This window comes from Emys orbicularis, chromosome 8, assembly GCF_028017835.1.
Source record: "Emys orbicularis isolate rEmyOrb1 chromosome 8, rEmyOrb1.hap1, whole genome shotgun sequence".
Lineage (NCBI taxonomy): Eukaryota > Metazoa > Chordata > Testudines > Emydidae > Emys > Emys orbicularis.
In genome coordinates, this window is record NC_088690.1 from 107,998,992 (window position 1) to 108,142,009 (window position 143,018).

At 49.3% G+C, this 143,018-nt stretch overlaps 3 protein-coding genes and 1 non-coding gene across 4 annotated transcripts in view; all 4 read right to left on the bottom strand.

Annotated features, from left to right (window-relative positions):
• Window positions 1-2,145, bottom strand: part of LOC135882562 (melatonin receptor type 1A-like) — a 4,383-nt gene extending 2,238 nt beyond the window's left edge. The window contains exon 1 of the mRNA XM_065409500.1: window positions 1,962-2,145. Coding sequence (XP_065265572.1) covers window positions 1,962-2,145 — 184 coding nt within the window. The remainder of the gene's footprint in view (window positions 1-1,961) is intronic.
• A 10,890-nt stretch (window positions 2,146-13,035) lies between these two features.
• On the bottom strand, window positions 13,036-77,453 carry FAT2 (FAT atypical cadherin 2). The gene is made up of 23 exons (XM_065409559.1): window positions 74,189-77,453; window positions 73,126-73,440; window positions 59,676-59,734; window positions 57,697-58,008; window positions 56,803-57,013; window positions 53,521-53,660; window positions 51,425-51,700; window positions 50,783-50,993; window positions 44,913-48,965; window positions 41,644-41,840; window positions 40,439-40,592; window positions 39,289-39,522; window positions 38,040-38,429; window positions 35,988-36,202; window positions 34,885-35,022; window positions 34,118-34,261; window positions 32,219-32,416; window positions 28,690-29,497; window positions 26,461-26,606; window positions 20,525-20,966; window positions 18,165-18,318; window positions 14,754-15,346; window positions 13,036-13,553 (listed from the first exon to the last, which is right to left on the bottom strand). The coding sequence occupies exons 1-23, from the start codon at window positions 77,451-77,453 to the stop codon at window positions 13,036-13,038; spliced, it is 13,173 nt and encodes a 4,390-aa protein (XP_065265631.1).
• TRNAR-UCU (transfer RNA arginine (anticodon UCU)) lies at window positions 68,371-68,455 on the bottom strand. The gene is given in 2 exon segments: window positions 68,371-68,406; window positions 68,419-68,455. It is a non-coding gene; the product is annotated as a tRNA-Arg (tRNA).
• A 61,490-nt stretch (window positions 77,454-138,943) lies between the features above and the next one.
• SPARC (secreted protein acidic and cysteine rich) overlaps window positions 138,944-143,018 on the bottom strand; it is a 10,483-nt gene continuing 6,408 nt past the window's right edge. Inside the window, exons 6-9 of the mRNA XM_065409786.1 lie at window positions 142,185-142,318; window positions 141,626-141,774; window positions 140,488-140,636; window positions 138,944-138,972 (exon numbers count right to left, since the gene is read on the bottom strand). Coding sequence (XP_065265858.1) covers window positions 138,944-138,972; window positions 140,488-140,636; window positions 141,626-141,774; window positions 142,185-142,318 — 461 coding nt within the window. The remainder of the gene's footprint in view (window positions 138,973-140,487; window positions 140,637-141,625; window positions 141,775-142,184; window positions 142,319-143,018) is intronic.

Here is a 143,018-nt window from a genome sequence, read left to right on the forward strand (position 1 = left end):
TTTGACATTTCTCGGCTCTGTAGGATTGGATTGATCCTGGCGTTAGATTGCATCAGTCGCACCCGGGCTATCCCCAGTCACTGACTTCGAATTTGGTTAGGCAGAGACAGTCTAGGTAGCATAAATGAAGCAGCGGTTAGGTGCCCCCCCGGTAAGGGACATGCAGGTGCACACACGCCTATCGAAGTTATTTGTTTGCTCTCCCAGCCCCTCCTGCCTTTTCCCAGCAGTGAAGTCAGAATGCTGGGATGCAGGGGATCAAACCCCGGACACAGCCTGGAACCCAACCCTGGCCATCACGGACCTACTTCTGCCAGGCGTGAGAGCCCTCCACGCTTGTATACCTAGTCATGCCAGCGAAGTCCAGTCATATTGGAGCATACATAACATTGTTACCGCTCCCATTGCAAAGACTGTGATGTCCTGAGGATTCCATTGTCCCTGCACGGCAAGGGAGAGAACCCATTAAAAGATAAGGAGGTGACAACTAGAAAAGTAGTGTCTAGCAGTTACCGAACAGGACTAGGTGTCAGGACGCCTGGATTCCATTCCTGGCTTTGTCTTTTAGACCTGAGCTTTCAAAGGTATGCTGACTTTGAGTTACTGAATTCTGGGGAGAAAGACAGCCTGCTTTTAAGAGGCATGGGATTTGCCTGGCTCCCACTGAAGTCACTTGGGATTCTTGGACACTCGGCACCACTGCAAATCAGACCCAATTTGTCTCCAGTTAGACATCCTTGACAATATAAGCCTCCAGCTTTCTGCCTCAGTTTCCCCCCCTTACAATAATTTCCTAGTGGCGCTGAGAGTCAGATTTAGTGTAAAATGCTTCGGGATCCAATGCTGCAGAAGGACAAAGTATTGTTACATGAAGTGACTGAAGGGCTTTTCCAGAGATGGAGGCTAATTATTACTGACCAAGACCTTGGCTTGTAACCTGGGTTTATTATAGGCAAGTGAAGACAGAAAACTTTCTACCTATGTGGGGCTTGCAAGCAGAGCGTGAGGTCAGCAAAATTCTCCACTTCATTGCAGCAGAAACAACCTAACCCGGAGAGTTACTGGTAACTTTTTTAGTGCATAAAGATGGACAAAACCCCAACCCCCCTGATTTATTAAATGCCAACTGAACAGTAGCTGCTGCTAGAATCAGGCTGTGCAAATGGAAAATAGCTGTTTTCTCCTGTGTGAAGGCTGGAACAATTCTTACCATTCATTTTGTGTCCCATTCTACCCATGCACTTACAAGATCACCAGACAGGCTAGGAGGGGGGAGCTTTAGGTCCTCCAAACCCCTTAATTGACCTAAGAAGACTCTAAATCCCACAAGGAACTAGGCCAGAATCCCCCCGGAGAGGGTATTGATGAGCCCTGAAGCCAGCTGGTGGAATCTGAGTCAAGATTTTCAGAAGTGATGAGTGATTTGGGGTTTTTTCAGTTTTTGGGGTGCCCCGGCTGAGACTTCTTAAAAGGGGCTTTCGGAAAGCACTGAGTACCCACCCTCTGAAAAATCGGGCCCTTTTTTAGGATGTCCCAAGTTGAGCAGCCAAAATCACTAGTCACTTGGCCGCGGATCTGGTTGAGACTGTAAGCCAACGGGTGCAATGTATCTCAGGCAAGGAAGCGCGGGTCAGTATGGCCAACAGAATTTTCCCCTCTAAGCTTTGGTAGCCTGCTTTACTAGCCTTTCCAACTCCAGGCACTCCGCACCTACTAGAAATTTGCCTTGAATCCCAGCTGTGCTGGGTGGGAGAAGTTTACATACCGAGATGGATGGACAGACAGACACGCACGCACGCGGACGGACACACAGACACAAAGGTGGATTCTGCTAGCACGGGCATGTCACTGCACTAGCGGGGCAGGAGGCTGGCTTACTGCTCCTGGGCCCTGCGGAGGGAGGCAGAGCTGATCCTGGGAGCCTGGAGAGTGACACCCCCCCCCCCCAGCAAGGCCATTACCTGCTTTTCTCAGGTTCTTGTTCTTGAAGACTGAGACAATCACCAGGAGGTTGCCCAGGATGTCCACAGTGATGGTGATGATGAGGATGACAGCCAGCATGATCACCACCCAGGTGGGGTAGAGACCATCCTCCCTTCCCAAGCCAGCAGACAGGTTCTTCAGCTGAGAACCTTCCTCCTCCATCCTTGGTCATCTAACCTGCCTCTCAGGGTGCGCAGAGTCCTCAGCCAGTCAGGACTAGCATTTCCAGTGGCCCTGAGCCAAGAGGTCAGGGCTCAACCAAGGCAAGGGTCCGTGCCCCTCTCAAAGCACCAGGAGAGGCGCATGGGCCCCTCCCGGAGAAGTTCCTTGGAAGTGTGGCTCGCTCCCGCGTCCGGCGTGGCAGGGTCTCGTCTTTGTCCCTGTCCGCAGGCCCTGCGGGGAGGTGGGATTCCCCGGCCGATCACCGCTTCGGGCACCCGGGCGGAGCTAAGGATTGCGCACACGCGTCTCTGCGACCGGCGCTGTGGCTGCTCCGCGGGGCGCTCTCTCCAAAGCACCGTGCCTGGGGGGCGGACGGGGGCCGCTCCCCACACGCGTCGAGTGGCTCTAGTTGGGGAAGTCCCGCTCCCGCAGGCAGCGCTAGGAGCCCGGGGGAGCTCCCAGCTCAGCGCAGCCAGCCCCTTGCTGGGGGCGCTCCCTTCCCGGTGCCGCGCTCTGGGTGCCAAGCGCCGGGCTCCGGGCACCTCTCCAGCCCCACTGATGCTCTTCCCACCTCGTTCATCCCTTCGGCTCCATTCAGCCCCGTCCCTGGGCTCCCTCGGCAGCCGGCGCTCCGCGCTCTCCCGTGCGCTCCTCGGGAAAAGTTCCCCTTGGGGGGACAAACTTTGCAGCCTGCGGCAGAACCGGACACCCCCGCGGAGCCGTGCGCCACGCTTCCCCCGGGGCCCCGGCTGGCGGAGCCCTGCCGCTGCCCTGCGCCTTCCAGTCCCCCGTCTCCTGCAGCGACGCTTGGTCACGTTCTCCTCTTTGCCCTTGGCCCCTCCATCCCCTCTCCCAGCCCCCCTGACCTGCGGCTCTGGGCCAGGAGAGCCCCGTGTCTCCCAGTCCCCGTGAGGCACCTTCCGAGGCGCAGCCTCCGCACCGCAGCCGCCTCCTTCGCGCATTTATAGGCTAACCTGCCCCGGGTGCGCTGCTGGCTCCTGGTTAGGGGCTGGTAACTCCTCCCTGCCCAGGGCGGAGAGCAGCGGCGCACTGAACCCCGCGGCTGTTCACGCCAGCTTTATCCAAGCGCTGGATGCGCGCAGGTGGGGAACGGGTCCCTGTGGTGCGAGGGGAAGGCAAGGAGCCCTGCAGGCAGGTGGTCACAGTCACTCAGCCCCTTACAGCGAGGCTAGCTATGCCCCCTGTCCGACCCGGTACAATGAGCCCACTAGCAAAGGAGTCACCGTGAACAATGTCTGAAGTGGGCCCTCAATTCTGCCTCTGTTTTGGCCACTTGGTACCAGTCCCAGCATTGCGGGCTTGGTCGCTGTGGGAAGCCCTGCTCCAGGATTCCCAGTTTGATCTCCCACAAGTTTCTCTCGCTCTGCTCTTCCACCCAGAGGGAGGCCAAGGCAAACATCACAGAGCAAACTGCCAAAGCAGCACCCAGCGACACTGCGCCAATGTTCTCCATCCTACAGGCGCCAGGCTGGGATGCCTGGAGAGGACGGTGTGGTCATGGCATGCTGCTGCCCTGCGGGGGAAGGGGTGGCAGCTGTATGAGCCACTTGGTCTCGGGGCTCGTCTACAGGGGGATGCTCAGAAAAGTTAGGGGAAATCAACCCATGGTGTGAGGTCGATGCACATGGGTTAACCCGCTCCCCCCCCCAGCAGTGGCGTGCTGTCTGCGTATGCAACACATGGCCCAGGTCCGGCTGTGCCTGCAGGATGATCCCTCCAGCCCCCAGACGTGTGCCGGAGGACGCCATTTTCTAGGACAACATGGCCTCCTCCACACAGCATGACTGGCATGCAACGTATGTGCAAGGGCTTGCCTTGTGGAGGAGGCCATTTTGCATGCAAGTGTAGCATTGCATGCCGGGCGAAACGCCTCACGGCTCGCCATTGCCCCCCAGTGCAGATGCTTTCGGGAATGAAGTGGCCTTCCAACTGAGAGTTAAGTTACAGTGAACTGAAAACATCCCCCCGGGGTTTAAGGGGCCTTAATTCATGTGCGTTGCCTTCACATCAGTTGTAGTTGATTTGCCTCCACTTTCCTGAGTGTCCCCTCCCCATGTCGGTTTGGCCTCTGTGCTCTTCCAGCAGGAGTAGCACTCAGAAGGGGTGAGCAGAGGCGTTACCTTCCTTCCTTCACTAGGCACAAAGCGCTGAGTGTTAGTTTGAGGGCAGCGGGTTTTAGTTTGAGTGACAGACTTTGCCATCCAGGGCTCAGTTTTCATAGAATCATAGGACTGGAAGTAGGGTTACCATATTAAAGGTTTTTAAAAAGAGGACACTCCACGGGCCCTGACCCCGGCCCTGCCCCAACTCCGCCCCCTCCCCTGAGCGCCCCGCATTCCCCCTCCTCCTCCTCCCCCCCGCCAAGCGAAAAGGGCTGCCCGAGCGCTACCGGCTTCACGGTTTGCCGGGCAGCCCCCAGACCTCCAGACCCTGCGCCCCCGGCCGGGCACTTCCCCTCCCGGGCTCCGGCTGCGCTGGGGAAGTGCCCGGCCGGGGGCGCATAGGGCTCTAGGGACATCTGCCCCTGGAATAAGCCTGGTCAGTGGGACCCCATGGGCTGCATGCTTGGGAGCCAGCCCAGAGCCTCCAGGCAGATGACTGGCCCCAGAACATCCTGTGAGACTATGGGCCTTGGGGCTAGAACCTCTCTTCCTTCTGGTGGTGATGGGGGACATGGACAACCCTCTTCTCCTCTGAGACCCTTCTGGGAGAATTTCCCCCTTTGAGAGCCCCTCCCATGGGAAGGGGCAGGCTGGCCTCTAACATTGAACTTCTCTTGCCTTGCCTTTTAAAAAGGAAGGAATGAAAGTGGCCGGGTGCTTTGAGCCGCATTCAACTTGTCCTCCCTTTAGTTCTGACGGTCCTTGCTGCAGCTGGTTAGGAACTTGCAGCTTAAAAGTTACATGGTTCTTCACCTGGTGTCTGATGGGGGTGGGTGGGTTCTTCCTTTGGGGGCGGGGGGGAGGGAGAAGAGAGCGCTCCCTTTTCCAAACACCAGAGTTCATTTAAAAAAGGGGGCGGGGGAGATAGTTTAAGACCCTGCCTCTGTGTCTGTGGGCCTCATCCCGAAGAGCCACCAGAGTTTCTGATTGGGGTCCCACTTTCATTATCTTGGCACAAAGAAAGATTTCCGAGCACTGAGCTATAAAAGGCCCCCTCCCCCCAACAAATCAGCCCCATTTTTTACATTCAAGCGAGGAGGTCGGGGAGAGGAATCGCACTCATACAGAGTGTTTCTTGAAAGCGGCTGTTAAAAAAGAACAATTTATTTTCTCTGCACTAACCGAAAGCTGGTGGACAGTAATAAACGGCAGTTGCTCTCTTTAACAAAGGCTCCTTTGCAGAATAAACCTGTCCACCCCCACTCTAAGCCCATTTTCAGCACGCTGGGGGGGCTGGAGGGATGGAAAAGGAGAGGAGAGGTGTTACTTGGATTTTTTTTTCCTAGCAAGACCCATCTCCTTAAGGCCCCCTGTGTGACTCATTCAAACCTGACTCTGGTGCAATTCAATTTCACCTTTCCTTAATGAGAAGTGCTGGCTACATCAGAGAGGCTGTAGTTAAGGTTGCATCACTGCTTCTTTTCAAAGGGCGACCTTTCTAAATCTTCTGAAATTGACATGCATAGTCAGATGCCTTTGAGGTTTGGTGTGCCTCAGAAGGGTGCGGGGTAGGGGTTGTGTCCCAAATTTGGGGTCATTTGAGTTAGGGGTTGCAGAGATATAAGCCCTGAGAAAAAATAGCCATTTTTCAAAAAGTTTCTAGGCTGTGGTTTTTTTTGGTGGTGTTTGCACAGAACTAGAGATCAAACTCTTGATATGATGCCGGTCAGAATGGTCTCAAGCTGTTGAGTTTTACCAAAGGGGTGTGTGTGGATCCCCTAAATCTTTGGGGGACCCAAACTGAGAACAGGTTTCAGAAAATGTACCTTTCTACACAGACGTGTACATAGAAAAAAACGGCTAGAGAATTTTCATTCCCATTGTTCTCTATGCTTTGCAACTTGACTTGTAAGGGCTCTAAAATCCGAATAGCTGCTCAGATTGCTTTGAAATATGGTGTGCCTCATGGGGATGTGGGATAGGATCAGTGCTCCAAATTGGGGATCATTTGACTGAGGGGTTCCCAAGTTACAGCTCCTCCCCCAGCTGCTTTCCTTCTACTGTCTTGTTCTGTTAAACTGAGAGGCACTAACCAAAGGACTGGAAGGGACTTCGAGGGGTCATCTAGTCCAGTCCCCTGCACTCATGGCAGGTCTAAGTATTATCTAGACCATCCCTGACAGGTGTTTGTCTAACCTGCTCTTAAAAATCCCCAATGATGGAGATTCCACAGCCTCCCTAGGCAATTTATTTCAGTGCTTAACCACCCTGACAGGAAGTTTTTCCTAATGTCCAACCTAAACCTCCCTTGCTGCAATTTAAGCCCGTTGCTTCTTGTCCTATCCTCAGAGGTTAAGAAGAACATTTTTTCTCCCTCTTCCTTGTAACAACCTTTTATGTACTTGAAAACTGTTATCATGTCCCCTCTCAGTCTTCTCTTCTCCAACTAAACAAACCTGGTTTTTCAATCTTCCCTCATAGATCATGTTTTCTAGACCTTTAATCATTTTTGTTGCTCTTCTCTGGACTTTCTCCAATTTGTCCACATCTTCCCTGAAATACGGCACCCAGAACTGGACACAATACTCCAGCTGAGGCCTAATCAGCGCAGAGTAGAGCGGAAGAATTACTTCTCGTGTCTTGCTTACAATACTCCTGCTAATACATCCCAGAATGAGGTTTGCTTTATTTTGTAACATTGTTACACTGTTGATTCATTTAGCTTGTGATCCACTATGACCCCCAGATCCCTTTCCACAGTACTCCTCCATACGCAGTCATTTCCCATTTTGTATGTGTGCAACTGATTGTTCCTTCCTAAGTGGAGTATTTGGCTTTTGTCCATATTTAATTTCATTCTATTTACTTCAGACCATTACTCCAGTTTGTCCAGATCACTTTGAATTTTAATCCTATCCTCCAAAGCACTTGCAAGCCCGCCCAGCTTGGTATCGTCCACAAACTTTATAAGTGTACTCTCTATGCCATTATCTAAATCACTGATTTAAGATATTGAACACAACCGGACCCAGAACTGATCCCTGCGGGACCCCACTGGTTATGCCCTTCCAGCATATCTGTGACCCACTGATAACTACTCTCTGGGAACGATTTTCCAACCAATTATGCACACGCATCCCTTTGGTAAAACTCAACAGCTTGAGACCATTCTAAATATCGATAGTTTGATTAGATAGTAATGATTGGATGAGTCAGACCTCATTGAGATTGATAGCTGTGAATTCACCCTTCAATTGACATAACTAAGGATAAATTAATCACAGGCCCCCACCTGAGACAAAAGGAGTTTGGGAGTGAGTGGCTGGCGAGTGTTACGCTATGTGAGTCATGCATGGGGGGGGGAAGTAATCTAAGTATTTGGGTGGAAATTAGACACATGGCTGCTTCCTGGGAGAGGAGAGGTATCAGGGGGCAGAGGAGAGGGGCAGTAGGAGGCGGGGAGCTTGGGGCTGCAGTGAGGGGATAGGGTTATGAGAAGGGGGATAAATGGGAATGAGTAGTACAGGGGAGGGGAGAGGTGTTTTGGGGGCTCAGGTGAGGGAGTGGAGAGGTGGGACACAGGGAAAGAGTGAGTGGCAGAGTAACTGGGGGAGAGTAGGGGTGGGGGCACCTCTCAGCCCCACATTCTCCCCTCCCATGTGTGTGCCCAGATCTGGTGGGCTCTTGCCCCACTTGGGTATTTTGAGCTCACTTCCCTGTCCCCCTCCTAGGGGCTGGGATATGGGGCCCCTTACTCTTCTGGGGCTGTCTGAATCCCTCTTGCTGCCCCGATGTGTGTTCTAGGATCTGAGGTGCCTGGGTCCCCCTTCCTATCTCCCACTCATGTGAACTGGGTTCTGGGAGCACTTGTCCTTTCTGGGAGGGTCTGAGGCCCCCTCCCTAGCCCCCATGTGGGCCAGGTTCTGGGAAGGCCTGCCCCTTTGGGTGGGGAGCTGAGAACAGGCATGCTTCTTACATATCACAGGCTCTAAAGCCCTCAGGAGGGGGGATGGGCACACCGACTGAACTGAGTGGAGCAGCTCGTAGGTCTCAAAGCTGCTGTTTAGGCTGTATCCTCCCCATGGGGTGTTCTCATCGGACCAGCTCACGCCTCCCAGAGCCTCTTGTGTTGCCTAGGGAAGTGTAGAGGAAAGGCTCTAGGTGGGCTTTGTTTTATTTGCATGGCACTAGAGATCTAACTATTGCCATTTTATTGAGGAGGTTGTGAAAGCTAGGACTAGAACAGGGTTTAAAAGAGAACTAGATAAATTCATGGAAGTTAAGTTCATTAATGGCTATTAGCCACAATGGGTAAGGAATGGTGTCCCTAGCCTCTGTTTGTCAGAGGGTGGAGATGGATGGCAGGAGAGAGATCACTTGATCATTACCTGTTAGGTTCACTCCCTCTGGGGCACCTGGCATTGGCCACTGTCGGAAGACAGGATGCTGGGCTGGATGGACCTTTGGTCTGACCCAGTATGGCCGTTCTTATGTTCTTATACCATGATGTGGGCCCAAATGGTCTCAAACCGTCCATGTATACCCAAGGGAGGGCCTGGCACCCTCTAACTCTTCAGGGGACCCAAACTGAGACTGGCATGTGAGATCATGTTCCCATCTTTGCTTGCACAGATGTGCAGTCTGGAAGGGTTACGGTACATGTGCACCATTAAAGGGTTACACTTAATGCTTGCCTGGCTCGTTCGAGAGACCGTCCCAATGCCATTGCTGCGTGGTGAGCGCCTCACCACTGCTGGCTGTAGTCCGAACGTTTGTATGCTGTTGCAATAAAGATTTAGTAACTCATGTTGCTTGCGACAAGTTGTCCCTGTTAGAATGCCCTGTGTTTTTATTTGATGGGGAGGCTTACTGGGAACACAGAGCTGACGGAGAGAGAACCAACCGCACGGGACACACGTTTGTCACGTTGCTTAATGTGCCGCGGGCCGGTGCTCAGATGTTGCGGTGAATGCTGTCGGAACTCCAAGAGCCTGCCTGTCCACTCACTTACACTGTGAGGTTTTCCTGGACTCTAATGGGGTTACTTACGATAGGGTCTGTGGAGACAGCAGAATCAGGCCCGGGAGTTCTGATGTGGAGGGTGGTGAAGCACTGGAAGGGGTTCCCTAGGGAGGTGGTGGAATCTCCTTCCTTGGAGGTTTTGAAGGTCAGGCTTGACAAAGCCCTGGCTGGGATGATTTAGTTGTGGATTGGTCCTGCTTTGAACAGGGGGTTGGACTAGATGACCTCCTGAGGTCTCTTCTAACCCTGATATTTTATGATTCTATGTAGGAGAGTAGCAGGGGGAGGGGTTTGGATAGATGGTTCTGCTTTTTGCCCCCATCTCTGTGTGAAACCTTCCGATGCCCGGCTGTTGGTCAGGGCTTCACATCCCCACCATTGTATCCCCGGGCTGCTCATTCGCACCCACAGAGCACCCAGCGCAGCCATCTGTGTTGGAGAGCCTTGTTTCATGCAGCATGGAAGGGGTTAATACCCAGTCCTTACGCTGTCGGTCTCGGCAGCCCAACAGGCTGGCATGGCTGGGGGAGGGGGAGTTCCAGTGCCCGTCCAGGTGAACAGGGGAGGAGCTGGCTGAATAGTGCAAACACGTATCCACCAATATTGGTTCCAATAAAAAAGCCAATCTGCTCTGATCAGTATGGCCAGCTCTGGGCCTTCACTCCCCTGAATCTCTACACGTGGGGGGGTGTTTTACACATGGAAAGCACAAGTCATCCGGATACTCGTGACTGCTGCGCAGATGGAGACTTGTGGCAGAGGAAAGCTCTTGGATTGCCGTCTTGAAATCTTGCATATCCTCCCTCAGTTAACACTGGACCTGCTGGCAGACATGCCCCAAATAACCCCTGTGGCATAACACTGTCAACTGGAAATGGGGCCCGGGACAACGTTGATACGTGTCCTGTATTTCCTGTTCCACTTGAACAGGATCTAGTGGCTTATGGGCTGAGACCACAGTGCCGCTGCCTGCAATCCAGTGCTCAGTGGTTTATGGGGTAATCCTGACTTTGGGTGCTGGTTTTTTTTGCATTGTGCCCTGGTATTGCAAGCAAATCCTGGTGCATCATTGTGTCCTTGGGGGTGTCTCTGCTGCATTTCCAGAGCGGTCTTTCTCCTGATCCTGGCATGCTCTGCCAGGCTTGCTCCATCCACTGCCCTAATACCTGTGGGTCAGACGCTTCCTTTAGACCAGCCTACCTATTGCACCGCTCCTTGATCCTGCCATGTCCTTCTCTGTCCAGGGATGGCTGCTGCCCTGAGCTATGTATGCAGCTATAATTCTACCTCCCTGTGCCCTTGTGTGGGCATGATGCACTCCCAGGACATCATTAACCCTGGATGCACTCAGGTCTCCAGTGTTGTCAGGGGACAACAGAGTGCTGTTTGCATTGCTTCTTTGAGTGCAACTCTTGTCCAAACAAACTTTTCTGCCCCCATGGGGACAACTGGTTCCTATAAGGGCAGTACTGACCCTATGTGAGTCTGAGAATGGGTAGGGTCATCGTCACTTGCCTTCCTAACACAAAATCATTTATGTATCAATTCAGGACTTGATAGGGTCTAGTAATGCCAGCCAGCGAGCACCCTGGACAACCTTCCTCTCCCCTTGCCCAGTTATCTGGTTTCTGAGTGGGAGAGAATGAATGTTCCTTTGTGTGGGGGGCTGTACGTGTCCTGCTTTGCGGATCTCTTTGGCCTTGGTGCGTCTCAGGTTTGTGACCTACTGTCTAGTGGCGCGAGACTTTGGGTTTGCAACTTGGGGTTGCTCCTGGGGGTCATGTTGCTTGCATCATGCCCCCCATGCCCGACCTGCCAGGGCTTCAAGCTGACTGATAAATGAAATGAAAAGGGAGCCTCGTGTGAAACATCCCATTTCCTGGAAAAATCGCTCTCCTCTGACTGAAGCGGAGATGTTTACCAAGGGCGTGAGTTCTGACCACTCCCCGGGTAACACTGGGGGCTCTCGGGCCCATTGCTAGGAAAACATGTAGAGAAGCTGGAGTCTGTGACCCCAGCACAAACTGCTCACACTTTCCGCACCCTCATTGTCTTGGCTCTAGAGCAGGGGCCCAAATCCATGGATCCAAAGGCCTCCAGACTTTGAGGGTGTTTGAAATCTGAGACGGATCCAGAGCCAAAACGTGCAGGTGGCCTCTGTCTTTAGAACGGGTTCAATCAACAGCCAGAATCTGACTGCCCCTGAAATGTAGGGCATCCGGATCCAAATGTTGCACCCCACGCCTGTCTGTCCTCTGAGCTAGGCAGCTGCCTGTCGCTTACAAAGGAGCCCCAGTTAGGTTTCAAGTAAAATAATAATACAAAACCGCCTCTTTTTTAGTTGCTTTCAAAAACCGACCAAACAAAAAAAGATAAACTCTCTCAGAGAAACTATCCGTTCCCAAGCACAAGGAGATCCAGGCGAATCCCATCTTAAATAATCCTCTCTCGCCGGGAGGGGACCTGGGAGGAACGAGCGCACAGTCTCCTCCCCCGCTGATGTGCGGATAGTCACGGCTGCACATACACACATGGACACGCGCACACACACACTCGCACAGGACGCGCATTCACATGTCTGTGGGTCATTGCACATAGAGAGCTGCTGTAGCGTAGGCAGCAGTTCTTTCTGGGTCCCTGATCCCCAGGCCAGGACTTGGGCAGCCCCTGGGTGGAGATGCTCGGCAGCATAGGCTGTGTTGAGTCTGGGCATGAGAGAGCCAGCGAGAACTTCAGGTTCCCCTCTGTACCCAGCAGCCTTTATGAAGAATCCCCCTTTATATGACGACAACGGAGCCATGTCCCCAGCACGAGGGATGCTGTAGATGTGGATAGATGACCGGTAACACTTGCGGTACAGATGTAGCCTGGCAGATTTCCAGATGGGAAGGTGCTGAAATAATTGTCCAGTCAAACACCTACCTACTTTGAATTCAGGCCTGCCTGTATATCTTGTGCCTTCTCCTGCCGGCAACCTGTGGTACCTCATGATGTGGGTTAGGGAGGCGGGATTCTTTGCTCAGTTTCTCCTGTAGAAATGGACATTTTTCTGGGCTCTTTACAGTTGTAGGGAGACAAGCCCAGGAATGAACTAATGTAACGGCTAAATTCCCCCTTCTCTCTCCCCCCTCATGGCCATGAAGGGCGCCAGCCTGGAGGATGGACGGAATCGGGGGCAGGCTGTCGTCAAAACTCCACAGTTCTGCTTGGAGAATTATTAGCCCACCTGAAGCCCTTGGAGCCAGGCACAAGAGACCCCTCAGAGATGTAGCTCAGATCTCCCTGGACTACAGTGAGGAACCAGTCCAGTCCCACCTTCTGCTACCCTGGCAACGGACTGTCCCAAAGTTCCGTGGTCCTCTCTCCCGCTGCCAGGCTCCATGCCCAGGGCAGGGAGAGGTGGTGCCTCCATGTCTAAGGAAACTGTTGGCATGAAGACTGACTTGCCATCAGCGCCTGTTGGCATCTGAGGAATTCCCTTTGTGTTCCCTGGCACTGGCCTTTGTGTTTTCTGCCCGGCTGAGATCCATTCCGGAGCAGCAGCAGGAGCGATTTATAGAACGCCAGGGACAAGAGTCCATGCTATATTACAGCCCGACTGAGCACGGGGAAGCTGTTAATGGGGGACAGGGAGCGTTGTATGTCCCAGGAGAGAGGGGACTAAAACAAAAGGTTACTTCTCCCTCCATACACGTTCCAGTCACCGCTCACGCTGCTTCCTTCTCGTTTTGAGCACACGGCCCCATTAAAACATCACCTCCTCGCAACTCCCATAGTCACTTTCCACCATGTCAGAGCCCTCGTAGTTTGGGGGTGGCATTGGCTGGGCCCTGATGCCGGGCTGGTGCCCCACCTCGCAGTCTGCGTAGGACGGCTGGGCCACGCTGAGGCGCATGCTCACCCTTTTGTAGCCAGCGTCCGGAGGGTAGGGGGTCCCCTCGCTCTGCAGCAGCTGGGAAGGATAGTAGCTGATGGCGGTGTACTCGTTCTGGCACTGGGAGGCGGGCAGTTCCATAGGGTCAGGTGGCAGGAAGTCCTCCAGGTTCTGGTTGCTGTAGCGTGGAGGGATGGGGGCCCGCTTATTGCTTTGGTCTAGTGGGAAGGGAAAGCCACCGTAAAGACCAGCTGGTTCAGAGTCTATTTGGGGAGGAGGAGGATGGGAAGATGGCAGAAGAGGGCCTTGAATAACGTCGTAGTGGGGATGGTCCTGGACATCCAATGGGTGGTACCTGGGAGGCCAGTAGGTGGTTTCTGCTGGATATACTGGAAATAAATCAGAACCAGGTTAGTAGCTGTCCATAGCCATTCCTACTTGGAATCAGAGCAAGGTAGGGCTGGAAGGGGCCTCAAGAGGCCATCTAGTCTATCCCCCGTGCTGAGACAGAATTAAGTATACGTAAGTATACATCTAGTCATCCAATAGCTCTTTATCTCTTCTTCCTCTCTAGCCATCTTTCTCTCTCTCTCTCCATCCATCCAAATCTGGGTATATTAGAGAGAAAGGAAGAGAGAACAAGTAGAAAAGAGGGGTCTAGCGGGTCAGGTGTGAGGGGTGTAGCAGGTCAGGATTGAGGGGTGTTGGCAAGGCTGTGTGGGGGGATAGCTGGATGCAGTGGGTCAGGTGTGAGGGATGTAGCAGGTCAGGAGTGACAGGTGTTGGCAGGTGTGTGTGTGTGTGTGTGTGTGTGTGTGAATAGCTGGTCAGGTGTGAGGGGTGTAGCCAGTCAGGAGTGAGGGGTGTTGCTAGGGCTGTGTGTGTATGTGTGTGAATAGCTGGGTGTAGCTGGTCAGGTGTGAGGGATGTAGCAGGTCAGGATTGAGGGGTGATGGCAGGGCTGTGTGTGTGAATAGCCGGGTGTAGCTGGTCAGGGTGTGAGAGGTGTAGCAGGTCAGGAGTGATGGGTGTTGGCAGAGCTGTGGGGGTGAATAGCCGGGTGTAGCTGGTCAGGTGTGAGGGGTGTTGGCAGGGCTGCGTGTGTGAATAGCTGGGTGTAGCTGGTCAGGTGTGAGGGATGTAGCAGGTCAGGATTGAGGGGTGATGGCAGGGCTGTGTGTGTGAATAGCCGGGTGTAGCTGGTCAGGGTGTGAGAGGTGTAGCAGGTCAGGAGTGAGGGGTGTTGGCAGAGCTGTGGGGGTGAATAGCCGGGTGTAGCTGGTCAGGTGTGAGGGATGTAGCAGGTCAGGAGTGAGGGGTGTTGGCAGAGCTGTGGGGGTGAATAGCCGGGTGTAGCTGGTCAGGTGTGAGGGGTGTTGGCAGGGCTGTAGGGTTGCGGGGGGGAATAGCTGGGTGTAGCAGTAGAGACTAGACTGCATGGGGAGGGCTGTGGCACAGGCTTGGACAGCATCTGCCCACACTATGCTGGCTCTTGCCAGTGCCGTTGGCCCTTCACAAGCCTGAAGCCCCAATGCATTGGGGAGCCACCTCTAGCAGGAGGAAGGGGCATGTGGAGGGGGAGCACTGACCCATCTGCTCCCTGGCCCAGGAGCTCTTGATGAAGGACTCGTTGTCGGAGTTGGAGGAGGGCGCGGTAGACGGGAGGTTGGGGGCCACGCTGCACACGATGGTGCCCCGGGGTTTCTGGGCATTGCCCGAGCTGAAGGTGACAAACTCCGGCGTGGGGATGGGCTTGCGCTGCTCCGGCGTGCCCCTGTCCAGGTTGTTGTGCGGGCCGTTGCTGAGGATGTTGAGCTCGATGGGTGGCGGGGCGTGCGTGGCCACCCCCACGCTCTTGGAGAACTCGCTTTTGGAGAGCAGGTCTGGGTCCTCGCTGGCCACCGGCTTGTGAGCCTTGGCGGGGCGGCAGTAGCGCCTGCGGATGAAGGCGAAGGCCACCGCCAGGATGGCGACGCCCAGCACCCCAGCAACAATCTCGCCGATCTCCTCAGGACCCATCCCCCACTTGGCGGGCGCGATGTCGGGGGTAACGAGCCTCTGCGTGCAGAATGCCCCCTGGTACTCCCCCGTGCAGATGCAGCGGAGAGAGCCGCCGGCGTTCACACAGCGCCCCGCGTTCCGGCAGGGGTTGTCCTGACATTCCTCAGCCACCTTCTCACACCTGCAGCGGGGAAGGGGAAGGGAGACACCGGCCATCAGAGCTGGGGACACCTGCTAGAAGCTCTAACCAGCTGAAGCAGTGAGGCTGCTCCACACAACTGTTCTCAGAGCCCGAGCACCCGCTAGCCCGAAATTATGCCCAGCCTCGGTTGCTTGCCAGCCAAGAACCAGGAGATGGTGTATTGCCACCAGGGGATTTTCTGTCCACAGTGCTCCCAAGTTCTCCAGCTTAGATGGAGGTGGGGACAGGCTGGGGAACCTGTAAGGTTGATTTCTGAATGGGCCTTTCTCTGGAATGTGGTGTGTTGCTCCCTCTAGTGGTGAAGGTGAGGAGGGGCCCACAGGGACATGTCCCTGGCAATAAGTTAAATGATAGTTTTCAGGGAACCGGAGCAAAGTTGCCCTTTCTCCAATTCTGCCAACTAGCAGGAGGATTGTGGGGTGGGGCAGAGGAATGGCCAGCTCTTAAAGGCAAACTTGGACCCCAGCCACATTCGTTTATTTTATACCCATATTTGCGGTTTGTTTGGTCCGGAGCAGCTGCTTTATCCCCATTTTTAGTTCTTTCATGGTAGCACTGGCTACCATAAAGTTCCTTCTCCTTGGTTTTCTGTAGGGTGATGCCACCCAAGCAACCCTGAAAATGCCTCCGCCTCCCTCAGCCATTACCCAGTACATCTCACCACACCACAGAGACATAAAACAGATCATTGCAATACCAAAGGCCAAGGGACAAAACTCCTCTTTCCAAAGTTCAGAGGAAGATTCTTCTCCAGTACACCCGTCTCCTTTGCTGGGGAGAACTGGGTGCTTGGAACCTCCCCACTCTTGAAGTCTCTGATAAATCAGGCTAGGGAATCCAGGGACACTCTGAACTGCATTGATCTTTAAGAAACCTCCTCAGCTGTAGTTTACCCTAGGCTGTCTCCCCAAGGGAAGCTACAGATGTTTGCCGCCTGGAGCAAACGTCTGGGGAGTGTCCAGAGTAGCTTTGACAAATGCATGAATTTCTAGAAGCTCTAGTAAAGACCAGCTCTTAGGCACTTAGAGATTTTATGAAAAGTCCGAGGAATCAAGACCAAAATACTGATCTAAATCCCCACCCCCATTTAAAAACCCGACACTCTCCCATTCCTGAATAGAACAGGAATCCCATCAACTTGGAAATGATTCTAGAACTCTGAACTCCTTCAGGGCTCGGAAAGTTGGATTTGGGATCCTCCCATCCAGAAGCATCAGCCCTCCCACCCTGAACGGGTGCCTTTTTTATCACATTCCTTTTCTTTTTCAGCTTCCTCTCAATGCCTTCTCGTGCATAACGATTTATTTAAGGGAGACATTCCCACACCCTTTAAGGCTACCTCCTTGTGCTAAACAATCTGTTCCATCTTGCATTTAGCTGTGACGCTCGGAGTCTCTTTCCCAGACCTGCAGAAGTGCTCCGTGTAGCTCGAAAGCTTCTCTCTCTCTCACCATCAGAAGTTGGTCCAATAAAAGATATTGCCTCCCCCACCTTGTCTGACTAGAGGGTGCAGCCTGTTTCAGGTGATCTGGTGATCAGTTGCACATTTCCCCCAAAATAGGGTGGATAATTTCAACCTTCATATTCACCCAAGAGGCCCGTCTACATGCCGGGCAGCTTTAATTGAAAGGCAGTAGAGATGTGCTAGATTCACTTCACATTCAACTTGAGCTGGGCTATTTTCGGCCATGTTGTGGGGCAGGCAGAAGCGAGGAGCCCAGAGAGGGACATGTGGTTACGGCAGGCGTAACTGCTTCCTTACGGATGACCCAAGGTGACGTGGATAGTGAAAGCTACTTCTGGAGCCATGTTAACTCTTTCAGTGCTGAATGCGTATTCTGAACATGCGCTAATGTGGTTATGAAGAATATTCAGAATTATCAAAATTAATGACAACAATAATTTGGGAAGGTGCCTTAAACCTTGTGCTTCAGGGCTTAAGCCAGTCTCTAATTATTAGAGACCAGGACGAGACTCACTATAGGGGCAGATTATCCTATATCTGCCTGCTGTAGGGTTCTTACAACTTTCCTTGAAGCATCTGGTGCTGGCAACTATCAGAGACAGGATACTGGGCTGGATGGACCTTGGGTCTGATCCAATGTAGACATTCCTATGTTCCTTAGCACTGCAGATCTGGTGTCTGACAGATGTGGTCCCTGGAATATCCCCTCCAGCAGTGACTTGGTAACGGTAAGGATCTGACTCTTGGCTGATATTAACCAACTTGTAAAACTCGACAGGTATCAGCTACAGAGCCGTCATCAATCTCCCCCAGAACAATGCATCCTCTGTGTTCGTCCTCTCCATTCTGCGAAGGAGCCCTGACATGTCAGGGGTAATTTGTAACACAGCCGAGCGAAGTGTGTACTTGTTAAAAGAGCAGTTCTAGGAACAGCCCTGTCACAAGAAGACACTTTGAATCGGCACCAAACAAAACATTCACAGGCACCCAGCGAAATGCTGACTAAAGGAGATTATTTTCTCAGGCGCTAAGAACCGTGAGTACATGGCTCAGCTAGTGACAATGCAATCGCAGGGGGATTAATTCGTTGTCTGGTTCCTTCTGCCTTCTAGAGTCTGAGAATGCAATCCAAAAAGCGCATGTAATGTGGCAATCAATCTTGGAGTGGCTGTCTGGGGTATTAAGATTTGTGACCAGGTAAACTGCAGGAACATGCAGTTCCTGGGTATTCACCCCAGCCATGAGAAACGGTGCCCAAAGTTAAACCTGTCTTGTAAGCTGAGGGCTCCGCACAGGGGAACACGCAGTCAAAAAGCCATTCCTTGGTCTTACCTTTCCCCCAGGTACCAATCGGGGCAGCGGCAGGTATAGCCTGTTTCGGAGAGGAGGCAGGTGCCCCCATGCAAGCAGGGCTTGGATTCACACGGGCTGTCCCCCAGCTCACAGCGGTCGCCAGAAAACAGCACCGGGCAGATGCAAGTGTAACCTAGAGAGGGCGATAGAGAGCTGTGAGATGGCTGCACCAGCTAGGCGGCAGAGGTGGTTTCTGGCCCAGGGTGCACGAACAATCTGACACTTTGGGAATTAGCAGCGGGAGTGAACTTGGGGTTGAGGCTGCATAATAAGACACACCACAACTGCCCAGCGCGGAGACTCTCCTGAATGCGCCATCTGAAGAGCACAAAGGTGTTGTCCTGTAACCCCGGGTACAGCTCAGGTGAGGTCCTAAATGGAGCCGGTGGCCCCCTCCCTCCCGGGAGGGCAAAGCTGATCCACCGGCTGCAGATTTTTATGACTCTTTTAGACATGATGTCTAACGATGATAGCCTTTAGCCCGCCAAGCGCCCGGCAAAAGGCCATGTCTAGGCAGCTCCTGTCCGGACACGCTTTGTTCCACTTCCCCGTGGGAGTTGTCATGGCAACAGCAGGAGTGAAACCCCAATGGGCTGGGGGGCTGGGCTTCTATTTTTCTGGTATCTGCCAAATCAAATTCTGATCCTGGGAATTTCAACGGCTCACCTGAGCTCTTTCGCACCATGCACTAGCAAGCTGCGCTGGGGAAGTGCAGCCCCTCCACCTTGGAGCAGCCTAGAAAAGTGCCTGGTTATGACCCACAAAATAAATGTCTCCATCCTCTGTGCCTAGAGTAACTCAGGCAAGTTCCGGCTCACTTCCACGTCACTAGTAGAGCCGTGTGCACACACGTGTGCACACACTCGTGCACATGGCAGGCACAACCAGCCAGCCATGCAAACACAGAGACGTGTACGTTCAATCTTATCCATGTGCTCACACACACTATCCCTGAGCATGATCCTGTCACTGGCTGATTGGCCTTATTGTGACATTTGCATGAGATCCAAGCATATTTACACAAACACTTTCTCGCACAAACACACATGCCCTTGCACTCCAGCACACACACACACACACACACACATGCACAAGCACATTTGCACATATGTGCACACGTCCCCCTGTACACACACGACCCCTTTTGCAGGGTTGCACACTCACACACCCTGTGTCTGTGCACTTTACCTCGAACAAGTTCACCTGAGCTAAACAGCTGCCTAGCTGACAGGAATCTAAATCCTGTTGCCCGAGGGGGCAGGCGGGGAGGGAAGGAGGGAGGTGTGCTCTCAGCCCTTTGATTGCTGCTAACCCAATAGGGCGTGGGACTCTGCAGCAGACCTCAGGCAGAAAAACAAAAGCATCAATAAGCACAGACAGGGTTCAAAGGATTCCCCTGTGCATGTCTCCCATCACCATGTAGCTGTATCAGAACTGCCTCCAGATGCCCCCAAGACAGGGGAATGGAAGTCAGAGCAGGAAACCCCGAGCATGGGCAGTGGCTGTTTCAAGAAGCTCAGTGCTGCAATGTTACGCTGTCCCTCTCACACACTGTTCACCCACAGAAATCAGAGCAAGATGTTCTGGAGAGGAAGGGTGGTGCAGTGGTTAGCGTGCTAGCCTGGGATTGGGAGACCCGACTTTAATCCCCAACTCTGCTACAGGTTTCCTGTGAGGCCTTGGTCAAGTCACTTAGTCTCTCTGTGTCTCAGTGCCCCACCTGTGAAATGAGGATGATAGCACTGCCCTGCCTCACAGGGGAGTTGTCAGGTTGATGAGGTGCACAGATAGATACACCCGTGTTTGTGACATGGATGAAATCCTGCTACAAAAAAACTGCTGGGCAACCAGGTTCAGATGAACCCGAGAATTGCAGGCATGAGCTTGTGTTAATGACTTTCACAGGTTCCCTCCCCCGCCCCCGGGAGTCACTTATAGGATGGGAACAAATCCACATCTCGTCTTCCCACAGTGTTTCCACCTTCCGGGAGCTGAAACGTCATGGGATGACCAGACCTCACGGTATTCCAGCTCCTTGAGGCTTTGTAAAAGCCTGAATGAAAATACAACTGAATCCAAGGCCCTGTGCAGAAACAGCGGTGCACCCAGTCTGATCTGCCAAGGACTGCCTCGTAATGCTTCCAATGTGTTGTTTCACTGATTGAGGACATTGCCCCCTGACAGCCTGCTGGGAGACGCAGCGCTGTGAAAAGCCAGAACTTCCCCTCCTCTGGGGCAGCCCCCTTAAATTCGCCCATTCGGCTCAGCTGTTTTCCATGCTCGCCTCCAGACTATTGATTTCTTATTGCCCAGAAAGTCATGGCGGGACATACACGTACCTCCTCCGTGAGTCTCGGCGCACATCCCCTCATTGAGGCAGGGGTTGCTGCTGCAGGCGCCGGTGTGCGGGCAGCACTGCTTTATCCCCACCTCCTCCACAATCCCCTTCACCTGGCTGTCCCCAGGCAGGAGCATCACGTCTTCGCTGTCAATTCTGACCGCATCCAGGCAACCTCTAAACCCCCGAGTGACCCGCTGGGGCTGTCGGGACTGGACGATCCCCCCGAAGAGCAGATCTCTCCTGGAAGGGGAGATGCTGCAGGCCCCGGGCAGCAGGAGAGACGTATTTCCCAAGCTGTCGACGAGCAAGCGGAGGGATGTGCTTTTCACTTCCAGAAGGACTGAGTGCCACTCTCCGTCGCTCACAAAACCCAGGGAGGAGAGGTTCCCGTTGATATTGCCACGGCATCGGTGTCCGAGATGAGGCACCCCGTTAACGAGCTGCAAAACACGCCCAAACAGACAGAATTAGCAGCGATGCAAACACCGTTGTGCCGCTGGGCTTTCAACGCTCCCTGCTCCCCTCCTTCCCCTTCTGTGCAAGGCAAGAGGCAAATGCCTGAGATTCCCAGGACCCAAGAACGTTCAGCCAATAGGACCGTTCCACCAGCCAAACCTCCTGAGGCTTTGCCTTGCGTTAGAAATGAAATGCCCATGGGACTGTCCGTGGTGGGGGACGACTGTGTATATCTTTTAAATTACAATGCGTCTCACCGCAGTTCCTGGTGGACTGAACTACCACCTTCACCATTAACTCTACTCAGGAAGCTGAAGAATTGCACGAGCCTTGCAACCAAAAGTCTCCTCTTGCCAATTGGCAGGGCAGTCTTGGGGGAAGCTGGAGTAGGTAGGTGCTGGCCTGGAGAAGGCAGCCGCCTTTCGCCAGCCCTAAACTTCGCACCCAAGAAGTCAAACCTACTTTAAAACTAGGTTTACGTTGCTATTTTGGAAAACAACTAGTCCGTCTCATCTTGCTCACGCAGCTCGATCTCTGTCCTCTCCTGCAGCCCTTGACTGGTAGGTGGAGAGGGCTGCTCATGAGCTGGCCTGTAAAACCAGGAGTGGCGCTGCCCTATTTTTAGCAGGAGTTTCAAGCAGATCATGCACTAATCAGCATAGCTGGGATAGTGCACGGACAGACTCAACACCCTCCCCAGAAGCTAGATGGGAACTGCGTCTATAAATGATCGTGCCATGGGCCTATGGCCATGCTGGGCCCCCTGGGTGACCCGGAAAGTGTGAGGTCTCTAGAGGACTGCACTATGGACTGGTCCAGGATCACCTCCTTCTAACTGCTGGACCATTCCAATCCTCAATTACAATGGGGAGGAAGAGGGCAGGGCAGGAGAAAACCATTCTTAATGTGAACAAACCAAACGGCATTTTATTATTTCCTTTGTTTTTCGTTCTCTCTAGAAATGGCTCTGAACCAAAACCCAGCTCCTGTCACTTTTTCGATCGGCCAAAGATACGTTGTTAGCTGCCCCCCGGGACTCCTGTAATATGTAAGGCCAAATTCTGCTCTAACTTACTACTTGCATCACCCTGTGGGTTCAGAGTGCACGCTAGGACAGGCGGGATTTAGCCCCTCCTGCCTCCCTTTGTAAAGGGCTGGGAGGTGGGAAGGAATCAGCTCTGTGCTGTGATTCATCATGCTATAATAAGTATGATTTGGATTATGGTAGCACCCACAAGCCACAACAGAGATCAGGGCCCCGCTGGGTGCAGTACGTAGGCACAGTGAGACAATTGCCACCCTAAGGAGCTAACAATATTCTGACCCCCAGTTCCACACTCCGTGCCCCAGACCACACCGCCACGTGGCAGCATGCAGAAGCTGCATGACTTTACTTCCCAGCTGCTTGCAGCCCCCACCTGCTGCATCGGGGTTTAATTTGGGTCACCGTGGTGCTGGCATTCAGGATGCCTGTGCACAAGTGAACTCCATTTCCCAAGTGATTACTTGGTATCTTGTTACCGGTGTGGAAGCTGCCCATGCCGGAGCGTCTCTGTTGGCATTAACGAGAGGTGCTGAAAGAATCTAGGCAAGCAAGAGCAGCTGGCAGGGCTACATTGTAGGAGCAGGTGAAGGGGGCGAAGAAGAAAGAAAGAGACCTGCTGTAGTACCCAGCTTTTTATCAGCACATTGGAAACCAGGGCCAAAGCTGCTAATATCCTCTGCAATCCAATACTCCCTCTCCAGCACCAGGGGCTGGGAATGACACAATCAGATCATTGAGCTTCTAATTACTAACCACACAAACGTCCTCTGCATTGTAATGGAGGGGCAGTGGGGGAAAAATGCTGTCCATTGCCTGTGACTCCTCTTAAAAGCTTTGGTGGGACAGGGAAAAGAGAGAGAAGCATGTAAGTGTGGTTTCGGGGTGAATTCAGGTGAAAACCCCTCTTTTCCCCTACCCCATTGATTCGTAAGGGAGTGTCTTCTATAGAACCCGGGGGCCATGAATAGGGAGAATGCACAGGTAGAATTTTAAACATTCGTTTGTCTGTCTATATATATATATATATAGACACCTCTACCTCGATATAACACTGTCCTCGGGAACCAAAAAATCTTACCGCGTTATAGATGAAACCACGTTATATTGAACTTGCTTTTATCCATCGGAGTGCACAGCCTCGCCCCCCCTGGAGCACTGCTTTACCGCGTTATATCCAAATTCGTGTTATATCGGGTCACGTTATATCGGGGTAGAGGTGTATATGACAAGGGGAAATCTGTTTTGGAAGGACTCGTAGAAGCTGGTGGATGATCTCCACTGGGTGACCCTTGGAGGAGCTGTGCGTGTGAATCTCTGCACAGTGGGGTGAGAATATCAGAGAAGGTTTTGCCGTTTCCCTTCTGTTTTAAACACAAGCTGAGCATCAGTAACTGGCTTGTTCAGATTCTGGGGACAAGTTAGGATTCAATGCCCCTGAAGCAAAAAGAGACTCCTTTATGAGTCTCCTCCAGCTAGCCCCTCTTTTTCCTCCTTCTGGTGCACAATGCCGTTTCAGCTCGGGTGCAGTGCTTGGAGATCATTAGGATAAGGCAGGTTCACCCTGGGAGGAATTTATTCAAAACACTAGAACTACAAACCTGAGACAATAAGCAAATAAATAACAGATGCTACTGACTTGCGCTTATTTGCCTATTTTTGCAAAACTAAAAGCTCGAGGGCCCCCAGAGTTTATCAGACATGTCCTGGCAATGTTTTGGTCCCTCTGATGCACTCCACAAACAGCGTGACAAAGAAATGAGTCAAAGGCACTGCTGCCCCTCCAGCTGCAGGGCAGAGTATCTATTAATATTACCCACTGGACAGGCACAGCTGTCTATTTATAGCCAAAAAGACTGGGGCTTTGGACTCAGTCATTAACTAGCCTTTTGTCGCCAGGTCCTATGTGTGGGATTGGCTAATAAATTGTCTCCTTGGCTACTATGCACGCCTCCTCCTCTTTCCCTGTGCACCTCCCTGAGGGCTAAGATCAGTGGAGGTGATTTTATTGACCAGTCTCTGAGCTGCTCTAAGACTTGGAGGCAAGGTGCTTCCAGTGGCGCATCCCTGGTTATGTGACTTTCTTGCTCCAAGCACCTGCTGGAGCCTAACACTGCTGGCCTTCAGGGCGAAGTCTGAGGCACCCCTTTTAGATCAGATGTGGGCTTGACAATGGCCCCTCCCTGAATGGTTTATTGGGGCTGGTTGGGTGAGTAGAGAGGGCGCTCTGGGGCTGTGCCAGGTGCAGAAGAGGGTACAAGAGCCTTCCGCAGCTTTCGTGACCCTGTGCAACTGGCAGATACAATCGCAGTCCCTGCATTCGCTGTTTTGCTTCCCAGCCAGAGGGGCCAGCAGATCTGAGCAGCTGGGCAAGGTCACGCCCTCTAGCTGCTGCTCCAGCGAGCTCCTCCTCATGGCCAAGAAGGAATTCTGGCTGAGAAAATTCTTCCAGGCACTCCTGCTGGTAAGCAGACCCTTTCCCCATCTCCCCCCATGCTCGGCAGCCAATGGCTTAATGCCACCATGGGGCTCAGGGGTGGGGACTGTGTGAGCTGCCTCTTCCGAGCAGTTTGAAATGGACACTGTCATCTTAAAAACCATCCTCCTGTCTGAATATTATTCCCCCACCACTGTTCCAGCCATCCCCTAGGATTGCTGTAGATGCAAGAAATTAGAGAAGAAAGAACATATTTCCCTGTATTTTTTCAGTTTGTTCATTTAACAGCACTTGGTGTATTGCCAGCGCCACTGATTCCCCTGCTAGACCATTTCCCTTGTTGTTTGTGGGGGTCTTTTATGCCAAAACAGCGGAGAGAAAAACATTTTAAAATTGGAAAATGCCACAGAAATAGGCAGGGGATTCAGGGGCCGGAGACGCACTTGAAAGTATTGTTAAACTCAGTTTAAAAAATGGATTGTGTCCCTTTAAATGAGCATGATGCTGTATTTAATTTATGTCGTAAGTCTAGATTACACAGAGATGGGGTCAGGGGAAAAAACCCAGTAAGTCAATAAGTGAGTTATAAGATATGAAACTTAAATTAGTCCCATTATAATTAATGAGACACAGACAATAAAACCCTTTTCTGAAGGGCTCTTGGTTTCCTTCTGCTGCCAAGGTTGAAGGGAGCAGACACATGCTCCTTTGAATTCTTTATAGATTCAGCAAGTGCAGCCAAAGAAAGGGGAGAGATCAGATTAAGATGTTCCTGGTTCTGGCAGCTGTCCGGAATGACGAAACCCACTGCAAGAAACATAAACTAAGAGGCCTGCAAGTTTAAGCTTGAATTGGTTCTCCCCCATCTCACTGGCTAAAGTTGCCTGGATCGTTCATGAAATAGTAAGTGATGTGAGATGCCATTTTATAAGACTTCTGTCCTCACCTTCTCCCTGCCTTCCATTAAAACAAAGAGCCTTTAATCCATTGGTGTCCATCTGGACACCTTCTCTGTATCTTTTTGGGTGGCCACTGGATCCGTGCTCAGCCCAGCTCAGCCACTGAGGAAACTAGAAGCAGCTGTTGTTTCCTGTGGTAAGTTAATGGGTAACACCTCATTTAGGGGTTTCTGACTAATTCCCTGGTGAATAAATGGGGTTGGGTTGCTCACTTACAAGCTTGTGGGTTGGTGGAAACACCATGTTCACAGGCCCTTGAATGATCTGTTTGTGAGTCTGTAGGTACCATGGGCCAGATCCTCCGCGGGTGTGAGTCCATTCAGCTCCCCTGAAGTCAGCGGACCAATGTCAATTTGTACCAGCTGAGAATCTGGCTCCTCGTGCTCCCCGAGTGACTCCTGTGTGTATATGGGAACTCTATCTTCTGGCATCCCTGAATTGTCTCCTGTGCTGCTCGTACTATTATTAGTTAGTGCGGTACCCTCGGGGTTGGGACCGCATTGTACCTGGCGCTGTACAAACACCTAAGGTGACATTTCCAAAGATGCTCAGCATCAGCTTAACTTCTGCTTTTGTTCAAGTCAGTGGGAATTTTCCCATTGGCTAAACAGGAGCAGAGCGTTACTGAAAACCCCAACCAGTACATAACAGTCCTTTCTCCAAGGAGCCAACAGTCAAATGGACATGATGTCACAGAAGGATGAAACAAACGAGGGGTAAAGGAAGAGAGGTAGTAGCATTAGGCTGCTTTAGTACAGACTGGCTGTGTGCACAATCCATCGGTGCAAAAAGCCCATCTCTAGCAGTCATGCTGTAATCACAACGTGTCATGCTGTAATCACGTGTCACCCGCCTAGGTGAACATACCAAGTTGCACAGTACCCAGGTTACCAACGGTCTTCACCACATGGTATTTTAGAATGGCTTACACCTACACATAGGTGGGTATAACTTTGTTCAGTCTGTTCCTTCCTTTGGTGATAGTTCCCAGTGCACATGCAATGGAATTGTAATAAATCCTTAGGTATTGCAAACCCTACCTCCAGAACAGCAGTGTTGGTCCCATTGACGAAGAGCAGAACACCGTTCAGCTGGTGTGTTTTCAGGCGGAACTGCATCTGCCAGTCCCCTCTCTCCTGGTGATGGTACCAGATGTAGCTGTGTCCACTGAATCTCACAGCCGTGCCTAGAAATATAACCAGGCAAGGCGGGTCATCTGAAAACAGTCTGAGATTCTGGATTGTGGTCAACCTACGGCATCCAGTGCTTTCCCCAGCCCTGTGCTTTCCCCCATTTCAACCACCATAACTCCAGCCTGACCTGCACGAGTCCTTGTTGCCCCCAGTCTCTACATAGCTCTGCCAGTGAAGATCATGAGGACCTGCAACGCCCCCTGGCTATTCACATTTTGAGCCTCCCCAACAGCTCTTCCACCATAATGACCTGCAGCCCAGTCCTGTCCTGCAGCATCCCCGGACATTCCTGTTCGGGGGCTGCAAACAGCTTTGCCAGGACAGCTCATTCCCAACCTACCAATCCCTGCTATTCCGTGGGCAATGTGGAAATACAGTAGATTCCACTTATTAGTAACCTTCCGGTCACCAGCCAAAAGTTGCTATTACCCAGCAGTTACTAATAAGCAGAAGGCAGGTTTGCAGGGCTGCAGCCAGGACAGAAGCACTGGGATATACCTTCCCTGGCTTCAGCCCGGATGCTGGGACTTTCTATGGGAAACAGAAGTGCTGGGGACCCCTGAGGCTGCACAATGCTTCTCCCTGCGCTCTTTGGGGCGCAGCATGCCCCAGCACTTCTTCCCCTGTGTGTAGTTCCCCAACAGGGCACAGCCTGGAGAGGCATCTGCCCTGCCAACAGCCTCCCCCCTTACGTCATGGGCGTTCCTGTGCAAGCAGGTTTGCCGGGCTGCAGTCCCAGAAGGAAGTGACAGGACAGGCGGAGCAGCAGCCGCAGGCAGGTTTGCAGGGTTGCCGCCAGAGAAGGCAGGTCCCAGCACTTCCTTCCCCGGCTGCAGCTTCCCTCCCAAACCTGGGCCACAGCTGGGGCCAGGCTTCTGAAAAACGTTGGTAATCAGCGGCAAACCGTTGCCAGGACCCGAATCCCATTAACGTTAAAGTCAATGGGACGGGATTGGTGCCTGGCAAAATGTTGCTGTTAACAGGAAGTTGTCAATAGCTGGTATAGTAGGAAGAGGGCCTGAAAGATAAGGCCTTGTATTAGAGGCCTGGTAGGAGGCCTGAGGCCTGGGCTAAAGTAATGGTCAAAACTTGCTAATATAAAGCAAAGTTAAGTTGTGAGCAAGAGGCAGGCCCTGCTCACAGAATCTGGCAAGAACAGGGCCGATATTGCTGAACCACCCATTCCTAAGTAGTGTTAGTCACAAGAATACACACGCAAACACATTCCAGAAAGGTGGTACCAGAACACCTCGATACCAGCACATTCCCCAAACATAACAGGAACACGCTGACCCATCCTAAAGCTAAGGTCAGAATGACAGCATGATGAATAGAGATGTTTTGATCATTACTTTAGTCTCAGGCCTCATAACAGGCCTCTAATACAAGGCCTTATGTTTCAGGCCCTCTTCCTACTACAGCCGGGTTGCTGCTAAGTGGAAGCTACTGTACCTAAAATATGAATACAAAATCTTTGGCTTGATTTGAAGCACTGGAATGGGTTACCTAGGGAGGTGGTGGAATCTCCTTCCTTAGAGGTTTTTAAGGTCAGGCTTGACAAAGCCCTGGCTGGGATGATTTAGTTGGGGATTGGTCCTGCTTTGAGCAGGGGGTTGGACTAGATCACCTCCTGAGGTCCCTTCCAACCCTGATATTCTATGATTCTATGATTTGAATTCACCACTTTTAACTAGTCTGTGTTTTGCTGGACACAGGACCAAAGCATGGGAACCCAAGGATAGAAGTTCTACCCGTAGAGCCCAGACCATTTTGCTCCACATATGAGTGACTTTACTCTCATCGGGGCAACAGAGATCCTGTTATTATTTAATGACACACGATAAGAGCTTAGCATTATCCAGTGGAATTCTTCCTACAGGCCAGATGGAATTTGAAGCTCAAGGACGCTAGGTCTGGCCCTGAAAGCGAAGGCAGAATGGCCAGTTAATGGAACAGTGTAATTCGATGACAACTCCCTGCGTTTCGCGATGTGCTGAAGGGATAATCCCACACACTAGAGACTGGCATTGCTTTCCCTAGGGGGAGAATTCAAGAGCAATAAGGAGGATTTCTCACCATTGCAAGAACAAATTTGCTCCAAGCTGTGCCGGGGCGTGAGAACGCTGAGTCGGGCAGTGCTGTAGGTGGACACCATGCCCGGGTCCAGCTGAATTGTCTCCTTGCAGACACGCCGGGCACAAGCTGGCCCATGACATGGCACATGAATGGCCTTCTTTAGCTGGAGCCCCACCTGCTGGTCCATCTCCCCAGCCAACAGAGAAATCTTGTTTGCTAGGACGCGGGGCTCATAGAAGGCACCGGAGGACTCTCCGACAGCCAAGAGGAGCTCCACGCCGTTAGAGGCTGCCGTGGGCTGTAGGCTGGCCATGTGGATGTTCTGACGTCTTGTGACCAGGGTGTTTCCCAGAAACCTTTGCAAGTTGCGCCAGTGGTCACCCACAAACTCCTCAGGGGAGAGGTGCTGGAAGTGTAACACCACAGCCTTGTCCAGCGCCTCCTGGCTGAAGCACCACACATGGACGTTGATGGTGGTGGTGGTTTTGAACGTGCCATCACTGACAGTCACATTCAGGGCATAGTGGCCATGGGGAAGCTTCTCGCCAGCGATGATTTTGCCATCCGTTGCCCCCACTGAGAAGCGCCCCTCTTGGGGTACTTCTGCTGCCAAGGTGTACACCAGGGTGTCATGGGGGTCTCGATCCGTGGCATGGATCTTGCCGAGAACACCGCCTCGGAAGGCGCTCTCATTCGTAGTGATGAACACCTCCAGGGGCAACGCCGAGGGCGCATATTGGCTCGGCTCACTCACCTGGATGTTTACAAAGGCAGAGGACGAAAGAGGAGGGATGCCGCTGTCCGAGACCTGTCAAGGAAAACAAAAGGACCCGTTACAGGCCTGCGCTGAGTTACATTGGCACTGCTCCCAGGCTGGGGATCAAGAGGAGGTGGCACTGCTTGTGTTTGAGGTGCTAGGCCAGCTTTCCACGCTGCTCTGCTGACGCACCTCAATCCTGATCTATCCAGTTTCCTATTCCCCCCACGGCCCACCCACTCCTAGTCTCTACGGCTGAAGCAAAAGTCCCGAGAGACTAGGAGTGTATGTGTGGGAAGAGCGTCTCATCCCCGCTCCCCGTCAGATGGGCGCAGAAGGACACATTGGGGTAGAGCACCTCTCACTTCCTGTGTGCAGGAGCTGGGAGAGCAGGAGCTGGGGTTGTGGGATGAAGGAGGAGGAAGAGCAGCGGGGCAGCAATGGCAGGGCAGTGCCAGGAGATGGCCTTTGTGACTGCAGCTCTCCAGGAGGTGGGCGGGTAGGACTGAAACAGTGCCCTCCAAGAGAGAGACTCAGACCAGGCCTCCCCGTGAAAAAACCATGAGCCTGCAGGCTGCTGAGGGAGGCGGATCACTAACAGAGTTAACATGGTGCATTCATTCGCATTCAGAGTGGAGCTCGTCGGCAGAGAACACGCCTGGGTGATTCTGATTCCTTGGGGTTTAATTGGCTCTTCAGTGATGGTTCTTTGGAGAAGGGGATGGTGCAGGAGCCTGGCTTTCCAAGGCCAGGAAAAAAATTCCCTGCAGGAACATTGACTACAAGTCACCGCCTAATAGGGTCTCCAAAATAATGCTTCTGGAATGTGTGGGAATGCAGCAGCCCCAGAGGCAGACTTGCAGCTGCTCAGTTTTCACAAAAGAGATCCTGTACCCACTCCTGTAGCCTCCTTCCTGTGAAGTCATTTGCCAGGTTCTGAGTGCACCATAACCGCAGTGAATAAAGCAAGGACGGCTGCCAATCTTCCAACGAATCAAAATGCTGGTCCAGATTTTTAGAACTGTGCGTGCAGAAACACATGCGCATTTGGGTGCCTAAGTTCTGGGCAAAATGACTGTGATTGTCTGTGCAACTGCAGCCATTGTACATCCATATTAAGTGCACAACTGTATGATGCAATTGCACACACAAGCACAATTCTGACACTCCACACCTGCAGCAGGGGAGCTGCCATGCCAAATCAGAGCCGTGGTCCATCTAGCCCAGGATCCTGTCTCTGATAGTGGGCAGACAGTCCAGGAGGCCAGAAACCTCATAATGGACAAATATGGAACAATCAGAGCATAGGACATGTTTCTTTCTAACCTCGGGCAGTTAGTGCTTGGGGCTTATGTTATGAATAATTAATAATAATATTTATTTCTTTAGGTATCCATTATTATGGAAGATTTAGATCCCTTCTATGTTTTTACCCCATTGACGATACATGTGGATGACTCTTAGTCACGTCAATGTCTAATTCTTTTCTGAATCTTGTCTTTGTTTTGCCTCAGTGATATCTGAAGGTGGTGAGTCCTAGCGGTTAATTATTCATCGAACCATAGCATTTTCTTTGATCCCTGTTACATTTAGTTTCTTTTACTTTCTTTGGGTGATCCCTACACCTAGTAAATAGGAGGTTCTGAGTTACTGTCTCTGAAGCATCCATTCTGCCATATTTCTTTAGAGAGAAAAGGTGGGTGAGGTAATGTCTTATATTGGCCCAACCTCTATTGGTGAAAGAGACAAGCTTTTGCGCTACACAGAGCTCATCTACAGTCCAGAACTGTGTCTCCAATATCCTGGGAAGAACACGGCTACGATACTTCATATTTCTTTCTCACGTCACCTCTAAATCCTCCTTTCTTCAAGCTATATATAGTCCTAGACTCTGGTTCTGCACCACTGAGCCAAGGAGACCTTTGCTATTGATTTCAGTAGGAGCCTGATCACACTCTCTAATCTTTTTACCTCTTCTCATTCTATGGGTGGAACAGTGGATTAGTGCATCTCTGGAGACTGTGGCTTATATTCTTCATTATTTACCAGGCAATATGATTTTGATGGATCTCATCTGAATCCCTAACTTTGTGCGCATCACACACCTCCATGTAGTTTGGGGAAATTGTCAGTTTGGGCTCAGCAGGGCTCCAGAAGTAGATTGGCAGGAGGCACTGGGGGATCTGGGTGTGGAGCCCAGGGGTAGAATAGCATTGAACATTGCAGCACAGGGCTGAGGTGCACTGGCAGGGCTGTGGGGGTGAGGCCTGCTCAGGCATTTTAACTTGCAAATAAAAAAATAATTTCCCGACCCTGTTGATTTGTTCCCCCAGGAAAACCAGTTCAGGCTGAAAACAAGCTATGTTCCCGTAATTTGTTTACTTGATGCGAGCATGAATAAAAGGGAACAGCTCCTTTCTGGAGTACTTAGGTGAAGCTTTCAGGAACAGACGCGAGTCTCTCCCGAAGTGGAAGGTCTCTAGAATTATATCGGGGGAAGCATCATACAGGGTCAATTGCACCGCAGAGGTTCCCATGACTACACCAGCAGGTTTTATTGCTGGAAAAGCTGGCCCCAGTTTTGTGCAGACACAGGTCTTGGGAAGTGAGCTCTATAGATGGATCCAGGCTTCAAAATTTGGATCTGGATCCAAACTTCCCAAAGATTGGAGTTGCTTCTATCTGGGCTTTTGGGTGTAATTTCCATTGCCTTCATTGTTACTGCACTGGCCTTGGTGAATTCATATCCTAAAGGGGGAAGGCAGGATCTACCTGGACCTGTAGGAGATACTGCTCTTTTGTTCTTCTATCCAGAACAGATGAGGTCACCAGCAGACCATCCTGGGTGACATCAAAGGCTTTCCCGTCGTTTCCCTCAGTGATCTGGAATGAATATGGCGGCCCATTCTCAGGGGAGTCTCTGTCGCTCATGATCAGCTGCAGGACACTTGTGCCAACTGGGGCTAGCTCCTGAAATATGGGAGAAAAGGGGTTGAGCAAAGCGAGGGAAGGCACCTGGCCAAGATAAGGGTGGAATTTCTCTGCCTCTAGGGTTGCTGTTTGAGCGTGGCACCGAAAAGGCACAGGGTGGTTGTGGTGACGTGAGCAGATGGCTATGGAAACATAAGGGGAAACAGCCAGCAGCTCAGGCATGGCTTTGTTAACCCCGTTTTTACATTCCAAATATGTAAAACTCCACTTGTGCTATGGGAAGAACAGTGAGCAGGGCTGGACACAAGGCTGCAGCTAACCGCTGAAAATCCATTTAACTCTCTGACTTGCTTGTAACTTTGGGAGGAGGTAGAAACCTCCCCTGCCTCCTGAGGAATTAAAACTCTCCCTGGGCTTTCACTGGTTTGGCCCTTTGTGTGAATCTTGTCATTCAGCGTTGGCTCTCTTAATCTTTCCGACAGCCCAGGGCTTGGCAGCTCTCAAGGTTTTCACAGGAGTCAGTTGGGTAGGTTCAATAGGCTGTAGAGCAGTGGTGGGCAACCTGCGGCCCACGAGCCGCACACGGCCCATCAGGGTAATCTGCTTGCGGGCCGCAAGAGAGTTTGTTTACACTGACTGTCCGCAGCTCCCAGTGGCTACCTTCAGGGACCATTGTGCTCCTCTACTCTGTCCTCCTGCATAACCCAGGCCATAGATTTCACCCCAGGCATTCCTGCATCTAGCCCAACTACCAACGGCTAAAACTGCCTTCTTGATTTAAAGACTCCAAGTAACGGAGCATTTACAGCATCTCGAGGTAAGGGTCCAATGGTTAATTACCCTCACTGTTAAAAATGTGCATCGTATTTCCTGTTTGAACTTTGCTGACTTCAACTTTGTAGTAGCTCTATCTACTTTACTGAGTTGGAGTATTTGTGACTGCAGTAAATTATCTATCTATCTATCTATCTATCTATCTATCTATCTATCTATCTATCTATCTATCTATCTATCTATCTATCTATCTAAAATAATAATAATGGGCCTGATCTTGGAACAAGAACCTGTCAAACCTCAGAATGATAACTGGGAATTCTTAAGTAATCAAAATAATTAATTAATAATCTATAGATACAACTTCCAGCCATTGGCTTTTGCTGTGCCTTTGTCAGAAAGATTAAAGAGCCCTCTACTATCAGATGTCTTCTGCCTGAGTAGGTATTTACAAGCCATGATTAAATTGCCTCTTAACTTTCTCTTTGATAACTAAATAGACTAGGCCGGTTCGCCAGACCACAAATCATACTTGTAGCTCTTAAACTGTTCCTATTATACCCATCACCAAACACCCCAAATTACCCAAAGCCCTGGACAATTTTTAACCAGGGAATCCAGGTTACCTAGGACAAGAAGATGCCTTCACTATTACATGTGACCAGATTGTGGGTGTAGTGGCGCGGGAGGGCACAGCCTGAGAAGGACCAGGAAGAAGTGCAGGGACTGGCCTCTTCCTACGTCCCTGGAGATGCCATGTAGACCAAAGAGGGCAGGGAGGAGGGTGCTGCAGGGCAGGACCCCAAGGCTATTAGTTCATCGCTTGTCACAAACACAAAGCAGAATCTCCCTTCACAGCTAACCGCCCACCCCCAACCCTGGTGTAATTCATTGAGGGTCCCTTAGGTGTCCCGAAATGAAAGGGAGGCAACACAGTGTCTCCACTGAGCAGAGGATCTACCTTACCTGCACCACCACGCTGTAATTGAGCTGGAAGAACCTGGGCGGGTTGTCGTTGACATCCGTCACCCGGACGCGCACGGCAATGTCGCTGAACAGTGCAGGCTGGCCGCTGTCTGTGGCTCGGACCGTCAGGGCATAGCTGGGAACCTAGAAGGTGTACGGCATGCATTGATTATTGGGAGAAGCGGAAGGAAGCCTGGGATTCGTGTCTGGATATTTTATTCTCCCCACGTGCAGGCTTATTAAAGAGCACAAGGTAATGGGCAGTTTAATGATAATCACACTTAGCCCTTCTCTGGAGCTTTCCATCCATATGTCTCAAAGTGCTTCACCAAGAAAGTAAATATCATTGTCTCCTGTTTGCGAGTGGGCAAACTTAGTCACAGAGATGGGAACTGACTGGCTGAAGATCACACAGGAGGCTAGGGGCCTAGCCAAGCAGAACCCCCAGGTCTCCTGACTCCTAGTCCAGTGCTCTAACCATTACACCATATTATCTCTGCTCTAGCCCAGCCCCCAAAGCATGTGTTCCTGACCCTTCAGCAATATCTGTGGGTCCAAAGGATTCATGTGCATGGCAACTGATTACCCTGGCTTGCCGAGTGCAATGTTTTAAATGGATTGTTCCAAACCTGGCAGACAGATGAGCACCGTGCGCTTCCCCAGTCTTTTCCAGCCTCCTCCTGGTGGGGTGACGTAACCTTGTTTTCTAACTCGCCCATCTGCAGCATCAAGCCTTAGGTGGCCCTTATCTTGGGACTGTAACTCACCTCCTCCCGGTCCAGGTGCTTGGCAATACAGATCTGTCCGCTCTTGGGATGGATGGTGAAGTGTTCCAGGAGGTTCCCTCCCACAATGGAGTACGTGATCTGATTGTTCATCGCCCCATCCAGGTCATCAGCTGACACCTATTGGGGGAGCGATAAGAGGGGGGGCTCCTGAACAAATGTCTCCTGTCTCAGAGGCAATGTCTTGCTGGTTGTTTGAGGGTGGGAGGTTCTGACTAAGGCATGAGAGGGGAAGACGGACTGTTTGCTTTTGGTACAAGGCTTAAGAGTACCTTGCAGAAGCCCAGGGTAGGAACAGAGAAAACTCTGCAAGGCCACTCCGCTGTCTTCCTTAAAATCATAGAATCATAGAAGATTAGGGTTGGAAGAGACGTTAGGAGGTCATCTAGTCCAACCCCCTGCTCAAAGCAGGACCAACCCCAACTAAATCATCCCAGCCAGGGCTTTGTCAAGCCTGACCTTGTAAAACCTCTAAGGATGGAGATTCCACCACCTCCCTAGGTAACCCATTCCAGTGCTTCACCACCCTCCTAGTGAAATAGTGTTTCCTAATATCCAACCTAGACCTCCCCCACTGCAACTTGAGACCATTGCTCCTTGTTCTGTCATCTGGTACCACTGAGAACAGCTTAGCTCCATCCTCAATGGAAGCCCCCTTCAGGTAGTTGAAGGCTGCTATCAAATCCCCCCTCACTCTTCTCTTCTGCAGACTAAATAACCTCAGTTCCCTCAGCCTCTCCTCATAAGTCCCTCCTTAAAACTCACCTCTGCCATGGTGCCTACAAAACACTCAACAATGGCCTGGCGGCTGGTGTGCCGGGACCACTGCTTTTCACACAGTTATAACAGTTTCACTGTTGCCTTGTGCTTCCCACCCCCAGCCCCCCACTTTCTGGATCCACCTGTTGTCTCTGGTAATACATTTAGCCTGTAAGCTCTGTGGGGCAGGGATCTTCTAATCAATGTGTGTGTACAGCGTCAATATCCCTGACTGAGGCCTCTAGGCTTTACCACAATGTGAATGAGAATGTGGGTGGATACCTGGCTTTAGGCTGCTAAGCAAGAGTCGTTCCGTTCTGTCTTACCGTAAGGATAGTTTCCCCAACAGCTGCATCCTCGCGGATTTCGGTGATGTAAGGATCCTGGGTGAACTTTGGCATGTTATCATTGATGTCGGTGATATTAATCACCACCATGGTGACGTCACTGAGAGAAGCAGAGCCCTTCCTTGTGCCCTCAACAGATAAGTAATACTCACGGCTCATTTCAAAATCCAGGCTCCCGCTAACGTACAAGATACCTGTATATGTGTACAGACAGCAAAGACAGGAGATGCTTTGAACGCAGGACATGTAATGTCTTACAGAGACCCCCAGATCAATCAAGGAGACGACTGGCAAACCACCGGCAGATAAAGCCATGGTGGCTACTGCTCTATTCCATCAAACCAGGCCACTAAAAATTGTGACGTCATATAAAACGAGCTCTAATCAGACAGACTCTTTTCATAACTAGCCCAACTCTGCTGTCAAATGCGTGAAGAAGTAAAATATGCTTTCACTGCATAACAGCTTCTGGATTCGTATGTGGAAAAGATCAGATCTGGGACAATATAAACCAATAGCATCTTGCGGTAAAGTAGAAAGATACATAAGGTGATAAGTTAGATTATGGTGAAACCAGAACAAGATAGGTATTCAATCAAAAGTGCCATGTGCAGGAAAGAAAAGATGCTTGTCGAAGCCTATGTGGACGTATGAGAGACAATCGGCAGATAGGTATCAGCTGGAGATAGCTAGCTGTCCCCTTTGAAAGTGGTGGCATGAGTGTCTGGGTTTGTCTGTGGGTATATAAGCAGAAGGGTAGGGTATAGCTCAGTGTATTGGCGAGAAACCGAGGTCTACATGAAAGCAAAGAGGGAGATAGAATGTTGCCATGTACTCGAATCAAGTCATCATGAGATTATTACCAAAATCCCATATTAACCTTTCACTAGGAATTACTCTGCTCCAAGTCTATTAGGATGGACGTTCTGAAGAAGTGATCTTTGTGGAAAAGTTAGCGAGAGTGTTGGGGCTGGGATGATAGAGATAAGGACGGCATCTTGGATTGGGATGATCTAGTGAAGGGTTGAAGGCCTCCATTGTCACATCGAAGTGGCTATCTCAGGGAATCTGACATTGTTCTTGCAATAGGCAGCCTTTATCATCTCTTTGGGCAAACAATATGGCACATTACGCTAGCTCGTCGGGGCTGACTCAGCACCTGCTGCATGAGTAATAATTCCATTTTTATCCATGCTCGTTGAATAGCTACCTAATAAAACCACCTATTGTAGCACTCTCTGCCCTGTCAGATTCCTTGTGGGATCAGGGTGGAGTGTTTTTCCTCCAGTACCAAACAACAAGGGAACAAAACCATCCTGAGCATTCACAGTGGAAAAATCTCCACACTCTGTTCTATGTTTATCCATCATCCCCCAGAAGCCTGATTCAAAGCCCACTGAAGTCAATAGGAGTCTTTCTGTTGACTTCAATGGACTTTGGATTGTTCCCTCAGAGAATCTGGCGTCTGTATTTAGGGTAGCGGAGAATTACATATCCCTCCCTCCTCACAAATCATACTCTGTATCTGGGCAAGAAAGAGCACAGGGCTGAGTGTAGGGGATGGGGATTAGGGGTGGGGAGCTGTTGAGCATGGAAAGACGAGAGAAGCTATTTTAAAATATGAAACATGATTTTTAAAAAAGCACTTGGGGAGAGAGGGAGGAAAAACGTTAAACAAAGGCAGGGAAGATAAGAGGGGGGAGAGAGAAAGATCAAAGGAGAGGGAAGGGGAGAGAGAGATGGGAATGAAAGAAGATAAGAAAAGACCTCCAGAGAAAGATAAGGGGGGGGGGTGGAAGGGAGGATGAGGAGGGGAGAAGAAAGTTTTAAGGATCATGAGAAGGGGCTAGAATAAAAGAGGGAAGTCAGGTAAAGAGCATATGGAATGCAAACAAACGACATGAATTACAATACGGAGGAGAAAGGGAGAAGCAGCATGAGGCAGACAGAGAGAAACCAGGAAAACGGGCACTGACTAGAATGGTGTCACTGCCAGTCCAGCAGGACGTGCCGTGGAACAAGACCTTCTACCTGTGTTTGAGTTGATTTGGAATTTCCCGTGATCATTCCCATTCACGATTTCGTACTTGATCTCCGTGTTCTCAGCGCCATCCCTCGTCAGCGTGGACAGGTTGAGGACCTCAGTGCCCATGGCCACGTCTTCCGTGACCATGGCCACATATTCGGTGCTCAGGAAAACCGGCAGATATTCGGTCAGATCCACCACAGAGACAGTGACGGTGGTGAGAGCGGAGAGGGGGCGCGGGGAGCCCCGGTCTGTTGCACAAACCGTCAGCTCAAATGCTGAAATATGAGTGTCCTTTAGGGGCTTCTCTAGCCGGATTATCCCAGTAGTCTCCTCGATTGAAAAGTATCCATCAGCTGAGTCAGTGAGAGAATAGATCACTTCTGCATTGCAGCCTGGAACGATAACAGGGCAGACTGGATTAATCATGGGGCAGCACTGACATGGGTTCATAGTTTATAATCAGTAGAACTATGCATACCCAAATGAACTTAAACCCAAGAGAGACACTGAGTCTTTTGGTTGCATTTAAGTCCCAGTTCATGTGTGCATCCATCCAATACGGATCCAACCTTTTATCCATCCCTGCAGCCATCCATCAGATATTTGTCTCTGATGTGCTGTTGCTCCCTATTTTTTGAATGAATTATTTTTATTTTCACCCTCATCCAAAAGCGGATTGCAGTCTCACATATACAATCACAATTGTAAAAAAAAAAAACCTTCACAGAGGAGCTCTTCCAGGAGCCTTATCCAGGGCTCAGGAAACCCAGGGTCACAAGAAAAATCCAAGCAACTTCCCAAAGATCATTTTCATTTCTCTTCTTTCGCCTTCTCTTCCTCCCGCCCCATTTATAAGCCTTCCTCACTACTGCCATTGGCTCCCATTCTCCATCAGTGGTGATATTTGCATCCAGCAGCTCTGTGGTGCTCCCATAAATACTGGCCCAATGAGAAAGAGGCCAGTCGAGACTGGAACTTCAGTCTTCTACCTGGTTGTGCATAATGCTACTTCTAAGCTACTAAGATGCCCTCAGCTGGTATCTTCTGAAGTTTACACATGTATCGAGTTTCCTACAGGGTCTTCAAGGTCTTCCAGAATGTGTAAGCAACGAGGAGATTGGCTCAAAGATCCAGACACCTTTGCACCAAGTCACAGCCGTCTATGCCCTTTGCTGCATTCCTTCCCTGTATTTTGAGAAATTCTATCCATGAGGTAAAAGAACTCCGGCTAGAAATCTCGTTCTGACTCACCTTCGTCGAGATCCCTGGCAGAGACCACTGCAATGGGTGTCTTCATTGTGGTGTTATCAAAGACAGCTACGGCAAAATGACTGGGAAAGAACCTTGGAGCGTTGTCGTTCGCATCCTCTATGACTAGGGTTATATCTGCCTGGCAGGAACGGCCTCCACCATCTGTTGCCTTGGCGACAAGATGGTACGTAGGTTTCTGCTCCCGGTCTAGAGGTGCAGAAGTGGTCAGCTCCCCTAGTGAAATAAGAAGAGACGGCAACGGCTGCAATCTAAGAGAATTTTGGTAAAGAGGGCTATATGACACACTCTGTCAATGCTGCACTAGCCTTGGGCGACAGCAAACTTGGGTTCAAAACCTAGCTCCAGCCGTTAGCAGCGAGAAAAAGCCCATGTCTCAGTGCTATAAGCTATTCCAATATCACTGTCTGCCTTTGGACAGGAGTGGCCCAGAACAGGCAGAACGCTATGCAAGGGAAGTTTGCACAGGATGTGTCTGAGCTGTCATAAATTGCACTTCGATAGCAGGATCTCAGTCTTTGCAAACATTGAGTTAATCACCCCCAGGTAGATAAGTATTATCTCTCTTTTAGAGATGGGGAAACGGAGACCCAGGGAGATGAAATCTTGCCTAAGGTCATGCAGAAAGACCTTGCTAGAGCTTGGAATGGAACCCAGGTCTCTTCATAGAATCATAGACTATCAGGGTTGGAAGGGACCTCAGGAGGTCATCTTGGCTCATTCCCAAAGCTCTTGGCTCATCCCTGCCCCCTAAAATCCACCTTCTCCTCTTATGCCCGGCCGTAGACTGTAATATTAGTCCTTCCCCTTCCCCAAGCACTAAAAACCCACCCGGGTAACTCCAAACATTTTTAAAGGAAGTCAGTTGCAAGAGAACTCAGTTAACTCCAGAAAAGAACCAGTATTCTAAAGATATTGCAATAAATGAAGGAGGCTCCCTGTTTGCCCTTCCCTGCTACCTTGACAGAGCTGAAATTAAAGGCTTTTCTGTTTATTCAACAAGAGATAAGGGGTAGGCAGCTCCAGGGAGCGTCCTCTGCAACTGCAACTGATCTCCGAACTGAGTGGGTGGGGAAGAGAACATAAACCCGCCGTTCTCTGCAAACTGCCATATGGGAGATGAAGCTCTTACCTGTCTGTGGGTCCAGTCTGAATTCCTCGGCACCAAGACCATGCAGACTATACGTTATCTGCGCATTGCTGCCAACATCAGAGTCAGTGGCTGATATTTTCAAAATGAAAAACCCAGGGAGTGCATCTTCAGAGACTTTCCCTGTGTAGAGAATCTGGAAAGGAGAGAAGTTACCGCCCTCAGACGTGCTTGGCGTCATTCTGTGTGCAGGACGTGCATGCTCAAGCCAACATAACAAAACTTTACTGCTAGATGTTGTGATTTCAAATAAAGGAGCGGGGAGCTGGTAAGAAGAAGGCTGACATTGTCCAGGCTTCTCCTGCTTTTCTCCCACCTCTTCTCCAAGCGGATGGAAATGGGGAGGCCACGTCTATGGCAATTTGAGTGGGTTATTATTGTCTTTGTGAACCTTTAGCAGAGTTTTCTGAAACACGAGGCTATCAGGTTTGCCAGTGAATTGGATCCTGCAGCTTCAGCTGCAGCAGTCCCCTTCAGGTCTCACTGCTGCTTCCATTTGATACAAAGGGAAATCTATTTTATGATATCTGTGTGGGTCGGGTGTGTATTACAGTGCTCCTAACCAGTGGTAGAATGATAGGCCCGGGGACTCAATCTACTATGCACAGATCAATGTGCCTCCATGCGGCTTGTCAGTGTTCTGTGCCAGGGGGACCACCTCTGGTGGGAGAGGATAATTCAATGTCTGCTCCTTGGTCTCTTTGCTGAGAGTGCCTCAAGGTTGTTAATTAGCATCTGTGTCTTTTGTGATGAGGAAACCTGCCCATTGGAAACTCATTTCACAGAGGCCATTGAACATCGCTTGGAGAGTAACAACTTTTGGTCATTCCCAACGTGAGTTTGATTCATACCAGTGACGTGGAGGTGACTATTGCCAAACCCCTTAGTCCCCTGTGATGGAAATCCTTTAGTCTAACGGGAGACATAGCTTGTCGATTTTCATGCCCCTACCCAGAAAGCTCCCCGGACCCTTTGCCTCTATATGTTATCCGTCACACAGCTACCTTACTCATCTGGAGTCTGGGTCTGACCCTCTAGTTACCATGTTGCTTAATTAAAAGATGGTGAGTACGGTCAAAGTAATAAGGAGCTAGCTCTGTACAAGAATTACAACAAGACCAAGCCACGTTCACTAGTGCCAGCTCTGTCATCAGTTCCACTTCCGTTGCCTTTTCCCCTCGCCTTACCTGCTTGCATTCAGGGTCGTTGTCATTGATATCGAGGACAAAAATCTCCACTTCCGTGATGGCCTGAAATTTCCCATCGGATGCTGTGACCTTGAGGAGATATTTCTCTATATCTTCCCTGTCAAGAGGCTTCTTGGAAATGATTTTCCAGTCTTCCTTAACCTGTTTAACACTGAACTGTCCTAACATGTCTCCTTCTGGAAAGATATAGAAGACAGAGTGAGGAAATACAGTGTACAGCGCGCACTGAAAGTGTGAAGGGACGGGGCTGGGGACGGATATGCTGCTTCTCTCCTGTACCACCTCACCCACTCCATGCAACCTGCTGCAGAACTTGCATGTGTTAGAAGCAGCTGTAAGGAGAAATGGGCAGGAATGTCCTATTGGCTCCATTTATGCTTCAGTCATTGGTTGCTTAAATATTACATGAGCTACTTGAGGGGAGAACAAGTTGTTTTCAAAAGGTTGCTTTCAACAGCTTTGAAATGTCCCAGCGATATACCTATGAGCCAGCACAAAAGCACATAATGTATCCCATTTCCAAAGGTCTGTCCATCTCTTTCTCTCTCTCTAAACACAACAGAATTATATGAGATCTGGAAGCTACACGTACACTGAAATGCAAACATTGATTATTCATTATTGCAGTGCAAGAAAAGATTTTTTTTTAAATGTACTAGTGCAACTGATCTCCTGTAGCTACTTTTAATGATATAATAAGTGAATCTTGAGGCGGTTGCGTAACCGCTAGTGGGCCAGATTCTCCAGTCTGCCAAGTTCGCTTTGTGCTGCTAACGTGACAGAAAGTGAACTTTAAAGTGGCCAGAAACTACCCCCAGGGGCACTGGAACAGTTTGTATAGTGGGGGGGCTGAGAGCCATTGACCCAAACTGCAAACCCTGCAGCTGATAGAAACCACTTCAAGTCAGGGGGTGCGGCAGCTCCCCTAGTTCCAGCACCTATGACTACTCCTGGAGAATTCACCCATATTGTGGGAATCTCCGGTGGCAAAGAACTGATGGCCTGCACTGGAACTGTGCCAGTGGAGGCAGAGGGTGTACCGGGTGAGGGGAAGGGGTGTGTGTGTGTGTGTGTGTGGGTGTGGGTGTGGGTGTGGGTGGGGCATAGGCTCTCCTACACCAGGTTCCTCACTTACATCAGGCCATGAAGCACCGTACGCCGGCGGCATAAGTTCGAGTCGCCTCCTTGCAACTTTCATTTACACTGGGGCTGGGTGGCTGAGACGCAGGGAGCCAAACTGGCTCCCTCCATTGCACCCCAGGAGAATCAAGCCCAAGCATTTTTATTTGTAACTTGCTCTGTGTTTTAAACCAGTGGTTCTCAAACTAGGGCTGCCGCTTGTTCAGGGAAAGCCCCTGGTGGGCCGGGCCGGTTTGTTTACCTTCCGCGTCCGCAGGTTCGGCCGATCGCAGCTCCCACTGGCTGCGGTTCGCCGCTCCAGGCCAATGGGGGCTGCGGGAAGCGGCGCAGGCCAAGGGACGTGTTGGCTGCCCCTCCTGCAGCCCCCATTGGCCTGGAGCGGTGAACCGCGGCTAGTGGGAGCCATGATCAGCCGAACCTGCGGACGCGGAAGGTAAACAAACCGGCCCGGCCCGCCAGGGGCTTTCCCTGAACAAGCGGCGACCCTAGTTTGAGAACCACTGTTTGAAAATATCTAGTGCCCAGTCAGTGGCCACCTAGGCCTCCTCAGCTGTCATTATGCTATTCACTAGGCCACTGAGACCTTCATGGCAGCAGTGGGAATAGCGCCCAGATCCTCCTGCTACAAAACCGCAGGCCTCACAATGTGAAACTCACCATTACCTTGGGCAGTACAGATCCTTGTGTTGTGGGCTCAGAGTTCTAGCACCACTGACTCCAAGAAGTTCCAAGTGGCCTTGGCATACAGAAGAGAGACACCCACCAAGACCTAGGATGCCCTGGATTTGTTACCATATTTATGATGAACCCCTTCTATAAGTTTACTTCAAAATAGCATGTGCTGTGTCCCATGATCCAGTTCATCAGCGCTTGATGGGCATCAGCTTACACCCTACCTCCTATTAACCCCACTTTTCTTTCTGATGCACATTCCCCATTAGCTAAAAAACAGGCAGTTCAGTTAAAGGGGGAAGGGGGAAAGAATGCATGAGAGGATTCCCCCTAAAATAATGATCTGAATGGTTTCTCTTCTATGGACCCTAAAGGATAAGTGCTTCTTGATTGCATTCTGTGTTATTTTGCTACAGTTTGTAGGCCCTGGGGCAATACGTTTATTGTTTAGAATTTTAACTACATATGGAGTTGCCCAACCCAAAATAGTGAAAACATAAATAAAACCCAAACAACATCAAAGTGCATTTTCCAGGGCGTAAAGTAATCTGAAACCAGATCTTAAAGAAGCCAGAAATGTTCTGACAAAAACAGCCTAACACACTCAGCCAGATGAGTTAAAAATAACCAGGCATTCAAAAAACAGGCTAAAAAGAGATTGAAAAACCAGACACACTTCTTCTGTTTTAAAAGATTGTAACAGATCACAGGCTACAGCATGATCTGGCTAAATGCTTTGACCCTGACGGGTCTTTATCTGAGCTGGAACAAACATTTTAATTTTAAGCATTTGTTTCACTGTTGAGAAAGACCCTTTGTAGTCAAAACATACTACAAAATCATGCAATTACTTGTCGAAATAAAGTATGGACATTTTCGTTTTTAATCATCTTTTGACTTTTTTTTTTTTTATAGGCTGTGGTTAATTTTGATTGGCCTGGCTTCCATTCTGGGTGTGCAATAACCTCCTTATTGTTTCTTAATAGTGGAAAACTTTAGTATGTTTGAAACTACAATACTGGACATTATTTGATACAGACAATGGGCTAACTACATCACTGGGTAAGCGTATCCAATTACAGACATATAAGGACTGATTCTCAGAAGTGCGGAGTGCCCATAGATCTCATTGACTGCATCCGGAACATGTTCAATACCAGAAAATCAGGCACATACTCTGTGTGTGTGTGTGTGTGTGTGTGTGCGTATGTGTATATCAGAGCCTCCATGAGAAACAAAATATTATGACTCACTCTGAGATCGCTGCAACACCCCTGTTGGAAAGCACTTAATACGATGCATGCAATAAGTATTGCAATGGGACCGTTTGCAGAATAAGGTACTATTCAGTGTGACTAAAGGTAGCAGAATCTGGCCCTAAGATTATATGCTAATTATTCTTGCCAGCTCAAGAGTTAAAATTAATAGCAGCTCACCAGTTATGTAACATGTGACGCGTCTGTTCTGCTCTGAGATATCAGCATCTGTGGTTCTGAGCGTGGCAATGATCTGCCCAGGATCAGCGTTCTCAGTCACCGAACCTTTGTAGACCTCTGAGGTGAACTGTGGAGCATTATCGTTTTCGTCGGAGATGGTGACCTCCACCAAAGTTTGGGAAGACAGCTGGACTTTCCTGCCATGGTCTGTGGCTACCACATAAAAACGGTAGGTCTCCTGAGCTTCACAATCCAGCTCTTTCAGTGTCGTGATCCACCCACTCTCACCATCAATGGTGAAGAGTCCTCTGATGTTGCCAGGTTCTGCTTCCAGGCTGTAGGTCACCTGCCCGTCGCTCCCTGTGTCCTGGTCATTAGCGGTAACTTGAATTACTGTGGTTCCTGATGGCACGTTCTCCGTGACAAAAGCCTGATAGGGATCCGCCTCAAAAAATGGTTTATTATCATTGACATCTTTCACTTGGATACTTACGGAGACCAACGAGACCAGCTCGGTCCCCTGGTGTGAGCAGTGAGCCATGACATCAATCTGGTACCATTTGGTCTTCTCGTGATCCACGGCCTTCTTGACTTTCAAAGCCCCCGTTTGCTTGTCCAGCGTGAATACCTCATCCTTATTGCTTTCAGCAGTGGTTCCCTTCACCAGGCTGTATATGATGGGCTCCTCTGCCACAGCTTTCACTGACCCTATTTCTGATCCTTCTGGAAGGTCCTCAGATGCTGAGAACGTATACAGTGGCTCAGAAAACCTTGGCAAGGACACTTCTCTGGGGACAATCTGAAGATTCACGGGGACAAGAGAGTTCCAGTGAGGGGGTCGGCTGTCTTCAGCTTTGACTTTAAAGTTAAATGCTCTATTTTCTAACCCAATGAGGCTCTCTTTGACTTTAACAACCCCAGTGGCAGCACTGATCTCAACAAGATCCTCCGCAATGCCTTCCACTGAATCAACGGAGTAGGTGACGTCTGCATTCCCACCTTCATCGGCATCATAAGCTAGGACCTGAATGACTGGGGAGCCTTTGCTTACATTGGACTGAATGGACAAGGTGTACTCGGAGGCTTTGAACTGAGGCGGGTTGTCATTCTCGTCTGTAAGGATTATCTTGACTGTGCAGAAAGCCACCTTCCCGCCCCCATCCTTTGCCATGACTTTAATAGCAATGACTCGCTCAGTGGAATTTTCCCGGTCCAGCTTCTCCAGTGTGGCAATGTGGCCTTTATTGTCGATGGAGAACTTCTCATGGGCAAGTTTGTTTATGATAGTATAATCTATAGTGCCATATGGGCCATCATCTGGGTCAATAGCCAGAAGCTCAATCACCTTGGTTCCTACCTCGGCATTTTCAGCCAGCTCTGCTTCATACACATTTTGCCAAAAAGATGGGCTGTATTTATTTGCATTGGTGGTATTGATGTACACGGGCACAGTGGTCTTGAAAACCCCATCTGAAGCAGAGACCTTGAGGTTGTAAGATGACTCAAGGTCCTTTCTACAGCGGTTGAGCATGGAAATTATTCCAGAAGTGCTGTTGATGGCGAAATGTCTTTTGTCATTGCCTGAGAGTATTACATACTCCAGTCTGGTGATGTCTCCACTGTCAGGGTCCAGGGCCTGGACCTTTATCACAGTGTGGCCACAGGTGGCCATTTCACTCACCTTGGCTTCATACTGAGGTTGGCTGAACTCAGGGGGGTTGTCATTTATGTCTGCCACGTCAATGATTACCAGGACGTCGCTGCTAAGTGGGGGCATTCCGTGATCTGTAGCTCTTACTTTCATGAGAAACTGGTGGTTTGTTTCATGATCCAGCACATGGGCCGTTGTGATTTCTCCTGTGTTAGGGTCAATATCAAAGGACTTGGTAGCATCTGAACTGTCGTCCAAGATCTGATAGGAAATTACTTTGTTTCGTCCTGAATCCTTATCAGAAGCAAAGAGCTGGACAACGAGGGTCTGAGCTGGCAAGCCTTCTGAGACAGATGCTGTGTAAAGCATCTGAGAAAATACAGGTGGGTTATCGTTAATATCCTCCACCTCCACTTCCACCGTGGCTTCCGAAAAGGACCCCAACGCTGTGTCCGTGGCTCTCACCGTAAATGTATGTTTTGTCTCTGATTCATAGTCCAGCTGCCCAGTGACAGTAAGGACACCGGTCTTGAAGTCCGTGTTGAACAGTTTAAGGGACTCTTCTTCCATGATGTTGTAGATGAGTCGCAGGCCTTCGGGACTACGAGCCTGCGTGTGGAGAATAGGTGTGTACAGGGGGATATTTTCCGGCACTTTCACAGTATAATAAAGGCTTTGGAACAAAGGATTGGATTTGTTCCTCACAGTGATTAAAACCTCTTCTTCGGCATGCAAGGGAGGCTCGCCACCATCTCTAGCGATAACTTTAAGGGTGTATTTATTTAAAGCATGATAATCGAGGGGTTTCTTGAGCGAGATGTCCCCCAAGTAGGGGTCAATCCAGAAGTACTCATAGAACTCTGCTAATGAATAAGTAATGGCTCCATTGTCTCCTATGTCTCTGTCAGTGGCAGATACCTGGAAAAGGACATCGCCCGGTTCCGTACCATCCTGAACTGATGTGTAATATGGCACGTTCTCAAACTGTGGTGGATTGTCATTGACATCTTCCACATAAACCTTGACTGTAGCCTGAGACATCCTGGGTGGGTTTCTACTGTCCTTTACTTCCACAGCAACCTCATATGTGTCCTGTGTTTCACGGTCAAACTCCACACGCTTGGTCTGCAGCACTCCTGACGCCTGGATCATTTTGAACCTCTCCGTGCCGTTTAAGAGGGAATAAAAGAGTGGCTCATTTAGCTGATTCCCCCTGACTCCAAGAACAATCAGAGTCTCTTGATCTGTAGAATTCTCCAGCACTGTTGCTGTGTACCAGTCCTGATCAAATTTTAAGGCAGTAACTTGGGCTTCGATTAAATTTATCCTGACCAGAGCTGTACTCTTATACAAGCCATCACCAGCTCTGACTGTGAGCTCACGATAACTTCCCAGGAGGGTAGCATTAAGCACGGAGATGAGACCTGTGAGTGGGTGAATGCAGAAAGCGTTGTCAAGGTTGCCTTCCGCTATGCTATAAGTCACCTCCGAATCTGCGTCTTCTGCTTGCACTGCCAAAAGCTCCATGCCTGGGTGGGCAGGCAGCAAGACAGAAAGTTCATAAGTGTCATTTAAAAATACTGGAGGAGAGTCATTCACATCTTTGACGTGGACTATGACTTTGGCAGGCGTGGATGCAAATAAACAGGGATTGCCCCTGTCACGGACATGTATGCTGAAGTAGAAAACTGGGATGAGCTCATAATCGATGTCGGCACGAGTGGTAAGTGTTCCCATGCTCGGATCTATATTAAAATATTTCAGTGCCTCCTGTTCTAAAATTTCATAGACCAGCAAGGCATTCGAATCTTGGTCAGCATCTGTTGCATGTGCTACCAGTGGGGCATTGTTTCCATCCATAACCATGCTTTGCGATGGAGCATTCTCGCTGATCCAGCCGACGAAGGAAGGCTTAACAAAGGCAGGTGCATTGTCGTTCTCATCCATGACGTAGATAAGCACTGTTACGTCCGTAAATGCTCCTCCCATGTTGGTGCCTCGGACTTTCAGCTGGTAAGATGAGACCTGCTCAAAATCTAAGTTCTTCTGAGTGGAAATAAGGCCTGATTGATAATTCATAGAGAATACACCATCCCCATTTCCTTCTTTTATTTCATAGCTGACAGGTGACACACTTGTGGCTGAAACCAGGATAAGAGGAGAGCCTGGAGCAATAGATTCACTGATCTCTGCGATGTATTCCACCTCTGGAAATCTAGGAGGGGTGCTGTCGGAGGGTTTAATGTGAATGTGGACAGCAGTGGAGTCCTTAAGTTGGGGGAACCCTTGATCTTCTGCCTTTACAATGAGCGTTAACCGCTCTTGCTTGGACTGATCAAGTTTCTGGGCAACTGTAATAATTCCAGACAGCGAGTCAATGCTGAAGAACCCTTCGCTGTTACCTGAAATAAAAGAAATGGCAAAATCAAGAGATGACTCCACTCTTTGGCTGTGTTCTCTTGGGTTGTTTCCAGGGACATTCCTGGTATGATATCAAATGACTTGTGCTAACCACTGTCTGTTTCTTTCATTGGGAAATAACAATCTATATTAATTTATAGGCTGGTCCAGGGGTGCTGGAACAATTTGTATAGTGGGGGTCTGAGAGCCATATATAAACCCCATATATAATGGAAACCACTTCAAGCCAGAGGGTGCAGTAGCACCCCCTGCACCTCTAGTTCCAGCACCTATAGGCTGGTCTTCCTCTAAACATAATGATCCTGCTGTAAACTATAGGCAAACTTGTAAATTAAGGATTATTAGAAAAATTATTCTTTAACTCCAGTGAATTTAATGCTGGTGAAATGTGCACTTGAAGTTTTCTATTTTTGTATTGAACAGGTACAGCGTGGGCTGTGCCATATCCCCCCAACCCTACCCTGCCATTACTATTATTATTATAATATGTGTTTTGCAGTAGAACCTATGAGCTCCAGTCATGGTCCAGGATCCTAATGTGCTAGGCGCTGTACAAACACAGAACGAAAAGGCAGGCCCTACCCAAAATGCTGACAATCTAAGCAGCCAGTGTGGCACATCCTTACGTGTTTGGGTTGTACTGTTAGAGTGATAAAATACATGACCATTGCAGTCTGTGGGCACCTTTGAACTGGAGGGACCATCACTAGGAGTTGAAAAGAGGTACTTCAGTTTCTATAGCAATTAATTCCTTGGCGCCTCTACAGAGACAGCCAACAAGAAAGGTGGTGATAAGTCTGGGGATCATTAGCGGCTGGACAGAGACCATCCACTTATTTCACATAGGCCATCAAACAGTAGTCTGGAGGCTGCTGCAGCTGGTCCCAGTGTTTCAATCACTAATGTCTTAGGTTAGACTTGAACTAGTGACCGAGGGGTGAAATAATCTTCTCTAAGAAAGTATGTTAATATTCTGTAACATGATAGAGGAATGAACCATTTCTAAATGTGCATCCATGTACTGCTCCCATTTCCAACACAGGTTGGGGATAGATATAGTTGTTAGAAAGGGCATAATGTGCTGTGATTGTCCAGTAGGTTATGGCCCTTTTTAAGGTATCCAGGAATCTGGACCTCGTTCAACTCTGCTGACCCTGTGCCGTCAGGCTGTACGTCAATTAGAGACGTTAAATGTGCCCTGGAAGAATGTTCATGCAGCAGCTAGGGTCTGGTGGCTTGAAGATATGAGGCGATAGGGAACAATGTGAATTTGTGCTGAACTGAAGTCAGAGCCGGGGGACTGGGCACAAGGAAGAAATGCCAGGAGGTATTATTCCTAGCAAGCCTTCTCCTGCAGTTCACCAACAGTGCTGATTTTCCAGGCACTTTCTCCATTTCTTTAGGCGCTGCCTGTCTCCTTCTACCAGAACCCAGACAGAAATGAGATTGGATGACCAACCACAACTGTATAGGGTTCCTAATGATACTTTCTACATCGGGTGAGGCTGAGTCTGTGCACATCAGGAGAGGTCAACAGGTCTGTTTCTACAAGGGGGGATGCAAAAGCAACTTCCCAATTAAAGAAGCTCAACCTGGCTCCTGCTGCCTCAGCCAGGGAGATAGCTCTGTTTCAGCTCTGCAGATCACAAGAGCTCAGCAGTGGTAATATTGAGGGTACATAGAAACGGGACCAGCCACCGAATGGTGGATCCCACTAATTGGACAAGATTGCTCCAATGTCTGGACCAATGTTGCACGCATGTTCTTTACTAACACTGCCCTGCCTCATGTCCCTCACCTGCCTGAAGAGAGTAGCGGATTTCAGCATTAGCTCCTTGGTCCTGATCCAGGGCTCTGACTTGTACAACCTCTGTGCCTACTGCCGCTGAGTCCAGTGCCTCTGCTTCATAGTGGACGCTGGCGAACTGGGGAGGGTGAATGTTGCAGTTCTCCACGTGGATGACAACCCTGGCAAAGTTCCGTTTGATGGGGACTTCCTGGTCCCTCACCTGAATGGCAGAGAGGAAGACCAGGTTAACATTATGCTCAGTGAGGGGAGGGCCATTACTGGGCAATGCTTCTCAGTTATTCTTCCAAATGCTCCTCAAGATTGAGATGTTTTGATTGTAATAACCCTGTATTATGGGTAGTCCTCAGCAGGGACTGAAACTATGCCCTTAAGAGCCAAAGCACAGCCCTCTACCAATTGAGTTGAAGGAGTAACTTTGTTAGCTGGCAGCAGCAATAGGCTCTTAACCTCGATGTGGATCAGCCATTAGCATGTTTATCTGGTGTGTTACATGGAGAAAGCGAAAGGCCTGCCTTTCCCTCCCCTCTAAAAACGTTGGCCCCAGTTTAAACTTCTCAAGTCACCCAGCCATATTTCTGATGGACAAACCATGTTCCAGCCCAGCGGTCTGATGCTTTTGCTCTAACATACCATCACTGTTAAGATGTGCTGCAGCACAGATTGAGAACTGAGCCCCTCTGCAGTCACGATGGCGCCGCTGCTCGGATCCAACTGGAAAAGCCGCGCGCTTCTGGGATCCACGCTGCCATGGAGGGTGTAGATCAAACCCTTCCCTTTGTCCTCATCTGTTGCACTGACCCGAAGGATTTCTGTCCCAGGGGGCGTGTCCTCCGGAATCGTCAGCTCATAATGGCTCTCCCGGAACTGGGGGCGGTGCTGGTTAATGTCAATCACATGGATGTAGGCCTGCAGAGGAAGTAGTATGTTATGCAGGGGAATCCTGTTTTGGGGGCCAATCCTATTTACTAATCAAAGGGTTGCAGGAAAAATTAAAAACACAGCCTGACCAGTAAAGATTGTGTAGTACAGTTAGGTATGTAACTCTTGTGCCTCGGTTTGCTGAATGCAGCACCTTTAAATCCCTTAGGACTCTGCAGAGATTAGCAGCCATTTTGTGCTCATTTCAGTGCAGGCTGTCCAAGGAGAAGCACACTGTGCTCTTTTCATTGAGACTTTATCTTTGCTCACTGTAGTTTTGCCGATCTCTCAATCTAAAACGCCATTTAGACTGAAAGTGTCTGCTGTTTGCCCTGAAAACATTAATGCAGCTACTGGTTTTGGCTTTGCTGGCTAATGTCATGCTGCTTCTTGTTAATTTTCACATTGGGAAACTGAGGGAGTGGGAATGGTGGGTGGGAGGCGCTTGTACATATCAGGAGCAGCGTGAAAATATGGCTGCACAAAAAAGTGTTGCAGTTTACACTTATTTAAAAAAAAAATAATCCCCTTGCATATTTTATGGCAAAGCCTGCAAACTGCAAACCCTATTTCTGCCTGGGAGGTTGGCTGGTTCCCTCCATTGTCCAATACCCCTGGATCCCTCCTTTCCCCTCCCCATTACACCCCCACCTCTGCACCTTTTGACCACATTTTACCTAGCCCGCTGTAATGATTTGCTTCCCTTTAACAAAATCAAACATGCCGCGGTGTTTTGCAACAGCAAGTTCGCTGACATCCAGCAGTGCCCACCAGGGCCAAATAAACCGATGGTCAGATTGTGAGAGGCCGGAAATGGGCATCAGCCAAGGTGGTGTTTGTTTTTTATTTGGAATGATAGTTTGTGACATTGAAGATAGCAGGTGGTCACCAGTGAATTTCGGTGGAATGGCAGTCTCTGCCTATCTAACATCCTTGCTAACCTCCCCCTACAAACCACCCCAGTGAATTTCCCACCACGAGTTACCACAAGGAGCACTGATGGGTCAGTCAAGGTTAGAACCCCATTGGAAAATGCTTGTTGATTTTTGACTTCTCCTTGTCTCTGCCGGGTAATGGTCCGAGAGCGAGCAATCCCTCTCAGGGTGGAGCATCCTCAACCCACACAGGTGGAGAGGGGCTGTGCCTTTGGATACAGAATTGAGGAAGGGGTAGAGCAGAGAGCCCCGGCCTCCTCCTTTCTGTTCCCCAGCCTTCTCTCCACATCAGCAGTCTGAGGCTAGTCCCCTTTGTGCTGAGAACGAGAGAGGTCGCTGCAGTGCCAAACGGGGAAGAAATGGGAATAACATTCGAATGGGTGCATCCCCCCTAAATCGGTCACTGCTGCCCCTTCGGTTCTCAGGGCCTTGTGTCTCCGCTGTGTACACGTACTGATCCTCCAATGCTACGTGTCCTCTCTGCCGTCTCACTCTCGCTCCTCCAACGGGAAGAGCTGAGTAAAGAACCTGGATAAAAGGATTAAACAGCCTCCTCCTTACTCATCCCTCCCAACTCCCTTCTTTCACTGAGGTTGATTTCCTGTGGGACTCTTCTGCTTCTACTCTTACGATATAAATGACTAAGGGATTGAGCTCAAGAGTTTAAATTAGAGTGTCCAGTCCTTAGGGCGCAGGCCTCACCTTCCTACATCTCTGGCAATATATAAACCCTGAGCCCGGGGAGTGTAAGAGGGATTTATAGCCCAGCCCAAATGGGCACAATGCAATGAGACTTGCATTGCTAGGGCCCGATCCAAAGCCTGTTGAAGCCAATGGAAAGATTATCGACTTTAACAGCCTTCAGGAAGTTACCTGGGTCCTGCTGAAACTCGACCCATCAGTGACTTCTACTGTAAGGTTATAGCTTGGCTTCTTCTTTGCATCTAGGGCTCTCGCAATGACCAGGCTGCCTGCGCTCTTTTCAATATCAAAGTCCATGTCGTCATCACCACCTGGGATGGGAAGAGAAATAAAACGGAGGTGGGGCGGGGGGAAGCAATATCCTACTGTAAGCTAAGAGAAGAATTTTGCTCCAAGGAAGCTGGGGTGTGTGTGAATTAAAGCTTGGCAGCTGGCAGGGGTTCGAAATGTCGCACCACCAGGACATGGAGGGAAGTATGTAGGTAGGACAGGAGAGAGGTTCCACGGGGAGGATGACTCAGTGAAAGCCCTTTTCTTGTTGTTTGGTATAAAATCTAAAAGGCCTGATCGGAGGCAGAGGGAACACTGGGGCATCTCTAGCTGAAGAGAAGGACTAGGAAGGGGACCCAGGGCTAGAATTGTCAGGGGAGACCGAATGAGCTGGCTTCATATCGGGCGGGAATTTTCCTCTCTTTACCCCCGTCCCAGTCCCAGAGGGAAGTCATCAGTTCCACGGATTGCCTCTAGCCCTCACTGTAATAACAGCAAGAGCTGGGTGGGGGAAGGCAGAGCTGCTAAGTCTCCCAGATTGGCTAGAGACTCCCAAGTCTGGGCACCCATCACTGGGCACCATCGCTTAGTTCTTGCCCTCATTGGGAGAGCAGGGGAGTGGTTTGGAGGAAGGAGCTATAGGCCGCATCTCTATGGTAAGAGCCCTGGATGGAAGCATTAGGGATCTAAACCATACAGACCCCTACGAGCCCTCGAGAATGGTAACCATGAAGATCTAGCCTTGAGGACCATAACCCTCAGCTCACTCACAGCCACCGAGATGGCTAGACGAGGACTGGTAGTGAATTGAATGGTATTATTCTATTCAGCTCTAGCTGTACTTCTGTGGCCATGGGCGGTTTGGGGGCTACACTCTAGGCAGGGTTTCTATGGTCAGGACATCCCATTGTGGGTGAGCAGTGGGAAATTTGAGGGACAAAGAGGGGAACCAGAAAGGAGATGGAGATGGGAGAAACTAGGCCAGAGGGGTGGCCAGGGGAAACGCTAGCTGTGAAATAGGGAGCTGAACAGAAAAAAAGGGAAATCTCAGATGGGAGACAGAGGGGAAGAAGAGTGATTTTATGCAAATAATGCCATGGATATTCAAATTTGAAAATTAGGGCATTACCTCATTTGCATCAGATCTCTAGAGCTACAGGCTTATCACCTACGGGAAAGGGGGTGACTTTGCACAAGGGAAAGCTGCAGTGGATTTCAAGCTCAAGGGTTGCACTGACAGTAAGTTAGTGGTGTCCTTCCCTGTCACGGCAGGGAGCCTGCAAGCTCTCGGAGAAGCCCAACGCTGAACAGCTGCAGAAGCAGACGGCGCTCCCAGTGTGAGCCAAGACCGTTTCCTTCAGCCCAGATGGCCGCGTAGCACTTGAGGAACTCAGCGGAAGAGTCATTCCTCATGCTATTGCTAGGCAGCCCAAGGATGACAGCTCCTTCATTGTGTCTCACACTCTATTTGCTTGTTATTTACATATGACAAGCAAAATGCCATTGGAATAATCAGGTTTACAGACTGTTAGAGGCTGTTTGGGTTATTTATCGTGTGCCCCAACACCTCTGCCAGACAGCAGCCAGATTCCCCGACATTCTGAATCAGGCTTATTTTCCTATGAGCATCCAATGGTGCAGCTATCAGAGCATGTAGGAAAATCCTGATTGATACAGTGCGAGGGAGACGAAAGAAGCCGAGGCTGAGGAAAAGAAATAGACACGTGGATTCCCTTCCATCAGCATAAGAGATCAGTACTCTAACCTCACTTCCGTGGGGAAATGGGGCCAGAGGAGAGGAGAAAACCAGGTAAGTAAAGACTCCAAATTGAAGAGGAAAGAAGATGCTCACAGCCCCCCAAGGAAAATGTGAAATCCCTCCCCTCTCTTTAGCTGCTACCCCCTTGAAGGCGGCTCAGTCTGGGCTCCCACCCTCTCAACTGTCAAACCCTGCTTCCAGTGAGAAAAACCCTGATATCGGTGAAAGGCTAGTCTCAAATTATGCACCAAGGCTGCCTGATTTCTGCAGCATCAGCAGTGCCGCATTCTGCTGCAAATCACAACTTCACCAGCCGCGTAAAATAAATGAAACAGTACGGATTCAGATGCATGGTGAGGCAGCACTTAGGATGCATTAACAACTGCCTTTTCTGAATTTAGTGGTCAGCATGCAGGAGGTCAGAAAAGGCCTGAACTATAAGGGAAGATAAACGCTGTGATTAAATTCAGAGTAAATATCCTTGGGGCTATAAAATCCAGGCAAGTGGTAATAAAGCAAGAGAAACGTTGCATTGGGATTGTCAGCGCTACACAATGTCGACTCCCATTGTTCATTGTATTTGTACTTCGTTATCCTTGCCCAAATGCACTAGAGGAGGGAGAAGGATTTACTCACACACTTGAAGCTCTGCCTGCGAAGGACAGTTCTTGCAGACTGGACCCCAACGGGGACTAGGATAATAGGAACATGACATAGTACTAGACGCATACTGAGCACTGAACAGCAAGATGGTTCTGAACCACTATCTCTGCCCTGTGCGATCCATGGACAAATTCACCCCAACGTCACAGTCTGCTTCCCACAAAGTTGTCCCAGAGGGGAGTCCTAAAAAGGAGAACCGTCATGGGTAAGCACCTCCGTCAGAAGTAAGGGAAAGACACCCCGTCGATATCGAACCTGATCTGATGGAAATCATAGGCTATTTAAGAGCAGAGGAGGGAGAAGAGGAGGAGTCCAAAAGGAATTGTTTTCCAGAGAAATCATACAGTGCCCTGAGCAAAGCAAGCATGGTAACCGGGTCAGCCAATCAGAACGCCCAAAAAGTAATTTACCAGGCTGCAGGGCCATGATTGCCACATATTTCCCATGAGCCATGTGAGTCTGTCTCATCCTCGGCATCTTCCAGAACAGGAGATTTCATTAGAGATGGGCAAGGGCCAGAAATGTCACTGTAAAATAGGATGGGTAGTTGTTCTTGGGCACCAACTCTTTTAGTGGGGCGGCTATGTTTACTGTGTAGTCAGCCTGAATGCCAGTCAATGCATACATGGAGGCTTCTCCTATAATCTTAAGTAAACAGCTTTGTTAGCTCAGGGCATGTATGTGCTGAATGCCAAGGGAACTGGGGCAAAATTCTTCCAGCTCGTAGACACCACAGCACTCGTTTCCCACTGGGACCTCACCTGTGATGTTAAACCAGAGCTGGCTGGGTCCGATCTCGACGCTGATCACGCCCACCATGTGGTTTACGGGGTCCGTTTCCATCACAGCAAAGTTAAAATGGGGCTCGTCGAAAGCTAGCGGCTCTGAGGAAGGGCCTGGGCTAGAGACCCAACTGATGTGAAGCCGCACGCTGGAGGAAAGTGGGGGGTTGCCCCCATCTGTTGCCTTGACCTGCCAATGAATACACAGGCCGGGTTTCAGAGAGAAGTGCTGGTTTAGCAATCTCGCACGCTAATCAGGTTGGGCTGCAGTTCTCAGGGCCCGGCTCTGCATGATACTTCCCTGCAGTTTCTCTTTGAGTTTTAAGCCTGAACGCACCCATAAACCACAAAGCAAACCTCACTCATATGGGCAAAGTTTCACCTGCTTTCACAGTGACATCATGCAAACCAAATTCCTGTTGGTCACGAAGCAAACCCCTATACTTTCCCAGGCTCACTCCAAATCAGACCCTTGCTTGCGTCAAAGCAGAGAGGGACCTGGGCCAGGAGCCTGGATCAGAACCCCAAATCTAAACACCTCTAAAACTATGGGAAAGCTCAGACTCAGATCCAAGCCCAGGTGAGATCATGTGGAACATGATATTCTCCCTGGAAGAATGTGGTGTATTCCACCTCAGACTTTCCCTCCATTTTTCATACCTCCATCTCACTTTCGCTGGTTCTCTTTGTCCCTCCATCTGTGTCCATCTCCCCTCCTCTCTCTCTCTCTCTCTCTCTCTTCCATGTGTCCCTCTCATCTTATCCATCTTTTCTCTCCTCTCATTTTCTCCTTCCCTCCTACTTCTGTTTCCCTCTCCTCTTTCCCCCTACTCTTCTCCCTTCATGTGCATTCTCTCTCTGTGCCTCTCTCACCGTTAGTATGTTGTATTCCGAGGCAGGGAAAGCCTTTCTGGAAAGCACCATGCCTGTTGCAGGGTTGATGGTGAATATCCCCTCATCATACTCCTCCATGCTATAGGTGACCTGTCCATTCTGCCCCACGTCACGGTCTGAGGCAATCAGCCTGCAGACTGGCAGTGGAGCCTCGGAAGCAGCTCTCTCTTGGAGCTGAACCATGAAGAGTTTGTGGGGGAAGCTGGGAGGATTGTCATTGGCATCCAGGACCTGGATCACGACTCTGGCGGTGGACTTCAGGGTTGGATCTCCGTTATCCGAAACAGCAACCTGCAAGCAAACCAGGGGACTAGGTGAAGGAGCATCTTGTCATGACCTAGGGCACAACAGCCAACCCTCATCATGAAGGGCAGTTGTGAAAATATATGGTGTTTGTTGTGTGTAAGCGTATTTGTCCGCCAACACGATCTGAATGTCACTTCCCTTGCCTGGATGAATTTCAAACCTATCCAACTGCATGTGACCAAGTTGTTCTCTGGGGTCTGCAGTTTGCAGAAGTTGTGTAAGTCACACAACGTGGTATTGTCTAGGGCTGGTCCACATAAGAGGAGACGCATTTACTACAACTACACCTTGTGCTGAAGGGTTAGAGAGTAAAACGGATGTGGTTAAATCTGGTCCTAATCTTGCTACACAAATATATACATTCTTCCAGGGTTCTGGATGCATGAACAGGCAGTCATGACCTCCCCATGGTACATGTGAGCTCTGTGCCAAAAGTCATTAAAAAGGTGACTTAACCTAGACTGAGCAGACCTGTGATCTTTGTGTGACAAGTTATTGATAATGTTTTGTATACAGGGACTGTAACAAATGGGATGGAGGTTATTTGTCTTTGTTTAGGATTTGGCCATTTTCACTGATGTGTTTGTGAAACTCTTGGAGGGTGGGAGAAAAGGAACACAAAGGTCCTGAAACTGCAGAATAAGTAGTGTGCTGAAATATCTCCCAAATGATCATGGAATCCACAGAAATATAGAAAAGAGGCAGGAAAATTCCCCCTCGTCTGGAACTATAGAGTATTTAGAAACAAGGAAGATGCTGACAAATGTACTGACGTAACTGAGCACTGGCACTGGAGACAAGAGCTTCTGAGTTCTAATACTGACTCACCCCGAGTCTTGGGGCAAGTCACTTAACCTCTCTGTGCCTCAGTTTATCCCTCTATAAAATGGGTATAATCAGATCTCTTGGGGATGCTGTGACACTGAAAAGGTATGTGTGTGTAGAGTGTTCTAAAATTACTAAACATTATTGTTAGGGACGAGGGGGCTGGTTCCTCAAGGCAACTGGGGATTCCTTCAGCTTTATGGGAATCACCCAACTGTAGGGGAATCTCCTAGTGATGTAAAGGCAGCATAGGTTGCTCCATACCCACCCTTGCTTTCCTTTCTGCATAGGCAATCCTGGGCTGGTGGAATGGCCCATAGGGTTGCTGTGCCTTCTCTAACTTGTACTGGGGGTTAGTTTGGCCGCAGCTGTGTTCCAGGACTGGGGAGGCCCCCTTCCCTTCCCTCCAATCCAACGGCAGCCAGCATGAGGTCAGTGCTGCTGAGGACTGGGCCCAGATAATGTCGTACACCAAGACAAATAAGGTTGAATTTCTCTGGCTTGGCCTCTTACAAATGAATCGTTGTCTATGTTGTTAGAGGTTAGAATTGTAATTCCCACCCTTCGTTCCCCATGGTTTGGCAACAGGCCTTATGCTTCTCTGCTCTTCCGTTAGGAAATCTTGAGGCACTTTTCAAAAACTTTGTGCAGCTGGCACTTGGGGCAACACGGGGAAAAAAAGCAGAACATTTAATTATCTTTCCCAGCGCTTGGGAGCTGATGGTATGAGCCTCTTTCTCTGTGCGCCAACTTGCAAGGCAATGTTCTTTGAGGACTTGAAACACTTGTAGGTAAATAAAGCTAATTACAGCTTAGTCATTACCCACCTCTAGGATATGTTCAGCCTTGTGTTCTCGATCCAGCTGCCGAGAAGTGGAAATCAGACCTGCCAAGAGAGAAATAATCTTTGAGTTCCAAGCCTCATAGGAGGGGATGGCACAAATCGCTCTTCCAACTCGCCAGCCAGAGCGACAGATTCCAATGCCGACGTTACCCCTTAAGTAAATGGATAGAAAAAAGCAAGAGGACTGTGGGAAGAGAACATTTCCTGGCTTCAAACTAGCAAACTTCCCATTCTTGCGAGTAGAAGTGGTTTTACAACGTGGAAATGTTGCCTCCTGTTTCTCCATTTTAAACACTGGTCTCTAAATGTTACAGTATTTTGGGCAAAAGTTTGAAGTTCCTTTTTATGGAGGGGAAGAATCTCTCTCCCAGCCAGCAGCTGGAAGCTGACGCTAGATAAATCCAGGCTATAAGGTATACATTTTTAACAGTGACAGTAATTAGCCATTGGATCAGCTTTCCAAGGGATATGGTGGATTCTCCATCATTTGAAGTCTTTAGCTCTAGAGTCGATGGCTTTCTGAAAAATATGCTCTAGCGTGAGCTTGTTGCAGGGATTAGTGGGTGAAATTCTCTGGCCTGCGTTATGCAGGAGGTCAAACCAGGCAGGGCCGGCTCCAGGCACCAGCCCACCAAGCATGTGCTTGGGGCGGCACCTGGAGGGGCGGCGCGGTGCGGCGCTCCGGCCTGAGAGCAGGGCCACGACTGGACTCGCCGCCCTCCCCGCGGCGCTCTGGCCGCCGGGGAGAGCGGAGCTGCGGCGGGCTCGCCGCCCTCCCTCCGGCGCTCTGGCCGCCGGGGAGAGCGGAGCCGCGGCGGGCTCGCCGCCCTCCCCCCGGCGCTCTGGCCGCCGGGGAGAGCGGAGCCCCGGCTGGGCTCTCCGCCCTCCTCCCGGCACTCCAGCCGGTCGGGGAGAGCGGGGCCCCGGCCGGGCTCTCCGCCCTCCTCCCGGCGCTCCGGCCGCCAGCGGAGCCGCGGTGAGCTCGCCGCCCTCCCCCCGGCGCTCCAGCCGGTCGGGGAGAGCGGGCCCGCAGCCGGGCTCGGCGCCCTCCCCTGCCGCGCTCCTGCCGCGGGGGGGAGGGCGGGGGGGGGGGGGGCGGCGGGAGGCTTTTTTGCCTGGGGCAGCAAAAAAGCCAGAGCCGGCCCTGAAACCAGGTGATCATAATGGTCCCTCCTGGCCTTTAAATCAATGAATTTCACAAGTAGCTAACCGAGGAGGGCTGGATCCTGATGGTGACTCCTCTCCTGTTTTAACAATGATCCTGTTCAGACGGGCTGCCAGCTCTACACTGTTTTCAAAACCAGCTTTTCCAGCTGATGGAAATTTTCTATATAATGCGTGACTTTCTGACAATGAACAGCCACGGCCAGCAGTCACTGCTTGATTTATTATGTATTCGTTATGGGTCAAATCCTGAGGGCCCTTACTCACGCAAACGCCGACTGAAGTCAATGGGAATTTGTGTGAACACTGAGCGAGGACCTCCGATTTGGACCAATAATAATACTTACAATAACCAATCATAATGCCTAGGGAGTTTGTGGAATCTCCATCATTGGAGATTTTTTAAGAGCAGGTTAGACAAACACCTGTCAGGGATGGTCTAGATAATACTTAGTCCTGCCATGAGTGCAGGGGACTGAACTAGATGACCTCTCAAGGTCCCTTCCAGTCCTATGATTCTATGATAATGCACTATCATAGTAAGCGTAATTACAATCTATTGGACTTTCCATCTGAGAATCCCAAACAGCTTTCCAGACATTCATTAAGGTGCTTTGGCACCTTTAATATCTCTGCAATGTAGATATTATTATGTCCTTATTCCAGATGGACAAATGGAAGCAGGGAAGGTTGAGGACCATGCACAAGGTCACAGAGTAAGTCAGTGGCAGAACTGGGAATAGAATTCAGGGGCCTCTTTGACAGTCCCCTGCTTTAACCATTAGACTACACACCCTGTTACTAGGCAGTGTGGCCTACTAGCCCGGACTAGGACTCAGGAGACCTGTGTTCTATTCCCACCTTTGCTATTGGGTGTCACTTCCCCTCTGTGTGCCTCAGTTTTCCCATCTGTAAAATGGGGATAATGATACCACCCTCTTTTGAAAAGCACTTTGAGATCTGCCATTGCAAAGTTAGACATTATTATTATTTATGCTTTATAAAGAGCACGACAAAAATGTCCTCTCCTCCTTGTCTCTCTTTATTGGCATGACCGCTCTGCAGAGGGGGGAGAGCACAGGGTATGAGAGATTCCAGACGAGGCCATTGCTAAGGTGTATGTTTGGCTTAACAACCACATTGGAGGGGAGGGATAGCTCAGTGGTTTGAGCATTAGCCTGCTAAAGCCAGGGGTGTGAGGTCAATCTTTGATGGGGCCATTTAGGGATTGGTCCTGCTTTGAGCAGGGGGTTGGACTAGATGACCTCCTGAGATCCCTTCCAACCCTGATATTCTATGATTCTAAAGGCACCTTTTTAAAACCAGATTGTTTCACAGGGTTGCCTGCCCTCAGTAACCATACTACACAGCAGCTGTGTCCACTGGCTGGCCTCCCTGAATCTCATCCATTGTCTGCTACACAAATGCCAACTCCTGGTGAAATATCTCCACATGCAGAAAGTACCTTTGAAAATAAATGGGGAAAGATTAGACTTTACCTTGCATATTACAGATCCCATGTGGGAATAGACTCTCTATATTTTTCATATACTACTGAACATGTGTGTGGTGCAGTGTTGCTAACTCCAGTGATTTTATCACGAATTTTGGGACACATGGTGCTTTAAGCCCCAACTCCTGGAGTCGAATGATGATGTGAGAATCTCAGCTTTCATTTTTTTTTTAAAGTAAGTTGTTAGCCCTCACAGTTAGGGATAAAAGCTTGAAAATGCGACTGTGTGTACCCCAAAGGCTCAGGAACCAGAAAGCAAATTAAAGTAAACCCCAAATATATAGTTAAAAAAAACTCGTGATTTTTAAGTTCATCTCATGATTTTTGAGGCTTGACCTAGGACTTTTGAACACTAGTTGTTGACTAGTGTGCCTGGGTGGTAGTGTGTGCCCGTAGCAGTCTGTCTAACGGATATGTAATTCTCTGTGCTTACATCATCCCTGCTTTCATTCACCGCCTGCTGTCAGTTGGATTTGCCCTTAAAAAGAGAGTGGAAGACGTCAAATGCCATTAAACATTTGCAGGGATGTCAAAAATGACAACCCAAATGTTTTAATATCCTGTTTCTGATCCAAGGGTTAATACATTTACTGGACCGATACTGTTGTTTTAAATTTTGTCATAGGTACTTTTGTGTACACGTGTCTAAGTGCAACAGGCAGCAGAAAATCACATGTGGCTGCGAGAAACACCCTGCAGCTGTGGCAGCTGCCACTATAAATATTTATCTGATGCATTTAAAACAGTAAACCTGGTCTCCTTAATGTATCTTATAACAAGAGTTTGGATACATGTGATGGAGTCGTCCCCCAATTATCATTTCTACATCTGAGCAGAGGTAGAAGAGCAAGAAGCAATAATACAGCAATCAAGGAATCTTTCAATCTGTCCCTTGTCATAGAATCATAAAAATGTAGCGCTAGAAGGGACCTCAAGAAATCATCTAAGCCTCTCCCCCCGCCCTCCCGCTGAGGCCGGAACAAATATATCTATGAGAACAAGTAAGGCTCTGATTTAGCAAAACACTTCAGCACATGCTTAAGTGCTTTGCTGAATCAGGGCCTAAATGCTGAGTCATAAGCAGTGGTGCCTGATGAGACTGCTGAATCCTGTAGCAATGGCTTATGTGTGAATAGCTGGGAGAGGCGGGTGGATGCCAGGTGGGTAAGTGGATGTGAAAGGGGGAACATGGGTGAAATGTATGCAGTGGAGTTGTAGTCATATCGGTCCCAATATTTGATAGCTGCTTTGGGATTTGATAGCTGCTTTCAACTACCTGAAAGGGGGTTCCAAAGAGGATGGATCTAGACTGTTCTCAGTGGTACCTGATGACCGAACAAGGAGCAATGGTCTCAAGTTGCAGTGGGGGAGGTTTAGGTTGGATATTAGGAAAAACTTTTTCACTAGGAGGGTGGTGAAGCACTGGAATGGGTTACCTAGGGAGGTGGTGGAATCTCCTTCCTTAGAGGTTTTTAAGGTCAGGCTTGACAAAGCCCTGGCTGGGATGATTTAGTTGGGAATTGGTCCTGCTTTGAGCAGGGCGTTGGACTAGATGACCTCCTGAGGTCCCTTCCAACCCTGATATTCTATGATTCTATGATTCTATATTAGAGAGACAAGATGGTTAAGGTGATATCTTTTATTGGACCAACTTCTGTTGGTGAGAGAGACAAGCTTGCGAGACTTGAAGAAGAGCTCTGTGTGGCTCGGAAGCATGTCTCTCTCACCAACAGAAGTTGGTCCAATAAAAGATATTACCACACCCACCTTGGTACATTGGTAGAAAGTTAGTCACAAAAAGGAGGCCAGACTGAGGGCTGGGCTGGTGGTGGAACTGAAAACAAACTGGGTTCTGGCTGAGCATCACAGCAGCTGGGAAATGAAGGAGTAGAGGGTGGGTGGACTCGGTCCTACTGATCATCATTCTATGATAGACGTATCATGGTCCATGCTAAACCTTCCCTGTGGATAATGGAGGACCCTGCTCACCAGCACTAGTGATTTTGCTTTATGTCCATAACTCCTGTGTACAACGGGGGGGGGGGGGGAGGGGGGGGGAGGGGGCGTCTCTCTTCCATTGGCTTCTCTTTCTGACCCCAGGGCAAGCTCCACTAGGGCAGACTTGTTTCTGTGCCCCCCACCCCATGCCCAATCGCAGCTAGTGATGCCTCTCCATGGTTTGTTAACCAGCCTGCCTTGAGCCCAGCAAGTGCGTGTGGTTAATGGTTAATTGCTCTAAGTCCCAAACAGAGCTGTAGTGCTGCCCTCCTGCCAAGGCACACAAATGCCAAGTGTGTTCACACAACTCCGGCAGCTGAGCACTCGGTTTGAGCACATGACGTTCAGGGGAAGCCAGCTGGAATTAATACCGATTTTCTCTTCGTTGCCATTCTGTTACGCACACTCTGAAATCAGAGGGCTAGAGTGGAAGGCAAAACCATTACTTCCCTTAGCTATTGTGCCCTGAAGAGATGTTTACACACAGCTGTTTGAACCACTTCCTCCTAGGAGCTGGAAAAAAGCACCCTCCCCCGATCATTGCTGTTTTCCTTTCTCATTTGGCCAACACCGAGCAGGCTCTCTAATGGGATTTGAAATCCACTCTGGGTTTTTTGGCTGACTTCCTTGACTTCCTTGTGCCCCAGTGCTCAGTAATGGGAAAGGTACCCTGTCACTGTTTGGAAAGGCACAATGACTAGCCAGGAGGCTGGAGCTCCAGAGGCCAACTCAGCCCCTACACACAACATGGAGGTTAGATGCCATTGGAGCGGTTAACTCCCTCGAGCTTTTACTGCCCGGGTTAATCATTGAGCGGGGCGGCCTTTTTACAGAATCCCAGACAAGAACCAACACAAACATGTTTACTCCTAGGTCGTCCCCTCCTCCTAATAATCTTCAGGCTGGTCCTGAAGATCACTTGCAAACTAACTCAGGTCCTGTATCGGCTTTAAAGTTCTTTTCCATCTGGAAGAAAAGTTGGCAAGGCCAGGAATGCACAAGCCCTGTGCTTGCAGCCTATCCGAGCCCACGTGCTGAGCAAAGGGAACAGATCATTTCTGCCTGCAGCAACAGAATGCTTCCTGCTCATTGTCAGACTAAGGAAATAGAAAGCCAGGCATGTTGGAACAGGAGCAGCAACCAACAGCGCATTGGTATCAGCCAACAGAAAACAACAGCTTCTGCATGGTAGAGCTGGGGATAGGGTTCTGACCTCATGCCCAGCTCGGGCAAGAGCAGAACCCAAAGAGTTGAAACAGGGAGCTCCAAGGTCAAGGGCACCTGAGCTTTTTACCACAAGGTCCTGAAAAAGGAGGAGGTAGTTTGCCTGAAATCCTCTTTCTCTCTTCTATTGTCCCCTTCCTTCTTTCATTTCTCCCCCTCTCATGTGCTTTCTTACCTACCTCACCCTCTTTCTTTTTTTCTGTTCTCCCATTTTACCTCCTCATTAGACCCCTCTCCCTCTTTCTTTCTTTTGACACAAATTGTTAAGGGTGAAGGCAATTAACCATTGAAACGAACTATCAAGGGCAATGGTGGATTCTCCATCTCTTGATGTCTTCAGATCCAGACTAGATGCCTTTCGGGAAGATATGTTTTAGCCACACAAAAGTTACTGGGCTCATTAAAGGGACAACTGGGTGAAAGTTAATGGCCTGTGACATACAGGAAGTCTAACGGTCCCCTCTTTCCTTATATCTCCCTGTGACGGAATGTTCACCCCACACTAGACCACAAAGGGTTAATGTGGCCCAGGAGGGATTAAGTAATCCAATAGGCCACATCTGAGGGAGAATGAGCCTTGATGAGCAAGCCCTGATTAAGGATGGAGCCCAGCTGAGTAGGAGCAGGTGGGGCTAGTATAAAGCAAGGAAGTTTACAGCAGAAAGGGGCTGCAGTGTGGAAGCCTGCAGTCATTCTCCGGACTTAGAGAGGGAAAGGAGGAGACCCAGGAGTAGAGAGAAAGTCCTGGGATCCTGGCCCTGAAGGAAGAGTTTACCTAGAAGGGTGGTGGAGCAGAAGCCCGATAGGGATGGAGTAGGAAAAGGCTCAGGGAAACGGCAGCAATGTTTGGGATGGTGCAGACTTTGGCTGGTGATTAGAGGGTCCAGGAGCTGGAAACTGGAGTAGTGGGCAGGCCCAGGTTCCCCTGCCAGCTACTGGGGAAGTGGCACAGCCTGGGCAGTGAATGGGAAGGCTGCCTGAGACCGTTCATATGGAAATAGTATGATATTCCAGAAGGGGGAAAACACATATTTTCACCAGGGTGAGTAAGGGCTGTGCAACTGGTCCTTAAAAAGTTACATCTGGGATGACATTAGCCCAGTAGTAACATGGAGCCATTGGAAATAACCAGGGGTCCATACATTCCACCATCCTGTCTCTGACAGTAGCCAGCACCACATGCATGAGAGGAAGCTTCAAGAACCACCCCTCAGTGGACAATTCTGGACAAAGCTAGCCAGCAGGTGTAAGGGATAGGGGTGCAGGCAGTCTGGCCTAGCAGTCACAGCTGGGCTGAGGTCTGCAGGAATCAGGGTCAGAGTCAGGCTGGAGATCAGAGGCAGTACCAGGCTAGAATCGAGAGGCAGGAATTGGGGTCGAAGTCAGGATGGAGACAGAGACCAGGTGAAGTCTGGCAGTACAGCAGGCCAAGGTCTGTGTGGTTGCCCAGACAACTTCCTGGGGTTAAGTAGGGGCAGTTAGCCAATCAGAGAGCCTCATGATACTGTCACTCTGGATCTCTTGGGTGGTACGTCCTGTGGCACCTATCCTCCACCTTGTTCCCTGGCTATACTTCTGTATGGTTGCCTAGTGGCACTGTGGGAATATCAGCTGCTCTGGGTTCTAGTTACCAGTCCCTTATACAGGGGACACTTCTTCCTAACCCTTTAATGGTTAGTTTATTCCCTAAAGCATAAGAATGTATATCCCTTATCCAATGTAAAATGATTCCATCTAATGTGACAGTGGATGCTCTCATTCTCCATATAAATATCCAGCCCTTTTTTTGAATCATGCTTAGCTCTTGGCCTCAGAGATGTCTTGTGAAAGTGAGTTCCACAAGCTCCAAGTCCTGTTCCTTTAAGGATGCAAAGTGAGATTATGATTGCACTGAATTTCAGCATTTTGAGTGAAGTCAGCAGTGAGTGCTTTCCATGATGAGAATGGTTTCCCTGGTATCAGGGTCACCCCTGACACCATCAGATCTGCCCAGCATATTGCTGATTAGGAGTGAACAGTCTTCACTGCTGTAATTCATTTGGAAAGAAGCAAATGCTTTCCAGGGTTCTTTAGAACCATGGTTTGTCTTTGAAGAGAGGTATCTCCTGTGTTCAGGTCAATGGAGGTCACTGCAAAGGTGATCTGAGCAAGGGGTGGTTTCACAAGCACCTCTTTGGCTTGTGTCTCCAATTCCTAATTCCAAGAGTCAAATTCAGGAATGTGAGAGCTGGTAATAAAAGCCGGAGGATTTGCAGCTGGAACAAACCCAAGCATGTAAAGGCTTGTTGCAGGAGCATGAGGGTAGAAACCCAAGACTTATTCTGGCTTCAGCTTTTACAAGGACTTTAAATCCAGTCTCATCTGCAAGTCAGTACTGTATGCAGCCCTCTGTTTAGAGGTGACAAAGAAAAAATCCACCCCACAAGTATTGCCAGCATCATGTAACAACACTGCACAGTTGATGTTAGAACAGTCTGCAGTTTCCTAAACCTTTTACAGTCAGATGGGCACGGTGTGCTCAGTGGGACGGAGCAGAAAACAGGTGTATTAGATCTGGGTTAAAACAATGCCCAACATAATATATGGAGATACACCTATCTCCTAGAACTGGAAGGGACCTTGAAAGGTCATTGAGTCCAGCCCCCTGCCTTCACTAGCAGGACCAAGTACTGATTTTTTGCCCCAGATCCCTAAGTGGCCCCCTCAAGGATTGAACTCACCATCCTGTGTTTAGCAGGCCAATGTTCAAACCACTGAGCTATCCCTCCCCCCCAGAATGTGACTCCGCTGGGACTTGAACCCAGAACCTTTGAATCCCTTCATCCTCCAGAAGTCCAATGCGCTATCCATTGCGCCACGGAGCCACCTTTTTCAAGGGGGAAAGACTGGGGATGTTATACGCCAAAGCAGCCCAGGCGCAACTGGCACGTTGTTGCTCAGATGTCCTTCTTAAAATCAAAGTCTGAAGACCCACAAACGACATTGATTCCTGTGTCTGTAGGAGGGTGTCACAGAAGACGACATGCTGAGCATGATCGGCAGGCACTGCTTGCTGCAGGGTCATTACAGACAGGCGGCTTCACTGCCAGACTTTCAGCCTCGCCTACTCCAAGACAAAGATATACATGTGTTGTACAAGAAATGACATATCTGAGGGCACACAGCTACTGCAAGTCCTAGAGAATGCCATGATAGCGGATGGCCTCTGAAAAGGCAGAGCATACCTCTAAGCATAAACCACATTGATCCTCAGGTACGAGGCTCCCAGCTAGGGTGACCAGATGTCCCGATTTTATTGGGACAGTCCCGATTTTTGGGTATTTTTCTTATATAGGCGCCTATTACCCCCCACCCCCGTCCCGATTTTTCACATTTGCTGTCTGGTCCCCCTGCTCCCAGCTGCCTCCTGTTCAGGCATTTCTGGGACTTTTATAGCCAATGTAACTAACTTACAAGACCACACCCCATTAGAGCTCACAGCAGTAAAGCAGAAAGTGACCTTTTCCTCCCTGAGAATAAGGTGCCCATATGTCTCAAAGCACTCTTAGATCTGCACACTGGGAATGGGCTGGGAGCCCAGCTGATAGGTGAGGGATCAGGCGAATGCATTCGGGCATGTTTCCCAGCCCTGGTCTCCTGAAAGGAGGAACTCGGGTTTAAAGAGGGAGGGGAGCCATGTCTGCAAGTCTTTCCGGTTCCCTCCATGGAAAGAAACACACAGGGAAAGAAATCGGTTTCTGGAAGCAGTAGCCCCTCCGGATGCAGGAATCCAGTAGGAGCAGAGAGCTCAGAGCTGGAGGGTGTTCCCGAGGGAGAGATACTGGCTGAGAGAGTAGTTGGTGAAAGGTACCAGTTTTCTGAGGCAAAGTGGATACCACGTATTCTACATTTCCTTGTCTTCAGGACAAGTGACCAAAACCACCCTGTAACATCGACATCCTCAATTCCCTCCACAGCACCCCCTCTCCACCTGCAAACTCCCCGTACTGCAACGCAATTTACATCAAAGAATGACTTCTGAATACTAGGCAAAGCCAATGTAGATGTCTGCAAACGTTTCCCGCTAAAACTACATCTCGCAAAAACTCAGCTGCACCATCTGCTAGGCTGGGCTGGGGATATTCCATTGCCAGTGGCAGGAAGCTCTCATCTTCACTGTGTTTATTCCCTCTTCTTATTAACCTTTTGTTTATTACCCCTCTTCTCCGCCCTCTCTCAGGTAGCCGAGAGGGGGGGGACAGGGTTGAGTCCTTTATGCGAGCTCTATGCTGTCTGGGGAAGCCCCTTGTTGAGGGGTCATTCTCCCGGGGGCCCTTTCTGCTCCCTGTAAAGCCTTGTGGCTCTGAGAGACTAACTTAAAGGGGACTGAATTCCTATCGCTCCGCAGAACAGCTGCAGTGTGGGCTGCGTCCACCAGTGTGTCTCAACTCCAAACAGGACAAACCTCCCTCTAGGACTGAGAGGTGGAGTGTAACCTCTGTGGCCCCTGCAATTCTTGGCTTCTCTGAGACCACCAGCAAAATGACAATTGGGGGGAGGGGGCCCTCTGTCCAGAGGGAACTACACTGAGACCTGCAGGGAGTTGGGGGCTCAGGGCAGGGGGTTGGGGTGCGGGGTGCAGGAGGGGGTTGGGGTGCGGGCTCCGGCCTGGCACCGCTTACCTCGAGCGGCTCCGGGGTGGCAGCGGTGCACAGCGGGCTAAGGCAGGCTCCTGGCCTGCCCTGGCCCCGTGCCGAATCCCAGAAGTGGCCACCATGTCCGGCAGTGGCTCCTGGGGGTGGGGTGGGGCAGGCGGCTCTGCCGAGCGCTGCCCTCACCTGCGGGTACCTCCCCCACAACTCCCATTGGCCACGGTTCCCTGTTCCCGGCCTATGAGAGCTGCGGGGGGCAGTGCCTGCAGGCGAGGGCAGCGCATGGAGCCCTCTGCCCCCGCCCTCCACCAGGAGCTGCAGGGACGTGGTGCCGGCTGCTTCTGGGAGCGGCGCAGGGCCAGGGCAGGCCGGGAGCCCTCCTTAGCCCCGCTGCGCCATGGGGCTGGCAATCCTGCGGGCTGGATCCAAAGCCCTGATGGGCTGGATCCAGCCCGCTGGCCGTAGTTTGCCCACCCCTGACCTAGACTGTGGTGTTCTCCAAGTTTAGGAAGTTTCCTTCTGAGTGTGCTGTTGGCTCATGACTCTGAAACCTTTCTGCCGACTCTCATCTCTTCAGTATTTGCTAAAAGTGAATGACTAACAACAATAGACTCTGTGGTTTCCACTTGAAATTACTCAGAGCTCATAACTGAAGAACGTAAAGAAAGTAAGACTCCCAGTCATGTCCAGTCACAGCCACTTCTGCCTCAGCAAATTCAATCACTCAAAATATTCTCCTGTCTTTGAATGTTGGGTTGATCTCAGAGTAAGTGTGGTAGAATTTGGAAGTGATCATTTATAACCTCTTTTAGAGCTTTGCTGGTTCTGGAATTTAAACCCTTCTAGAACCTTTCACGGTCTTTCCTTAATTTAGTAAAGAAAGAGAGAGAGGCATTTTTTGCCTTTGAAAAAGCATTTAGAATAAAGAGCTAGAATATTGGAAAAACCTCTTCAGAGTGTGTTAAAAGCTCTAGAGGCTTCATGGTGCCAGAAACTTCTCTGAGCCCTTTCCCCCTCTCTTTAAATTTAGGTAAAGTCACCCATTTGTGAATGGTTTTCCCCCCCTACAACTATGATGGTTTTTCACTGTCCTGAGATGGTCAAGTAGATCCCCATGTCAAACACACTGTAAATCATCACTGATGACAAAGAGCAGCATTCTGCCTTCCACCACTTTTCAGCCATCGGTAGCCTCAGGATGAGACACAAGAAGATTGTAGTTGAAGCCATTTTAGTGCGGCAGCCAATACGTTCCCCTCCTCCTTGTGAAATCAGCATTATGTTAACAATAAACTGCCGACAGGCCAGAAATTTAGACAAGCTGTGACTTTATCTGGCAACAGCAATCAATGCCTTCTTTTTCATTTCTGTATATACTTGCATGTAAACCTAGGGGTGCATGCCGGTGTTTCCAGGCAATTGTTTTGGTTTTGGATGACATGCAAGTAAAGGGGAAGAGAAAGGAAGCTAGATCAAGTTTGGAAGCAGGTCCTCTCACTTCTCCCAAGCTCTGAGTTTAAAGAAGAGACCTCCCACCAAGTGATAAGGTCACCTCTCATCAGATGCACACAACCCCGGAGATGGAGAGGACAGAGAGAGGGATAGGAGATGGCTTATATGTGAGTGACGCATTTTTTGTTTGTGTACAGACATTTCCCTTAGAGGTGAATCAGCTGGTTTGGATTTTAGCCTGGTTATTCTAACATAAAATTAGAATATTGTTTTTACGTGGCTGCTGCAAGTCTCTAACAGAGTGACTAGTTACCGGGGGTGCAGAGGAATGTAGAGCTGCAGCTGCTGAAGAAGACAGATGGGTGGGAGGACTCCAGAGCCCACCATGTAATATTATCCAGCATGTCGCCATTTGTGGCCAACATACAGTACCATCTTACAGGGAGTACAGAAAGAGTCTCTATTGAAACCTAGAGGTTCTCACCATTTACTATATTATACTATAGCCGCCCTCCCCCCCACATGGTCAACTCTACAATATCTCAACATCTGGAGATCACCAGTCCCCCTTCTTAACAAGCCAGGGGAGGGGTTACTAGAGACTGATGAGCAACACCCATTGCCAAGAGCTGTTAGTTCACTTGCCTCTTCAGTATGTCCAGCTGCTGTAGCATACTGAGAGCAAGGAAGTAGGCATAGTTCAAAACTTTAACCTGTTGCACTATCGTGGTGCTGTACATGTCAGATACATTTACTCAACCCCATCCCATACTCAGAGTCTTTGCCCTCCTTTCCCCAGTTCCCAAGAGCTGATATAGTGAGAGGCCTGGCAGAGCTTTCATTTTCAGACCGGCCCCGTGTCAGACTCTCATAGTTTGGGGAAGCTGTTTACACTAGCATCAGTGGGCTTTGGAAGGCTCTAACGGATCTGGCAATTAATGCTCTGAAAGATGTAGTCTGGAGTGATGGCAGAAAGAGGCTGAGTCAATGCTGCACTAATAGCACTGACGAACCAGAGGAGTCCCCCGGTATAGCAGAATTTGTTTTGATTGATCCTGTCGTATGGAGATCATTCTATTCCACAACCAAAGAGTGCCTTCCAAAAGGCCATTTCCTGCTGGTGCTGATACACTTGCCGCTGGCTTACACTGCTTAGTGGGGCAGTTGACTGTAAATATTAAAAACAATTTCTTTGATTCTCTTTGAGGCTCTCACAGAGGTAAAACAATCTTGTTTCTTTCTGAGAGCTGCAGATAAAGACTGTGACCGCTTGTGGGAGTGCCAGTGACAGACAATCGGCCTCTTAGCAGACATTGTACCTGGGGATTTGGATATTTGAAAGAGTCACCGTTAAACTGACCCACTTCATGAGAGGCCAGCTGTAATTTAGCAGCTGTGCTCTCTCCTGCACTGAGTATGCTATGGAGGCACGGAGTCTGGTTAGTCCTTACCTGTGACAGGGTCAATGGTGAAGAACCCTTGAGGGTTTCCATTTACGATGTGGAAAGTCAGCTTCCCCGCGGAGCTGCAGTCTGGGTCCCTGGAATCAAGCTGAAGGACAGAGGTATTCACTGGGGAGTTCTCCATGACAGAGGCGTAAAAGACTGGTCTCGACATCTGGGGCGGGTTGTCATTGAGGTCGGTGACTTCAATATAAACTTCGGTCACAGAGGACAGAGGAACGGAACCTCGGTCAACAGCTAACACTGTCAGCCAATAGTGAGATGTAGATTCTCGGTCCAGTGGTCCCACGGTCTGAATTGTACCTAGGAGAGTTACCAAAAGCTCTTTCAATGGATTCCAAGAATTCCAAAAAACATGCATGACAATCCCCTTAAAAATTCTGGGTTGGAATTTGTGTGTGGTCCATTAGCAGTTCTGTGTTACCAGGCAGGAGATCTGAGTCTCAGCACTGAATCTGGTGCATGGGATAGGGCTTATCTCAGAGATGAAGCTTGCACACCTTGGGGTTGTTGGGTGGTGGAGGGGGAGAAAAAGGTGTGAAATGCTGCAGGAGTAGACCCTGACGCCTGAAGTGACTCTTGATTTAATACTCTATCAGTCCAGCTGAACAAGGTGCATGCACACCTCACTCTGCTGTGGGGCCTACAGCTGGCCCAGGCAGTCCTGGAGGTGGGCAATGAAAACCAGGAAGGGGACAGGGAAAGTGGGTCTGGGACATACACCAGTCCCAAGTATCCCTGAGCAGCTTCAGGGGGTGGGGCTGTTATGGGACTTTGGCTGTCTTGCAAGGTATCTTCCCCTTGCAGAACCCCTTAGGGAGGCAGGAGATCCACACATTGGTGAATTCCCATTGGGAGCAGCTGCCCCTGCTAGCTCATGGGGTTGCACATTCCACTCCCCTGCACAAGCAAGGGTGATTTGAGCCCATGGACTTTGCAAACAGAATACAGAAAGGTTCTGTTGGGTCAAAATTCAGACCAACCACAGGATGTCATTTAAGCCAATCTTCACAGTGCCCCCTGACATACCCTTACACTGGCCCGTCATTACCTGTGTCTTCTTCAATGCGGAAGACGGCCAGGCCAGTGCCCTCTCGGATGAAATATTGGAGTTCTCCATCCTTCCCCTTATCGCCATCCTGAGCTGTTACCGTCATCACCGACATGCCCGCGGGGCTGTTCTCCTGCACCCCGCCGCTGAACACAAAGGAGGCAAAGCGAGGAGGGTGTAGGTTCTCGTTGACGTCAAGGACATCAACCGCCACGTGGCAGAATGAAGAGCGAGAGATGGGCCTCCCGCCATCGCTGACTTGTATGGTCAGATTGTAAAAGTTCCTCGTCTCATAGTCCAGCTCTTTCTCCACCCGGAGAGCCCCCGTCAACCTCTCCATCTGGAACGTCCTCTCCTCGTTGTTGATAAGACTATATTTTACCTCTCCCCCAGAGCCAGCATCAGGATCAAAGGCTTCCAGGAAGAGCAGAATGGTCCCCAGGGGCAGGTCCTCAGGGACCTTCACATGGTTCAGGGCTGGGATGCAGTGTGGGGAGTTGTCATTTACATCTTCCAAAGTCACAACCAGATCAGTGACCGAAAACAGCTGGTGGCCTGTTCTAGGCTGGTCCCTGGCTTCTATTTGTAGCACATAGCGAGGCCACAATTCTCTGTCCAAAGGGCCAGTCACCGTCACCTCCCCGGTGACACTGTTAATGACAAATTTATCAGTGGGGGCTAGGAGGGAATATTTTACCTTCCCATTGTCATCTGTATCAGCATCTTCTGCTTTCACCTGTGCTACAGTTGTCCCTGTTGTTACATCTTCTGGTATCACCACCCCATATGCACCTGGTGGGAATTTAGGAGCATTGTCGTTGGCATCCAACACATTCACAGCCAAGAGTTTCCATGATGACCTCTGAGGAGTGCCAAGGTCATACACAGTAATGTTAAGGATGTAGAAGCTGGTTCGTTCATGGTCTAAAGGGGAGAGAACTTGGAGGAGACCCATTTCTATGCCAATTGTAAAGCAACTGTCTTCATTTCCATCAGTGATCACATAGACCAGTTTGCCATTAAAGCCAGTGTCGGGGTCAACAGCTGCAAGGTCAACAATGGTTGAGTTGACTGGGGCAGTCTCCATGATATCGATAGACCTTGGAAAGTTGTCATCAAACTGAGGTGCATGATGATTCACATGATACAGGTTCACAGAGGTTTCCTCCTCCAAGCCTTGGTCCTGAGACAGAGACTCGATGGAGTGGATTATATTCTCTGTCAGCTGCTGCAGCACCCCCGTCTCCTCGCACTGCATGTGGACTGGGAAGCCTGGGCTGACCACAGTGATGTTAACAAATGTAGGTGAAGCATAGTTCTCTCCATCTGTTGCAGTTATTTTCAGAGAATAGAGGGGTGACTGCCCAGCAGGAAGATCTCTGAGAGAGGTTCTAAGGGAAATGACTCCAGAGACGGGATTCAGGTCAAAATGCTGCAGCTCATTGCCAGACGTGATTTGGAATCTTATGTGCTGCAGGTCATCTACATCAATGGCAGATACTGTGACCACGGGGTGCCCAATAGATAAGTCCCGTGGGATGCTTCCACTGCAGTTTGCCTTCTCGAACGCTGGGGCATTGTCATTCAGGTTGTTCAGAATGAGGGAAACGTAAACCTCGGTCTCATGGCGGAAGGGGGATCCCCAGTCTGATGCCCACACACGCAGATGGTACCATCTCTGCATCAGTTCATAGTCCATTGGCTTGGAGGTGGAGATGATGCCTGAGTATCGGTCAATGACAAATGGAACTGCTTTCTTGTTGGCTATGCTGTAGGTGACAAAGGCATTCTCCCCATGGTCATGGTCTATAGCCTGCACTGTTAAAACACTGGTGCCAGGCGGGACGTTTTCATCAAAGGTGCCATGGTAGGAAGACTGAGTAAAAATTGGAGCATGGTTGTTGCAATCAATGATATCAATGGCAACAGTGGCGTAGGCCTGACTGTTGGCTGTTGTAACTTCAAGCTCAAAGTGAGACTGGTCTTGGAAGTCCATCGTTCTGACTGTAGTTATGAGCCCGGTTTGAGGGTTGATTTTAAACCCTGTGCTATTGGGGGTGGGTCTCAAAATATACTTCAGTTTTGGAAAGACTGGAGTGATTTTAGCCATAGCAACTTGGCTCCCAGGTGGGGAAAATTCACTGAGCTGGACTCTGTACACTTCCCGCTGAAATCTGGCAGAGACGTACTTGGAAGGAGGTATGTGGATAACTCTAATCTGCGAGCACAGAGGTGGTTTGCTCTTGTCCTTGGCCTGCAGACTTAGATTGAAACCAGAGGGGTTAGCCAACCAGTTGATCTCTTTGGTTGACACAATCATGAACTCATTGCTCCCAACAAAGGATTTCATGGCTTTGAAATGCCTTCCTGGATCTCCGGCCACAATATCAACGGACTCGATCCCGGGTTCTGAACCACTAGCTTCCACAAGCAATGTTGCATAGAGGAGGTCCTCGGCAGAGTCAGCTGGTGTCACTATCACTGAGGTAATAGCTGGGGGCTTCCCGGCAGATGGCTCCACTTGGACCACCAGACTAGCTAGGTTTCCGAATCCATTGCCCTCGGAGATTTTCCGCATTCGGTCCACAGCCAGGACCTGCAGCTGATGTTTCCCTTGGTATGTACCATTCAGCCTCCCGGCCGTCATCACTACTCCGCTGGTGGGGTGCACCGTGAACAAGTGTGAGCGAGTGTGGAGGGCGTAATAGAACTCTGCATTCTGACCCAGGTCAGCATCCGTGGCGCTGAGCACACTGATGGCAGTTTTCGGAGGTGTGTCTTCTCTGATGGTGACTTTGTACGAGGGGGGTGAAAAGAGAGGCTTCAAGTCATTCCTGTCCAGAATGTGGATCAGCACTTTGGCCCATGCTTCATAGGCAAAGGCTTTCTCCGTGGCTTGAATGATCAACATGTAATTGTCTTTGACCTCCCTGTTTAAAAGCGCCGTGTTCCCGCTCCTTATTCTGATCCTCAAGAAGCAGAAATCCCCAACCGTGTGCTCCTCGGTTTTAAAGAGACCATCGCTGTCCCCGGAAGCTATTCTGTATTTGACGGCCCACTCTGGGTCCCTCACGTAAATGCCCATTTTGACGTAGCTCTCGACATAGGTCTTGGGGGCAGAATTCTCATAGATTGTGGCGTTATAAAAGTGGTGGGTAAAATGCAAGGGGGAGGAGTTGCCTTTCTCAGAGCTCCCCACGCAGGCCAGACAATGCATCAGAAAACAAGCAGAGCTCAGGACACGCTTCTTTGTAGCAACTTCCATGGTGCGTGAGGCGGGGTGTCTCCTTGGGCCCTGAAGGGAGGCAAAGAACGAACAATTAGTCTGTTAGCTAACATGGATGGGGGCAGTTATATTAAATCTCGTATGTTACAGCATGAAAGAAGATGCAACACAAGGTAAGGATGTGATTGAACTACACATTATGCTCACATCCAGCAGGACCTGATTTAAAGAAACAGTATCACTCTCCAGCAAATGTCACAAAATAGGAACACAGGAATTACCAGACTTGATCAGAACCATGGTCTGTCTAGTCCAGTCTCCTATCTCTGACAGTGGCCAGCACAAGGTGCCTCAGGGAAACTCCACTGTGGGGAGATGTGGGACAATCTGCCCTAATCTCATCCTAATCCCTAGTAGCTAGAGATTGCATTAAACCCTGGTGCATGAGGTTTTCGGTCCCTTCCAAAACTCTCTTTTTTAGCAATAGCTATTACAACTTAGGGTGACCTTTTTATTCCTATAAATGTTTAATCCTTCTTTGAATCCTGCTGAGGCGATGTCCCGTATTTTACTGAAACCTGGCTGAGCTGATGTGTGCTTTCTGAGGTTCCTTCCTCTTGCTGAGTACCAAGACACAAGTGTTTCTGCGGTAGGTACAATCCTACTGCCCCTGCTGCCAGGTTCCTTCACTAGCATCACACCTCAGCCTGTGGATTAACAACGTTATCATCATGAATGTGACCGTCACAAAGACGTGACTGTGACGTCACTGAAGGGCAGCAGATGTGTAATTAATATGGAGAAATGTTATTAGCGAGGGTGACAATGGTTTTTAAATGGCCAGGGTATTTTTTATAAAGCTAGATGAATGCATTTCTCTTTGCATTAGGGGATGAAACTGGGGATATTCACTGATCATTCAAGCTAGTTATAGGTGCCTCTATTTCCCTTGGATATCCCAGGAGATCACTCTCTGGGACTGTCCCTTCCTCTTTTATATTCAAATTGCATATCAAGTACCTGCCAGTTGTTTGGCACCTTACTAATTTAAACAAGAAGGACTTGTTTTTCCAGATGCTTTTTCAAGATTCATCTCTTTAAAAGCCGGGACTGGTTCAATTTCCTAGTTAAACCAAACATTAGGAACAAATGATCCAAACCCAAGTTTGTGTGCATGTATGTCAGCTTCTCTTGCTGAGATGGCCAAAAAAGGGCTGTACACTAGACACTATCATTCACACCCAGCCTTCATGAATAAGTAAAGGTCTGTCATCCAGCAGTCTAATTGACTGGTACTCCTTCCTTTCTGGAACAAGACAACTGAAGTTTAGCTATTGCATATGTGGCATGGGTCACAGGGAAGTGCAAATATCAGAATGAGAAGCAAAAGCCAATGTCATGTGGATTTGGTACAGAGCTGGCAAAATCTTTCCTACTATATTATTTCATTTCCAAAAAACTCGACACTCACTGAGTCCTGAGCAAACGATGCAACACACATGTGCTTAAAAAAATCCTGGGAGGACAAGGCTAATCTATCAAGAGAGACATGCAGTTTCTTCTAAGTCTGAGAGCTGTGTTAAAAGATCTGCTTGCTACTTAAGAGAGCGAAAGAGTCTGGCAACATGTAGGGACTTGTCTGAAGCTGCTCCTTTACAACGTTTTAATGGTGGAACCTAGAACAAAGACATGTGGGCGTGTTTGAGTGTGTGTGTGTCCCATAGGACTGCAAAGCAGGAAGAGTTTTTTGTCTCATACAATACACGTGAGGAGAGTGAGCCAGCATTTAAAAAAAAAAAAAAAGTGAAAGAGACGGACATCACTTAAGAAGGTAGGATTTTCCAAATGGCATCAGACCATTAACTTTCATGTCTGGTATCTTTTCTCTAGCAGGGCCAATGCTTAAGGCTTTAGCATATGGTAAAACATTCCTCCTGACTCCCGCCGTTATTAACCTATGCCCTGAAGCAGTCAATTTAATTACCCTTATCTCAGCGTGCGCAACTACTGATATTATTTTTACATACATAACTATGGCCGAATTCTAACCCCGCGTGTGTGTTTGTGCAATTCCCATTCAAGTCAATAGAAGCTGTGTTTGCAAATGTGACAGCAGAATTTTGCACTTAGCCAATACTAGAATGTTCCCTTCCCTTCCTGCTCTCCTGAAATAGCAATGAAATTCCTATAGATTTTTCCCCCTTTTCATTTTGTGAGTGGACAATAATCCCTGTTTTCAAACTCTCCCACATGTGGGCCCAAGGGAAGCCCAGTCACTGAAGCCAGAGGTTCTCTAACATTTTTGTTCTGCTGACCACTTCCTAAGAGAGCTGCTCATGGACCCACCTGCCTTTCCAACACTCCACGCTCCCACTGCTTATTCCTCCTGAAAATTCCTTTCTGCAGATTACAAGGACCACACTGTGAGAACTACTGAGCTAAGGTTCATTTGGGACAAAGCCCTATAGAATTTAATAGAAAACAGTAATCTTTCTGGGGTTATTTTAAACCATTCTATAGAATTGAATGGAGAATCCTCTCTCTTCTATTGGGTGACTTTAAAAATCTAAAGAAAGGAGAACATCCCGTGTCAAATTCAATAGGTTTGCAGATTCTATAACCCCTACTAAATATCGATGGCACCCATTGGTGTCATCCTTATTAAATTTGATCGGACTTCTCCAAAAGGGGAAGCTCTGAAGCTGAGCATGCAGAAAAATCATAGCGTGAATAACACTGCTGTGCTCTTATTTCCCTAACCTAGTCACACCCTCAGGTTGTCTTTTGGTTTATCCGTGGGCAGGAGTAAGGAGACACATAGAGTTTAAAGAGCGGATGGTGTCAGTGTTATTAAAAAACCCAGCCTCTTCCAGTGAAGTGTTATGGGGCCATCCTTTCCCTTGCACTAGAGCTCTTACTTTCCAGTGCAAGGAGATGACTCAATGCAGTTTCCATTTATTCTGTTCTCCATTCAGGTGTGGCACACTACCTTGGGTTCCTCAGTGCTGTGTAGGCTTTAGGTTTAGGCATTAGCCACATTGGTAGGTTCAGTCAGATGGTTTCTGGAAGCCAGCACCTGGAGTTTCCAAGTGTGAGGTCATTCTTTACTTAGGTGATGTGATGGAAGGGAAAGGAACCAGAAACATCCTGGGAGGACTCTGTTTCTCTTACAAAGCTTTCATATAATTCAGGCAGTAAAGATCTCCTCAGAGCGTATGAAGTGGAACTAGTTGGAGATCTTTTTTTTTTTTTTGGTAGGTGGGAGTAGGAAAAGAGGATGTGAAAGCAAACAGGTGACAGATGTGTAATCATGTTGGTTAATGTATTACTGGATGGTGCTCAACTACTGCAGAGAGGAGCATGGAATAGAATAGAGTATGGTGCTCCTTAAGATATGATGTGCTGCAAGTCTGTTAAAGTTCACTTCCTTCTTCTTAAAAGAAATGTTCTGTTGTGAAGAGACTGGGTGTTCTAGGGTTCGGTACATTGGTGCTAAACTTCAAGCATAGGAAGCAGCAGATATTTTTAAACAAATCTGAATGCAAAAAACCCTTAACTATCTCAGAATCTAGCTTTAAAATCCTCAAGATGCCTCCACTCAGATCTCTAGCTTCAGCTCTTTCCTAAGAGCTATAGTCACTGTGCCTGCCCCCTGGCTACTAAACTTCATAGTGTAGGTTCACCCTTTTATAGGAGCCTTTCCCAGCATGCTCTTCTGGGAGTTGGAAACAAGCAGCTGCAGCCCTAAGGTGGCCATTTTGCATCTGATTTCTCTAGGCTGCATTTCCTTCCCTTCCATTTAACACCTGTTATGGTTTTCCCTGGTTCCCCTTCTTTCTCATTCCTGAAGAAGTGGAAGGTCTTCACAGGCCATTGGTAATGGGAAACAGAGCATCTGGCTTCTTTGTTGCTGCTTTAAATCAAGCCCAGGCTGGTAATGACCAAAAGTTACCATTAGCTATTAGCTGTTTGGTAGGTTCTTACGTGCAATGAATCCGGTGGCTCCCCAGTCACCAGGTCCCAGTGGACAGGTCGGTGTCCACATTTGAAGAACCACCACCACTGTTGGCACCCTAATGTCAGTAGAGGTCAGTGTGCTCACAGCTGGGATTACCCTCTCACTCCCACAGGTCAGGTTTCTACAGATCACATGCGAGGGGCAGCAAAAGGATTGATTCCACAACCCTGCTGCTGCTCGGGCATGACTTCTGTCCCTGGAACTGTTTACCTGATACCTTTCACAGGGACTAAGCTCACAAGAAAAACAGGTCAGAGATGGAACCAGAACACCTAAGAAAGCAGTGACAAAGCTCAGGCAGAAAGCTGGGGAAAATGAATTGCCCATGGGAGCAAAACTGGTCCGTTATGGCCTATCCTAGGACTCAGGGGAAAACCCTTTAGGAAAAGGCCGATAGAATTTTACAGCAATGGAACCAGTAAAGCTCTGCAAAACTCTAGTAGGTTTCTATGACTTTGAAACCTTACAGATTAGGCTGTGTAGGTGAAGGGTGTAAAATAAACTGAATTTAATATCACAATAAACAGGAAATCGTGTGCAGGGTGTACGGCACTGGCCTGGTGAGGGCGTAGGGCATTAAGGGAGAAGAGGCTTTAAGGTGAGGGGCAGTACATAACTCTGAGGTTTCTGCTGCCTAGTTCAGGGATTCCTGAATCATGATTTAGGTGTAGCGTCCTGTATAGGGTCTGGGTTTTGCCTATAGATTAATAGAGAATGAAATCCTTTCCGTGATTCGATTACCCTGTATGATTTTATAGGAGTGACATTATTCTCTATTAAATGTTAATATTCAAAATGGACAAGCTTTTCGGCAGGTTATTTTCTATAGGAAGCAAGAAAAACAAATCCCTTCCATGTCTTTCAGAGCAGTGACTCAAGAAGTGACACAAGAATACTGTGACCTGGGCTGTACACCCAGCTGTGGCAAAAGTTGTCTATGGCGGTTAAATCACACACCCTGTACCGTGATTTTCAGCCCCAGACATACAGAGGGCACTTCACGTTCAGGCCCAGGGAAGCTGTTTATTGCCCGGCAGACAAAACTCACATCCTTTCTCCTTCACCTACTTCCCTTCTCAGGATCCATTCACCTCCTGAGGCCTTTACCTTCTGGTACGTGGGCGCACATGGGAGGTGGATGTGTTTCTGCTCTCTGGCTGTGGAAGGCCTGACAGCACTACAGTCTTCACAACTGTGCTCTGCTTCCACAATCCTCCCTGCACAGACAGTTGCAGGGATTCTACCATTCTATACATTGCTCCCTGTTAAAGTGCCAGAAGCTAGATGTCAGGAGATCATTCCTCGGCGATTCAAGCTTCATTCACGAGGACCAAGAGGGGATCAGAATTCCTGGAAGGGTTGAGTCTTATAGACTCAAGTACCTAGTAAACCCTGCTATTAAGCTTTTAGTCAGGCTACATTTTAACTGAGGAACGATCTTGGTGAATCTGAATTAAATATCCCATTTTAGACTCTCTATTAAAAGCGTGTCCAAGAAGTCTGGCAAATTGAAATGAAGAGACTGGTGCGGTGATGAGGCTCAGAGGGGGAAATCCTTTTGATACGCGGAAACTAAATGATAACTAATAGCTGCATGATAAAGGCCAGGCCCAGTTACCCTGTGTGGCTCACAGCAAGCATTTGACATAAAGAAAAGTTGTGAACTGCCTCTCGTAATTTCCCAGAGTGGTGCTAGCTTGTGCTTCTGCAGTAGCAAGGGAAGGCATAATGCGGTGTACAGAGCTTGCATGCTTTTTGGGTGTGCCTCAGAAAAGTGGGGATAGCCTTGCAGAAAGGAGGGGATAACTCCCTGAGTTCTATCCCCTCCAAGAGAAGCAGGAAAAAACACCCCAAGCAAGTTAACCCTGAACATAGCTGTTGAATTGAATTCATCCCTCGGGGAACTCCACTGCAGTCTATGGGATGAACTGAGCCCCATTTCTGCTTCCTGCCTGGAATATTTTCGAACGAGAGAAATGTTGATGAAGGGGACAGTTTCCTGCGGATTCCCCCCCGCCCATGTTTCTTTTACCAACTCTAGTCCCCAACACTCTCTCTTTTTTAGACTTAGAAATTCAGAATAAAGCTACATTGTGGTGTAAGTGCAATGCAGAGTAATGATATCTCCCGGCAGGCCCACACCATTCACCAGGGATCCCTGATTCTCAAGCTGTAAATCGCATTATTCCACCTCTTGCCACTGTACGACACATGCACCTCGCGGCCCCTCTCATTTTGGTGCCTAGATTTTGAGTGCCCCGCTCAAGACCTCCCTGACGTCTGGATGGGTCGAGCCCCCACAGCTTCAGCAGGAGTCACTGGGATGGGAGGCTGCTCAGCACCTCTGAAAAATCAGGCCCATGGGAGTTAGGCACCTAAATACCGTTGAGGATCTGGGCCTAGGTGTCTCAAACCACGCGCCCCCAGAAAGGAGGCGCCTTATCTGCGTAGCCACTTTGTGGTACTCAGGTGTATAGTCAGGGGGAGGATGATTTTCACTGTAATCCTCAGAGGTATCAACTACTGTGTGCTTGTCCAGGAAATCACAGGGTCTGCTCAAACCTTCTGTTTGCTTTCTTTACCATAAGGGCCTGGACTGCACTCTGCTCCTAGAAATGCACTCTGCATACAACCTGAACTCTGCTCCTAGAACTGCCCTTTTCCCATGAGACCTGGAGGAAAGACTGGATTTGGGATTCCCATTCTCAGTACCCCCCCTTTTTAATTCTTGCAGGATATCTACCCACCCTGTGTCATATATTCCCTGCCCTGCTCCTCCCCTTCATTTCCCACTCACCTGTTTAAAACTTTGCACAAAGCCCGGCCAGAATACTTCTCACAGGACAAACAGGTAGACACATGCCTACCTCTTCGCCAAAGGTTGTAAGGGGGGGGGAAGCCCTGTAGCTGCTCAAATTACAAATGACAGGGTCAGTTTTATTGTGGTTCTAAAGTGCAAGGGTCACAAAGGAAGACGGGACAGAGCTAAGGGAGCAAATTATTTAGCAAGGTGGGAGCCAAGCCTGAGGGGGGAAGGACTCCAGGAATGCACCTTCTCTTAGCTCAGTATGTACCTGAACAGGAGGAACACACAGCATGAGAAATTCAGTTAGGGCCAAACATTGCAAAATGAAATCAACCAGAAAATAATTACTGTTGTTCAATATAGAAAATGTAGGATTAAAAAGTATATATTTTTAAAGAGGACATTTATCCATGTCACTAATAACACTTTTGATTAACACTGAACCCTCTTGAAAAAAAATCTTATTTGCTTTTCACGATTCATGCCGTTTGTTTACAATTTGCCATTTTCTCTGCTTGGTCAGTGTTAAAAAGGCTGGTCAATTTGATCTTGTAGCTAGATGGTTTCTAGTCAGTTTCACTGCCGTGTGCTCATGCATTAGCATAATCCTGCCATGTTTGCATTACCAGGGCTAAAGAGGCAGGTTGTTGCTGTTTAATACAGGGTTCCACTGGACTTTAAAAAATAAAAACAATGTGATGGAACCATTTCTATTAGTCTTAGGTGTCAGTGTTGCCAACTCGCACGATTTTAGCATGAATGTAGTCTCATGATATTAGGGGCTTTTCTTAAAGCACCAGCTCCTGGATTCATGTGTTGACATGTGAATCTGTTTTCATATTTAAAAGAAAAGAATGTTTCCAGCCCTCATAGTTGTGAAGTAAAACTTGAAAATGCGAACTCTAAGCACTATACCGCCAGAAGACAAATAAAAAGAACCCCAGTTTTATTATTTTTAAAATCTCATGATTTTTAAGCCAATCTTGTGATTTTTTCTGGGGGGCTGACTCATGATTTTTGAACATTTGGGGTTGGCAATGCTGTATGTGATGTGAAAGCTTGTTTGGGGGTAGACTTGACTGGATAGCGTCCCTTTAAATCATAGAATGTCAGGGTTGGAAGGGACCTTAGGAGATCATCTAGTCCAACCTGCTGCTCAAAGCAGGACCAATCCCCAGATGGATTTTTGCCCCAGATCCCTAAATGGCCCTCTCAAGGATTGAACTATGATATAATAATAATAATAATTAATGGAGATATCCCATCTCCTAGAACTGGAAGGGACCTTGAAAGGTCATTGAGTCCAGCCCCCTGCCTTCACTAGCAGGACCAAGTACTGATTTTTGCCCCAGATCCCTAAGTGGCCTTCTCAAGGATTGAACTCACAACCCTGGGTTTAGCAGGCCAATGCTCAAACCACTGAGCTATCCCTCCCCTCACAACCCTGGGTTTAGCAGGCCAATGCTCAAACCACTGAGCTATCCCTCCCCCCCCCACTCACAACCCTGGGTTTAGCGGGCCAATGTGCAAACCATTGAGCTATCCCTCCCCCCATAATAGTATAGCTAATTTCACAACAATCCCGCTACCCTCTACAGCCTTTCAATCACAAGCAGTGTTTTTAAAATAGCTTGACCTGAGCACTGAAAATCATTTCCTGATGGCTAAACAGCCAGGAACAGCCTGGCCGATCATTTAAAACCTGGTGCGTGTGCATTTTATGACGGAGGTTGGAATGACCCATTAAATAATTGTTCCTGCTATGCTGAACATCCTGCAAGGGGATAAATGACTCCCTACTAGGGAGGTATTTAATTTAAGCAACAGCCACCTTATTCTCCAGAGGGCCTTCCTCAGTCCTATAAGAATTGGTTGGGGTGACAGCACACCCTTGGCTAGAGCCTCACATCCAGGTTGTGTCTAAAGCTTGCTGATTCTTCCTGCATACCAGCTCTAAGCTATGGCCTTTGTGATCCATCCACACAGCTAAAACGCTCAGCATCTCGTGTCTCCATTACTACTCCGTCCTCTAGCCTTAACAAATGCAATCTCACCCCACTCACGTCCATTCAAATCGCTGCTGCACAGATAACTTTCTTAGCTGATCACTTTGAGAACGTCACACCTCTGTTTGCAACCTGCTACTGGCTCCCCTTTCTCTGTTGCATCAAATATAAGCTACTTATCTCCATTATCTGTGAATAACGCATGCACCAGTCAGAAGGCTTTCTAACGCCAGCATGCCGTCAGCACCTTATAGTTTTGTCTAATGCTGTTTGTAAGAGCGCATGGTCCTGAAGGAAACCAGCTAAGGAAAGAGACCGAGAAGATCACCAGCAACAGGGCACTGCCCCGGCCCTGGCATTGAGGGCTGTATACATGCCTAGAGTAGATAGAAGATGATTGCCTGCAGAGATGTCACTGTTTCTATACCCCTCTGTGAGCTGGGCTGCTAACCACAGGAGAAGGTCAGGAGGTTTGAGCTTGGAGTATCGCTGGGAGGGTCGGTGAACGTCAGCAACATCAGCCCAGGTTAATACTTGTAATGCAGCTTGACACTGATCTGGTTCCATTCTCATGAGGCCTTCAGCGCACTTCATAAACGATATGTCTCACAACACCCCTTGGAGGAGGGTGAACATCATTGTCCCCATTTCACAGACAGGGAAATGGAGGCATCAAGCAATTAAGTGACCTGGATCCTCTGCAGCCTTTCCAGCTTCTTCCAGCCCAGCCAGCAAGAGGGAGTGACTCAAACCCCACAGAGCAACCAGCCTAGGTCTAGCCGGCCAGTCTTGACATCGATCACAGGGCAAGGAGGGCGGGAGCCTCCCCATGCAGTAGAGACTCCGCGGTGGGGCTACTGAGCACTGGCCAGCATCAGCAGCCGCGCTGCGTGGTGTTACTCCCAGGGATTCCACCTGGTTTTGAGTAGGAGGTGAACGCAACAATGCACCCGAGTCTGTGCCACATACATCGGTGGGCAGGTGTGTTAGTCTAAACCCCTTCCTGCTTGCTCTCTCTCCCTCCTAGAGGCCAGATTTCCTTCATCTCCCAGCTCCTCTTCTTCACTGATCCCATTCGGCAATCTGCAGCTTTTGCAACCTATCCCGTGTTCTACTGGGTTCCAGAGGCAGTGATCCTTCCTATCCCAGCAGTTAGATACCGCGGCGCAGCGTGGGAGGAGTGGGGGTGCCTGCGAGGTGCCACCTCGAATGGGTGATGCTGAGGACAGCAGCCGTGGGAGCTTGAGAGAGAGCCTGCCTGGAAAGCAAGCTCGCAGAGGGAGGCGAGTAATAACTTTATTCCGGCAGGGAGCAGGGTGGCTCTTTATGGCTCCCGTGGGACCGCACCTGGAGTATTGGGGTCAGTCACGGGCACTTCATTGCCCAAAAGATAGAGACCCTGGAATGCGGTTTTGGAGGTGGGCAATGTGAATGGCTTTGGAATATGGAAGGAGTCACTGAACTAACTGTGGTATAGCGCGGCCAAATGATGACCGCCCCTAGACATGGGAACCTATTCCTACATGCAGCATATAAATACCAAGCGTGGGGAGGAGTGATTGAGTACAGTGCACATGGGTATAACTAGGAGGCACGGGAAGAAATTCAGAAAGGCAACGTGCAGGCTGAATATTAGGGAACACTCCGGGGGAGTGAGAGAGGTTTGGCTGCGGAATAGCCAGTAACAGGACGGGATGGAAATCCCATTGCGCTGGGACATTGAGAGTACTCCTAGTTTTGGCAAGGGCTGGAAAGTCTGATTTTCAGGATTCTCCATTTCTGACGCGCAGCACCAACTCACCCACCACATCCGCTCTGCTCCAACAAATACTGCCTGCACCTCTCACCCCCCCTCCCCGACACTTGCCCCTTCTGTGGCGTGAGGGAGGCCCTGGCGCACGTCGATCTCGAGTGCACCAGGCTGCAGCCCCTTTTCCGGCTCCTACAGAGCCTTCTCCTCAGGTTCTGGCGCCACTTCTCCCTGTACCTCCTGCTCCTTGCACACTCCATCCGTGGTCCCACAAAGTCACGAGACCTTCTCGTCAGCCTCCTCCAAGGCGGCCGTCCACCACACCAGGAGAAGGAAGCGGAATGGGGAGGTGCTCTGCGACTGTGGGGCCTGCTTTCGATCCTCCCTTGGGTCGTGTCTCTGGGCAGGTTCCTTTGGGCCACATCCACTGGTTCCCTGGATGCCTTCGAGGAGCAGTGAGCACGGTCCAGGGTTCTCTGCTCGGTGTCCCACTCGGGATCCTTGCTTTTGACCCTGTGAGCTCACTCCCATTCCTGTTTTATCATTCGTTGTCCCCAAACTCTTTTGACGCCTGGGCCCAGTGGCTCCTTCCCTTGGGCTGGGGGACGGGGTGGGGCCTTTAGATGTGGGCGGTCTTGCGCCTGCCTGTCCCTGGCAATTTCCTAGGTACTGCCTGCACCTCAGCCACAAAGTGCCACAAATTCAAACCAAGCCAAGACAAAGCTGTAGGAGGAGGTAGTGAGCCCCTGCAAGTCTCATGCCGGGAGAGAACTCCTTTTGTATCAATCATTGTCTCTCTTTGCTCCGGCTGCTAACACGTTATTTCATATTTATTTTTATTTAAAAGCCACTTGTCCAGAATCTTTTGGGAGTCACTCCTGCCAACCGCCTATGCACAGAGCTCCCCTCTGCCTGCAGAACTGGCCCCAGAAAAGGGCTCTGGAACCCAGGGTATGTCTATCTGCGCTGCAGTTGGGAGGCGTGACAGCAGCGTGTGTGGACATACACCTCTACCTCGGTAGAACGCTGTCCTCGGGAACCAAAAAATCTTACCGTGTTATAGGTGAAATCGCACTCTATCGAACTTGGTTTGATCCACCGGCGTGCGCAGCCCCGCCCCCCCCGGAGCGCTGCTTTACCGCGTTCTATCCGAATTCGTGTTCTATCGGGTTGCGTTATATCGGGGGAGAGGTGTACCTGAGCTAGCTTTGACCAAGCAGGGTAGCAGGTTAGTCGTGGCAGCAAGGGTAGGGGGTGGCATGGAGAGCGGTCGGAGTACAGTCCCTCCAAGGACCCCCAGCATGCACTAAGGGGGCTAGCCCATGCCGCCACAGCTACGCTGCTAGCCCGATCACAGCTAGCTCAGATATGCGTCGTATGTGCTGTATTTGCACCTCCCGATTGCCGTGTAGACATCCTGCTAGCACTTACGCTCCCTTCCCAGCCTCTCTATCCCAAACAGACTCACAGGAGAATTCTGATGCTCTCCCAGGGATATCATTTGATTGATATCATTTATATGACCCATCTCCGTTGCCGACTTTCTTTCTCAGCAACCCAATTCACCTGCTGGTTGTTAGTTCTGGTCCCAGGGCACATGTGCCCCATCAAGCCAATTTTCTGCTCGGTCTACAGCAGCTTTGACTCCTCTGCCCTGGTTCTTCCGGACGCTTCCTTGCGTTCAGAGTGTGCGTGTAAAGTAGGGTAATGGGGATGAGTCAACAAATTCAGCTGCACACTGCAAAAGGTTCTCGGGCAGATCTCTGGGGAGCTGTTCTACAGAAATGGGCGCTGTAAAATTCCACAGGGCAGATGTTTCAGCCAATGGAATATCTGCCCAGATAGCCTATAAAAATACCAGTCCTGCACGCCGTTAGTAAATGCAGGGAGATCGTCTCCCTAAGCAGCGCTGTAATACTGTCGTTCTCACTAGTTACACCTCTACCCCGATAGAACGCTGTCCTCGGGAGCCAAAAAATCTTACCACGTTATAGGTGAAACCGCGTTATATCGAACTTGCTTTGATCTGCCGGAGTGCGCAGCCCCGCCCCCCCGGAGCACCGCTTTACCGCGTTATATCCGAATTCATGTTATATCGGGTCGCGTTATATCGGGGTAGAGGTGTATTTCTAGATGCTGTACAAGCAAATAACCCAGACAGTCCCTGCCCCAGAGAGCTCACCATCTGGGTATGTGACAGTGTGTGATCGGTGACAAATGTGGTGGGGAGAGCAAGCTAACCGTAGAGACAGGTATGTTTGCAGGTAGTCACAGTGGGCTGTTGTCACAGTCACACTTTGTCTCAATGAGATCTTATCAACTCGGGACTTCTCTCTATATACTGTCTACTGAAGATACGCTTTTAAAGTGTCGCCATCTACCTACAATATTTATCCAGAGTAGATCGATATGGAGTAGTAGATATCTATTCACATTCTCTCTACATCGACCTGTTGCTTAGTAATAGATATAAGTATCTTATATAGCGATAGCTATAATGCAGTCTCTGCCTACCTGGTAAGTATGACATACATACTATATCGACAGTGTCTCTACCTAAAGAATTTATTTGCAGTTTCTATCTAAACCATGATCAGTCCCTAATATTTCCTAGCTACAAACCTTTCTGCTTCCTAAAAATACCCCACAATCTGCTCTGCCCTCTTCAAACACCGCCCAGCTCTTTCTTCCAAGAACCAGGAAGGAAAGTTTCTTTGCAACAAACCTGCCCGCCTGCCAAGGAAAACCGCAGCAGAGAGGACAAACTGCTTGTTCAGCTAATCAGACTTCTAACAGGACAATGGGGCACTGGCTTTTCCAAAAAAGGTCTGATGCTTCTTAATCCTATTATGCGTTTGCACTGGTGGAGACTTACAAATACCCACTGATATACGCACAGACACACACACATACCACATATGCACAGGGGTGAACACAAATAAACACATGCTCACAACAAAAATACCATTTTGGTTGCAACGGGCTGGCACGATGATCCTGCGTGACTTGCACTGGAGCCAAGAGCTGTTGTCCACCGAGCATAATGCAAAATGAATTGGTTTCTAATAGATGTTTGATTCCAGGTGTGAGTTAGTTACTCCCTTTCCCCCCCATAAGAGTGATGCTTATTTCTTTAAAGGGCCAGGAGACCCAGCAGCTTCTGCAAAAGCTTCCTCTTAAAGTCCACTCAGAGTAAAAATATTAGCAAGTGGGAAGTGCTTCGGAAAATAATGGCCCCTGCTGAGAGTGAAGTTTGGGTTCATTTAAAAAAAAAATGTTCCGGATTATAAGAGGGGGTTGTGTGCGTGTGTAGGTGATGCAAACAAGGGCCGTATATAGATCAAGACTGTAACTACAGAATAAAATCCTAAACTGGTTCTCTTACACAATAAATCCCCCAATTACCCCCAACTTCATTTATCTCAAAGTCTGATGTCCCTGAACTACTTCAGATAAGCCAGATAGTGCTGGATATTAAGAGGTGATAAGGTAGCACAACAAGAAGTCAAATGATTTCAGCATCACTAAATGCTGAGACTGCCCAACTTTCCTCAAAGGTGGGATACAAAGTGTTTGCTTTTCAGTCTCGACCTCGCAGCGGGACTTGCCTCGCTAGCTAGCAATCTGGACAGCCCAGTCACCCGGACATCTTCCCCTCTGCAGCATGGAAGGTTCCTGGATCTATGAGTGGCTGGGAGAAGTGATGCTTCTACACGGCAAACTGCAAATGATGCCGCTGGGACCATGAAGCATCCATACTACCTGTGCAGGCACCTTCCCCTTCCCACCTCAGACCCAATGCCACTTTTAGCCATTTTAGGCCCAGATAAGTATGAGCTAACCTACAGTCCTGGCAGCAGCTCCAGGGCTTGCACAGGTGTATGGGCCAGTGCCCATCAGCCTGTGAATTGGTAGAATCACGGAAAAATAAAGAGTTTTCAAACTTTGGTTAACATTATAGCAATTTTTTTTAGAAGAAAGCTCCAGGTTTTTTCTAACTATCCCAAGCAACAGATGTCATTGGAGAGGTGATCTTTGTCCTTATGGATTCTTGCATTCCACCTGGTCTGCTTTTAATTCCCTCAGGAGGTTAATTACCTGATTGCTGCTGCTGCTGCTAAGGGCTTTCATAGATTATCCCCATGCTGCAAGTGCCCGAGTGCCCCTTTTTGTCTTCTTTCCCTTTTCTGCCGTGCAACATGTGTGCTGGGGAAAGAGCAGCTGCATGTTCATTGAGCTGTGTTTACGAAGGGATGTAGGTGGAGATTGCTATCAGGGCTGCATACATGCCCAAAGAATCATACATGCATCGACACAAACACACACACACATTATATGTGCCCACGCCCACGTGAATGCCGAGCAAACACCGAGGCCTTGCTTCCGCTGAGCTTTTCCCTTAATTTCCCACCTTTGCAGCCCTATCAGCAAACAGAGGTGGGAGCGCCAGGGTAGGCAAGGTGCGAGGGGCCCTGGCGTCTTCACCACCTTGCTGTCTAGATTCACTCTGCGTGCGGTTAGCTGTCAGGGTAGTAAAAATGCCAGTGCCTTGCCTACACTAGGGCTCCTTCTGTACAAGCTCCAATAGAGCTGGCCCTCGTGGTAGCGTAACAGGGAAATAGTAAGGAAAAGCCTGGTGTAAATACAGCCTGCACACAATGCATCGATAAATCATGTTAGTTTCGCTTGCATTCCCTGGGGGATTCAATCTGAGCTGCTGTACGGAGTCCATTCACCGGATGTGACGGTCTGCCCCGAACTCTTGGTAAAGTTTACAGGAATGAACTGAAAAGGCTACTGCCCTGCTCGAACCCGGGGCAACAAATGCAAACATTGTACACCAGCTTTCCCTAGCCCAGTTCACAATTCCTCATACTAGGACTGACAAGAGCAAGGGAAAGAATGAAAGAATAACAAAAAGTTGTTGGTTGGGTTGGGTTTGGTTTTTTTTGCTAAAAGTATATATCTTTAGGCTTGGGCTGTTTGTGGTTAAATCTATTTACTCACATCCAAGCACGGTTTCATGAAGTCGCCTCTGACAATCCTAGATCTGTCCATCCTCCCTGGGCTTCCCCCCAGACCATGCTGCACAGGGCTCCCTGAGTCATTTTGAGTTTGCAAAGGCAGCGAGCAGCGTGCCCTTACCTGTTGCAGCAGGAAAGACCTCTCCTGAAATTTATCGTCTTGCTGCCCCCTCAGCCGAGTCCTCGGTCACTGTGCAGCACCCCACAAGCTGCAGGAGCTCCATGGTGGCTGTGAAGTGGAGACGCTCAGAGAAGTTCCGGCAAGAGAAGATTTTGCTGGCTGAAATCCCTGCAGCACAGGTTGAAAGCAGCTAGCGAGAACGTTGCAGTAGGTGTAACTCGTTCCCTGAAGTTCCAGCCCTCCCTGACTGACTAGGGGAGGAGGAGAGGCATTGCTCTCACTCTGGAGAAAGGAGCACGTGTGTGTGTGTGTGTGTGTGTGTGTGTGTGTGTGTGTGTGTGTGTGTGTGTGTGTGTGTCAGAGCTGGGCAGACTCCCAAGTCTCAGAGCCAAATAATGGCAGAGCTTTTTACTGTTAGATTAGCCAGCATTGCCATGAAATCCAGAAATGCAGCTTAAAAGACCAGTGGTTGTTTTTAACTAGGAACCAGGTAGGTGCTGGGGGGAGGGATGGGGAAAGAGGGGAGAATCCTGTTCTGATCACGGAGGAGCTGATGGTTGAAAAAGCACCTGGGACGTTACTGGTATTGATGGGTTGTGTTGTGGTAGCCCCTAGGAGCCCAGGCATGAACCAGAGCCCCATTGTGCTAGGTGCTGTACAAACACAGAACAAAAAGACAGCCTCTGTCCCAAGGAGCTTCCAATCTAAGCATAAGATAAGAGACAACAGGAGGATACAACAGGCGGACAGTGGAGTACAAATGTAACCCACACACCTCCTGGGTGTGGTGTTCTGTCCCATCTAGGGGCACCGAGACTGCTTAGAGAGAGAGTTAAATGAGTCTGCTCTACAACCTTAGCTAACAGGCAGTTGGCTTTTAGCTCATGCAGTAGAGGTTCATGCACAAAGCTCCAGAGGTCCATGGTTCGATCCCGCCCGCCGATAACCAAGGTCTGTCGGCATTACAAGTGCCACACCCAGAAGGTGTGTGGGTTACACAAGGAAACAGTGAGACAAACGGCAGCCTTTGGGAACTTCTGATGAGTCTTAGCTGTACAGAGGCTAAAAAGTTGGTTACATCTTTCTAGCTCCCAAGGCTTTTCGTTTCCCCCCCAGACACGCCGCTAGATCTCAGCGGGGTTGCACAGGTGCAGCTAAGGGCAGATCTTAGCCCCGAGTTTTTCAATTCCTTTTTCTTTTTAAACCAATTTGTTAACCTAAAATTGCCAGTAGGTGAGAAATCTGCCTTGGTCTGCCATAATGGGGAGATACACCTTTTAATCACAGCCGGCCTAAGAAAATGTGTAAGCATTGGGGTGGCTGTTCCGGTGCTATCGACATGGAGGCTGTAGTGTTGACAGGACACAGGTGTTTTTACCACTGTATTATCTTACTGCTTGGACCCTGCCTATGCTACAGGTTCTGCCATTGGTCGCACACCTTGGGCCACATGCCTGACTCACGCTTTTGACTATGCGACATGCCAGGGAGAGCTGGCTGGCAGTTTTCAGTGAATTTTTTGTTGTTGAAAAATGGCTGTTTGAAAAATGGGGATTTTTCAGTTAAAAAAGTATTTATTTTTCAAATTTTCAATAATTTTTACGAAACCACAACTGAATTTTTGTTGATATTTGGATTCCATTTGCCCCCCTTCCTCCCCCTCTTTCTTTCCCCTTTTCAATCACTTTTACTAGGAAAATGGAAAAAAGGGTGGAAAAGGGGGAAAAACATGGGCTTAATGAACATTTTTGGTTGTAGCTGTTTTTCAATGGAAACTTGAGTTTTCAACAAAATCTTCACACACTGTGTCTGCTTTCCTCGGAAAATTTCCTTTTCATCAAGCCAAAACCTTTTTTTTTTTTTTTTTTTGGATGAAACATCTAAATTTTCGGCAGAAAAATAAACCCATTTTCTGACCAGCGGTAGGAAAAAACCTGAAATTTGCAAAATGAAAACCAGCAAATGTTGATAAAAATTCTGAATGGAGTTGTCTGCAGAATGTTAATTTCCAAATTTTGTGAAAAATCATCACCACTTTCTGACCAGCTCTAAAGTGGAGGCAGATGCCGCTCAACCAATGCTGATCACAGCTTAGCTACGTGTATTGCTGAGCACGAACAGCGGAGTCTGAAGATATTTTCCCTTTTTTTCCCTGCACAAACAGCACTACAAACTAATGAGATTAGAGAAAAAATAGTTCTCTCTTTTATCAGCACTTTGGATGGGATCTTTCAAGGCCCTCAGTCAGCACTGGAGTCTTCTGCTCTCCCTGAAGTCTGTCGTAAAGCTCTCACTGACATCAAGGGGAGCACAACTTGGCCAGGGCTAAGGAAGGGCTTTTGAAAACCCCATCCTTGTTGCCAGCTCTTGTGATTTTATCCGAATCCCATGATACTTGGTGTTTTTCTTAAAGCCCCAGCTCCTGGAATCCGGTTATTACCTCAGAAGCTGAGCTTTCATTTAAAACAAAAAGGAAACTTCTGGCCTTCGTGGATGTGGAGAAAAGCTTGAAAATGAGCCAATGCCAGGAGGCAAATAAAAAGAACGTCAATGTTATTTTGTCTAAACCCACGATTTTTAAGCCAGTCTCATGATTTCGGGGGCTTGACTCACGATTTCTGAACACGTGCGGTTGGCGGTACATTTGTGTGTAGCCAGTTTCACTGTTTCCCCCGTTTCTCCCAGATAAGGGCCTATCCTGGAAGCGGAGACTCTTATCTGCACACAGAGTCCCAAGGAAGTTGATGAGTCTCCATAGAGCCATAAGGGTCCCTCCATGGAGATCCCAACCTTTAATTCTCTCTGTCTGCTCATATAGCCCCCAGCACTGCCATGTCTGAGAACCTCCCAAGTAGTTATGGGTTTATCCTCACAACACCCTGGTAAGGCAGGGAAGGATGTATTATTATCCCCATGGGATCCTCAGGCACGGCAAGATTAAGTAATGTGCCCAAGGTCACAACAGGAGAGCATGAAAGCTGGGAATTGAACTCAAGAGTTCCAGACCAGGACCTTAACCTTTGCTGTTTGTGTGGGAAGTTCTCACAGCAACATGGGAACAGGAAAATGTGAGTGGAGAGCTACAAAAAATGGCAGAGGATGGTGTGAGCCCTGCAACTTACATACCTGGCTCAGTTTTTGAAACTGACTTGGATTTCAAGTTGATCGTGCCCTTTAAGAAATGGCCTGGACTGAATAAGTCCCAAGAAGGGTTACAAACATGACAGGGTTTACATAACAATCAGCCCCTCATTTTTGAGATGTCTCATAAGAAGAAAACCAGGGCTCACTCAGTAACAATAAGGGTAGGTATATTGAAAACAAATGGAAGGCCATGCTACTTCACACAGCTGTGACCCTCACAGCCACATAAGGTGAGAGAATCCGGAGTTGGTGCCTAGATTTCAAGGAGGTTAGCTCACTTGATGAACAATACTGACATTGTATTTCGACGTGCTAAGTTACGAGCGATCAAATCTCTGGCCTCGGGGCATCAGCTGATTGCCACAAGAGTTGGGAAGTAATTTTCCCACATTTAAAGCCTTGCACAATTGGCCAGGTGCATTGTTTTATTTCACCAGCCTTTGAAGCATCAAGATAGGCCACTGCAGAGACAGGATACTAGAGCTGATCTGGTATAGCGAATCAGATGCTCTCAGCCAGAACGTCTGGAAACACCATTCTGGACAATGCAGCGCCATCTGTGAGACACCCCCTCCCTCAACTCTAACACCTGCATAGTATATTTGCTACCCTAGATTGTCAGTCTCCCTATTTCAGTCCTTTTTCTTTGCCACATTTCTGTGTTAAAATACCATTTCAGCAAGCGCTGGGCATAATAGTCCCATGAATGAAGTTCCCATGCTGCACCATGGGCAAACGCAGGTTGGCGCCAGACCCAAGTGCATATTAATGTCCAGTCACCTTACACAAACACATGCTCTCACATACAAACACATACTCACACAAACACACACAGACTTCCTTGACGGCAAGCAAAAACATCACTGAGACACTCACCCAGTTTCCACTAGGTCAGGGAGCAAAAATCCCCCACTCACTCTTAAACAGTGGCTCCCACGCAGAGCAAGTTGCTGGTGCCATGTGGTCCCAGTTGGGCAGCTGGTGGGTTTTAGTCTCAGGTCTCAAAGAGCAGCATGCCTTATCTCCCCTGCTATGAATCAGAGGATAGTCTCTAAGCTTCACAGCAACTGATGAGGCCTTGTCTGACTTAGCCAACACAGGCAAAGAATGTCAGTGCAAACACCAGTGTCAGCCACTCCTCTCCTCTCTCCAAGTGAAAAGGGGACAGAGACAGTAGCACTTGTATCCACCGGACACTTGTATCCACTGGACAAGGATGAGGGGACCAGCTCAGGGAAATCCCTAATGAAAAGGCAACCAAGATTCAAAAATGTGGATGGTTTGGACTGGAGACTGCCCTTGCGGTAGGTAACCCCAGTCCTTAGTGTCTCCCTGCGTTGATATCCCAGTCCTCAAGGCAGAGACAGGAGTTGTAGGAGAGAAGGAGAAATTCTGCATAGAGAATCAAGGGTTTTAGTGAGGTCTGGTTGTTACGCTGACCTTTTGTGGCAGGTGGGAGTATGGTTCCTATTGCAATTATCTGACTCTGCCTTCTCCCCTCCCTGGGTACGTCCTCATTTCAAAGCACAGACCAGTACTGAATCAAAGTGAGACCCATTGGCTCTGGGTAGATAAATGAACCCGGGGTTCTTTCGTCCTGTCTCTGCAGAAACATGCAGGCTGCAAAGATACCAGTGACTGCAAGCAAAGGGCATTAGCCAGGCTGTGAGTGGGACGACTGAACAGAGCCCGTCCATCCCGTCTGGTTCTGACAGGGGCTGTCCAACCCACACTTCCCCTCTGACTTTTTTAAGCTGATAAAACAAACAAACCAAAAATGAGCATCTTTAGCTGGTGCCGACGTTTCCCTCACTCCCATCCAAATCCCATGACACAAACCCAACGTTGGATCCAATTAAGCCTTTCCCAGCGCATGGAGAATGTCCTAGGTTTTGTCACTTCTCTGACAATTAGAAGATTTAATTACTGGTAGCTATTTCCTTTCCTGGCTCCTCTCCAGGGTTTCCATTTGATACATCCAGGATACAGTCTTGCAAGTTTGATTTCTGCAAAGCATTTTAAAAGAGAAACAGAGTGTTCCAACAGGGCTTGGGAAATCACCAGTACCCTCACTGCACTGACTGCTATAGGGACCCTGCTGTCCATACGTCTTTCATTGCAGGTTGCAACTCGTATCCTCCTCCAGATGGGTGCATTTCTCATTCCGTCCTGGTAGAACACCCATGAGAATCCAGGATTGGGAAGGATCTGTAGGTCATGGCCAAGAGGATACTTTTATTGATGTTCAGAAAGCACCTAGCGAATTGTGGGCACCTCCAGTATCTCATGACTGTAGTCACTGTGGCTAAGTTTTTCAAAACTGGATACGCCTACAGCTAGACTCTGATGTCCTCATGGAGGGGCTCAGCACTTTTAAAAATCAGGCCACTTATTTAGATGCTTAAATGAAAACTTAGGAGCCGGACTTTTTTGCAATCTTGGCCCGTCTCTGTAGGTAAGAACTGGTTTCTTAACCCATGATCTGCCTGTAACGGATCAGTTGTGGAGTGGTACTGTGTCCTTTTGTTCTTCCAAGGTGGCTTACTTTAGTAAGGCTGATCTGTTAGCTAGGCCCGAAACCCACAGGATATGTCTTACGTGGTAGTACAACCCATGTGGAGGGGCACTCAACTGTCTGATAAGCATTTAGGGAGAACAGAGACAGGCTAAGACCAACCAGACAGGGAGATCTTTACCGGTCAGGGACAGACAACTTGTTTTCTTTGTTGCTGTACATAATTTCTACCGGATTGGCCTATCAGCCTCAGCCTCTGGTGTACTTTACAGCTCTGTACGTAAGGCAGTGTGTGAGCCTGCGGGAACATGCAGGGCAGGAGGCATTGCCTGAGTGAAACAATAGGAACCGATTAGCTTTGGGGGGGACTGGAGAAGAAGGGGAAAGGGTGGGGGGATGTTTTTCAAAAACAGAGCTTCTGTTGCTCATGTACCCTCCCTTTTCTACAGCTTCAAGTCAGGGTAACACTACTTCCTGCTCACATCCCAAGGCTAAAACTGTTGCTTATCTCCTGAGGTGCAGCTAGAGTAGGCCTGGGGTGAGCTTTGGATCTATCACTCCTTGTGGAGCTCCTGCCCCTCGGCTTTGGGGAGGAGGCTCTGATGGAAACTTCTCCCCATATATTGTAGGCAGAGAGGTTTCAACTGTCCATGGGCCTGATCCGGCTACGTGCCGAGTGTAAAGCCAAACAAAAAGCAGAGGCTCGCTGACACTTAGTTCCCTTCTCAATCAATCCAGTTTCACTCGGATGGGTGTCTCTGAAACCATAAACCTACCGGTTCCCCTGTGCGCCCTAGGGTCTTCCAGGAAAAGTGGGGCAGATAAGACTTAAATTCCTAATGTAAAAGCCTAGCAGAAAATGATAACTTGTGGTGCCTCCTGATCCATTATGAAGAGCACAAATGGGCACGCACACATTTTTTCCCTATAAAGGTGACCTCTAAATTGCTCATAGGGCCCAGTCGGGGGGGGAGGGGGGATGCTCTGAGATTCATCCCCTTCAATTTTCCCTCAACCCACATCAGGTTTGGGGATGCCTTAGGATGCAGAGCAAGACTCCTTTGATCATTTAGGCGCCTTTGTTAATTCCGACTGTGGGCTGGGATCCAGCCGGAATTATCTCATTAGTGGTTGGGGATGGGTTTGATTAGTGCTAATTGATTTCTGGAAGCAGTTGGTTAATTTGGGGGACATCTGCTCAGGTGTTGGGTGCAAGGTAAGTATAAACAAGTGAATAATAATGATTTGGAAGAGGAAAGAGATGGGAGGCAAACCAAACTCTCCCAAATTTCCCCCTGGCCAATCCTGGTTCCACTGAGATGAATTTGGTCCCTGGAGAGAAACGCAGTGCATTGATCTTCCCTTCTCTTATTTTTATTATTTATATTGCAGAAGCATCAAGAGGGCCCAGCTGAGATCGGGACCCACTGTGCTAGGTGCGCTATAAATGCATAACGAGAGACAGCCCCTGCTCCAAAGAGTTTACAACCTAAACAGACAAGGCAGGGGAAGGGACTTGTCTAAGATCACACGGCAGGTCATTGGCAGAGCTGGGAATAAACCCCAGTTCTTCTTAACCCTAGTCCAATGTCCTAACCACTAGACCATCTTTCCCTATCTCAGCTTCTCCCTTGCCAGGTCATAGACTTTTAGAAGGTGTAATGAGCAAGGAGTTTAAATCCAACCCAAAATTCTTAATAGGGCCCACAATGCACTGCAGAAGGGAATGCTGTGCTTTTCAAGGAGATGAAGTCATCTGCAGACAAAGCCATCTGGCACCATGACGGCTTCAGGAACTCGGAGAAACAGAAGGTTTAGTGCAGGTTGGGATGTCAGCATGCTGAGGGGGATGTCATCACTCCTGCAAACAGATGGGACCCTGATGAGAGAAAGAGAGATACCACAATAGAGCCCAGGAGAAGGCGGGACTCTGTGGGGAATGCAATCAAACACACAGCAGACCTGCTGGCACTGGGCATCTGGGCACATTGCAGTCTCATTTTCATCCTCCATTCAAAGCAGAGATGTGTCAGGATGATGGACCCTGAGCACCGTTCTCCCAGGTAGGACACAGCCTGACCGTGGACATCACTGTGGGATGGGTTGGCTAGTCAGCATGTTTCTCCACCATCAGTCTTCCTTTATAAACTATTACCTCACTTTCAGCCAATCGGTTTCCATCCATTGCCGGAACGCTTATGTCATCTTTGGCTCCAGTCATTGTCACTGAAAACAGAGTGTTCTCTTGCTGCAGTTTCTGACGGGCACTCCCTCAGCGCACAGGAGACAGGAGTGGGAAGGACAAGGGATCACCAGCTCCCTGAGTCTCAGGGAAATGGTCACGAGCAGTATGCCCACCTGGTCCTAGTGATGGTCTCCCCTGAATACTCCAGAGGAAGGTAAAAAGACTCTTCCAGCTCATCCGGGGGGAAACTGCTTCTCAGCTAACTCCAAATTTTGCAATAAGTTTAACTGTGAGTTCATGAGCATGGATCCTTGTTGTTAGATTTCTGATCCCATCCCTGGGTACTGCTGGTGCCCACGCTGCCCGTGCTGTTCACATCACTGCTCATTCGAATCCCTAACTCCCTTTTGTTGTCAGTGCCCTGAAGTCCTTTACCCGGTAATGTAATCAGTCCAAACTTGACGTTACCTCACACCCGCCACTTCACAGAGCAACCTTAAATGGGCTTAAACTTTTGTGAGATGATCTATGGCATGCACTGTACAAAGGCTACTTCTAATGCATGTATCATGACTAAACCCATATACTGGAGCTCTGATGCATGCAGGACCAGCCAGCCATCCTCTCTGCCACCATCTGCAGACCTCAACACTGCTTGCCCTCTGACACTCCACAAGGCAGGAGTCCCATCACCAACTACACGGTGGCAGCCTGTTGAGTGGCCTGGTTGGCAGGAGCAGCAGAGACAAATCTTTGTATCTTCATAACCCCAGGTGTCTTGTAGCATCCCACTGAGGTCAGAGGAACCAGGCTTCAGTGAGCCAATTATGCAGAAGAAAGAGGTTTGGGGCACAGCGGTGGGAAGGGAACTGCTATTGAAAAGTGTAGAGGGGGGAGGCTGGAAGAAACGATGGGTTAATAGGTCAGGGTTAATTAAACTAGGAAAGGGGGAAGCAAAGGGTTGAACCACAAACATAAATTGAATACAGGAAAGGATTAGAAATGTAATGGGTGAGGGCTGCAGGGGGGAGGAAACCTTTACAAATATATATATATATAAATTGACACTGTCGCTCTTTACTGAGCATGGTGTATGTGCCGATGAGTTCTTTGATGGCTGCTGAGTCCGATGTGCAAATGACAGTCCCGTCCACAGCTCGGGCATGCCCACGCACTAGCAATGCTCTGAATCTGAGCAGCAGATTCTTTCCTCCTCTGACGCCGGTCATCACAAAGATTGGTCCAGTCCACCTCACTCCATCTACAAGCTGATCGTCCGCCAACCAGAGCGGCTTTCTGCACTCCTTTCCCAAGCATTCACAGAGATGCCAAAGGACACTAAATCATCTTTGCAAGCATTCTGAAGACTCTTTGCGAGCTTCAGCGTACAGCACACTCTTCGGGATCCTGTAATCCGGCATTCACTTGACATGTCCAAGCCACCGGAGTCTTTCCTTACTAACCAACGTTCCCCTGAATGACATACCAGCACGATTTAACACTTCCACGTTTGTCACCCTGGCTTGCCATCTTATTCGAAGAATTTTACCCAAGCATGATCTGATATGAAAATTGTCTAGTCGTTTGGTATGTTTGCTGTAAGTCATCCCTGTTTCTGAGCCATATAGAAGCGTGGATAAAACACGTCTCATAAATATGGATTTTCACTTCAGTTGACAATGTGTTATTGTTCCAGGCTCTGTCTTGCAAAAGACCAAGGTTCCTGGCTGCTTTGCCGATTCTGCTAGTAAGCTCAGCATCCAGATCTACATTGCTGGTAACAGTAGAGCCAAGGCAGCAAAATTGGTTAACAACATATAGATGAATACCATCTACGGTGATATCTGGAACTGGTTCTGAAGAGCCTTGGTGCAGGGTAACAGTCTTCTTCAAGCTTATTGTTGGCCCAAAGATTTTGCATGAATCAGAAAGCTCGGTAATAAGATATTGTAGGACATCAACACCATGAGCCACAAGGGCTGCATCATCTGCAAACAACAGGTCCATTATGAATATCTCATACAAATAAGAGGGAGGCATTTATATTAAGAAGTGTAGAGGGACACAAAATTGATTGCAGAGGCAAAGGTTCAAACAGAACTAGAGAGGCGATTGGCCAGGGCTTTCCCCGTACAGCAGAGGCAAGCTGAGCTGAAGGATGGTGTGAAATGCGAGTTTGCACCTGTGCTGATGAAGAAACCCCAAGCCCTGGGTTGTTAGGTGTTGGCAGACGGCAGCCCTCGCTTTGGAAAGCCAAAGTTCTCTGAGGATCAGGAGAACCTGTCAGTCCTGTGACCCTAATGGCCTGGACTGAGTCCTTTTTCAGGGCCAGGCCTGAAGATGCATGTTAGGGAGAAATTGCCAAAGCAGTTCAGTAAGTGGGGATTTGCCTGTCCCCCCTCTAGGGCGTAGGAAGGAAGTTGATAATGCATGTGACATGCAGCAGGAATTTGATTTGGGAACACCCCAGGCTCCTATAGTTCACTCTTCGGCACAAGTTACATTAAAGAGGACCAAAGGGAGTGTTTATCCCTCTTTTTGCTTCTTTAGGACAGATACCAGCCACCTGGCTGGTGGAGGTGGGGGTTTCTGCTTGTTTTTCACACTAGAAATATTAGCGCTTCACTTCTCTATTTATGCTGGAGAACTAGTGTGATTATAGCATCCCAAGAGCGGGACTGAATCGCCCATGGGAAAAAATGAATTTGACTGACCAGGGGAGAGGGAGGGAGCCTGGCCATTCAGACTAGCTTAGCAAACTGAAGCAAGAGCCGGAGAGGTTCGCAAAACCATCTACTCCACAAAGCTCCCTCAGCTGACTTTGCACAAGGGAATCCATCTGATCCACCGTGTTGTCTGATCACTAGTTTGTGGCACAACACAAAGCTCTTGCACCTGGCAGGGGAACATTCCCATGCAATGAAAGAAGAACCTATGAGCAAGCACATGTAAACCCCAGGAGAGATGTGCATAAAACTCAACCTTGATTGGTCTCCTGGGAAGATCTGGCCCAGGGATTCTGGATCGCACATGTTTGGAAGACTTTGTCTCTGGATAAGGGTTTCATCTTGAGCTGGTCTAGGCACAGGACACCAGCATGCAGCAGAAGAGGAATAGGCAGTCAAGTTTGCCAGCTTGCAACAGACCTACTGTGCAGTGCTACACTCATTTGAACAGTGACTTGCAATTAGGGATGGGCAAATAACCAGGTTTTTGTCTAAGTGGTTGAACCAAAAAAAATAAAAATGTTTTGGATCAAACTGAAACAATTTTGGGGGCTTTTCTTGACGAAATGAAAACCCTCTTTTTGTTTTTGTTTCTGTTTCAGATCAAACAAAATGTTTCACTCGACCTGAAAGAGGTTTTTTGGCTTTTTGTTTCATTTTCAGGTTTTAAAATATTGTTAATGTTTTTTAAAAATTAAATGTCGGTAGATTCCGAAACAAAAAGTCAAAACGTTTAACACATTTCTGATTTATTTATTTTTTGCCAGAACTATTTGCTGAATAGGACCTGAATTTGCAAATAGTTTTGATTGACTCAAATCTGTATTTTTTCAGCAAAAAAACTATTGATATGAAAATTTTTACCCAGTTCTATGTGCAGCACAAAACGGATCTGAGGAGGGACTCTATGGATCTGTAGTGGAAAACTTGTCTTCAAGGGCCATGTATTTGATGTTCGTCAGGGCTCGGTTCTTCACCAGCCTCAGACCCAGACTTTGCCATGTGGCTGTATAAAGATGTCACTTTTTGATGAGATTCAAGGAGACCTTGATGCCTTGGAGATAGGAATGGCCTTCATCTGGCACGTGCTAGCTGTGCTTAAGCATTACTAATCTCTTCCTGCCCAGCCTGCCGCTCTGTGCTCAGTCAGGTGAGAGGAAGATCCAGTCACTTTTTACAAGCATGAGATCAGATGTCGCTTCAGAGGGAGGCGATGGAATAGAGGAGGTAGAAAGCAGCACATTTGTTTCACTAACTCTGATGTAGCCCCCTGCCACCGATCATCTGCCCATATCAGCATATAGGTCTGTCTGACAGCCTCTGCAGGCTGGGTTAGGAGTTATTCTAGCTTGCTCTCCACCACCACTGCCCCCTGGCAAAGCTTCCCTCCCCCGCCACCCCCAAGAGAGACAGTTCCCCCGTTGAGCCAGAACGAAGCACCTTTCCTAAGGTGATTATTAATGTGCCACTGTGGTTCAGGAGAAGGGATTTCCTGCCCTACTTCCTTCCTTCTACTGGAAAAAGCAGAGTTCACCAGAGCGGAAGGACAGTGCCGTAGCTGGCCCCAGACGCTGCTCAGCGGGAACGCTGTGTGGCCGGGGTTGCCCCAGGCTTGGTGGAAGCTGTGGAGGAGGGCTGCCTCCCCAGCATCATTTCCCCCTCCCCAGCGCTCCGTGGATGACCTTCTGTGGGCACAACATGCACAAGCTGAGGTGGATCAGGCATGAGTGGTGCACGGGATCAGCCGCTCTTCCTGTGCACCCTCTCCTGCTCTGCTCAGGGGATTCCCAGGCAGGACTTGACTCGTGTGGAGTCCCCTCCCCCCTGAGCACTGTGGGTCTGTCTAGACTGCAGTCACTGGATGGAACTGCAGCTCAAGTTAGCTTGAATCTAGCTCGCTTGGGCCCTGCAGCAGTGAAGCAGTGGTAGCATGGGCTTCAGTATGGGTTATGCAAGCCCATCTGGTTATTTACTCCTGGTGCATGCTGCTGTACTTCCCGGGTCTGGGACCCAAGCTACCGAGATTAAAGCTAGCCCAGGTATGTCTACTCGAACTAGTCACACCCATCCCATGATTGCAGTCAAGACGTTGAGTTTCCTACAGAATGCTTTGTAGCCTTCTCTCCAGTCTAGCTTTAAAAATTGTGAGCAATGGCACATCGGACATCTCCCTTGGGGTACTATGCTGCAATCCCGCATGTCTCACTGGCAGGACATTTTTCCTCATCGACTTCATTCCACCACATTTCCTGGCATTCCTCGGGGGCTTAAATAGGGGGCCTGGACCAATCAGGAGTCATGAGGGAAGCTGTCAGTCCAGTCTTCGCAGGCAGTACTTCCTGTGGTATGTATCTCTGCAGAGTCTATGTAGTAATGCTTACAGCCCTACCATGGCTGCAGGGTAGTAGTGCAGAAGCATCAGCTGTCCTGTGGATTCAGGGTCTAGTCCTGTTCCCCCCACAACCTCCCGATCTCTTAGTTGGCTGTGGTATGGGGCACCCTGCTAGATGACTGTGGTGAGTCAGCTTGGAGCATTGAAACATCACTTCTCTATCTAGATGCACACTGAGATATCTCATGAGAGAGCAAAGGATCCGTGCTCATAAAATAAACATAAGGGACAGACAGCCAAGAAGCTAAATAAAGGGATGGATAGGAGAGGTGTGGTGAATCCTTAAAGCTCAGGGGCTTCATGTTAATGATCATAATAAGCGCTTGAGTGGCAAAAATATCAGCCTCCATTTTTATGCCAGTTCACTTCTAAAAAATCCTGCTTAATTGCTCCATTTCATTCATTAAAGGATTAGCATTAAGGCTGAAGGAAAAACTAAGTAATGTGGGTGGTTCTGGCACCAAGCAGCCCACACAGTCCTCCTCCAACCCACCAATGAAGACGTGGGGCAGAAAATGGACGTGATTTTCCCCCCCGCTGTATTTTGTAGCCTGCTTTCATGCAATAGGAGTGTGTGAATTCTGTGCTTGTGATACTGGGCAACTCACAGCGCTGGCCAAAGACAGGTATGCTACAGGCTGCTTTGCAAATGCAACTCTGAGCTCTGGCACCGCTGCTCTCCTAGCCCTGAGCCCTCCACATGCAGCTTTGCCAAGATCGCTTAGTCTAAACCTGCAGCAACCCCTGCCTTGGTTTCCATGCATGTCTTTCTTTGATGCGTAAGAGGTGCCATATATTCCTAGCAGATTAATTGTCAAAGAATCATAGAAGATTAGGGTTGGAAGAGACCTCAGGAGGTCATCTAGTCCAACCCCCTGCTCAAAGCGGGACTAACCCCAACTAAATCATCCCAGCCAGGGCTTTGTCAAGCCGGGCTTTAAAAACCTCTAAGGATGGAGATTCCACCACCTCCCTAGGTAACCCATTCCAGTGCTGAGGGTGCAATCCATCCCATCAGCCAGATCATTAATGAAGATGTTGAACAAAACCGGCCCCAGGACCGACCCCTGGGGCACTCTGCTTGATACCGGCTGCCAACAAGACAAGGAGCCATTGATTACTACCCTTTGAGCCTGACAATTTAGCCAGCTTTGTATCCACCTTACAGTCCATTCATCCAATCCATACTTCTTTAACTTGCTGGCAAGAATACTGTGGGAGACCATATCAAAAGCTTTGCTAAAGTCAAGGTATATCACATCCACTGCTTTCCCCATATCCACAGAGCCAGTTATCTCGTCATAGAAGGCAATCAAGTTGGTCAGGCATGACTTGCCCTTAGTGTATCCATGCTGACTGTTCCTTATCACCTTCGTCTCCTCCACGTGCTTCAAAATGGATTCCTGGAGGACCTGCTGCATGATTATTCCAGGGACTGAGGTGAGGCTGACCGGTCTGTAGTTCCCCAGATTCTCCTTCTTCCCTTTTTTTAAAGATGGACACGTGTTTAAGATGTTCTGCAAAACCAGGGGACATTGTTTTAAAAAACAGAAATGAAATAAAAGGGGTGGTTTTGATTCTGGATTCTGCAAAACTGCCTTGGTTGATTTTGAGTTGATTGGTTTGGATTTTGTCAAAGCAAGCCGGGGGGGGGGGGAATAGTTTGGATCACAGTCCTATTTTCATCTGAACTTCCAAAGTTTGGGGGTAAGTTTCATATTAGTAGTTTCAGTGTGGACCTATATTTCCTACCATACCTGCCCTGTTAGCAGAGAATGAGAGCTGGCTAAGAAAAGGTTAAGGAAAGTGATGTCATCACTAGTGCAGCTGGGTCATTAACAACCTGATATAAGGGAGGTGAGAATGCTTTTCCCATGGAGTGAGGAGGTGGGGTTGGAATGGCTCAGTCTTGAGGGAAGGAGCCTTGAATGGAACCAAGCCAGGGATGAAGGTTTAGGCAGGAGGGTTCCTGTATATTTTTGGTGGAGGTATTTTGTGTGTTAATGAATCAGGTATAGGAGAGGCAACTTTGGAATGGGGTGAGGAGCTAGCAGTTACTTACAGGGACCATCTCAGTGAAGAAGCCAGCTACCTGCAGTAATAGATTAAAGTGCTAACGTTTCCCCAAATGAGAGGAAATGGGGACCTAATTGCATGGCAAGGGAGCCATCTGTCCTGAGAACTGTCAGCCAGCCTCTATGTTTAAATACAAGCTTTGCAGCCTGAGAGAGTGAGTGTGTGTGTGTGTGTGTATAAATGGCCTGAAGCTGATGCCTTTTATAAATACAGTAATTGGTGAACATGTGCAGATAGGGAGGCTGTATTCATACAGTAGGAAAGTATTGGGGAAGGGATAGCTCAGTGGTTTGAGCATTGGCCTACTAAACCCAGAGTTGTGAGCTCAATCCTTGAGGGGGCCATTTAGGGATCTGGGGCAAAAATCTGTCTGGGGATTGGTCCTGCTTTGAGCAGGGGGTTGGGCTAGATGACCTCCTGAGGTCCCTTCCAACCCTGATATTCTATGATTCTATCTGGGATCAGCAGATATGCTAATGTGACTGCTGGAGGTGGGGGCTGAATTGTATAGCTCTGTTACTCCATTAAACAATTGACTTGGTCTTTTCCAATGAAGGACATGGCCCTGATTACATCTTGCCACCTGACGTTTATAGAAGCATTGATCGGCCCTGGTCACTCTGAAACTCTTTGTGAAGGCTTGGGCTCTTCCTCCCAGGCAAAACCGCCCTTGGTGTGGAACCCACTTACAAAATGATGGGCTTCCGGCAGTGTTAAAATATGGCTGGGACTTGCAGTGCAGTCAGGAATAGAACAAGTGCCCAAATCAAGCTGCTCCAGTCCTGCAAAGTGCAAGACTGTAGCAGAATGTGGGGTCAGAATTACAACATCGTTTGTTCCCCATGAGCAGGTCTGCCACAAGACTAAACCATGCTGGGGCAGAGGGGATGTGTTGTAAGCAGGTCCCTGCAATGCTAAGGGAGGGATTTTTCGAAAGTACTTTGTAGCAACCTGCATGGAACTGATGAGGAGGAGCACAGATTGCAGAAGGGAAGAGTTTGGAGGAGGCGTGAGGGACTCGTACACAGGTGGCTTGAATGCCATGTGCAGTTGCAGCTTCTCTGTGAATAAGTTCCCTTAAAGAAGGGCCAGTTTAGTTTCACAAGCAGAGAGTCCTTTCATGGTATTCCCGGGGACTTGAAACACCCCTGATGGAGTCAGGCCTTCCCTTGGCTTCCAATAGGAGTTCAGTACCTCCCACTGAACTCAAGGACAGTACTCCCCAGACATCAATAGCAGGACTGGGCCCTACAGCCAACATGCGCAAACCTGGATGTGGAATAGTAAGCATTTGAATCCACACATGAATCTGATGACTGACTTTTAGAGGTACCAGGCATCCTCAACTCCTACTGAAGTCAGGTGGGAGCTACAGGTGCTCCGCATCTCTGAAAACCAGCCCAGGTTTCTTAGGCCCCTTTGTAGTTCGTTAACTCCTTTCTCCTGTCCCTCTTTCTGACTTACTGTGACGCGAGGGCTGGAGCAGATACCTCCGGGAAAGGCTCAGTTAAGTTCCAGAATCAGAAAATAGCACATCATCCTTGAAGCGGTGTTTCTGTTCAGACAATCCACTCAGATTCCTGGCAGGAATAGTCAGGACACTTTTCACTGAGGACCCCTGGCAGCAGCTCTGTGCAATCCAGTTATGTCAAGTTTCTCTCCTCCCTGAGGAAATTGTCCCAGATTAAGACACCATCAGGGCTTAACTGTGGAATGATACAGGATAGGCTCAGAATCCCCAGGTAAGCGACGCGTGAGCGAAACCCTCTTCTCTGATAGGCCATTGCTTTTCTTTAAGAAGAAATCTTGGGTGTGCAACAAATGTTCACTTTGAAAGACAGCCAGCAGTATCTGTAAGAGGAAGAAAAAGGGGTGGGTCACATTCTTGTGTAGGCCATCCTCCTGGGCTGACATTGGGGACTGAAACACTGACGTGCCAAGCTCAGATCATTAGTCACTACAGCTTGAGCTAAAACTCCAGGCTCTGTAGTTGACTCAAATTCACTGTAGATTGGGCACGGGGTGTGTGTGTGTGTGTGTGGGGTCTAATACACGCTGAGCAGTGGATGACACTTGGCTTCGTAGCTCTGAGTCCTCTGAGGGTGACGTAGAGGGCGCCACAGATTGATGGCTCATTATAGATCCTTTTCCTTTAAGATGGCTAGTTCATATCTAGCCCGCTTAAAGAGTGACCAAAACGTAGAACCAGCAGTTGACAGTATGTGAAATGAACCAGTTGGCTCAGTCCCATTGCCAGGTCATGGCAAAACCCATCACAGTGATTACCCTGGCTGGCTGTGTCAGCGCAGAGGTAGACTGGATGGATGTAGAGATCAAATAGTCCTGTCACTCCTAGAGCATGGAAAGAGTCCTCTGATGATGCAGTCTGGAACTGTTTGCAACACCATTGTTCATATTATGGCTGGTCGGTACAAGGCTTCAGTCTCAGGGATTCTCAGTCAATCACTAAAATTCATGGCTTTTTTTCCTTCAAGAAAATTTTCCATTGCTTGAATTTAAGTCATTGTCTGAAATACCCTCTTGGGATTGCTTTATCTCACCAACCTTATCCCCCTCCACCTTCATATTGTCTTATTCCCTCTGTTTCTGGTGGGTCTCGGAATGAACATGCTGGGTTTCGTTACTTTCTTGTTTTGTGCACCAGCCTCAGGAATTCAGATTTGTTTGCCGCATGCCAGAGCATTTTGTTTTCCAGTAATAACTTGTGCTCTAATTGTGAATTTCCTATTACAACAGAGATCTCTCTAACAGCGTCCCAGGGTTACACTGGAGAATATTCTGTGTGGTGGTATGGTACAAAACGGCTTTTGTGGTAGGGCTGCTTTATATCTTTGCCCTGCACTTTCCACAATCCTCTGAAATCAGGGCCGGCTCTAGGTTTTGTGCCGCCCCAAGCAAAAAATTTTTTGGCTGCCCCTCACCCCAGCCCTGGGCTCTCCCCCCCCACCCGCACCCCCTGCCGCCCCAACTCTGGCAGGGTAGGGGTAAGCAACGGGGCTCCTGGGCCGCGCCTCAGCCCAGGGTCCCTCAAGCCGGGGCTCCTGCCTCCAGGACTGGCCGGGACCAGGGAGGACAGAGCCGGGGGACCGCCCCGGCAGGGGGCTGAGGAGCCGGGGCAGGGCAGCCCCAGCGCCCTGCCCTCTATGGCCCCGCTCCTGCTGCTGCTCCTGGCCACCCTGCCGCAGTCCCTGGGTGGCTCTGGCCGCTTTGCCCAGCCCCGGCTGCAGCGCTGGGGGGCGGCCGCCCTGCGGCACCTGCAGGCGGCTCCGTGTGCCCTGAGGGGCGGCCCCCAGCCCGAGTCTCCCGTGCTCGGAGCCCGCCCGGCCATAAGGTGCAGGCGCTGCTCCCCGATGCGAACCGCAGCGGCCCCAGGGCACCCCCGGTGCAGGACGTGCTGCTGCTGCCAGGGCCGGCTCTAGGCTTTTGCCGTCCAAGCGTGCAAAAAAAAAAAAAAAAAAAAAAGAGGCTGGCTGGAATGCCGCCCCTGAAAATGTGCTGCCCCAAGCACCTGCTTGGTCTGCTGGTGCCTGGAGCCGGCCCTGCCTGAAATGACCAGAGATTAGCAAAGCACGGGTGGGGATGGCTGGGGCGGGGATTAAGGGTGACACCTCCCTCCTGGGATACATTCCTTTCCGCTCCTGACCCCCTTTTTCTGGACAATATCTGAATGGGCAGATTGAAGGAGACCCACTGTAATGGGGCATGCACCGGAGACAGATCAGAGGTGTTGGGAAGAGTCCCCTTCTTAAAAACTAGCTCACAAATGAAAAATAGTTGGCGGCAGAAAGTCACCCACTTCCCGTCATCCTTCCGCACATGCTCATACGCACACCCAGTAAGCCACGGGCCTATCTATCTTTCATTAGGAGCACCGGCAATTTCCCACCCAAAACAACCAAAGGACAGCAGGGGGAAGGGTCTGTAATGCTCTTTCTTTCTTTGTTCGCAGTGCCTGGGCTGGCTGCTTTGATGCCTGTCTCCTAGAGTCATCTGATTGCAGTGATTAAAACAGGGAGGGGAGTTTACTTAGAACTGCTCCTGCCAGACCCTGGGGGGTGATGGTTTTAAAGCCAGTGGGATGGAGCCAAAGAGGAGATCAAAGCAACCCCACCAGGCTTACAGCAACCGTGGCCTCCAGATGCTGCTTGTTCTATCAATGCAGGGGTTGTGCCCTCAGACCTTGAGCCACAGCCCCTGCGATGGAATTGCCCCCGAATCCCACCCACCCATATTCACATCTATCTCCAAACCAGAGATCATTCCTCCAGTCCTGCTTTTCCCTTCTCTGGCTGCCGCCTTCTCCATGGCTGCGGCTTGGTGTGTCACAAAACGCTCCCCCACCTCCCAGCAGCATTGAGAGGCTGGAGATTGTCTTGGGCGCGTAGGTAGAGTGTTCAGCCCCTCTTAGAGGCACACAGCATGCTGCAATTCCACTTTAAGGGCCTGATCCTGCCAAGTTTTATTTAACCTTAAAAACAAACTCTAAGCCTTAGCATTCCTGCGCCCTAGCAAGCCCTGAGCATCCTCGATTCCCACTGACTCCACTAGCTTCTCTGGGAGTGGAGAGCCCTCCTACCTTGCAGGCTCCGTGCATCTCATTAATCTATTTAGTAATTCTGCTCAGCCGTTCTCTAGGGCGAGCTGCTTTGCATCCAAAATGGCAACAACATGGTTTTTTTTATTCCCACTCAGTTCATGGGTGCCCAATTTGGTTCTGTGTTTGCACAGCTGCCAGCACAATGGGGTCCAGACGCAGGACTGGGGATCCCATAGTAGAAACGCTAAATAATCATTCATAGAATCCATAATAATCCATAAAAGCTCCATTGGCAGGAGAATGGCCAGAGATGCAGAACCAGTGGGCTCTCCACCCACGCCGACCATACCCCATTTCTGGCCAGCACTGCCCACTTATAGTGCGGCAACAGCCCCTTCGGGCTTGCCTTCTCCAGATAACTAAGAAGGCGGTTGCTTTGTGCAGCCACAGCCTGATCCCACACACAGCAGATGATCTCACACCTGGGAAGTTTGCCAAGATTGATACTGGCATAATTTACCATAGATCCCTCGTGAATCTGGCCCTGTGATGTAGGCTCCATCATCTTGGTTTTCTCTACACATTATTCATCTGGGGGAAAATGTTATTGGGCTAAAGTGTCCCAGTACAAGAGAGCTTTTTGGATGGGATGGTGCTATGCTACCCCTGCTGGAGGCAGTGCGGGAACGTCTCCCGGAGTGGGATGCCACTGCTCACAGATTCGATAATAATTGAGCCTACAAATCTACCTGAATTGTGAGCTCCACTGTAAAAAGTATGTGAAGGTTCTCATGATGCCACAATAACCTATAATAACAAATACCTTGATGGGAAAAGGTACGAGAGGGAGACAGACTGAATTAGTTTGAACAAAAAGGCCTAGAGATTTAAGTCAAAGACTGCGTTGAGATCATGCTTGGTAAACAAGAGAATGTGGGACCCGGAATTCATGAACCAAAATTAGTGTGTTGGATATTAGGCCTAATTGGTGGACAAAATAATGAGGGGATGGGCTATTCTATCCATCACTCCCTTTGTGGGTCCTTAAACAAAGAGACTTTGGGGAGAAAAACTGGTTACTGGAGTGAGCTTTGGTCATGGTTGCCACCCTCACCCCCACCATCACCTGGGATCCTGGACCTTCTTTGTCCTAATCCTGAGAGATGTCCTGACCAGACCAGGCTAGAAAGAGGGACCCAAGTGCCATTGCCACCTCTACCAGCTCCAGCTGAGTCCAGACACCACCTGGGATAAAACAGAATCGTACTTTAACAACAAGGCAACAGCAACAGGTCCAGCCCATCTCAACTAACTTCATCTGTCTTCCCCCAAAGGGCAGTTATCGCCATCTTTGATACCACCTAAGAGACTGTCAGACAAGGGGCTTTTCCTTCCCTTCCTTTCCAGCTAAAGGGAGAAGGGAACAAGGGATGTTTTTACAATGAAAGCCTGACTTAATAGTTTACATTTCAAAGGTTTTCACTGTTTTTCCTTTTTTTTCTTTATCTTTAATAAAAGGTGAAAAGGATTGTTAATGGTGTGTTTGCCATGGTACCAAGCAGGTTGAGGTCTGTGTATACCAAACCCTGGACCTTGTTTAACGTCGAGCAATGACTGGGTTATGTTGACATCTTTAGCCCATACATTCTCTCTACATTAACACACCGCCGCCATCCATCTGGGTGCACTATACACCCACCCTCTCTCGGGAGCTAGACACCACCAGTAGTGCTAGCTTGGAGGTATTCTTCCACTCAGGAGTTCCATGCACAGACTGGCCACTGGATCTGGCCCTTCATCTGAGCTACCTCATCCATCCCTGGCTGCAAGGGGGTTTGGCAAACAGCCTGTACCACCCTCTCTAGCCTTCCATTGTACTCAAAATATGTTAACAACTCCACAGCCACCTGGAACTTCACTATGTGGATAGAGCCCACATTCTCCTGCTCCCCAAAACACAGGCGTCTGCTGTTTGAATTAAAGGAGAATCTCAGTTAAATCTGACACACAGCTAATCAGCACTGATCCCATCCTGTAGTGGGCAGCAGTGCACATACACACTAGCCAGTGCAATGAATCAGAAGAGCCCGAACTGATTGGCTAGGGTGGGAATAACAGCAGTGTTTCAGAATGTAGGCGTGAGTGATGTAGACGCCTTTGCTGATCGGCATGAGATGTTTGCTTTCCTGTTCACACTGAGTCAATCTCTGGTCCTTTCCTGTCTTGTGTCTCCGCTTTCTGTCCTTGCAGGTCGGTTCCGTTCTCAGTCTTTGCGAAGAGCAGTGCTCCCGATCCGCCTGTGAAATCTCATGGTTATGAAGCACACCTCTTTTGGTTGCAATGTTAACCTTGCTGTGACCTCTATCTGAGCGGTGTCCCTACACGCAGTAGCTCTCCCGGGGCTCAGTGAGTCATCCCAGATCACAGGCCCTCCGACGCTTTCCTTTGCCCAACTGTATGTATCCAAGGAAGTATTTCTGCCCAGTGGGGAATGAATCACTCAGGAGTGGCTCAACTGTTCCTGCCTGATGCAAGCGGGATGGGTGCAGGCGGTGAGAAGAAGAGGAATTTGGATGCTGGATGAGAATCTAGGCTGGGGTGGAAAGCCCCATCCACAGTGACAGGGGGTGTGAGAGTGGGGGAAGAGGCCCTTCCCATGGTGCTAAGGCACTGGCTCACTTTACAATGGACTACACAGCCATCCAGGCATTTGCTGGTTTATTTAAAACAAGCAGTAAAGAGCTCCAGGAGGCTACCTCCTGTAGCTCCCTTGGCCACCTCAGCCCCCTTTTCTGGGAGCAACCTCTGTATGGAACACAGAACTCCACAGCTAGAGACATGACATTTTGGGAGGAGCTCAGCTTTAGAATTCATCTCCTTTGCCTGTCCAACAAAACTGGAGTTAGTTGATCTCAGGCCTTGCAGCCTGGTCTCATCTACCTCCTCAGGCTGCTTCTTGTAAAGTGGATGGGGAGGTGGCCTTGCATGTATCCTCAGGGTAGGAGGTTCCATTCTAAGCCAGCTTTCATTAGTTGTGTTCTCTAGTATGTGATGGTTGTAATTTGCTGTAAACAGGCCCTGAAACGGAGATAGGTGCCTCTTTTTTTGAACCTCCGTAATAACATCATGTGGTGGCGATTATATCCCTGCTAAAGTGAAGAAGACCCTGTTGGAACTTTTAAGGTAAGACAGAATGCTGCTGCATTCTTACTTACGGGGCAAATGTCAAGGAGGCCAGTGCGTGTGTGTAGCAACCTTGATAGGGTGCCATTAAGTCTGGAGGATAATTTAGGTTGGAGCTGGAGGCAGGGAAAGGCAGCTGCAGGAGCCTACATTAGAGAGACAAGGTGGGTGAGGTAATATCTTTTATTGGACCAACTTCTAAAAGATATGACCTCACCCACCTTGTCTCTCTAATATCCTGGGACCAACACGGCTACCACAACATGGAACCTACATTTGGCATTTTTTCATTTTTCTGCAATGTGTTAATAAAAGTTTGGCTTAGCAGTTCCTGTGAAGAACAAGCTGTTGGCACCTTTTGTTTCCCACTGTCATGGGAGGTGAGGCGTTCTCAGTGACTTCTTGCCATATGCACTGCATGTATTGCTTTCCATTTTGGATTGGGATCCTCACGTGAACAGTGCAGGTGAGACTCAGGGTAGGATTAGCAGCCCTGGAAGTCGGAATGCAATAGCAATCAACAGAGAGAGGCCAGGTGCACATATCCAGATGTTATGAAACGCAAAAAACTAGCATAGAATCATAGGACTGGCAGGGACCTCGAGAGGTCATCTAGTCCAGTCCCCTGCACTCATGGCAGGCCTAGGTATGATCTAGACCATCCCTAACAGGTGTTTGTCTAACCTGCTCTTAAAAATCTCCAGTGACAGAGATTCACAGAGAACATGTTTGAAATTGGCTCAGAGACTCTAATGTGAACACCTAAATACTATCCCCAGGTCTCCCAGCTGGACACCAAAATCAGCACTCAGGCCAAGCTGTGTGGTCATCTACATTTGATGGAGATATACCTATCTCATAGAACTAGAAGGGACCTTGAAAGGTCATTGAGTCCAGCCCCCAGCCTTCACTAGCAGGACCAAGTATTGATTTTACCTCAGATCCCTAAGTGTTTGAACTCACAACCCTGGGTTTAGCAGGCCAACGCTCAAACCACTGAGCTATCCCCCACCACTGGTTGATAATTGGGCCCATTGGTGTTCAAGGGATAGCTCAAGAGGTGGAGATGCAGGACTGGGTCTAAGATCATTGTCTCTGGGGTTAAGGCAGAGATTTGCAGTTCATCTTGGGAGGGTATTTTTGGCACAAGGGATTCAGGATTCCCCACAAAGATGCAGCTGATGTGAAATTCAACCCCCCGTGGCACAGAAACCAACAGATCTAAGAGGGTAATTTCATGAAAAGTGTTGATTTACAAACAGTACATCGAATAGCTTCTTATATTTTGAGCGGAATCTTGCCCATTAATTATGAGGCTGTGGAAAGAAAAGTCTTGCTGGCGGGTGAGAGGAAGAAATTGGGTGGTTTCATGCAATGCTCTTGTGCTTCTGGAGTGCTGGGCTCAAAATGTGCGGCCTCGGGTATGAGCAATGTGAGCATGCTGGTCTTCAGTGACATCCTTAGATGCCATGTTGCAGTATAAAGCGAAGTTGGAGGTAGCCCCTGTTGTAGGAGCAGCAGTGATCTGTATGCTATGTATAACCTGTATGCTCAAAAGGTCTGTTATACTTCCCCCCCCCCCTTTTTTTTGTCTCCTCTCCCTCTCTGAATACCTGTGAAGTGGCTTTCCCCCACCCCTTCCCTCCTGGAATGCTTGTGGGATGAATGGGCTGGTTGAACAGCTGGAAGATCAGAAGAATTCCCAGGTAGACAAGGTGTCTGGGACTCCAATTAGGCAGCACTCACACACCCAGTGCATGGACACTGTCCGAGGTGGAGTGTGACCAACCAGACCCGGCCAAGTCATCTCTAGTCGCAGGCCATGAGGAGCAGGTCCTTAAAAGGGGAAGGGGCCATGTGCTCAGCCGTGCACTCACAAGCTTGTACCTCCCATGAAGGCCCTTCGCCCGCCCAGACCGCCTGGCCAGTGGTTCACTGCGTTGCATTCCATCGTGCCTCGGGAAGACTTACCTTCATCACACCGTCCATCGCTGCGCTGTGGGACACTTACCTTGAAGGATCCTAACATCTCCAGTGCCGTGCCTGTGCTGAGAGCGTGAGCATGCGAGTGTCAATGTGACCCCCCCTCCCCCTTCTTTTGAGCTTAGCTATCAGTATAATAAACGTGCTGCTTTCTGCCAAACTCTGGTGGGTCATTAGTCCTCCCTAAGCTTACTAGCTGGCCCAATTTCGGGTAACAGCCCCAACAAGGGGCTGCCCATTAGAGTGGGGGTGCATCACTGGAGCTGAGTTTGGGGAGCCAATAGAGCAGTGGTCTGCTCTGAGTCAGTGCTCTCCGTCCCTCCTCTTCACACGTGCTCCAGATTCACTAAACGGACCTAAAATGACGGAGACACAAGCTCAGTGCAATGAAAGTCCCAGCGTTCAGTGTGGCTGCTGCTGCCCCCGCTGCACAGCCTGGCTTCATGTTTCTTGCTGGTGGGGGGAGCCCGGGCATGTTACTACAGTTCTGCCCTTACCACATACAAAATTAACACTTGCAAAAATGAGACAGGCAGAGCAAACCGCAGGACAAACCAGGACTCGTCCAGGGAAGTGGGAAAGGGCAGGAAACATGAGTGAGGTGAGGGCTGACTCGAGTGACTGGTCCACCCGACATGGGCAGGCAGGGCCTGTCGCTGGCACCTGGCTTTCCCCCTCCTGTCCCATCTCCCTCTAATGGGGATCAGGAACACAGGAATCACTTGCAAGATTGTTTTTAATTTAATACCAGTGCAAGTTGGGGGAGGGGGTGTTAAAAGAACCATGGGGGACCTAGGGGACATGTCCCTGGATGCTGATATATACAGTCCTCCTTAGGAATTCCTCCAAAGGAGGTCGCTCATGCGGTTGCCACCCAGAGTGCAGCATCTTGTTTCTCAGACATCTAAAGACTTGTCTGAGGAATGCTGTACAACCATGAGGTCCCCAGTTTCCCCTTCTCTGTGTTTTAACAGTTTCGGGGTCCCATTCCACCTGGGGCTTGCTCCTAGGCACGTGCCAGGAAAATTCTGGCCGGGGAGGGAACCGGGGCCTCTGACTCTGAAGAGGAAGGATTTTGCTAGCCCTCTGGGTATTCCAGGGCAGAGCCTAAGGTGCAAAGGGCAATTCCTGTACGTTGAGGTGTATATACGCCTTCTTATTCAGCAAGGATAAAGTCCTCATGCATTCCCACCCCTGTACTGTTACTTCAGCTCCCTGTCTCTGGTTGGCGTGATGCCCATCCCCTCCCCAAGCTTCAGAGCCTGAGCTCCAGTCCGAGCTGCGGTTTGAAAGCACTGTCTACACAGTTATTTTTAGAGCTCCTCGGTAGGCCAAGTTGGTCAACCGGGGCTGGGGGGCTCGGTTCAAAATGCTGTGTAGACAGACCTACCCCAAAGCACTACCTCAGTGAAAATCAGTAAGAATAGCCATAATAATAATATGTACTAACTGTACTAGTCAGACTAAGCATGTGGATTTATTAATAACAGATTTGATACAGGCTATAATAAATCAGGTGACTTCTTCACAAGAAACTAATGTGGAGGATTCCAAGAGGTTCTGGGTAGGGGTATTTTGATAAGTGTCACTGCTAAGCAACCGTGATTGGCTGGTTGAGGAGGTTAGCTTGCCTTCTGATGGAATATCCCATGATGCCTCGGGGGCCATTCCCTCGCAAACGTATAATTTAAAAAAAATGCAAAGCAAATTGGTTCTGCAAAGAGACTAAAATTTGGGACCGTCCGTGGGCAAGGTCTGTGCTTTGCTCTGCAGATGGGGCCCCTTGGGGGTGTGATTGCCCCATGCAGAGAGACAGCACAAGATCTAGGTACCATTCGCATCCCTTTTAAACCCTTCTTTCTTTCACCTACCTGGGGGAGTGGTTTCTGCTTCAGCTGAGGAGATGGTCTTGTTGCTGGCCAACAGCTTGGATATGCCGAGTCCTGGAGCCAATCAGAGTGAAGGAATCTGAATATTCATAGTAGAGTGACTGAGAAATAATCATTGAGTGATTATAGCAGGGGTTGGCAACCTTTCAGAAGTGGTGTGCCGACTCTTCATTTATTCACTCTAATTTAAGGTTGCGCGTGCCAGTAATACATTTTAACATTTTTAGAAGGTCTCTTTCTATAAGTCTATAATATAGAACTAAACTATTGTTGTATGTAAAGTAAATAAGGTTTTTAAAATGTTTAAGAAGCTTCATTTAAAATTAAATTAAAATGCAGAGCCCCCCGGACCGGTGGCCAGGACCCAGGCAGTGTGAGTGCCACTGAAAATCAGCTCGCGTGCCGCCTTCGGCATGCGTGCCATAGGTTGCCTACCCCTGGATTATAGGAAGCCCTGCATTCTGATTGGCCTTTGATGGGAGCCATGTGGGTACCTAGCTAAATGTCTGTTATCTAATAACAGGTGTCAGCAAAAGTAGACACAGAGATTTACCCACAGTACAGATATTGTTGTGAAATAATCAAACAGCCATCATGCAAATCAGACACAAGCAGTGTGTAGAGAATTGTGCAACCGAGCAAAGTAACTGTACATATATGCATCAGTCACTCTATGACAGCGCCTCGCTGTGATTGGCTGAGAGGATCCCACTCCAGCCCAATTCGGCGTGACACACCACGGAGCGTGCGCTGCTTTGACCAGAAGCTTTCATTTCCAGTTCATGTTCTTAGCTTCTAGACATCAGGGGACCGACTCTGGGCCCTGTCCCCTTTGCACTGCTCTAATGGCAAAAAGGGGACAGAGAGCTGCCCTCACAGGGCAACTGGAGATTCCCTTAATACAGGGGAAGTCCTGGGTGGACTAAAGCTGGTGTAGCTGCCTCTGTACCACCTACTCCCTCTTCCTCCGGACTCCAATGTAGGGAGCACTTGGGGTGGACATGAGGCAGGCGGGGGCATGTGTGTGGCATGCCACACTAGTGCAATCTCCAGCTGGTCACATGGTCCCTAGGGGATCAGTCTTGTCAGCATAATTTAGAGCTACCCATAGGCTTCTCTATGATATGCTGAGGGCCAGTTTGTCCCCTTGCTGGCTCCAGGCTTGGGGGAACTCAGATGTGTCTAAGAACCACTTCCCCCCTCACTCCCCAACCTTGGGATCCTGCAATGAGCACAGCTTGCCTGGATCTGGGTACCAGGCCCTACAGTATCCTGTCTTTCATTAACTTCTTATCTAGAACTTTAATAGTCACCCCTGTGGTTTGGAACTTTCTACTTAATATAGCATTTTCATCTGGCTTCCCGTACGAGTCAAGTGATGACTGGTCCTTAAACGGGCCTATGCACACATTGCTAATATTGATCTTATTACTCGATAAATAAGTAATCGAATCTATTTTAGAAGCTACTGTATGCTCATCCAGCAGTGCCATGGTGTACAATAATAAATAAAGTCACAATGTTAACAATGTACAGTATCCTTGACCAAGTAGGAAAGTATGAGGCATAACTTTGCAGACCGTCAGCAGTTCTAAGGATTTTCTTCGGCAACAACAAAGCTATATGTCAATGGGACAAATTATAAAGGGATTAGGAACAAGTGCAGTTTTGTTGTAGAAATGCCATCTGACAGGTAGGCCTAAATATAATAGGAGTTAGACTTTTTTCTCATGCGCCTTATACACAGTAACATGTAGGTACAGGATAAACCGTAGCACCAAATAAGAAGACCTATTATGAAGCTATAAAAACCTGAAAAGTTTCTCTCCAAATGATCCGTGTGATTTAAATCAAAGCATCACTCAGACACTGACCTTCATGGCTTCTTGAACCTAGGGAGAACTGGGTGCTGTGTGCCACCCCTGACTGGGAAAGAAATCCCACAGCACAGGAGATGCTACAAACGTGGAATATATTTTGGAATGCAATTAGACATCAGGGGCCTGTATCTCAGTTATGCTAAGGGCCCTTTAAACCACTGTGGCCACATCAAAGGGCCTTAAAGTGAATGGAAATAGCCTCCTGAGATTATCCACTGCACGGGGGGGCCTCTGTTGCCAATATAGACTTGGTGTAAGGGCCCAATTCTCAGTATAAGGGAAGAATAAGGGGCCTGGCCAGAATGCACTGAGATATGGCTACTATCTTCTTCCCAAGACCCCACAGGGAATTATGGGAAGCAGCATTAGAGCAGCCTTGAGGCTGCTATAATTTATATTAGTGGCGTCGGTCCAGAATACAGGGAGCACAAAGGTGACTTAAAGCCCCCTTCCTCCCACCACCACTGCTGCAAGGACAGGACGAAGTGAGCATCAGGCCCCAGCTCCTAAATAAATGCCCGATAGACAGGGCCTGCGTTGTTAATGGAGCGGCCAGCCCAAGTGGGTCACAGCCAAAGCACAGCAAGGTCCTTTGTAGCAGTTACCATGCTGGTGAGGTAAATTGCACAAAATGGGGGGTAAATGCTCAGATTTTGGCTGAACTTGTTAATTTTCTGTTGGACGCATGTACATGCACATGCAAACCACACACACACACGCACAGTTCCCAAAGCACAGAGCAGAAATATTTGCTATGCAGCTGCGGCTCCAAGGTTTTGGAATTCTGGTTCCTTTTTATTTTTTGCCAGAATGGGAGACTATGGATATTCTAGCAAGCTCCGCTAGATCTAATTGATCTCCATCCTCCAAATGCCTGAGATCATTCAGGAGAGGAAAAAAGCCTCTTATCTGATTAAAGGCGACAAAGAGTCCTGTGGCACCTTATAGACTAACAGACGTATTGGAGCATAAGCTTTCGTGGGTGAATACCCACTTCGTCAGATGCTCCAATACATCTGTTAGTCTATAACGTGTCACAGGACTCTTTGTCGCTTTTTACAGATCCAGACTAACACGGCTACCCCTCTGATTCTTATCTGATTGCCAGCCGCAGTGAAAGGACCCTCTATATTACCTTTGTGTTTGTAAATTCCAAGGTATTTCGCTTCTCGTTCACCGCAGAAACCACAAAAGTCTCGTGGAGAACACATGAACAACCCAATGTACCGAGAACAACACAGCTCACTCTCACAGGGACAGTCACAGGCCTAGGCATAGTCATGTCATTCATAACATGTATAGACGGTGGGCACGCAAGAATGTCGGTGTGACTGAGTGTGAACATGCACGCCGGTGCTCATGGGATTTTTGTCAAACATCTTTACCCAAATGTTCATACATGAAATGGCTGGTTTCTCATGCATGTTTATGCACGTGACTGTTACATAAAAATATTGTAACGGCAAAGCACCACCAGGGGGTGCTATTACACACAAACTTCTACATTCTTTTTCTTCTCATGCGCGCAAGTTTTGACTCTTAGGAAGACATGGAGTGTTGCTGTTAGTTTAGGGTTATGTAAGGTTTTGATGCAGTGGTAGCTTCAGGAGAGAGGGAGCAGCAGGAGAGTTTGCTCTCTGCCGTGAGCTCTGATTGGAGTCAATTCGTGAGGCAGAGTGAATCCCTGGGAACTGGGCACTGGAATTGGGCTGAGATTCCTGGAAAAAGGCATTGCCCTGCATGGTGTTTGACCACCTCATTTCAGGATTTCAGGATTGGGGTAGTGTGTGTAATAAAGCCAATCACACTTAGGCTCTGCATCATGATTTCTCCTCCACTAGGACACTGACATTTGCTGCCACTCAGCAGAGGGATGACACTGGAAGAAAGGGCGTGTGTGTGTTTTTGTGTACATATATATAATAGGTATGTGTCAAGCTAGCTTCATATAATGCTCATGCGGGAATAAATGTAGGTTTTTGCAGTTATCTATATGTGCATAAAGACACCCCACGTTCTGGTTTGTTGAGGCTTTCGATGGATGTTGAATGTCTTTGGGGTAATAATTAGAACTCTGTTTGGATGGTATTGGTCTCGGTTTTACACTAGTCTGAAAAATCTTTAAGCAGTTGGCAATTTGTGGCTAATGTGGGTGTCAAGAATGAGTGAACAAATCTGTATAGGAACAAAGAGATGATGCCACACAGCTCTAGATGCAGGTTGTCTTAGGCCCCCAGCTAAAGAAAGGCTGGTAGGGAGAGAGAATAATATCTTACTTTCCACTTATAAAGTGCTTTTCGTGCCAGGATCTCAAAGCACTTGATAACTAGAAATGAATTAAGCCCCACCCCTTTGAAGTAGGTGGTATTACCCTATTCTGCAGATGGAGAAACACAGGCAGGTCTAACCCGCTGCACAGCTGCAAAGAAACAAAGATGGAGGGGAGAGAAATGGGATCAGAGGTGGAAGCTGTGTGAAGGGGGCAGAGAAGAGAAGCAGAAAGAGGTAGCAGAATGGAGGTAAAAATTGGAGTGTGGGGAAAAGGGGGTAAAAAAGCAAAGGGAGGAGGGATAAAGATGGAGAAAGCAGATCCCAGTCTAGACAGGAGAGCTAGGGACAGGGAGAAGGAAGGGCAAGGGTGGAATGAAGAAGAGAAGGTGGCAAGGAAGCAGAGGATAGAGGAAGAAATCTGTTCAGGAGGATAAACAAGGAAATGGGAGGAAGGAGCGGGAATGGACCCATTGTCTAACTATGAGAACAAGCCAAAACCAGTGTACTTGTAGCCACCGTTATCTGCCGCAGCCAAGAATGTTCTGCTTTGTGGTGCTGTCAAGGGCACCAGTCCTGATCACAGATCTGGGAGCGAGTTTGAGGAATGAATTGCCCCCACAAAGCCCCCCCCGGCTAAGCTCCTCCTGGCAGTAAAGGGGCCTACGCGGAAATGCGGGAGACACCTATATTCTCTAGCCTGCATGGGACCCTGCCAGCGTGCTCTGACGCCATCCCTCCAGCAGGATCCTTTGGCTAACGTGTGCTCGGGGCTTGGCAGGGCAGGACAGGTGACCAAGCAGCAGCAAGCAGATGGCTGAGAAACTAACCCAACCTGTGGAAGACGTGGCTGCAATGAGATGGAGGCTGAGAAGCCACGTCAAGCTCTTGCCTCGGCGGTTCCTAAATATCATCCCATGCTGAAACGGGGTTTGGTAGGCCAGGCCCAGGAGACAGCAAAGCCTGGTGTGGTCACAGGATGGAGTTTGGCTTTTTATAGGGCAAAGATTTAAAACGGGGACGTGAGTGTGTATTGATGCGAAGAGCTGGATGTTGCATGGCTGGCTCCCTCCAAAGTGGAGCCACTAGGAGATTTAACAAGAGAAATTAGCACCCGCCAAGCCTGCGTCTTTGTGGTGCTGTTGGCAGGGCAATAAGCAGCAACGCTTCTTTGTAGATTTCGAAGGTCAGAAGGGATGGTCGCGATCATCCAGCCTGATCTTCTGCATGGTACAGGCCAGAGAACCTCACCCGAGCTGCTGGCAAAGGAATACAAGGTATGAAAAGGGCAATGCCAGCCTTGATTTCTTCGCGTCTCAGGCCTGTATTGAATCAGGTCAGGGGTCTGCAAAACAGTTGCTTTTGTGCTAAGCCCATGTTTTCGAGCTGCATCCTTGTAGTGAAGGCAGCGGCTTCGCAAACCTGGCAGACGCACGGGGATGTCAGTGGCAGGGACTTAAAAAAATGAAAATAATAAAGAAAGTTCCTGAACCCACCTAGCAAGAAATCAAACCTCGAGAATGCAAAGGCGGGGGAGCTGCTGGGCCAGACCTGTAGAGGAATTGCACTTGAGGAATTGCATTTGAGGAAGGCTGGTCAGACCTGGTTCAGTCCTATGCTCTGTTACAGATGTCCTGTGTTACCTTGGGCAAGTCATGTAGTGTCTCTGTGCCTCAGTTTCCCCTTCTGTACCGTGGGGATAATAGCACTGCCCTGCTTGGCACGGATGAGTGAGGATAAGTACGTTAAAGATCATGAGGCACTCAGATATTGTGGTAATGGGAGACATAAACATACCCAGGGCCGGCTCTGGCTTTTTTGCCGCCCCAGGCAAAAAAGTCTCCCGCTGCCCCCCGGCGGGGAGTGCGGCAGGGGAGGGCGCCGGGCCCGGCTGCGGCCCCGCTCTCCCCGACCGGCCAGAGCGCCGGGGAGGGGGGAGGGCGGCGAGCCCACTGCGGCTCCGCTCTCCCCGGCGGCAGGAGCGCCGGGGAGGAGGGAGGGCGGCGAGCCCGCCGCGGGCCCCACTCTCCCCGGCGGCAGGAGCGCTGGGGAGGAGGGAGGGCGGCGAGCCCGCCGCGGGCCCCGCTCTCCCCGGCGGCAGGAGCGCCGGGGAGGAGGGAGGGCGGCGAGCCCGGCCAGGGCCCCGCTCTCCCCGACCGGCAGGAGCGCCGGGAGGAGGGCGGAGAGCCCGGCCGCGGCTCCGCTCTCCCCGGCGGCAGGAGCGCCGGGGAAGGGCGGCCCCGCTCTCGGGCCTGAGCGCCGCCCCCCTCCAGGTGCCGCCCCAAGCACATGCCTGGTAGGCTGGTGCCTGGAGCTGGCCCTGAACATACCTAAGCTGGACAGCTACCAGGGTGGTCCCCTGGAGTGGATATGGAGCTGTCATGGTACCTGGCAGCCCTGTGAATTCCATGCTTGGACAAGGAAACATGCTGCTTTCTGGCTTCTGTACTGTCATGAGGTCATTTATTGGTGCTCCCCCAATCACACAGCGCTCCCTCCTACATTCAGTTCCGCCCCGCTGAGGACATCTGTGCTGGTTATTGTTACGGATGATTTCCCAAGAATGCCGAAAGGCCGATATTTTAGAGAGTCAAATTTGCCCCTTATCAATGGTAAGTATGGCTGCTCATCTCCGGGGATGGCAGGGAAGGTAAATGGAGACATGAGGAAGCATGGGCAGCTTTCTTCCCCGAGGTCAGGAGAATGTCAAGAAATTGGAACTAAGCCAAAACCAGAGGGAGATGCAAGTCCCCATCGGTTAGATTAGTATTTTGCCAAATCCAAACCGGAGTGTGGTTTGAATCCAGGTTCCACTGTGAATAAATGGTTCTGGTTCTGGTGTCAGCCCGTCTCCGATCCCTGTAAGTTCCCTGCAACAAATCCAGCCACTTTTTTCCCTCAAAGCCCAGCCTAGCACATCAGGACCAAGCTAAAGCTACCTGGATGAAAGCTCTAATCCCACAGCTAATCCCAAACCTGACAGACAGGAGCCCACGTGTGCATGGATCTGAGCAGCTGAGATCCTTTAAAGCCGCATTCACTGTCTCAGACACACACTTCCCACCCAGACATTAGACAGCCTGCCAGCCGGAGGCTGAGAGAGGACACAGAAAGGCCGCCGTTGGTAAAGCCATAGTGAAGGGGGCCTGTCCAGACAGTGCCAACGGCTGAACTACAAGGGGGCCAGGGGGACCCAACACTTTAATGAACACGCAGGTGAACAGCCTAGCGGTGGGAAGTACCGGGCCCTGGTCGCCTACAGGGCAGCAGGCGGGAGAGGAAACGTATTGCTGATTTTGCATGAAGGGTTTCCAATTTGGTTTGGTCGTGTGCTCCCTCATGGCCCACTATGCAGGGCTCTGGTTACTGGGATCGAGAGACAGAGACAGAGGGGCCTGATCACCCCCCGCCACACCCACCCACACCAAAAAACCCACACGCCGAGGACGGAAAATGCCATCAGGTTCCCCTTGCTGTGCATCCTGGGAAATATCCCCCCAGGGGCTTGTGGGTGGGTGTGAGAGGGGAGCACACTGTGGATCTGGCAGGGGGCAGGGCCTCCCAAACCTGCAGATCCGAAGATCTGTCAGAGAAAAAAAGATCGCCCACCTTAAGTGAGCGGGGCTGGAGCTTGCAGGGCTGGCTGGGTACCCTTTTGCCTTTAATTTTAATATCAACCCCAATGCAATGCAAAGGGTTCACCCGCGGCTGAGAAAGAAGGTTGAAGAGACTAAGAAAGAAGGGGAAAAAAGAGCTGGAAAGAGAAAGGGAGAGTGAGAGAGTTAAAGGAGGGAAAACGGATGGGTGAGCAGGAGCAGCACTTGTGGTAGCAAAGGTTACAGGTGATGGTTAATATCAGGGTTTAAACCGGGACCCTCCTGCACTAAAAACCCAAGTCACTACAGCTGAAGCTAAAGAGCCAGGCTCTATGGCTGCCTTGCAGCCTCTGGGGAGCAGGCACAGAGCGGCTTTCGTTGCACATCGGTCAGCAGGAGAGTCCAGCACACAGAGCTGAAGGCATCTCGTGCTGGGTTACAGCAGCCCGGGGGGGGTAACTCCACGGGAGTGAAGGGAGCTGCACCAGGCCAGAATTAAACCGAATACGTGAAACGAGTTCATGAGAAATACCAGCGAGAGCGAGGGAGAGAATGTGCCACAGTGTAAGTAAATAAACAAGAGGAGACTTGTCGGGGAACCTGGCGAGCTCGGTGTGTGTGATGGATTGACAGCGGCAGGGCACAAATATTAGGAGAAAAGAATGTCTGCTGTTACATTTCACAGAGAACAAGAGGAAGCGGTTTTAGAAGAGACCCAGTACAAAGGACACCCAGGGTGTTTTATTCCAGCTTGCAGTCACCTTCTGCAGTCTCTCAGTTGCTGGCCGTACCCGATGCTCCCTGTGAATGAGCTTTTAGAAGCGGAAATTATTCAAGCTCCCCCCACCCCCATGTCTGTTGCTCCCTTACCCACCTGTTAGAACTGATTTCTTACTGGACTGTTGGCTCCTCCCAGATTTTCTTTTATGAATATTTGTTAGAAGGGGGCTAGGCCAGAAAACTGTGCCCTGCCCAGCTCCTCCCAACGGCCTTATCCTTCCCTCCCACATGGAACCTGCACCATCTCCTTTGCCTGCAACTGAACAGCCTGCTTTTGCCCACACATGTTGAAGGTACGGCCAGAGGCTAAAAGCAGGAGAGCCAGCCACAGTTCTTGCTTGCAAATTGCACAGAAAAGGACCCAGTGCAACCATAAGCACAACCCAAGCGTAGAGCTCAGATTCTAGTAGTACTGTGAAATAGATATCATCTGGCAGGGTATTCTGGGTCCTGTGATGTGTGCACCATGGGGTCCGCTTTGCTTTGCTATTCCAGTGCCCACAACACATAACTTTTCAGACTGGAGCAGACGTTGCTCAGGCCGAGCGTGCAACCAAGGGTATGCGTTTCATTTTGCAAGGGATCATGGCCACGGTGTAGCAGAAATCAGCCTGTTGTTCCGTGTCTATATGGAGCCTAGCACAATGGGGTCCAGGCGTGGCAAGGGATCCGAGGTGTTACTGTAATAAAAGTTAATTATTATCTATTTAAAACAAACTACTGGGCCAGCTCCCTAGAGCGAGTCCCCTCATCACCTCCCGCAAAGCCAGGTGCCACTATTCTGCAGTGCCCCCTTCTGGCCTGGAGTGTTTCTGCAGCACCCACCTCAGTTTCCCTTCCCCCAGGAGCTCCTCAATAAATCTACTGAGGCCTGAATCACATCCCTTCCTGGGGACTAGTTTAGTAACATACAGGAGCTTCAAACACAGTCTCCTTCCCCCCATCTCCCGCTGGGCACCGCCCCTCCTTTCGGGGCTCTGGCTCTTTTGCGGCTTCAATCACTCACAGGCTTTCTTCTCTGAGCTCTGGCTTCAAATGTCCCCAGCTAAACACAGGATTTCAGCCCTCCCCGACTACTCCTTAATCACCCCCCCTTAGAGTCGGGGGGTCACGCCGGCCCCTCTTCATGGGTCTGTGCTCTCTGGGGGCTCAGGCTGCTCCTTTCTGAAGCCTTCCCCAGGACCTGGGTCCCAGCTCGACTAACTCTCCAACTGCTTCTTCCAGCCTCTCAGCTCTTCCTCTCCACTGCTGCTTTTCTCTGCTCCTTTCAATCAGTGAAGCCCTGGGACGACCTCCTTGCTGCTGGATATGTTTTCCTTCTACAGCCTAGGTTTGATTCCTTATCTGCATCGTTTTTGAGGTTTCTTTTGCTTAGATGGTATCTTTTTCTTCCTTCCTTCCTTTCTTTTTCTTTTTTTTACCGGTGATTTATTTTCTTTGTGAAAACATAGTGTCTTCCCCAGCTCTCTGCGGTTCTGGCCATGAAGCAGCATGTGGTAAAGAAACTTTTATGGAAAAAAAAGTACAGAAAGGAGGCTGCTCATTACGCCAAAGGGCCCAACGCACCCCTGGAGGAGCAAAAGGGCACAAATCGTCAGCCAAATCTGCTAACGACCCAGCTGGCACCAAAGTCCTGGGCTGGACTCTACTGTGTTAACCTGGAGATTTTGGGCCTTGGGATCCAGGTGGGGAAAAGAATCTAGTCAGGAATTAGCTGTAGAGAGTCAACTGCACCCAAGGCAAATGTTCCTGTTTGGGAGGGACAATCCCTCACCTTGGGCAAAATCGATCAGTATCGGTCACTTGTCCACTCTGGCCCCCCACTAGTCCTTTCCTCGTCTAAGGTCCCTGTTTGTATGACAGAGCCCGTGCTGGAGCCAGACAAGACTGGAGCTCCCCTGGTCTGTGCATTCATGTAAACTGAAGAGGAGAAACCAGAGCTGGCTGGGTTTCTGCACAGTCTTGATACGGTTCCTGGGACTAAAAGAACCTGAACTGGATCTCTGTTCGGGCCCACAATGCACTGGGTCATAGGCACAGACCAAGCACATGGGCTTCTGGGATTCTACCAGCTGCACAAGGTGGCACGGCTTTGCCTTCCTCTGGGCCTAGTGCCGGAGGTAGGAGAAATCTATTGCCACACTCCCTGCCCTCCTCGCTGTCAGATGTGATATTAAGCACCATGCTTCTCAAGACCCCATAGTTACAGCCCGGCGAATATCCTGCAGTGCATTCTGGGTGCAGCTTTTTGCCCTGCTTTAGGTCTGTCTCCCGAGGCTTATTTATCATGTCCTGAAACAGTTTTCAGGACCCGGCCTGATAGCAGGTATCATAGTCTGGTGCCAGCCAGAGGATGGGCCTTCCAGTGCTTGCTTTCTCTCTGCAGGAACCAGACACATTCCTTGCTGTCTACTGACACCTTGTGGCTCCACAGGTCCTGAGTGAAGTTCGGTTCACCCAGCATGGCTGGCCCTGTGCATGTTTCCTCTGCTCCCTTGTGGTTCTCCTGGGTCTTCTGGGATCCTAACAAAGTAGCCGCTTTGCTTAATGTTCTAGTTCAGGGGTAGGCAACCTATGACACACGTGCCGAAGGCGGCACGTGAGCTGATTTTCAGTGGCACTCACACTGCTCGGGTCCTGGCCACCGGTCCGGGGGGCTCTACATTTTAATTTAATTTTAAATGAAGCTTCTTAAACATTTTAAAAACCTTATTTACTTTACATACAACAATAGTTTAGTTATATTATAGACTTATAGAAAGAGACCTTCTAAAAACGTTAAAATGTATGACTGGCACGCAAAACCTTAAATTAGAGTGAATAAATGAAGACTCGGCACACCACTTCTGAAAGGTTGCCGACCCCCGTTCTAGTTATTTGACAGATTGTTTATGGGCAATGCTTCTGCGTCTCTGTTCTATCAGCAGAGGCCCTAGCTTCATCATGGTACTGCACATGGACCTTGATCAAAACCCGCCATAGATGTTATTCTTATTCGTTGTTCCTTTAAGGACCAGGGCCGGCTCCAGGCACCAGCGCAGAAAGCTGGTGCTTGGGGCGGCCAGCGGAAAGGGGCGGCACGTCCGGCTCTTTGGCAGCAATTCGGCGGCGGGTCCCTCAGTCCCTCTCGGAGGGAAGGACCTGCCGCCAAATTGCCGCTGAAGAATGAAGCGGTGGTAAAGCTGCCGCCGATCGCGGCTTTTTTTTTTCTTTTTCCGCCGCTTGGGGCAGCAAAAACGCTGGAGCCGGCCCTGTTAAGGACCATCCGTCTTTCCCCCTCCCTCAGAGATACGAAGGGCTTGGAGCATGATAGCAGTGAGGTTTACTCCAGATTTACATCAGTGTTGCTGAGAGCAGAATTTGGCCCCATATATGAAGGACCAGATCCTCAGCTAATCTAAATTGTCACAGCTCCATTGACTTCAATTGAGCTAGGATGACTTATACCTTATGGGCCAGCTCCTCCACTTGTGTATCAGTTAAGGTTACTCTGAAGTCTTCTCGACACACAGAAGTTGTCCTGGGTAAACGCAAATCATTTTTTTCACTGATGCAAAACCCAATATGGACACTTATTTCTGTTCTAGGTGTGGCTTGTTTTGGTTTAGTTTAAATTTGTTCCTAACCAGAATCAGCCTGGTTTAAACCAAAATAAGTGTCCATACAGCCTTTTGCACCAGGCTTACTTAAATCCATTTAAAATGACACATTACGTTAAACTGATGTGACTTTCCTATGTAGACTTGTTTTAAGATAAATCGATGTAAGCCAGGTTTATATCAGCTTAAGTGTGTCCACAATATCCTTTGCCATTAGTTTAACTCAACTGATTTTAAATCACACCTGAGAATCTTGGCTCTTGAAGTCAATGGAGTTGGGTTAGCATAAAATTGCAGTAACAGTGGTGGTCAAGGTTCCTTAACTTTTGCATTGCCTGAATGTTGATGGTTTAAAATGTAAACTTAATGTTGCATTCACATCAGATTTGTTCTTAATTTCCCTGTTTTATAAAAGAAAAAGAAAAAGAGGAGATTGGTGTTTTAATCTCTGTATTTAGTTTGCTCTAATTCCAAAGGTACCTAGTAAAAATCTTATGCAGTTATGGTCATTCCCAATGAAATAGCAACTCAAAACTGCCCCAGTGCAACTATGGACAACCTGTGTGTGTTAATATATTGTCCTGTAACTAGTAACATAACTTTGACGTCAGAGAAAATTTCATGCTGCATATGTGCCAAACTGATGTTTCCCAGATGTGAATATCGGTTGTTTTTGTATTTTTTTTTCCAGCTTATAAAGTTCAGCCATTGTTTTCTTCTTGTGCATGTACAAAAGGCTTTGTTTTCATTATAATAAGAAAAATAATATTCTTGTAAACCCTCGCCTGTCTGGGAAAAAAATCAATAATCATCTTTGGCGCAAGGCCAGCCAGAAAGGTGACTTTTTTCAGAAAGTTGTAAGTAATTGAAAACTAGGGGGTTATAATGAAAGTCCCAATGCAACTTGAACTATGGCATTGACTATAATGCCATAATGGTAATGAAATTCACATGCCTTTTGCCCTGATATCGCCTGCTGTGATTCTTGCGTTGGTGTTCAGACCAAATTCAGATCTGGTGTAAAGCGATTACAAGGCTGTTGAAACCAGTGCAGCTGTACCTGCTTACACCACGTCGGAATTTGATCCCTTTGTGTCATATTAGGCCAATGTCGTGCAGACATTGCTACTGTCAGATAAGGGCTGATTCCAATGACTGACGTGCAGAACGAAATGCACAGCCCTTGCCAACACAGCTGCACCACCACGGCATACAGGCCTAGCCAGGCCGCCCCCGCCCCTGGCAGTGGAAAACTAGACAGTTCTCATGGAAATCCCACGAGGTGGAGCTCTCTAGCTTCCCAGCCCATCCCGGTGCCTTGGGTCAAAGCAAGCGGGGCGGACTCACATCCATCTCAGCGCTTGAAAGCTTTCCCTTGAATGGCTAGTGTGTGGGTTCTTGTTATTGGCTGGGCTGGATAAAGCAAACAGCGCACCCTTGGAAGGAATTCTCCCCTTGTTTTGGCTGCTGATCCAGGCCTGGCTTTTCTGGCTGCGAGGGAGCGACTGGAAAGCAGGTTCTCAGAGCAATCACTCTGTGTTGTCATCCGTCCATCTCTCTGTTTGTCCTGTATTCAGAACCCTGGCAAATATTGCTCCGGGACAGTGAGTGAGAGGGCGGCCTGGTTCCCAGCTGCTGCGGAGGCCTGGAGCTTTGTTATCCCAGCTGATTTGGTACATCTTTGCGGGGAGTTGGAGCTGGCTGGACCTCTTGGAAAGGAGCAGAACTCTATCTGCTGGCCGAGCCCCGTGGGGAAGGGGTTGGAGGCTACTCCCCCAAAGGAATCTTGGACCAGTTGTACCATCTCAGTTTGCCGGGACACAGAAGGTGCCTCATCCAGACGTGGCAAATGAAAATGGCAAGCTGTAGGGAGGGTAGGGGCAAGGGTGGCTCTTAACTATGGGGAAACCAGCGACACGTAGTTGCTCATGGAGTCAGTATGGCTAAGCGGTGAGAGCACTGGACTGGCATGCGGGAGGCCTGTGCTCTATTCGCAGCTTGCCATGGGCCGCTGGGTTTCTCTGTGCCTCAGTTTCCCATCTGTGTAAGGGGGATAATACTGCACTACTTGCTGTATCATCGGTAGATCTCACATGCTCTATAAAAGCTAGAGATTATTATTATTATTATTACACTCATAGCTCGGGTATTTTTGCCCCTTCAAATGACCAGTGTAGACTCTACCCCGCCCCCCCCCCCGCCCCAAACACACACACTTGTCTTCGAATGAGTGGGTAAAATTGTATTTATATTCACCCTCGGCACAGCCAAGAACGCCAGATGTTGCCAGTTGCCTTGGGAGCTTCCTATGGCATCGTAGATGGAGCCTGCCAAAGGAAATTTGGGAATTTTCTTTCTTAATTCAGGATTGGCAGCAATCCAGGAGCCTGCCGCTGATGTCCTTTGACAGCCTGTAAAATACCTGGGGACAAACTAGATGAACCAATGGGTCTCCAAGCCATCAGTCCCCAAGAAACGAACACACCTCCTCCCCACTTCACACATCTCCTTGTGGGTCATTGCCAAAGATGGAAACACTGTTGGGAGTTCTAAGCATGAGAACCAGGAACTCGCTGCATGCAAAGCTAGCTTGGTATAGTAATCCCAGGCCAGGGGCAGGTGGGTTCTAGCGAAGCCTGCGCTGTTTCATTCAGGGCAGGTTTTGAGGGTTGCTCCCCCGATGTGGGATTGACTGTGGCTGTTCCCACCTGAATTCTCCCATCGTGGCTCTGTCTCCATCTGATTCTTGTTCTTTCCCTCCTAGGGCTGATTTTCTACGTCCTGCTCAGATGGATTCTGGCTGTTGACTTATTTAGCTCCCGGAATTGCCGGAGAGGGAGGGCAGATGGTCCGATGGTTATGGAACTTAACTGCGAATGGAGCTCTGCCCATTTTCTAGCCCTGCCTCTGTACATCATGGAACCTCACCGGGTCTCAGTTTGCTCCACGGTGGAAAGGACCCTACTGGGACGTTGTGAGCCTAAATTCGTTCATCTTTTCAAGGTGCTTTGAGATCCTCCGAGGGAAGGTGCTGCAGAAGTGCACAGTACTAGTGTTAGCCAGGGATGCTGTCAGGGCTTTCTGAAGAAAGTAACATTTTTGGCTTAAACGGGTCGACAGTGTCCCTGTCCCTTGGAGCCACTCAACTCATGCAAACTTTCCCAGTCACACCCCACAATGTGCGACTGCTGCAAACCAGTGGGGGAAACATTAGCCCAGGGTTATGGCTCTTTCCCCCCGTCCCTACCTTCTGAGGGATAAACCTTGCAGGTGTCAGGCTACTCCAGGCACATGGCTGGGTATGGAGGAGATCTCTCAAAGCATTGAGCTGAAAGCCTGGAGGGTTGGTTCCTTTTTTTTTTTTTTTAATCCTTGGCTATTTGCAGCTATGGGTGCTCCGGACTCAGTGAACGACCCAGCTTGGATGGCATAGCCCTACAGAACACTTCCCGTCCTGAGAGACCCCAGCTGGTGCAGCCAGCACGTGTGCAGAACATTTCAGGGCAGCTTTGTGTAGTCGAAAGGAAGGGAGCTCCGACAGCTTTCTCTCCTGACTAACTGTGGGTGATGTAATGGCTTACCCAGGCCAACGGAGTCCCCAGCTACCACTCAACGACTCAGATATTTTTGGCCGACACACGCGTCCGTGTTTATTTTTATAACAGCGCTCTGTGAATTTGAGGGCTCAGGAAGGTGAGGGGCTTAGAGCTGCGACCAGGTAGGTTCTGTGCAAGCTTCACACACACATGCAGCTTTACAAGGGCACCTCTGTCCTGACCTGCATGTCTCTTGCCTTCCCGGGCAGTGAGTGTCCATCATGTTGCTCTCTGCTGTGGTTTGGATTAGGCTGAGACTGGGACTATTTTAATTTGTGACTGAAACGAGATCGGGACCCTGGTCTGGAAGGAAGGTTTGCTTGTATTTATTTAGCAAACACGTGCTCACATTTATGTTCAGATCTGCTCACATGGGCATCTGTCCATGTTATCATGAAAATGATAGCAAGTATACTGTGTGTGTGCCTATGGTGGGGAGGTGCTATGTATACTTTAGGATTATCTAGATCTTATCCTGCTGCTAGATATAGCACAGCATGTATCAGCCCTAAAAATTTAAGCGTGATCTTTAATATAGCTACCACCTAGCTTTATTCCCATGGGACATCTATTGCTGGTCCACTCTGCAGCTGTCCAGGTAGCACAGAAGTGATTATGCTGTAAATTTCCTTTAGTTCTGTCAATCTTGCATAGATAATCTAAGCACTAATTGAATGAGCCCTTACTGGTAAATAGTGTCAGTGATTTCCTACTTCCTACCAGTTCTCTGCACACCCGTCCTCTCTGTGGAGAATACACACAGCACTAGACAAAGCGATAGCATCACGTTTGTCTTACTACCATCTCAACCAATCCAACCGTCATGTTTGGTAGGGGCCAGAATTTGACCTTCCATGTTTTTTTCCCCCTTGCGTTGATTGGTAAAGTCCATGGCCAAGATTTTCAAGAGAGGTGAGTGACTTTGACTCCCGCATACCTTTGCCCTGAAAATCAGGTCCCTTGACAGTCTTGAGGTAGGCATCCAAAATAGAAAGACACCCAGAATCACTGATCTCGTGAGAAGAACTTGGCTTAGGTCACTTTCAATTAAAACATTTCACATCAAAGTCTTCATTGTTCTCTTGTTCTAAAAATAATTTATAAAGGGCAGGGGGAGGGGGAACCCAACCACTAAAACCAACAAGATGTATTGCCAGCCATCCAGCCCGCCCCTCAAAATAAGCCCTCCAATGACAAACCAGCACAAGGCCAACAACATGTCCACAAGAAAATAGAATTCACAGGGACTCTTCAATTCAACTCTGGTGTGTGTGTGTGTGGTGGTGGCGGGGTTCATGAAACCCATGTGTGTTTTTTGTGGGGTGAGAGAGAACTAGTTTAATCCCACAGTGTCAGCTGGTCCCTGCTCTAGATAAAGGATGTGGCAGAATTGACTCAGAATAGCACGGGCAAGAGGGCTTTGCAAAAGAAAGAAATGCAGAAAATCCCGACTCCCAAGGAGGAAGAAGGGGCGGGTGGAGGAGGGGCTTTAGAATAAATTGCTTACATTAGAAATTAATTAATTCTCTTAACTGGGTTTATCCTTGTTTCTTCATAGAATCCTAACAAATGTCAACATTAATATCGCTCTGGAGATAACACTCTGGTGATCATGGTACTCTAATAGAACTCAGTCGTCATGAACCCCTGGGGAGCAGTAGTACTAATGGAGATCATTAATATTTTGTGACATCGGGTCACCAAGACCTGATTCCAAATCTACGGCAAATAACCTTTGAATAACAAAGAGCAGCACAACTTTCCAACGCCCAAGAGGACAGGGAAGCCCACGTTAGACATTCATGCGTTCAGAACGCCCACATCACACAGGGAAGGGGACTGATCCTGGCACGTGCCGAGCACTCGGGCTCTGATTCAGCAAAATACTTTAAGCAGGTGAGGAGACCCATTGACTCATGGCACTGCGATTAGGGCCCAGCCAAAGGTGCGACCCACAGTCTGGGCTCTTTAAAATTCTACCTGTTCTGTAGGGAAACGGTTTCTTTGATCCAGGAACGTAGTGTTATTCAATGAGATTCATCGTGCAGCGGGAATGTTAAGGGGCAAGGTTTGTGACTGCAGTTCATGGGGGAATTAGCTTTCAAGTGGCACCTGGCACGACCTTCCACTCCTAGAAGTTGACCTGGGTGCTCAGCTTTGACCTCCAAAGGAGGATGACAAGAAACAGACAGGGAGACCGGAAACAGTGTCAGCTCGTTTAGTGTCACGGTTTCAAATAATTATCTTTTATTACGAGAGACTCGTCAGATTGCTCACACTGTGGCAAGAATTTAATAATAAAAGGCACCGGGGAACATTCAGAGGTAAAAAGTTCTCAGCCTGCGAGATCTAACCATCTCCTGTGAGTCTGTACGAGACCCGCTCCATAAAAACGCCCAACTAAAACAAAACAAAATCGAAACACCACCACAGCTTCCAAAAAAAATCAAACACATGCTTGTCTATGTCACGCGCACCTTTCTGAGCAGGAGCGTCGCCTCCACATCGAACAGAGCTTCCCTGGTGGAGCAGGGCTGGAATTTAAGAGTGCCAGAGGCAGTGATGGGAAGTGACATGGGGGGGACGTGTAATGTCGCGAAAGCCACGGAAAGCATTGTCTTGGCTCCAGCGGAATCGCAACAGCAAGTTCAAATAAAAATACCACCACCAAACACGTCAGCACCAAAAGCTAACTTTAAAGCATGGAAAACACAAGAACAGTACAATCACCGAGTAATAATAAAGCATGTAGCATTTTCAAACCTTTATTTTTAGAGGGGATTTTACATGATGGTTTTTTTTTTAATTTGTGCGTTTTTTAAAAACGATTTGTGCCCAATGATTAATAAATTCAAGCCCTGGGAATTTAAATTTTGCCATTCTGGATCTTCAGTGTCTATCCCACTCCCTTCTCCAGCCTCCCTAACAGGAACTAAAATCCAGCACCCCAAACTTTCACCACCACTTGCTCCACTAAACTTTGGAAAGCCCAATCTTCTAACATCCTCTGGATACATCTTCCCTCACTTGCCGTCTGGAAATCAGGGAGTTAATCCTCTGGGATGGCTTTGCTTTACATTGAGAGATCTGAAGAACATGTTAGTAAGGAGTTTGAAAAAAAAAATCCAAGAGTGGATAAGAAGAGGGAGTAGCTATTTAGCACAGGAACAGGGCTGGTTATTGTAACTTTGTTGTCGAATCAGAGAGCAGAGAAGAACACGCTGAAATGGATGAGTGAGCAGAGTATTCTAGTGGTATTCATTAGGCTACTAACAATAAGTTGTTGTCTCTTTTAGCACCGTTAATATACGTTTAGATCTATATTAGCACCTTGTCCCCAGGGGAAAAAACAAAACAAAAAAGGTTTAAAAATAAAAGGAAACAGGAGGTAAAAAAAAAAAAAAAAGGAGGCAACAGAAAAGGAAGCTGCTGGCTTAGATCACGAGGTCCTTGTCAATGTCCTCTGCAAAAGGAGAGAGAGAAGAAGTTAAGAAAGTCTTCACTAACATTCAGACTGTGCTATGTGTAACCCAGGCTAATGCCATGTGGCTCTTTGTCCCCCTCTAGTGGTTACATCTCACATAGACGTTAATGACTACTACTGCCATCAAGTTCAGACTCACCCCTCTTCTGACTCCTTTCATGTTGGATAAAAAGGCTGGAAAGGCATGAAGGGGCTCTAAAAGAGGAGGAAGATTCCCCCAGCACAAGCATTGTGCAAGATGCCCTTTGCAAGCTCTGGCACAGGTGTGCCAGGGGGCAGAGCTGGTCATGGAAGGGGCATATTGAGGGAGGGATCACAGCATATAGCACATGCTTAATTTAAAGCCACTTTAGCACCCTTCTCCTCTTGAGCTGTGAGTTCTGCACTGCAGAAAGCTCTCAGGATGGGTGCTTTAGCTCATGTGGTAGAAGTTCCCAGGGATTCCCAGGTTCTGACTCCACTGGGAGAGTCATTCCACACCAATTTTTGTGTGTGGGGGAGGCAGTGATCTGTTGGGTTTTGGCAATGACTCCCACAGTTCACTCAGCAATAATGACCTGTAGGCAAGGTTAAGGGGGAGTCACTCAGGCGCTCTCTGAAATAGCAACAGTCGTGTTTGTTGCCTCCGAAGCACTGCCACCTATTCTGATATTCTTCACTTGCACACGCATTCTTTGGGGCCGGGCCTGTTATTTGCTATGTATTTGTACAGCACCTTGCACAACTGGGCCCAGCCTTGAGGTGCTACCACAGTAGAAATGTTAAATCATAATGAACAAGGCCTCGGTTAGGAATGAATTATCCCGCTCCCTTTAACGCTTACATTGAAGCCATGGGAGTTCGTTGTGCCGGGGATCGTTAGCCTAATGAATCCTGCACGGTTCAGGAGAGACACGCCGTCCTTATTAAATAGGACTAGCGGTAATACAAACTAGATCCCTCATTTCGCACCCACAGCGTACACAGGGGGCAGTTACAATGCAGTGCACTACTGCGTGCTGCGGTTCCCTCCTCTGTAGTCCGAACGGGTAGACAAAAGCCCTAACGCTGACTCCAGAAGGGGCAGAGCTGGGCCAACGCTGAGCACTTTTGAAAATCCCACCGCGGAGGAACCAATCGATGTTTCCCCCCCCCGTCCCAATTGCCTAAGCGCCTAGGATTTTCTCAGCCCTGTTTGCGGCCAGGGCAGAGGTCACCCCGTGTAGGAGAGCGTTTTGACACGCAAAGGCATGAATTCTATTCGTGCTGTTATGTATTTAGTGCCCAAAGGGTGCCCACCGCTTTCCGGGCAGACAGGGAAAGGACGCCCCTCACCAGACTTTGTAAATGGTGCACAAATCTCCCCCTGCCTTTGCTACTGCTTCCTCTTTAGCCCTTGGCCAGCTGGGATCTCTGAGAGCTGTCTTCGGACCGGTCCCACCCTTCCCTGCGTCCTGCCCGCCCCTTCCTCTACTGTCCCCAGCTGCTGCCAGGGCGGGGACGGCAGCTACTTACTCTCCTTGATGCCGAAGCAGCTGCCCCATTCCTCCAGGGCGATGTACTTGTCGTTGTCCAGGTCGCACTCTTCGAAGAAGCGGGTGGTGCAGTGCTCCATGGGGATGAGAGGAGCTCGGAGTGGGGCCAGCTCGGTGTGGGACAGGTACCTGCCAGGAGAGCCGAGATGGTCTGAGCCCAGGCTTCTGGTACAGTGGGACTGCTGGGGAGGGGTGAGTGGAAGGGGGCGAGCAGTGTTCACAGGGGCATCCCACGGGGCTGCTGTCTCTGCTCAGACTGCTTCTCCCTTTTCCTACATCCCGTCCTCCCCTGGGCTCCTCTCCACATCCTCCCACCCGAGAATGCTCTCTGGACCCGCTCCAGGGCCCAATGGACTTCATGAGAGTCCTTCCATTGGCTTCAGTCTGCGCTGGGCCAGGCCTGGGCAGCGGGTCATGGGGCTGACTCCCCATCTCCTCCTTGGGGTCTGGCTAAGAGCAATGCCTTCCCTTGGAAACCGCCCAGCCAGTGTGGGACCTCGTTCCCTCGAGCATTCGCTGGCCACCTGAGCCGTCCAGCGCTATCCCGACAGCAACTCAGACACACGGTGTTTGTCCTGTCACAGCCCAGCGTGCTGGGGCACAGTAAAGGCTGACATGGAGCACAGAGCTCAGAGGGTTAATGCTGGCTAACAAAGCTCCCCCTCTACTCCATGTATTTATAGAGCCCTGTCATCCTCATCTTCACAGCAGGGCTTGGCATCCTTTTCCTTGCACAGCCCGTTCCTTCCTGCTAGCCTGCCCGTGCTGTGATCCGTCGCCGTCTGGATGTGAGCCAGGCAAAGTGCAGGCCTCTCCCCAGCAAAGCTCTGCTAATTGAGCCTTGAATACCTCAGGCCAGTCCCAGGCCCCATGCCCAGCTTGGCTAGTTCACTGCAACCCTAAGCTACCCATGTCCTTCCCGCTCCGGGGCTTCTCTGGAGCACAGAACACCTGCAACCATGTGCCGTGGGTCTGTGATGTGCACAGACGCTCAGGGGCTGGGAGAAGACCGAGACACTCATTGCACTTGTGACGTGCTCTGGGTGTGAGCCCAGCAAGCCGGCCGAGAAAGGCCAAGGAATCAGCCCCTGGCCCCGGCGGGGAGGGGAGTGCCGTACCCATCAATGGGATGCTGGTCCAGCTGGCCGAATTGCCAGTGCACGGGGAAGATGTACATGTTGTAGTTCTTCTCGAAGTCCCGGGCCAGCAGCTCCACAGTGTGCTCGCCGGCTTCCAGGCGCTTCTCGTTCTCATGGATCTTCTTCACCTGTTAAAGCAGAGACCTCGTGAAGCTGCCTGGGGGCTGCGGCTGGGAGCCCGCCTCCTGGACAGAGCCGCTGGGGGGCGGGGTCACTGTCAGAGGGGGATAAAGAGGCTGGCTGGGCAGGGGGTTGCTCTAGGAAGATGGAGTGCTGACGAGCAAGAGAATTACTAGTGCGTGTGTGAATGGGGGGGGGGGTTGAGTTGCTCACTAGGGTGGACTTTGTGTGCATCCACCAGCCTGCAATTAAGCTGGGATTCAGGGGTGCACCAGCGTGTGCTGGCTGGAATCCACTTTGGCACTAGCATGTGCAGAACTGGGCTGTGTGTGCGCAGAGCGGGGCTCCCTGCAGGCACCAGGGCACACGGGATTCGGGCACCGGGGCACTGGGACGGGCTCCCCACATGTCCACTCACCTTGAGCTTCTGCTTCTCCGTCAGCAGGTTGTTGTCCTCGTCCCGCTCGTACAGGGTGACCAGCACGTTCTTGAGCCAGTCGCGCATGCGCAGGGGGAACTCGGTCAGCTCCGTGTCCAGGCAGGGAGGAATGTCTGGAACCCAAGCACAGAGCCGTCAGAACGGGGCCCTGCCCAGCTTCCCGAGTGGGACCGGAACCGTCCCTCGGCTGCAGTCGGCATCAGCGGCTCCCACCCTGCCTCTTGGAGCAGGACATCGCCTCCTCTGCCCTTGAGCCGCTGGGAGGGGCTTCACCTCAGCTCTGCTGTTTGCTGCGGCCTGTTACAGTTTATGTACCCGGGTGTTTTGCTGCTGGGTTCGTGGTCGAATTTCTACCCCCTGGAGCAGCACACGCTGTCTTGGGCACACCCCTACCTCCCTCGGGGCTGCTGGGAACAAACCTTCCATGCAGCCCACTGCCGGTGGCCCATGAATGATCCAGCCGTGGTGGCGGAAGGGGACGTCTCCTCTAATTCCACCACGAACAAAAACCACCAGGGGAAAATCCTATTGCAGGAGGTCAGACTAGATGATCATAGCAGTCCCCTCTGGCCTTAACTTAGGAATCCATAGACCTGGTGGCTCTGTGCTGTCGCCTCCCCCAGCCAAGCTAGCCTGAGACTGCATTCTGTTTGCTGTCGCCCGGCTTCCCATCCTGCCACCAGAAAAGTTGCCTGGGGCTTTGGTTTATTCACTTGAGCTTTCTGCTGCCACTACTATGAGATGCTGTGTGCTGCCTGCACGGGACAAGGACACCGCGGGAAGCAAAACACACCAGCCGCGGTGCTGACCACG

What these genes read in the sequence shown, in the direction of transcription:
- FAT2 (XM_065409559.1), bottom strand. Translation starts at nt 77,453, where the DNA reads ATGGAAGTTGCTACAAAGAAGCGTGTCCTGAGCTCTGCTTGTTTTCTG. An exon ending in CCAAATCAACTCAAACACAG is followed by an intron (nt 36,203 to 38,039) that starts GTAGAAGGTCTT and finishes ACACATATACAG; the next exon opens with GTATCTTGTACGTTAGCGGG. An exon ending in AGTATCTCCTACAGGTCCAG is followed by an intron (nt 29,498 to 32,218) that starts GTAGATCCTGCC and finishes TTTCCTTGACAG; the next exon opens with GTCTCGGACAGCGGCATCCC.